Source organism: Schistocerca americana, chromosome 11, assembly GCF_021461395.2.
Source record: "Schistocerca americana isolate TAMUIC-IGC-003095 chromosome 11, iqSchAmer2.1, whole genome shotgun sequence".
Lineage (NCBI taxonomy): Eukaryota > Metazoa > Arthropoda > Insecta > Orthoptera > Acrididae > Schistocerca > Schistocerca americana.
The window spans coordinates 79,972,684-80,116,862 of NC_060129.1; positions in this window are offsets into that span (position 1 = coordinate 79,972,684).

Sequence of the window (144,179 nt, forward strand, 5' to 3'; positions counted from 1 at the left end):
CCAGCACGAGCGCTGGTCCAACTGAGGCGCCAGGTGGAAATGGCATGGCAAGCCGTTCCACAGGACTCCATCCAGCATCTCTACGATCGTCTCCATGGGAGAATAGCAGCCTGCATTGCTGCGAAAGGTGGATATACACTGTACTAGTGCCGACATTGTGCATGCTCTGTTGCCTGTGTCTATGTGCCTGTGGTTCTGTCAGTGTGATCATGTGATGTATCTGACCCCAGGAATGTGTCAATAAAGTTTCCCCTTCCTGGGACAATGAATTCACGGTGTTCTTATTTCAATTTCCAGGAGTGTATTTCAATTAAAAGCAAAAAGTGATGCAAATTTCTGACTTAAGCAAGGGTGATTTTTCTGCATGCCATAAAAGCGCACTGCCGATTTCACATGCAGTTGAATACTGAAGCCGCTGAAGGCATTGCAGTGAGACGTCTGGTAACCTCTGAACTCTTTCCTTTCTCCATTTCAGTCCTGCTACGTTGATAACGAGGCGATCAGGCAACGGAATCCCAAGCCACCAAAAAATTGGCGTTTCCTCCTCCTCCTCTTTTATGACGTGCTGTTCTGCATTTCGCCATCGTTCGGCAGTGACGTGTCACGAAGTTTCGTGTGTTAGTTACAGTACGTTTGGCTGATTAAGTGTGTTATTTCTCACGACAAATCCCCTAATGTGGCTGCAGATCAATTCTGATTGGTTCAGATGGCAGTGCTACGGTGACAACTGTAAAAATCATTTGTACAGTGCTAACACTGTGGTTTGTGTGAGGCCACACCTGTTCTACAAAACAGTGGGCATATTAAAACGAAGATTATCTGATTTTTCTTTTTCATCCAAAAAAATTTATGTAATGTTTTCTTAACTTCATAAATCTTCTACAATTTTTCATAAAATTTGGATAATTAAGAGTGTGTATTTGCAATGCGTAATTTTGTCTGCGCTATGTAATTAGAAACTAGAAGACATGCATTTCTCTTGGCAAAAATGACGGTTAAGCATCGCTTTATTGCCATATATTTGGCGAGTTTCATACTTCACTGATTTAGGTATTTAAATCGAATAAAAAAAATTGTGTATCACAATTGGATTCCAACCACCGGCCGCCATCTTACAATTAATGTCGTTACCGATTACGCCACGCATTTAATTTGAATACCGTTTTTTATGTTTAGTACATACTTTTTCTCGAAAGACGTCGTAGCTGATTTTTCTCTGCAGTCTTCTGAAAAAACATTAAGAACAACTTGTTGCTCGCCATTAACGGTGTTCCGCGCGCGTGTTTCACTACGAAGCAGAACGCAGCGTTATCCATTTTCAGGGTACGTATGAACTGCGAGACAATCAGAGCACAACTGTCGTTTACAGAGACTGTGACTGTACACAATTTTTGAAACAAAAAAAATACGCGGCTAAAGGAAAAAATACGCAGCTAAAGCATGATTAAGAAAAACTTTGATGGCTGTTAATACCGGGTGATCAAAAAGTCAGTATAAATTTGAAAACTTAATAAACCACGAAATAATGTAGATAGAGAGGTAAAAATTGACACACATGCTTGGAATGACATGGGGTTTTATTGGAACAAAAAGTTCACAAACTATCCGACAGATGGCACTGGACAGCAAAACGTCAGTGACTGCCCATGACAATCGTGTATAAAAGGCGCTGTAATGAGAGAGAGAGAGAATCAGATGCGCCAGCAGTCGCAGCATCTTGACGTCACCTGAAAAGGCGCTTTTAGTGAAGCTGTATTATTGCGCGCGTCGTTTGATTATGATCGTGTGCTCAGCCGCCACTTCCGTCATGCTTGGCCTCCCAGGTCCCCAGACCTCAGTCCGTGCGATTATTGGCTTTGGGGTTACCTGAAGTCGCAAGTGTATCGTGACCGACCGACATCTCTAGGGATACTGAAAAACAACATCCGACGCCAATGCCTCACCATAACTCCGGACATGCTTTACAGTGCTGTTCACAACATTACTCCTCGACTACAGCTATTTTGAGGGATGATAGTGGACATATTGAGCATTTCCTATAAAGAACATCTTTATTTTGTCTTCCTTTGTTATGGTAATTATTGCTATTCTGATCAGATGAAGCGCCATCTGTCGGACATTTTTTGAACTTTTGTACTTTTTTGGTTCAAATGAAACTCCATGTCATTCCAAGCATGTGTATCAAATTGTACCCCTCTATCTACATTATTCTGTGATTTATTCAGTTTTCAAATTTATACTGACTTTTTGATCACCCGGTACATCGGAATGTCTTAAAGTTTCATTTACAGTGATACTAATAAGATATACGTAAGTTCGACCTACTTCCAAGAGCGGAACACCACCAATGTACGAGAATTAGGTCTGCTTGACCAATCATCGCGCTGGTATTTGTTTAATGGTTCAAATGGCTCTGAGCACTGAGACTAAACATCTGACGTCATCAGTCCCCTAGAACGGGGTGGCCCAGCGGTTCTAGGCGGTACGGTCGCTGGTTCGAATCCTGCCTCGGGCATGGATGTGTGTGATGTCCTTAGGTTAGTTAAGTTTAATTAGTTTTAAGTTCGGGGGGACTGATGACCTTAGAAGTTAAGTCCCATAGTGCTCAGAGCCATTTGAACCTTAGAACCACTTAAACCTAAATAACGTAAGGACATCACAGTCATCCATGCCCGAGGCAGGATTCGAACCTGCGACCGTAGCGCTCGCGCGGTTCCAGACTGAAGCGCCTAGAACCGTTCGGTCACCGCGGCCGGCTGTGTTTGTTTACATCAGGTTTATTCTTATGATGAAGTACATGAGCATAATCTCTTTATGTCACTAGCAGGGGAACGCCAAGCCTCCGTTACTTTGCCCATACTCTCTCATTATATGCTACAACATGGGTTCCGGGGAGAAATGCGCATCCGCAGATGATATTGCGAGCGCAGAAAAGCGCCATCAGAAGTAAGAGCGGCTTGGCTCAGACTCTTGGTCGAAGCGTTCCGTGATTTTAACGCCGTATCCAGGTGGCGGTAGGCCTATATAATGTTCTTCATGGCATTTGTGGATAGTAATCTGTATTCTTTCAAGGGGAACAGCAGTATTGATTCAGAGAATACTACGGGATTAAAATTCGGAGGGAAAGAACGCCAATGAGAATATTGCTTAATGACGTTGCTATTCCATTGAAATTTGCGCAGCATCGTTTCATTTTCAGTTGGCTTCCAGTAGTGGTGAAAAATATGAGAACGCAGATTTTCAACTCGTGGTTTGAAAGCTGACTTCAGCGACATTTCTTTTATTCTGTAGTGGAACGTGTCATTATCGTAGCGGGTTGCTCTGTTGTGTGTTTATTACACCAATAGTGAAATTGTGTATTGAGTAACTATTGCTGATGCATTATAACATCTCCCACGTCGTTTCCAACGGTTTGCAGAGTTCGTCAGTCGGTCAGAATTTTCCTGGGGGGCGGATTGCTTCCTCCAAACCAAGAAGTCAGTATAAGTCATAAACTTGATTTATTTTTGAGTTATTAATGGAAGTTTACGTACGGTGTGATTCAAAACAAAATCCTGCAACTGAAGATAGGATCAAATAGTTGAGGTTCATCTGATAAGGTAATTGACAGAGATTATCGATACAAGTTAATCTTGGCGTTTCTGTCTGCTTAAGTTACGATTGATGTTTGTTTACGTTCGACATTACTTGGTGTATGAATGTTGCATGTGTGTAGTAGCAAAAAGTTACCTAAGAAATGTTCCACTTGCAGTGGCAGGTTATTCATTTCTTGAGCAGGGAGAGGAAAGTTACACGTACAGCGAAGAATGGTGTGTAATACGTGTTAGGCCAGACGTCTCTTAAAGTGGCAATTCGTGATGTTCAACCAGAGTAATGTAAATTCTTATAATCATTCGTGTAAGATTATACAAATTTTCAACTAAAGTTTGCTATTATCTTTGTTTCAGGTAAGGCACTACTCCAAGTCCAGTCAGAAAACAGGAAGTCTGCAGGTAATGACAACCGCAAATGCTGTCCTCATAAACTAACGCAACTGATGATTCAGCCTGTACAGTCCTAACCAATATGCTGTGGTAGCACTTTTCGAGCAGTTTAACGAAGCATGAGACACATAAGTTTAGGCTGTAACCCAAGTTTGGCTGTTTGCTTAGTTTCAGTGCAACAACTTGAAAATGAGTAGGCATGCACAAGTGGTCTGAAGTTTTTTTCTGTCTACTGACTGGTTTGATGCGGCCCGCCACGAATTCCTTTCCTGTGCTAGCCTCTTCATCTCAGAGTAGCACTTGCAGCCTACGTCCTCAATTATTTGCTTGACGTATTCCAATCTCTGTCTTCCTCTACAGTTTTTGCCCTCTACAGCTCCCTCTAGTATCATGGAAGTCATTCCCTCATGTCTTAGCAGATGTCCTATCATCCTGTCCCTTCTCCTTATCAGTGTTTTCCACATATTCCTTTCCTCTCCGATTCTGCGTAGAACCTCCTCATTCCTTACCTTATCAGTCCACCTAATTTTCAACATTCGTCTATAGCACCACATCTCAAATGCTTCGATTCTCTTCTGTTCCGGTTTTCCCACAGTCCATGTTTCACTACCATACAATGCTGTACTCCAGACGTACATCCTCAGAAATTTCTTCCTCAAATTAAGGCCGGTATTTGGTATTAGTAGACTTCTCTTGGCCAGAAATGCCTTTTTTGCCATAGCGAGTCTGCTTTTGATGTCCTCCTTGCTCCGTCCGTCATTGGTTATTTTACTGCCTAGGTAGCAGAATTCCTTAACTTCATTGACTTCGTGGCCATCAATCCTGATGTTCTCATTTCTACTACTTCTCATTACCTTCGTCTTTCTCCGATTTACTCTCAAACCATACTGTGTCCTCATTAGACTCTTCATTCCGTTCAGCAGATCATTTAATTCTTCTTCACTTTCACTCAGGTTAGCAATGTTATCAGCGAATCGTATCATTGATATCCTATCACCTTGTATTTTAATTCCACTCCTGAACCTTTCTTTTATTTCCATCATTGCTTCCTCGATGTACAGATTGAAGAGTAGAGGCGAAAGGCTACAGCCTTGTCTTACTCCCTTCTTAATACGAGCACTTCGTTCTTGATCGTCCACTCTTGTTATTCCCTCTTGGTTGTTGTAGATATTGTATATGACCCGTCTCTCCCTATAGCTTACCCCCTACTTTTTTCAGAATCTCGAACAGCTTGCACGATTTTATATTGTCGAACGCTTTTTCCAGGTCGACAAATCCTATGAAAGTGTCTTGATTTTTCTTTAGCCTTGCTTCCATTATTAGCCGTAACGTCAGAATTGCCTCTCTCGTGCCTTTACTTTTCCTAAAGCCAAACTGATCGTCACCTAGCGCATTCTCAATTTTCTTTTCCATTCCTCTGTATATTATTCTTGTAAGCAGCTTTGATGCATGAGCTGTTAAGCTGATTGTGCGATAATTCTCGCACTTGTCAGCTCTTGCCGTCTTCGGAATTCTGTGGATGATGCTTTTCCGAAAGTCAGATGGTATGTCTCCAGACTCATATATTCTACACACCAACGTGAATAGTCGTTTTGTTGCCACTTCCCCCAATGATTTTAGAAATTCTGATGAAATGTTATCTATCCCTTCTGCCTTATTTGACCGTAAGTCCTCCAAAGCTCTTTTAAATTCCGATTCTAATACTGGATCCCCTATCTCTTCTAAATCGACTCCTTTTTCTTCTTCTATCACATCAGACAAATCTTCACCCTCATAGAGGCTTTCAATGTATTCTTTCCACCTATCTGTCTCTCCTCTGCATTTAACAGTGGAATTCCCGTTGCACTCTTAATGTTACCACCGTTGCTTTTAATGTCACCAAAGGTTGTTTTGACTTTCCTGTATGCTGAGTCTGTCCTTCCGACAATCATATCTTTTTCGATGTCTTCACATTTTTCCTGCAGCCATTTCGTCTTAGCTTCCCTGCACCTTCTATTTATTTCATTCCTCAGCGACTTGTATTCCTGTATTCCTGATTTTCCCGGGACATGATTGTACTTCCTCCTTTCATCAATCAACTGAAGTATTTCTTCTGTTACCCATGGTTTCTTCGCAGCTACCTTCTTTGTACCCATGTTTTCCTTCCCAACGTCTGTGATTGCCCTTTTTAGAGATGTCCATTCCTCTTCAACTGTACTGCCTACTGAGCTATTCCTTATTGCTGTATCTATAGCGTTAGAGAACTTCAAACGTATCTCGTCATTCCTTAGTACTTCCGTATCCCACTTCTTTGCGTGTTGATTCTTCCTGACTAATGTCTTGAACTTCAGCCTACTCTTCATCACTACTATATTGTGATCTGAGTCTATATCTGCTCCTGGGTACGCCTTACAATCCAGTATCTGATTTCGGAATCTCTGTCTGACCATGATGTAACCTAATTGAAATCTACCCGTATCTCCCGGCCTTTTCCAAGTATACTTTCTCCTCTTGTGATTCTTGAACAGGGTATTTGCTATTACTAGCTGAAACTTGTTACAGAACTCAATTAGTCTTTCTCCTCTTTCATTCCTCGTCCGAAGCCCATATTCTCCTGTAACCTTTTCTTCTACTCCTTCCCCTACAACTGCATTCCAGTCGCCCATGACTATTAGATTTTCGTCCCCCTTTACATACTGCATTACCCTTTCAATATCCTCATACACTTTCTCTATCTGTTCATCTTCAGCTTGCGACGTCGGCATGTATACCTGAACTATCGTTGTCGGTGCTTGTCTGCTGTCGATTCTGATTAGAATCGTATGACGACACGACCGCAGCGACAGACGGACGGCCGTGTAACCACGACCGCAGGGGGACGTGTTTGCCGGGCACAGGTTTCTAGACTGCCTTTTTCTGCCTTCGCCCTGTTCGCATCTGAGTACCCACATTTCACTCCACTACACCACACTCCACCACACACCACACTGCGACAGCGTTCCAAGCTCTGCGCCAGTTAATTGTACGAAACATGTACCTGCGGAAGAATCATTTGTCGATAGTGCCGCGGTGTACGGTAGGGTGTCAGAATTCGATGACCGTAGGAAGATACGACGTAGACAAAATTTCAAGTTGCTGTGATAAGTGGCACCCAGCTCTAGAACTGCAAAAATTTAAATTGACGAGGATTAGTTTTTCTTTTTTTTAAATTTTTGGCCATGATGTACTAAAATCACCTAGCACCTCTGTTTCACACATCTTGGCGATAGTTTCACTTACTGTAGAGTGCCTTACATACACTATCTGATCAAAAGTATCCGGACACCCCCTAAAACATAAGTTTTTCATATTAGGTGCATTGTGCTGCCGCCTACTGCCAGGTACTCCATATCAGCGACCTCAGTAGTCATCAGACATGGTGAGAAAGGAGAATCGGGCGCTCCGCTGAACTCACAGACTTAGAGCGTGGTCAGGTGATTGGGTGTCACTTGTGCCATACGTCTGTACGCCAGATTTCCCCACTCCTAAACGTCCCTAGGTCCACTGTTTCCGATGTGATAGTGAAGTGGAAACGTGAAGGGACACGTACAGCACAAAAGCGTACAGGCCGACCTCATCTGTTGACTGACAGAGACCACCGACAGTTGAAGAGGGTCGTAGTGTATAATAGGCAGACATCTATCCAGACCATCACACAGGAATTTTAAACTGCATCAGAATGCACTGCAGGTACTATCACAGTTACCCAGGAGATGAGAAAACTTGGATTTCACGGTCGAGCGGCTGTTCATAAGCCGCACATCACGCCGGTAAATGCCAAACGACGCCTCGCTTGGCGCAAGGAGCGTATACATTGGACGATTGAACAGTGGGAAAACGTAGTTTGGAGTGACGAATCACGGTACACCATGTGGTGATCCGATGGCAGGGTGTGGGTGTGACGAATGCCCGGTGAACGTCATCTGCCAGCGTGTGTAGTGCCGACAGTAAAATTCGGAGGCGTTTGTGTTATGGTGTGGTCGTGTTTTTCATGGACGGGGCTTGGACCCCTTTGTTGTTTTGCGTGGCATTGTCACAGCACAGGCCTACATTAATGATTTAAGCACCTTCTTGCTTCCCACTGTTGAGGAGGAATTCGGGGATGGCGATTGCATCTTTCAACACTATCGACCACGTGCTCATAATGCTCGGCCTGTGTCGGCGGTTATACGACAGCTACATCCCTGTAATGGACTGGCCTGCACAGAGTCCTGACCTGAATCCTACAGAACACCTTTGGGGTGTTTTTTAACGTCGACTTCGTACCAGGCCCCACCGACCGACGTCGATACCTCTCCTCAGTGCAGCACTCCGTGAAGAATGGGCTGCCATTCCCCAAGAAACCTTCCAGCACCTGATAGAACGTAAGCCTGCGAGAGTGGAAGCTGTTATCAAGGCTAAAGGTGGGCCAACACCGATTTAATTCCAGCATTACCGATGGAGGGCGCCACGAACTTTTAAGTCATTTTCAGCCAGCTATAGTGTATATAGAGTGTAATAGCTGTAAGGGCAGATATTTCTTTTAGCGACTGAGGGCAGTGTACTGGAAAACATTACGTCAGGATTTACGCCATTTGGAGAATAATAATTACAGCTATCAGATGTATTATGCTTTTAGGTTGGTTACTACCTCTTAGTACATGCGGCAAGAGCAAGCCATTCTTATTTTCCGCTGTGCGAAAGGTTAGTTGTTGAATTGTGGATGCGTCGACGCACGACGGTTCTTCTGTAATGACAGGAGCAGTGCACTTACGGCCAAGCGGTAAACATCGGATAGTTAAATAGGTGACGCGTTTGTGGAAAGATTGCCTGACAAAGAGAAATAACATGGTTAAGGTCTGTGTAGATACTAATGCATCACATATAAAAGTATCTCCACCTGGACTTGACAGACACACACACACACACACACACACACACACACACACACACACACATATTACGTATACAGGGACCTTCCATTTTCTCCTCTTTCGATTATCGAGTTCATAAAGTACTATGTACCTAGTTTAAGTAGGCTGTTGAGGTTTTTATGTTGGTAACGCCACGTAGCGCTCTGTATGAAAATCGCTGACAGCGCTGTGTGCAGTCTTTAGCTGGTTGGACTCATTGTTGGACTATTCGCTATTGTAGCGTTGCGCAGTTGGAGGTGAGCCGCCAGTGGATGTGGGGAGAGAGATGGCGGAGTTTTGAGAGCGCACGATCTGGACGTGTGTCCGTCAGAAAAAGAAATTTGTAAAGATGGATGTCATGAATTGATAGATATTATATATGTCATGACTTTTGAAGGTAAATACATTGTTTGTTCTCTATCAAAATCTTTCATTTGCTAACTATGACTATCAGTAGTTAGCGCCTTCAGTATTAGAATCTTTTATTTAGCTGGCAGTATTGGCGCTCGCTGTATTGCAGTAGTTTGAGTAACGAAGATTTTGTGAGATGAGTGATTCTTGAAAGTAATAGGTTATTGTTAGTCACGGCCATTCTTTCCTAGGGATTATTGAAAGTCAGATTGCATTGCGCTAAAATTATTGTGTGTCGGTTTAGTGATGATCAGAATAAGTAGAGAGAGAATTCTCTGAGTACGTTCACTTTTGCTCAGCTGTTTCAAAATAAAATAACGCAGAAGTTTACCAGCACCGTCATTCATAATTTTTTCAAAGGGGACGTTTCACTAGGTATAAAACTGTAAATTTGTAAAAAACTGACGGGCTAGTCAATAATTAACACGTGGAAAGTACAGGCCAAATGTAGCTAAGAATCTCCAACAAACATGGGTCCATAAATCAACCGCTGAAGAGGTATCGCATTAACTCAAGTTGGGAACCATCAGCAAACGCCCCATATGCCGCGGTATTTACGCTGGTACCTCAAGGTCTGTGATCGACACTCTGTTTACGCATGCGCAACTAGTCACCTTCCCCTCCTCCGTGCACAGTACCGTACTGACCTCTGAGTGAGTTACAGACGTGATGGCACCGTGGACAGAGTTTACACCAATGAAGAGTAGGCTGACGTGCGGTTCACGTATGGCGGCGCCCTCGAGGCTGCGCGACTGCATGAAGAAGCTATTCCTGTTCGCAGGCGGCCCGACAGCTGTACATTTAGCCGGTTACATCAGCGCCGTAGAGAAACCGGCAGTTTCGCACATCACGTACGAGAAGGTCGACCCAGATCCACTACAACCGATGGCCAGAAAAGGGTGGTACGCATTGTACACGAACGTCCGAGTACTTAAACAACGAGGACTGCATACCCAAGAGCGTGTCCCTAGCCGTGGCAGTGTGTGGCGGATTTTGCATCGAAAAGTAGTCTATGCGTATCACGTCCAGCGAGTGCAGATTCCCCTCCAAGATATTATTTCTGCCAACGGGCGCAAGAACAGTGTACCCTGAATCCCCTGTTTGTAAGCAGTATTTTGTTCACGGATGAGTCTAGACTTCCCCGTGACGGAATTTATAACTACAATAACTGTTACTAGGATAATCCCAAAAGTATGGTCTCCCATTTTTTATACAAGTACATAGACCTGTTTATTTCTACAATGGTTTACATCAGTTTGCAGCTTGAACATATACAATCGCACCAAAAAGTATTGGCACAGTTACATTTTAGTGGTTGTAGGTTAAACGAAACATATATTTCAGAACAGAACCCATACATGTGACACCTTACATTACATAGTTTACAAATATGTCAAAATCACCTGTCCTTAAAGTAACATACAGTGTCATGAAAAAAAACATCGCTCTTCTGCACCCAAAAAAGTATTGGCACACGCATATGAATCGGACAGTGTGTTCGTTTTCTTCATTGATGTTCACCATCTAATAGCTAGTGTGCATCCCTTTAGCATCTATAACAGCACGTAAACGCCTAGGAATGCTTTGTATTAAATTCCGGGTGATATCAGGGGTAATTTTCGACCATTCCTCCAGGAGCACTTTCTCCAAGTCGTTTTTACCGGACGGACGCCTTTTTCTGACTTGTGTGTCAAGATGAGCCCACAGGTTCTCAATGGGGTTCAAATCAGGGCTCTGAGGTGGTGTTAGAACCCTTCTGGGGGCATTGTACAGTAACCACTCCCGGGTTTTCATGGCGGTATGTTTTGGGTCGTTGTCTTGCTGGAACTGAAACACCCCAGTAAGGCCCAATTTCTGTGCACTAGCGTGTAAATTACCTCGCAACACGTCAATGTATCTCATATGATCCATTGTGCCGTGAATTACAGCTAGATTTCCAACGCCGGAAGCCGCCATACAGCCCCAGACCATGATACCGCCCCCACCGTGTTTGACTGTGGGATGCATGTGTTTGATGTCGAGGTGCGTATTCGGCTTGCGCCAAATTTTCTTTCTTGCATCAAATCCGAACACATTGAACTTCGATTCGTCGCTAAATATCACAGTGTTCCAAAACTCCATCGGCTTGCTGATGTAGTCCTTGGCAAACTGCAGGCGTTTCTGCCGGTTAATTTCCGAAATGTATGGCTTCTTCCTGGGAGAACGTCCATGCATGTCAGCCTCATTCAACACATTTCGTATAGTCTGAACACTAACCGTCTTGTCGGACGTTGTCTGAACAATCTCAGCAATAGTTGCTGCACTTGTAGCAGGTTCCTTCCGAGCAAGTGCGATGATATGGCGACGCTCTCGGGTTGTAAGCACTTTTGGACGTCCAGGACGACACTTATTCACTGTTGTTCCAGTCTCTTTATATTTCTGAATGATGGCTCTTACCGTGGTGTAGCTCACAGACACCTCTGCTCCGATTTGTCGATAGCTTCTCCCTTGTGAATGGAGCAATACCACTCTCTCACGCAACGCCACTGAATGTTCCTTCTTCTTCGGCCCCATGCTGACCACTATCGCGCACTACAGCAACATACTGGCGACCGGGCCGTCAACAACACGCAGTGTCTAATGTGTCAGCAGATGGCGTTCCGGTACCTGAAAACCCAGCAATATACCGAGATGCCATGCTCTGTGCCAATACTTTTTGTGTGCAGAGGAGATACGTGTTTGCCCATAACACTGCATTTCTTTGTTAATGGTAGGCACTATGGGCAGAATTGTAATGTCTGGTATGTGAGGTAGCACGTACATGTACTGTGTACCGGAAAGTGCGGCGTTTGTAACCAGCAACGATAAATACGCACGTGTGCCAATACTTTTTGGTGCGATTGTAGCTATTTTTCGAAATAATCACCATTCCTGTTGATGCATTTTTGTAGACGCTGTGGCAGTTTTTGTATGCCCATGCCAGCTCGCCGCCATGCTGTTCAGAAAGTTATTAACCTCTTCTTTCACCTCGTCGTCGGAGCTGAATCGCTGGGACCACAATTAACGCTGACAGGTACTGTGAGACTCTGAAAAAACTCAAACGGGCAATTCAGAACCGGAGAAGAGGAATGTTGAGCAAGGGCGTACACATTCTCCATGACAACTCTCGCCCACACATCGCTCGGCAAACCGTTGCTCTCCTGCAACAATTTCAGTGTAACGTAGTCACCCACCCACCATAGAGTCCCGACTTGACGCCCAGTGACCTATCACCTGTTCCCTAGCTTTGGCCGGAAAGCGACTCAGATCCGACGACGAGGTGAAAGAAGAGGTTCATAACTTTCTGAACAGCATGGCGGCGAGCTGGAATGACTTCGACATAACAAAAACTGCCACAGTGTCTACAAAAATGCATCGACAGAAATGGTGATTATGTCGAAAAATAACTTCTTCTTCTTCTTCTTCCGTGTCCGGATGCACCAATTATATCTTCCCTTCCCAGTAATTAGCAACGTAAATTGCTTTGTCATTGACTTTCAAAATATCATCTTTAGTGCATGTTATAGACATGTCTGGGCAGATCAGTAGGTGGTCCAAGTCCTGTATTGCTCCGCATTCACACCTGTCGCCATCACTGTAACCCCATTTAAATAGGTTTGATTTGCACCCTGTTACTCCAGTGCGCAGCCGGATTAATGACCTCCAAGTTGTAAAAGGTAGTTTAAATCCTGCAGGTCCCTCCTCAAATAGTTCCATTGTGGAGTGTGGCACTATTTCTTCCCAGAGAGATAGCCGCCTTGCGACGGGCTCGGTGGCGAGTTCTTCAGTAGTTTCCATGAAACTCCTGCGGGATTTCAGCCGGACACGTTGTTTTCGGTGCATATACATCGGGTGTCGAGGATCATTCTTTTGTTTTGTTCTTTCGATCTCGGCGGCTACTTGTCTGCGGATAGTGGGTGGTGCTATGCCTATGATGGGGTAAATGATGTCTGTGGGAGTTGGTTTGAGGCATCCTGTGGCAATACATACAGTTTCGTTTACTGCGACGTCACCTTGCTTAGCGTGGGCAGAGTTCCTCCAAACTGGCGCCGCATATTCCGCAGCTGAGATACTCAGCACCAGACCCGTGGTTCGCAAAACATGTGGTTGAGCTCCCCACCATGAACCTGTTAGCTTCCGCAGTATGTTGTTCCTGGCACAGACCTTTTTTTTAGTGTTGTGACAGTGCTGCTTAAAAGTGAGTGCTCTGTCCAATGTTACTCCCAGGTATTTTGGGCTGTTTGTATGTTTCAGCTCTTCGCCTTGCCACATGACTCGGAGTTTCCGTTTGGCTTGTTTGTTCCTAAGATGGAAGGCGGATACTTGTGATTTACTGGGGTTTGGTTTGAGATTATTGCTGTCGTAATAGGTAGCAAGTTCTGTTAAGGCTCCTGTGAGATTCTCCTCCACTTGTTCGAAGGTTTTATCCTGTGTGGCCACTGCTGCATCATCAGCATATATGAACTTTCGTGTCTGGTGGCTGATGGGAAGATCATTGGTATAGATGTTAAATAATATTGGAGCCAAGACACTGCCCTGTGCAAGTCCATTTTTCTGTGTCCTCCATCGGCTGTTTTTAGATTGTAAGCTTACATAGTAGCGTCTGTTCTGTAGCATACATTGCACGAACATAGAAAGGGTGTAGTCCTTAGTAACTAAATGTTCAAGCTGTAAACTGATGTAAACCATTGCAGAAATAAACAGGTCTATGTACTTATAAAAAAAATAGGAGACCTTACTTTTGAGAATACCATCGTACGTACACACACACACACACACACACACACACACACACACACACACACACACACACACACACACACACACAGAGAGAGAGAGAGAGAGAGAGAGAGAGAGAGAGAGAGAGAGAGAGAGAGAGAGAGAGAGAGTGTGTGTCTGTGTCTGTAAGCTAGAGACAGTGGTCATGTATGTGTGACCTTCGTCTGCATGAACGTGTGTTTATTTTTGGAAGAAAACGTTCTCACCGAAATCTTACATGTTCAGTACTCTCTCTCTCTCTCTCTCTCTCTCGTGGTGGTTTTTTTTTTTTTCGGTCTGCGATGCAACGTCTCCGCTGTATGGTGAGTGGCTATCTATCCTTTTCATACATTGTCATTAATCCATCCTCGATTTTTCCGTTGCCCAATTTTACTGAGAATTTCGAACATCTTGCACCATTTTATGCTGTCAAACGCTTTTTTTCTTGTCGACAAACACTATGAGCAGGTCTTGATCTCCCTGAAGAATGGTGGTCAAGGCGCCAAGAATGGCTGTGTCGTGCTTTCATCTTTCCGCAAATAAAACTGATCGTCGTCTAACAGATCCTCAGTTAAATTGTCAGCCCCAATAGATAAGTGTGGTATATTGGCTAGGTGAGAATCCCTTACGCTTGCGACACCCAACTGGACCTCATGTGTGTACGATTGTGAAATGTATTGGGGCTGAGCGTTAAGGCAACGAGGCATGTTGAAAGAAAGCACTTTGGAATTTATAGATGATTACAGGGAAAGAGAAGTGATACGGAATGCGGCTTCTAAAGATTATTTGAATAAAAAATTGAAATGTGATGGCCTGAGCGTCAAGTACTAGATAAAGTCTTCGATCGTATCTCTCTAAAAAATAAGATAAGTCTCGAAGCAGGAAAACCGAGAACAAGAACCCTACAAATGTATGAAACGTGCATATGAAGAATGTAGACGTGTATTCATGTTACGACGACTTAATAGCACAGCAGTTATGGCCATCTGAACAAAATAAAAGATGCGGTAGATGGAGCTCCTCAACAAACTACTACAAATAAAGATTGAAGGACATGGATGATGCAAAAAATCAAAATGGGAAAACACAACCCCCGTTCTGTTGGATTCTGGCGTCTATGACCTGCCCAAATTTGTCTGGTCTGAAGATGTTTATCTACACTCCTCGAAATTGAAATAAGAACACCGTGAATTCATTGTCCCAGGAAGGGGAAACTTTATTGACACATTCCTGGGGTCAGATACATCACATGATCACACTGACAGAACCACAGTCACATAGACAGAGGCAACACAGCATGCACAATGTCGGCACTAGTACAGTGTATATTCACCTTTCGCAGCAATGCAGGCTGCTATTCTCCCATGGAGACGATCGTAGAGATGCTGGATGTAGTCCTGTGGAACGGCTTGCCATGCCATTTCCACCTGGCGCCTCAGTTGGACCAGCGTTCGTGCTGGACGTGCAAACCGCGTGAGACGACGCTTCATCCAGTCCCAAACATGCTCAATGGGGGACAGATCCGGAGATCTTGCTGGCCAGGGTAGTTGACTTACACCTTCTAGAGCACGTTGGGTGGCACGGGATACATGCGGACGTGCATTGTCCTGTTGGAACAGCAAGTTCCCTTGCCGGTCTAGGAATGGTAGAACGATGGGTTCGATGACGATTTGGATGTACCGTGCACTATTCAGTGTCCCCTCGACGATCACCAGTGGTGTACGGCCAGTGTAGGAGATCGCTCCCCACACCATGATGCCGGGTGTTGGCCCTGTGTGCCTCGGTCGTATGCAGTCCTGATTGTGGCGCTCACCTGCACGGCGCCAAACACGCATACGACCATCATTGGCACCAAGGCAGAAGCGACTCTCATCGCTGAAGACGACACGTCTCCATTCGTCCCTCCATTCACGCCTGTCGCGACACCACTGGAGGCGGGCTGCACGATGTTGGGGCGTGAGCGGAAGACGGCCTAACGGTGTGCGGGACCGTAGCCCAGCTTCATGGAGACGGTTGCGAATGGTCCTCGCCGATACCCCAGGAGCAACAGTGTCCCTAATTTGCTGGGAAGTGGCGGTGCGGTCCCCTATGGCACTGCGTAGGATCCTACGGTCTTGGCGTGCATCCGTGCGTCGCTGCGGTCCGGTCCCAGGTCGACGGGCACGTGCACCTTCCGCCGACCACTGGCGACAACATCGATGTACTGTGGAGACCTCACGCCCCACGTGTTGAGCAATTCGGCGGTACGTCCACCCGGCCTCCCGCATGCCCACTATACGCCCTCGCCCAAAGTCCGTCAACTGCACATACGGTTCACGTCCACGCTGTCGCGGCATGCTACCAGTGTTAAAGACTGCGATGGAGCTCCGTATGCCACGGCAAACTGGCTGACACTGACGGCGGCGGTGCACAAATGCTGCGCAGCTAGCGCCATTCGACGGCCAACACCGCGGTTCCTGGTGTGTCCGCTGTGCCGTGCGTGCGATCATTGCTTGTACAGCCCTCTCGCAGTGTCAGGAGCAAGTATGGTGGGTCTGACACACCGGTGTCAATGTGTTCTTTTTTCCATTTCCAGGAGTGTATTTGATTGAAACATTTATAAAATAAACAGGAATGACGTATTCAAAGTCACCGCAGTCATGGACTGTGCGGCTGGTCCCGGCGGAGGTTCGAGTCCTCCTTCGGGCATAGGTGTGTGTGTTTTTTAGGTTAAGTAGTGTGTAAGCTAAGGGACTGATGACCTTAGCAGTTAAGTCCCATAAGATTTCACACACATTTGAACATATTCAGAGTCAGTTAATATTCAGATAAGGACTAAGAATCCCCCATGAAATAATTACTGAAACGATCTGCTTTGAAATGAGAAGTAAATAGCTGAGTGTGGTATGTAAGTTGCAGGCTGGCACTTACCGGAATGTTTTGTCAGCTTTATCGCTGCAACTTGCCGATCACAAAATCTAGAACCTCACTTGTGACCTCCTGAAATCTGCAAACAAGGCGTCGCCGTAACTTTGTATTTCACGTACTTCTATTATTTAGATACTTCTCTACCCATAGTCGCTTTGATCTGTTTTTCTGTCGACTTTCATCACAACAAACGCAGCGCAAATTGTTGAGGAAAGAAATGGATGCGCAGCTGACTACTTGAACAGTGAGGCAACCTGTGGACACAAGAAGGCTCATGTATGGACGGCCGGAGTGGCCGAGCGGTTCAAGGCGCTTCAGTCCGGAACCGCGCGACAGCTACGGTAGCAGGTTCGAATCCTGCCTCAGGCATGGATGTGTGTGATGTTCTTAGGTTAGTTAGGTTTAAAGTAGTACTAAGTTCTAGGGGACTGATGACCTGAGATGTCAAGTCCCATAGTGCTCAGAGCCATTTGAACCAATGTAGGTACGTGTGCGTGCTTTCTTTCCACTAGTGTTTGTGCATCTTTTTGTTACCGTGCGTCTGGGAGTGGCACGAGGAAACAGGCATCGTGTGGGCATACTTCCAAGGTTTAATCCTTTCAGTCCCAAGTAGATAAATTTCAAAATTTTTCGTGAAATTGACCTTTACCACCATAGCTAGCAACGGATACAAGAAGAAATTGCCAAAAAATAAAAAGAAATGTTTTGAGGTGGCGGTTTGTCTTTGGAGTCACTGGGGCATAGTTGCCAAAATGGTTCAAATGGCTCTGAGCACTATGGCACTTACCTTTTGAGGTCATCAGTACCCTAGAACTTACAAGGGAACCTCCCCATTGCACTCCCCTCAGATTTAGTTATAAGTTGGCATAGTGGATGGGCCTTGAAAAACTGAACGAAGATCAATCGAGAAAACAGGAAGAAGTTGTGTGGAACTATGAAAAAATAAGCAAAATATACAAACTCAGTAGTCCATGCGCAAGATAGGCAACATCAAGGACAAGGTCTGCTCCGGAGCGCCGTGGTCCCGTGGTTAGCGTGAGCAGCTGCGGCACAAGGGGTCCTTGGTTCAAGTCTCCCATCGCGTGAAAATTTTAATTTTTTTATTTTCAGTTTGTGACAAACTCTTATGTTTTCATCACTTTTTTGGGAGTGATTATCACATCCACAAGAAAACCTAAATCGGGCAAAGTAGAAGAATCTTTTTACCCATTCGCCAAGTGTACAAGTTAGGTGGGTCGACAACATATTCCTGTCATGTGACGCACAAGCCGTCACCAGTGTCGTATACAATATATCAGACGAGTTTTCCTGTGGAGGAATCGGTTGACCTATGACCTTGCTATCAAATGTTTTCGGTTTCCATTGGAGAGGCACGTCCTTTCGTTTACTAATGGCACGGTTTTGCGGTGCGGTCGCAAAATACAGACACTGAACTTATTACAGTGAACAGAGACGTCACTGCTCGAACTGACAGATCATAACTTTGCGAAAATAAAGAATGTAATCTTTTCAGTCGAGGTGGGATTTGAACCAAGGACTTCTCGTTCCGCAGCTGCTCACGCTAACCACGGGACCACGGCGCTTCTGTGCTAACATTAGCCTTCGTGTTGTGTATCTTCCGCATGGACTACTCAGTTTGTATATTTTGCTAATTTTTTTCATAGTTCAACTTCTTCCTGTTTTCTCGATTGATCTGTGTTCAGTTTTTCAAGGCGTATCCACTCCGCCAACTTATAACTAAATCTGAGGGGGGTGCGATGGGGAGGTCCCCTTGTTAGAAGTACTTAAACCTAAGGACATAAAACACATCCATGCCCGAGGCAGGATTCGAACCTGCGACCGTAGAAGCAGCGCGGTTCCGGACTGAAGTGCCTAGGACCGCTCGGTCACAGCGGCCGGCTCGATTGTCGGAAAGTAGGGTTTTATAGCTAGAGGTGTTGGGAATAATTCGCTGTATTGTAATCCTGCATAAAACGAACCTCCTCGTAGAAAAAAAACATTAGTTAGTAATAGATAACAAAATCCCCGTTAACTGCACTCGTCTTAATGTTACAGAAAAAAACAAACATGATTTCTGAAACCTATGAAATGGTACAGGTAATATCGCTACATGTGTAACTATACACACTGATATAGGCGTGGGTATCCAAATACAGACTCATCTAAACAGGCAGAATACAGCGCTGCGGTCGGCAACGCCTATATAGGACAACAAGTGTCTGGCGCAGTTGGTAGATCGGTTGCTACTGCTACAATGTGTGGCGAAATAAATTAAAAAACCAGACAATCTGTCCTGTCAGCGGTCGCCAGTGTGGCGAAATAAATAAAAAAAATTAAATTTATTGGTTTTTTGAAAAGAGGAAAAATTGCGGACATGGAACTGTAACTTTAGAATTTTTGAAGGGCTTTTTTACGGACTGTATTGACCGGCTTGAATGCGGACAAATTCAGTGCTGCGTGAAATATGGCTGTAATATAATTTACCATTTCGATTAATTACATTTTGAATTCTACGTCATTGTTGATTTAATCAGAGTTCTCACCTTAGACGTAGAATTAGTCTTTCTGCCACAATATTAATTTATTAGTCGCCATCGGTGTTCTTCTCTTTGTTGACCGTGTGTATCTTCCTAAGTCGCCATCGGTTCACTTCACGAAGACGGTGGAAACCAAGGAATACAATGCTACGTTGCTTTAAATAATTTTCGTAACACTTCGATACTTCTCACTATTTTTTATTCACAACGCAATAAGACTTGCTGTGCTCGTCGCACAAACCATAATTACTAACTATATGGCTGCCTTTCCGCACAGTCCAAAAATCACGTCCATCCTCCACAAGGCAACAATCGAAAGTGTATCTTAGCTGCTTCTTGGAGTATGAAACAAAAGAGAATCCAGCTTTTAAGGTATTGTATGTCTCTGCGTCGGAATGTGTCATTACAAATGGCAGGTTATCAATATTTAAGTGAGTTTGAACGTGGTGTTATAGTCGGCGCACGAGCGATGGGACACAGAATCTGAGGCAGCAATGAAGTGGGGATTTTCCCGTACGACCATTTCATGAGTGTACCGTGAATATTAGGAGTCCGGTAAAACATCAAATATCAGACACCGCTGCGGGCGGAAAAAGATCCGGCTAGAACGGGAGAAACGGCGACTGAAGAGAATCGTTCAACATGACAGAAGAACAACCCTTCCGCAAATTGCTGCAGATTTCAATGCTGGGCCATCAACAAGTGTCAGCGTGCGTACCATTCGATATGGGCTTTAGGAGCCGAAGGGTCAATAGTGTTCCCTCGATGACTGCACGACACGAAGCTTTACTCCTCGTCTGGGCCTGTCAACACCTACATCGGATTGTTGATGACTGGAAACATGTTCCGTAGTCGGACGAGTCTCGGTTCAAGTTGTATCGAGCGGATGGACGTGTATCGGTATCAAGACAACCTCATGAATCTATGCAGCCTGCATGTCACCAGGGGACTGTTGAAGCTGGTGGAGCCTCTGTAATGGTGTGGGGCGTGTGCTGTTGGAGAGATATGGGACCTCTGATACGTCTAGATAATACTGTGACAGGTGACACGTAGGTAAGCATCCTGTCTGATCACCTGCGTCCATTGATGTCCATTGTGTTTTCCGACGGACTTCGGCATTTCCAACAGGACAATGCGACACCCCACACGTCCAGAATTGCTACAGTGGCTCCAGGAACACTGTTATGAGTTTAGACACTTCTACTGGCCACCAAACTCCCCAAACATGAACATGATTGAGAATGTCTGGGATGCCTTGCAGCGTGCTGTTCATAAGAGATCTCCACCCTCTTGTACTCTCACGGATTTATGGACAGCCCGGTAGGATTCATGGTGTCAAGTTCCTCAAGCACTGCTTCAGACATTAGTCGAGTCCATGGGACGTCGCGTTGAGGCACTTCCGCGAACTCTCGGCGGCCCTACACGATATTAGGCAGGTGTACCAGTTTCTTTGGCTCTTCAGTGTAGTAGAAGCCCATTTGTGGATGAGAGGAGTCAATGCACTTTCGAATCTCTTTGATAATGGACTTACTGGAATGACGGGTTTTTCACAGACACACACAGTCAGGAGGTTCTTTCGTACGATCGCATGTACAAGAGGGTGGGAGGGAGAGGAAGGTGTGTGTGTGTGTGTGAGTGTGAGTGTGAGTGTGAGTGTGAGAGAGAGAGAGAGAGAGAGAGAGAGAGAGAGAGACGGTGGTGGGTTGGGGGAGGAGGGGGTAGCAGTCTGCTGACGGCGACGTGTGAAGCGGAGCAGGTGTGTGTGACAGGCTGCACTCACTCCCACACAAACGGTCGAGGCTTTGACTTAAGCACGGTGCTTACGTACTCTCTGCAGCTGCCGCACGCGCGCTGTCCTGAAGACGTGTGTTCAGCGAACAGCGGCCGAATCTCGGACAACGTGACGGGGTAATAACACTGTGCGCTCGCGTAATCTGTGTGCAACGTGGGAGGTAAGCAAGCAGCGCGTGCGGTGTGGTCGTGATGGGTGTCCTATCGCGGGAGAGCGCTACCACTGCAGTACAGGCACAACAACTACTAGGGCAGTACAGCGTGCAGTGACTTCTCAGTAGACACTTTTTGTTTCTTGCATTACTCACATTAGTCACTAAGTTCTGTACGAACGACGTGTTTAGCGAAAAACACACACCCCGAGCCTGTATGCTAACAGCTGTGCAGTTGGTTTATTAAAGCGTCCCGGACGTTTTCCATTGGGTTTAGATCACGCGAATATGATGGCCAAAACCTCATGGCTTCACTGTCACGCTTCTGAAGTCTCTTTAAAACGATTGTCGCCTCCCTGCTGGTAGATGATGTCTCGCTGTGTAAGAACAAATTCAGCGTGACGGGATGCGGGGCGTTCCTTAGTAATGTTTACGTTGTCCACAGCTGTCGTGGCGCCTTGGGTTAATATCACAGGTCCCATGGTAGCTCTGCAGGTGTTCCTTGGTAATGTTTACGTTGTCCACAGCTGTCGTGGCGCCTTGGGTTAATATCACAGGTCCCATGGTAGCCCTGCAGGTGTTCCTTGGTATTGTTTACGTTGTCCACAGCTGTCGTGGCGCCTTGGGTTAATATCACAGGTCCCATGGTAGCCCTGCAGGTGTTCCTTGGTAATGTTTACGTTGTCCATAGCTGTCGTGGCGCCTTGGGTTAATATCACAGGTCCCATGGTAGCTCTGCAGGTGTTCCTTGGTACTGTTTACGTTGTCCACAGGTGTCGTGGCGCCTTGGGTTAATATCACAGGTCCCATGGTAGCTCTGCAGGTGTTCCTTGGTAATGTTTACGTTGCCCACAGCTGTCGTGGCGCCTTGGGTTAATATCACATGTCCCATGGTAGCTCTGCAGGTGTTCATTGGTAATGTTTACGTTGCCCACAGCTGTCGTGGCGCCTTGGGTTAATATCACAGGTCCCATGGTAGCTCTGCAGGTGTTCCTTGGTAATGTTTACGTTGCCCACAGCTGTCGTGGCGCCTTGGGTTAATATCACAGGTCCCATGGTAGCTCTGCAGGTGTTCCTTGGTAATGTTTACGTTGCCCACAGCTGTCGTGGCGTGTTGGATTAATATCACAGGTCCCATGGTAGCCCTGCAGGTGTTCCTTCGTAACGTTTACGTCGTACACAGTTGTGGCACCTTCGGCTACTAAGGCAGGTACGCTAAAAGCCCAGACGAACGTCCCCCATGGCAAGTCTGCCGCCACCATGCTGGATGTTTCCAGCAGCCGTTTGTCTTGGATGACGGTGTATGCCCCTGTATCATGGGGCTCGATTCCTTGCCGGTTTGGGGATTTTCTTTGCCCGGGGACAGGGTGTTTATGTTGCCGTCATTATTTAATCATCATCATTCTTGACAGTGGCTACATTGGACTGTAAAAAAAAAACTCGACTGTTTAAGAATTGGAACTTAGTACGGGCGTTGATGACCGCGCATTTTAGCGGCCCACAAACCAATCATCACCACCATCGTCGTCATCACGGTGTAGACGGACACTACTTGCGACCTGGCACAAGAGACGTGTTTCATCTGGCCAGGCCTCAAGTTTACCGTGATGCGCTGTCCAGTCTCCATCATCTCGTGTTCACAGCAGTCTTGACCGATATTGTTATCGAATCGACGTCGGGAAACGTAGGGAGCCCGTGTTCCACACTGTGCACTCAACGGTGAGCTGCTAAACACATGCGCCTGCACAGTCGTTACAGAGGGATAAAACTGATGACTCACACAGTGAAGGTCTGGAAAAGGATAATCGAGAAGAGGCTGCGTCTAGAAACTGAAGTATGAAGATCAGTTCGGATTTATGCCGGGAAGAGGAACAACCGACGCAGTATTTCCAATGAGGCAACTGATGGAGAGGCGCAGAGAAGTACAACTCGAACTGCATATGGCGTTTATCGATCTTGAGAAGGCAGACGATAGAGTGCCGAGGCAAGAGTTATGGAGATATATGAGAAGTAAATGCGTGGTATGAGGTTGGTAGAAGACATGAAAGAAGGTGCAATGACACAAGTGAGGAGCAGTGCAGGTGCTACAAGGGCATTTCCAGTGAGAGTTGGACTACACCAGGGATCTGCTCTCAGCCCATACCTCATTAACCCTGTCATCGATGTACTAGTGAATGATGGCAGAAAGAGGCAGCTTGGAGCATGACTGCCGACGATGATGTAATCTGTGAACCCACCCAAGAGACACTTCAAGACTAGCTTCTACAGTGGAGAAAAGCTCTAGACGAAACGGGAATGAGAATTAGCACGGTGAAAACAGAGTGTATGTGTACAAAGGATGCCAAAAATCTATATATTAGGCTGCAAGGAGAAGAAAAGACGCTGGTCAAGAAATTTAAATACCTAAGCTCTTACATGCAAAGAGATGGAGCACAGGATAAACAGTGGACGGATGAACTGGAGGAAACTGAGCAGAGTACCGTGTGATAAGAGGGTTAGCTGCAAATGAAAGGAAAGCTTTAAAAGTCCGTGGTGAGGCCTGCGATGCTGTATATCGCAGAAACTCGGCTTATTACAAAAGCCCAGGAGAGAAAGATGGAACCGGCAGAAATGAGAATGTTAAGTGGATGAGTGGGGTGACGCGAAAGGATAGACTAAGGAACGAGTACATCAGGGGAACAGTGAAAGTGGAGCCCATAGGGAAGAAGATCCAAGAAAGTAGGCTGACATGGTATTTACATGTGCAGAGAAGAGGGGAGTACTACATGAGGAGAAGACCTAGAAATCAAAGGATCAAGGAGGAGAGGAAGACGGAAACTGTGCTGGAAAGACAAGGTAGCAGGAGACCTACGGGACAAAGGACAAAAGATGGCCCAGAGAAGAGGCACTGGATAGGCATTTATGGAGGAGAAGGACCCAGCAGTGCAATTCAGACCCCATATGACGTGGGAAAAGACTTAGTTTCTATTAATGAACAAAACTAATAAAATAAAATTAGTGCTTGACAAGGCTACTTCAGGAGGTATAAGACACGGAGAGTCGTATACAAACGAATTAAAAGAAGAAACGGTCATCAGTGTAAATACAGAACACATAAGGAACAAGCAATATCAGTGAGACAAACAGAAATAAGTAAATGCACAAAAATGGAGTTTGAGGGAATATACAGTAAATGCAGTCTTTGAGAGTGTGGTGGTACTGCTTTTTAAAAGGTAAAAAGGCTGAATAGTACACAAGTAGAAGAGGAGTAAACAGGAAAAACATCAACATTATATTGAAAACAGTGGCTACGTAACAGTCTGCATCAAAATATAAACAATATTTGATGAGACAACTACAAGAGATTTTAAACATGGGCAGTAATACACGTACCAGTTAAGTCAGTATAAGATTAATAGGAGAGATAGAGAAGACCCAAGGAACACGAGCCAGATATTGTTACACGTTTGTTTAGTAAAAGCGAAAACGTCACGGCAATGCGTGGCAGATGTCACAAGAGAGGCGTTTACTGTTGACCATCCACTTTCGTTCATCACGCCCGCATCTCGTGGTCGTGCGGTAGCGTTCTCGCTTCCCACGCCCGGGTTCGATTCCCGGCGGGGTCAGGGATTTTCTCTGCCTCGTGATGGCTGGGTGTTGTGTGCTGTCCTTAGGTTAGTTAGGTTTAAGTAGTTCTAAGTTCTAGGGGACTGATGACCATAGATGTTAAGTCCCATAGTGCTCAGAGCCCCCCTCGTTCATCACACAAACGTCTCGGGAAATGGCCACGCTGGGGAAAAGCAAAGAGAAAGCAGAGCCCGTTCGGACCTTTACGGTGTGTAGCGCTTCCACTGCGCGACATTTGCTAATGCACCAGGAGTGGGCAGTGGGACACGAAAATCCCTCACACATCGTGAAGGTGGTTCGTGGAATAAGTGTTGTGACTTCTCGAATCTCGGCGGTGGAATTTTCGCGTGCCTTCAGCTCCGGGGTGGGTCCCGTACTAGAAACTTTTTCGCCGATAAAATCCGGGAGCGCGATGTACTCGGCTTTGTTCTTGATGATCTCGAAGTCGAGACTGTGCAGTTCGTATCTCAAAGTTCGTAGACGCACATGTGCAGAAATTTACTAGATAATGGATTTCGTGATCATAATTGCAGAAAACTAAAAAAAAATTAAACCTTTCTTTACCAAACCTGACTCAAATCAGCAGACTCGACACGTATTTTACATATAAACTTCTTTATGCGGCTCACTGACAATTTTTTACGTCACCGCCCGTTAATTGTGATTTAATAATTTTACTTCCGATTAATATGAAACGCAATTTCGGACTGTGAACTGCATTCATATTAAAATGAAAAGCAATGGCGGCAACGTTAAAATAAACTGGGGCCCCCTTCATTAAATGACTGACTTAATTCGGAACTTTTACGAAAATTAATGCAGTTTCTTCTGAAAGTAGCAACGGTCCACAGTTTTGGCTTGGGAGAGCAAATCTCTTGGTAGAATTTGTCACTGACCGCGAATTTAAATTTATTCACTTTCGGAAATTAGTATTAAACTGATTACCGGACTTCGTAATATTGAAATGATTGCAGGTTGAATCGTATTTCAGAATCAAAAGATTGCGGCGCATGAAATAGCGCACGCAAACTATAATAACCAAAAGAAATTTCTCCGTATTTAAGGAAACACAGAAAATCATGAATCTGTAAAGGAAGGACGGCATCATAAATGAAGTAAGATACAATTTTAGCAGTATATTTTAAAGAGAAATAAGTCAATTTCAACTATTCCACAGAGCCTACATGAAACGCGCGATTATCAAAACACACGCACTTGACATTCTGATATCTAATACTAACAACAATTCCAGTTGGAAATAATTAAGTAACAATCGAAGACAGAAGCCCAATGACAATTTCATCGAATCCGCAGAATTAACTGCGTAACATGAATCAAGCTAACAGAGAGACCAACAGAATGGCGAAAAGAAAACACCAAAAGAGCAGAGCAAAACAAAAAGAAAAATGAGCGGTGTCCTTGTTTCACTATTATTTATAGTAATTACACATTATGATCTTTGTATAATTATCGATATATTATCGAGAGGTGTCCGTCATAGTTAAATTGCTTTAGGTAAATTGCATGTAAAAGTCTGGGACCTTATGAAGTGTTCAAACGCAGGCTAAATAACTGCTGGTAACTTTCTCCGTAACTTGTTCGGAATCACCACTTCTAAACGTACACGACTGGCCGTTAAAAGTGCTACACCAGGAAGATGACGTGCTACAGAAGCGAAATTTAACCGACAGGAAGAAGATGCTGTGATATGCAAATGATTAGCTTTTCAGACCATTCACACAAGGTTGGCGCCGGTGGCGACGCCTACAACGTGCTGACATGAGGAAAGTTTCCAACCGATTTCTCATACACAAACAGCAGTTGACCGGCGTAGCCTGGTGAAACGTTGTTGTGATGCCTCGTGTAAGGAGCAGAAATGCGTACCATCACGTTTCCGACTTTGATAAAGGTCCGATTGTAGCCTATCGCTATTGCGGTTTATCGTACCGCGACATTGCTGCTCGTGTTAATCGAGATCCAATGACTGTTAGCAGAATATGGAATCGGTGGGTTCAGGAGGGTAATACGGAACGCCGTGTTGGATCCCAACGGCCTCGTATCACTAGCAGTCGAGATGACAGGCATCTTATCCGCATGGCTGTAACGGACCGGCCAGCCACTTTCCGATCCCTGAGTCAACAGATGGGGACGTTTGCAAGACAACAACCATCTGCACGAACAGTTCGACGACGTTTGCAGCAGCACGGACTATCAGCTCGGAGACCGTAGCTGCGGTTACCCTTCACGCTGCATCACAGACAGGAGCGCCTGCGATGGTGTACTCGACGACGAACCTGGGTGCACGAATGGCAAAACGTCATTTTTTCGGGTGAATCCAGGTTGTGTTTACATCATCACGATGGTCGCATCCGTGTTTGGAGACGCACATTGGAAGCGTGTATTCGTCATCGCCATACTGGTGTTCACCCGGCGTGATGGTATGGGGTCGCATTGGTTACACGTCTCGGTCACCTCTTCTTCGCATTGACGGCACTTTGAACAGTGGACGTTACATTTCAAATGTGTTTCAACCCGTGGCTCTACCTTTCATTCGATTCTTGCGAAACCTTACATTTCAGCAGGATAATGCACGACCGCATGTTGCTGGTCCTATACGGGCCCTTCTGGATACAGAAAATGTTCGACTGCTGCCCTGGCCAGCACATTCTCCAGATCTCTCACCAATTGAAAACGTCTGGTCAATGGTGGCCGAGCAACTGGCTCGTCACAATACGCCAGTCACTACTCTCGATGAACTGTGGTATCGTGTTGAAGCTGCATGGGCAGCTGTACCTGTACTCGCCATCGGAGCTCTGTTTGACTCAATGCCGAGGCGTATCGAGGCCGTTATTACGGCCAGAGGTGGTTGTTCTGGGTACTGATTTCTCAGGATCTATGAACCCAAATTGCGTGAAAATGTAATCACATGTCAGTTCTAGTATAATATATTTGTCCAATGAATACCCGTTTATCAACTGCATTTCTTCTTGGTGTAAGAGGGCAGTTCAATAAATAATGCAACACATTTTTTCTCGGCCAATTTTGGTTGGAAAAACCGGAAATTTCTTGTGGAATATTTTCAAACATTCCCGCTTCGTCTCGTATAGTTTCATTGACTTCCGACAGGTGGCAGCGCTTTACGGAGCTGTTAAAATGGCGTCTGTAACGGATGTGCGTTGCAAACAACGGGCAGTGATCGAGTTTCTTTTGGCGGAAAACCAGGGCATCTCAGATATTCATAGGCGCTTGCAGAATGTCTACGGTGATCTGGCAGTGGACAAAAGCACGGTGAGTCGTTGGGCAAAGCGTGTGTCATCATCGCCGCAAGGTCAAGCAAGACTGTCTGATCTCCCGCGTGCGGGCCGGCCGTGCACAGCTGTGACTCCTGCAATGGCGGAGCGTGCGAACACACTCGTTCGAGATGATCGGCGGATCACCATCAAACAACTCAGTGCTCAACTTGACATCTCTATTGGTAGCGCTGTCACAATTGTTCACCAGTCAGGATATTCAAAGGTTTGTTCCCGCTGGGTCCCTCGTTGTCTAACCGAACACCATAAAGAGCAAAGGAGAACCATCTGTGCGGAATTGCTTGCTCGTCATGTGGCTGAGGGTGACAATTTCTTGTCAAAGATTGTTACAGGCGATGAAACATGGGTTCATCACTTCGAACCTGAAACAAAACGGCAATCAATGGAGTGGCGCCACACCCACCCCCCTACCAAGAAAAAGTTTAAAGCCATACCCTCAGCCGGTAAAGTCATGGTTACAGTCTTCTGGGACGCTGAAGGGGTTATTCTGTTCGATGTCCTTCCCCATGGTCAAACGATCAACTCTGAAGTGTATTGTGCTACTCTTCAGAAATTGAAGAAACTACTTCAGCGTGTTCGTAGGCACAAAAATCTGAACGAACTTCTCCTTCTTCATGACAACGCAAGACCTCACACAAGTCTTCGCACCCGAGAGGAGCTCACAAAACTTCACTGGACTGTTCTTCCTCATGCACCCTACAGCCCCGACCTCGCACCGTCGGATTTCCATATGTTTGGCCCAATGAAGGACGCAATCCGTGGGAGGCACTACGCGGATGATGAAGAAGTTATTGATGCAGTACGACGTTGGCTCCGACATCGACCAGTGGAATGGTACCGTGCAGGCATACAGGCCCTCATTTCAAGGTGGCGTAAGGCCGTAGCATTGAATGGAGATTACGTTGAAAAATAGTGTTGTGTAGCTAAAAGATTGGGGAATAACCTGGTGTATTTCAATGCTGAATAAAACAACTTCTGTTTCAGAAAAAAAGTGTTGCATTACTTATTGAACTGCCCTCGTAGGAATGTTAATGGGCAGTAGTGTAGTTCAGCGTTCCTACCGTCAACAGCGCAAGGAGCAATGTCACGATGATTGTAGTGAATACGCGTGTGATCAGTATTACAATTTGAAGTCGTGTCTTTGCTGAATATGACTTTCCGAGTTTTATATATTGTTTCACTGTTACGTGAATTTTGTCCCAGCTCGACAAATATGGAATGCTATCTGTTTACTGTGTCCTCTTAAACTTTTCACTATTTTCGAAAGGAAATTGTTTCTCCGTATTATGTATCAATTTGTATTCCCTAATGCTTTCGCTGACTTCTGAGTTTTTTTTACACGAGATGTAGCCTTTGTCGATGGTATCAGATTTAGTGGCAATTAAATTGTTCTCAAGATGCTACCGTTAGACATCTAGATGGTCACACACACACACACACACACACACACACACACACACAGTTGTAATTACTATACATCAGAAACCTTTGTTTCCTCTCTCAGTACGTCAGAGTGTAAGACGAAAATTATAGACTTCTTTAATCATGAATATCAAACATAGTAGTCTGATGTGTGTCTCTTAATCACCGGATTTTATCTGCAGACGTTTGAACGTCCAAAACAATGTAGTATCAGGTATGCTGCATAAAACAGGTGTTGTATTATCCGACAACGTCACAGTATGTAGTAGTACATGGTCACAGATCCTTTCTACCTGGAACAGTTATCGTCTACGATAGAAATTCTTCGCGTAGGCCTTGTGGAATGCTGATGAAGCAGCAAATCATTTGATAATCTTCAGAAAGTGGCTTTATCTTGTGGTGAGCGATAAGATCTGTGCAGATATCAGTGTTATAGACGCTGCGGGGAAAACAGACACCGGCATTGTCGAAAGCATTTCAGGGAAACTATGAAACGTGCGGTGATTGACAATGTAGACTGACAAACACAATGGTGTCCAAAATGAAAGCAGCAAACGGAAATTTTGCAGGGTTGCGTTTATTTTGCCACAAAACCGGTGATAGAAAAAGGAGAAACGATGTGAAGAATACAGAACGTAAACAACTGCAACATGCATAACGGTAGAAACAATGTTCTTCGTTTTTTTTCCAATTTAACATATTTCCACACGCATTCCGACAAGTGCTTAATGTGCTCAGTGTGGAGTGTGACCATCTCTGACACCAGTACAGACGAGGAAACGACTTGCCCAAAGTCGGCTCGTGCTGAATCAAGTTCCCGACATCTTTCCTTTTACACACTCGAGAGACTATTAAGCGGTATCGCTGTGTGTGTGTGTGTGTGTGTGTGTGTGTGTGTGTGTGTACATAGCCCAGATGGCTATTAAACACCAGGTGCAAAGTGCTGTTTGTATCCGCGGCGATGTGATTGCCACCAAACACCGCAAATCCGGTTCGAAGATTGTTATTACCTCAGCCTTGGCAGGCGATAATGCGGACGCAACGCATTTCTCCCGACTTTTTTAATCGCCGTTTCCTCTCCGCCTGTAGTGGGCTGTAACCTGTAATTGCCAAGCCGACTGCACCACGGAACAGTAGATCGATTGCCTGGATAACACCGGACGGTTTTGGCACCTTCGAGGTAAAGGGACTGCCCCGTTACCTCTGAACTGCAAGCGTGTTTCGTATAAGACCCGCTTCCTCAGACGGGAATTACGGCGCGTACCTGCTTTTGAGACTGTAGATCTACACCTCTTCTTAAAAAGTGCTGGTCTCTTGAACTAAAACTTTTTTGTTGGAGCCTACAAATTGCTCGTGCTCATAGGTACCTATTTTCTAAAGAAGCCAAATTTGGTGAAACCCAGATACCAGGCTAAGATACGTTAAGAAGCCTTTCTTTTTTTCGGTTTTTCCTTTTTCTTTTCTTCCTTTTTCTTTTCTTTTCTTCTCTGGTTTGATGCTGCCCGCCACGAATTCCTGTCTTGTGCCAACCTCTTCATTTCAGAGTAGCATTTGGCGGATATATTCCTATCTCTGTCTTCCTCTACAGTTTTTGCCCTCTGCAGCTCCCTCTAGTACTATGGAAGTCACTCTCGGATGTCTTAAGAGATGTCCTATCATCCTCTCCCTTCTCAGTGTTTTCCACATTTTCCTTTCCTCTCCGAATTCTGCGCAGAACCATCTCATTCATTACCTAGTCAGTCCACCTAATTTTCAACATTGGTCTCAAGCACCATATCTAAAATGCTCCGATTCTCTTTTATTCAGGTTTTCCCACAGTCCATGTTTCACTACCATACAATGCTGTGCTCCAAACGTACATTCTCACAAATTTCTTGCTCAAGTTACGGCATATGTTTGATACTATAGTGCGCGTCATTTACGACGGCGGCCGAGTTTAGGTTCGTTCTGCGCATCTGACGTCACAAAACAGTCAGCCAATGAACAGAGAACGACGCTGCCAGAGCTCGACTGCAGTGCAGACCACGGACAAGTGTCTTCAGTTTTAGAAACGTTCAGCCATAAATAAAGTAATAGAACAGAAGCAAGGTCTTGATAGCAGACTTTCTATTAAAGAAAGTTTAGAAAAAGCGTTCTTCACACCAATTGCTTCATATTCTATTAATTAATTAAACCAAACAAGCAATAAGCCTCCTAATTCAGGCAATAGCAAGGAAAGGTGTTTGTGTCATTCTCACGAACCGCTTTTTCACAATAAAGAACAGCAGTAATTGTTTATTTCCTATTGTACTTCGACGAAACGTGAGTAATTCATAGTCATACCAACAGTGTTTGTCGGTATTTTGCGTGATTATTTAGAGTCCTCCAGGAGTACTATTGAATGACGAGGTGCGTTAGTGTAATGGTTAAGGTGTTTGGCTGGTATGCGAAAGGTTCCGAGGTCAAACCTAGTTCGGTATTTAATATTTTCTTTATTTAAAAACAATGTCGAGGTGCCTTACTTCATGAATTTTATTCGTTTGAATGTAATTTCTTGAAATTTCTGGTGCTTTGTCTCTCCATTATAATCATAAGTTTTCGGGTTTTCTAATTTTCTCCTCCAATATTTCGTTTCGCAGCAATTAAAAACAAAGAAAAGGCACACATACAGTACTCATGTTATTTGTTTTGTTTGTATGTCTTCTCTTCTAGAGACGCTGTTGTACTATTCATATTGAGATATATTATTTTGCGACAGTATTAAAAGTATTATTTAGAGCAGAATTTCGGCTCGTACGTTGCCGAGCTACTTGATTGTCTGACGCAATTGTTTGCTTCGCTGCTTTGGCAACATCATATTCAATGTTTTCTTCGACTGATCTATGTTTTGGCAAGTATTTGCTGTCCATTGTGACAAACACAATTTGTTTGCGCACTGCGCCTCACTGGCAATATATTTTAATTTCTATGTTTTATTACGTCCACAATTCAGTTTTGTGTACTTCGCCAACTTTGTTTTAATCAGAAATTTTTAGAAAAAAGCGAAATGACTCTGGTATAAATAAAACTTCTATTACAGTCGCGAAAGACGGAATATTTCTCAATATTACATACGACACCTATCTGGTACTTAAATTAAATGAGATATTGTTATACAGTAAATTTTATACGAAATTTAGGTATCTTGCCCACATTTCATTCTCAACATTGTGGCAACTAAAATCGACCATACGGAAAGTATGGACTTTTAACTCTGCAAACTCTTCAAAATTTCGTGCAATGGTTTACTACATTTTGATGCTGCACAATAACTGCGTTGAACATTGAAACAAAATTAAGTCATTTATGGAGGGCAGGAATCAGTCAAAAAGATGTGTAAAAATCAAATTTTTTGGCCAAATAGTTTTTGCGAAATCGAATGATAAGAGTGTCAAAGCAGTGGGAACACCATGTGTCTGCACAGGCGAGCAGTGCAGTGATGACAAAATCGCGCACAGCACGAAATGCGGGGAGCACGTCTCTGTAGCAGCGAAAGGCTTAATGCGGCCGTGGCGGCTTTACTTCATAAACTGCGCGCTCCCCCCCTAAACGTAAGTTTGCGAACTATACTATACTATACTATACTATGGCGCTGCTTCTCTTGGCGCGTGCAACAGGCAACGCAGCAATCTCCCGCGTCTCGGCGGGCATGCGCGAGCCGCCAAGATAAAAGAATTGAACTATAGTAGTCTTCTCTTGGCCAGAAATGCCCTCTGTGCCACTGCTAGTCTGCTTTGGGTGTTGGTTATTCAGCTGCCTAGGTAAAAGAAATCCTTAACTTCGTGACCATCAATCATGATACTTAAGTTTCTCGCTGTTCTCATTCCTGATGCTTCTCACTACTTTCACCTTTTTTCGACTGATTCTTACAAGGGAAGCTCCCCATCGCACCCCCCTCAGATTTAGTTGTAAGTTGCCACAGTGGATAGGCCTTAAAAACTGAACACGGATCAATCGAGAAAACAGGGAGAAGTTGCGTGGAACTATGAAAAAAATTAGCAAAATATACAAACTGAGTAGTCTATGCGCAAGATAGGCAACATCAAGGATAATGTGAGCTCAGGAGCGCCGTGGTCCCGTGGTTAGCGTGAGCAGCTGTGGAACGAGAGGTCCTTAATTCAAGTCTTCCCTTAAGTGAAAGGTCTAATTTTCTATTTTCAGTGAATTATCAAAGTTCAGGCACTCGCACATACTCAACTTCGCTCTCCAACATTCCGGGACATGTTCAGATTTGCTTGGACATATGCAGGATTTGACGGTCTACACGCGGAAAAATTTGAAAACGTTAAAAACATATGTTTTGACAGAGCACAGGGAAAACTGTGCGACTGTGAAACGCATTCATTTGTTGCAGTTTATGTGACAAACTCTTATGTTTCCATCACTTTTTTGGGAGTAATTATCACATCCACAAGAAAACCTAAATTGGGCAAGGTGGAAGAATCTTTTTACCCATTCACTAAGTGTACAAGTTAGGTGGGTCGACAACATATTCCTGTCGTGTGACGCACATGCCGTCACCAGTGTCGTATACAATATATCAGACGTGTTTTCCTGTGGAGGAATCGGTTGACCTATGACCTTGCGACCGAATGCTTTCGGTTCCCATTGGAGAGGCACGTCCTTTCGTCTACTAATCGCACGGTTTTGCGGTGCGGTCGCAAAATACACACACTAAACTTATTACAGTGAATAGAGACGTCAATGAATGAACGGGAAGATCGTAACTTTGCGAAAATAAAGAAAGTAAAATTTTCACTCGAGGGAGGACTCGAACCAAGGACCTCTCGTTCCGCAGCTGCTCACGCTAACCACGGGACCACAGCACTCCTTAGCTCATAATATCCTTGATGTTGCCTATCTTGCGCATGGCCTTCTCAGTTTGTATATTTTGCTTATTTTTTTCATAGTTCCACGCAACGTCTTCCTGTTTTCTCGATTGATCTGTGTTCAGTTTTTCAAGGCCTATCCACTGTGCCCACTTATAACTAAATCTGAGGGGGGGGTGCGATGGGGAAGTTCCCTCGTTAGTTCGTATTCTGTAGTCATTACAAGGTACAAAGTGGAAATATTTGCCAAGTGTAGTTGAGTTTGACAGATTGTTTGGTCGTTTACGGGTGCCTTTCGTAGGTTGGCGACCGTGTCAGGAGCTGAGTCCACGTGAGGTCAGCGAACAGCCGGGAGGCTGGGGCGGTGACAGTGGTCAAACGGGGCAACACGGCGGCCAGGACAGACTTTCGCGCCCGGCCCCAGTTGACCACACACACACACACACACACACACACACACACACACACATCAAGAGTTTCACCAGTGTCCCAACGCCTGGTCCTCCTGCCTGTCGAATGAGGTTTGGCAACCGGCAGGTATAGCTTCTTCCAGGCTGGCAGTCCAGGCCAGTAGCTCAGCTCTCCAGCACTGTGGCCGACGTGCCAGCAACGTCTGCCAGGCCGTCTTTTCACCACACGCGGCGGTACTCTCTAGAATCTCATTACAGCTCCATAGTTGTTGCGGCACACTTTACCCCGAGGCCACGAAATCCGCGACTGTCGTTTCGATCTGCGTATGCAGTTGCAGGCAGTTGGATTAAAACACACACACACACACACACACACACCTACTTGGCATAGCTCGCAGGCGCCACTACCGTTGAGACGGTGACGCCTCTTGGCGTGGCAGCCTCATCGACGGAGCTCGCCTGCTGCTTAACCGCTCAGTCGCCGTCTATTAACGCTGGCACGCACGTTATTGCCAGCTTCACAAGTACGTACAAGGATGCATTTGTTCAAATGGCTCTGAGCACTATGGCACTTAATTTCTGACGTCTTGAGCACTATGGCACGTAACTTCTAAGGTCATGAGTCCCCTAGAACTTAGAACTACTGAAACCTAACTAACCTAAGGATATCACACACATCCATGCCCGAGGCAGGATTCGAGCCTGCGACCGTAGCCGTCGCGCGGTTCCAGACTGTAGCGCCGAGAACCGCACGGCCACTCCGGCCGGCGATGCATTTGTCTAAGCGTGCCCGTACCCCCGCCGCCTGCACATAGTTGGAGCGTCCTTGTGCGAGGGTGGTTTGAAAAGTTCTCGGAACAGAATACACAAAAACTTCTTATTTTTCAATGTAGTCTCCTTGTAGATTAATGCGCTTTGTCCAACGATGTTCCAGTGCCTTGATCCCACCTCGAAAATTAGTTTCCTCCAGGCCTGTAAAATACATGTCAACTCAGGCGCCGGCCGCTGTGGCCGAGTGGTTCTAGGCGCTTCCCGCGCGCGTTTAGCCGAGCGGTCTTAGGCGCTGCAGTCATGGACTGTGCGGCTGGTCCTGGCGGAGGTTCGAGTCCTCCCTCGGGCATGGGTGTGTCTGTTTGTCCTTAGGATAATTTAGGTCAAGTAGTGTGTAAGCTTAGGGACTGATGATCTTAGCAGTTAAGTCCCATAAGATTTCACACACATTTGAACATTTTTTCTAGGCGCTTCAGTCCTCAACCGCGCTGCTGCTACGGTCGCAGGTTCGAATCCTGCCTCGGGCATGGACGTGTGTGATCTCGTTAGGTTGGTTAGGTTTAAGTAGTTCTAAGTTCTAGGGGACTGATGACCTTAGAAGTTAAGTCCCATAGTGCTCAGAGCCATCTGAACCATTTGCCAGCGTCTATAGTGGCAACTGTAAAATTCGGAGGCGGTGGTGTTATGGTGTGGTCGTGTTTTTCATGGATGGGGCTTGCACCCCTTGTTGTTTTGCGTGGCACTATCACAGCACAGGTCTACATTTATGTTTTAAGCACCTTCTGTTATGCCACTGTTCAAGAACAAGTCGGGGATAGCGACTGAATCTTTCTACGTGATCAAGCACCTCTTCATAATGCACGGCCTGTGGCGGAGTGGTTACACAATAACGTCCCCTCCACAGAGTTCTGATCTGAATCCTACAGAACACCTTTGGGATTTTTTGGAACGCCATCGTCGTGCCAGGCCTCGCCGACCGACATCGATACCTCTCCTCAGTTCAGCACTCCGTGAAGAATGGGCTGCCATTCCCCAAAAAACCTTGCAGCACCTGTCTGAACGTATGCCTGCGAGAGTGGAAGCTGTCAACAAGGCTAAATGTGGGCCAACAAGATATTGAATTCCAGCATTACCAATGGAGGGCGCCACGAACTTGTAAGTCATTTTCAGCCACGTGTCCAGATACTTTTGATCGCATAATGTAGTAAGCATTTGTTTGAGAAAGTGTGCATAGTCGGTATTGTGTTGATTCTTAGGGGCTAGTGCCAGATGAATATTACAACATGAATGCTTCGGAGAATAAACACAGCGGTACAGAAGGAAAAAGTAGCCTTTCTCATTTCATAGCCATCCGTAATTGACAGCTGAACTGTAAAGACCTTTAAGGACCTGATGATGGAGGCATGGTGCCGGATCGAGGCGGGACAATAAGTGTTGGAATAAAGTAAACGTGACGTAACCCGAAAACTGGTTATTTTGTAGACAACTGCAATGTCACAGCTGATTGTAATTAAAAGAAGTATAGGTAAAAAAAAGGAAGGCGCGAAAGTGTCGGCAAGACAGTGATCCAAATGGGGCGTTTTCTGGCCAAAGTAACACAAGAGCGCCACGAGCTGAGGGATTCGTTAACTGTAGTTGACTCCGTATGGTATGGTAAACAGGTTGAGAGTTTGAGAGGTGTGGGGGGGGGGGGGCGGTGACACTGATTGGAGGCGGCCTCGCGCAGACACGCAGAGAGGCTGGAAGCGGAGGCAGGTGTCCTTGGCCCCGTGGATCTGGAGCACCGGACTCCAGGCTACTGGCTCCAGACAGCGCCCCGCCGCCTACCAACACCAGACGGACACTGTACGTCCAGCGAGCACCAGCCCACACTTATTTACCTGTCACAAATTTCCTACAGCGTGTGCGAATAAGTCACTGCACGATCACATGCTACAGTTCCAGGTATTACTCGTCAAAATTGAAGTTTGAGGACGTCACGTCTGACTTGAAAATCAAATGGGCGAAATGCTCAAATTCGCTGCACAGAACATAGTTGCATAGTAAAAACGGCATTGTTACGAAAATGAGGGTAGAATAAAAAAAGATCGTTACAATGTCGGCTGCAATTCGCTGTGAAATCATGAAGATCACAGAGCGAAACATTATCTACAACTTGGGCAGAAAGTAGTTTGCATGTCTGGAGACACGAAAGCGAAGCAGTGGCAGAAAAGGGAGTTAGTCCAGGTTGTAGCCTATCCCCTATGTTATTCAGTCTGTATATCGGGCAGCCAGTAAAGGAAACTATTAAAGACTTTATAGAAGGAATTGAAGTTCAAGGAGAACAAATGAAAACTTCGAGGTTTGCCGATGACAATGTAATTCTGTCAGAGAAAGCAAAAAGGCTTGGAAGAGCGGTTGAAGGGAATGGCCAGCCCTTTCAAGGGCTTAGGAATGAGTTGACAGAGGAAAGCACAGTTGGTAGTGAGACAAGACTGCTGTCTCACGCCAGTACTGTTTAACATATATTTCGAGCAGATCATTCAGAAATCCTTGAAATAAAACGCAGTAGTGCAGGTTAGTGGTGGGCTGATAGTGTATTTGATTTGCGGATGATACGGTGTTAATGGCACAGAGCAATAGAAATATGACTGGAATGTTAAAAGACGTATATAAGATCTGTGAGGAATTCCGAATGAGAATTAATAAGAAAAAGAGATGATGTACGGTGAGAAGTGCAGGAAATGTAAGAAAAACTATTAAGTTACTCAGGAAAATATAGGTCAAGTTAGTGCTTTGAGATATCTGGAAAGCATAATTATAGACGACGTGATATAATGAGGTGGTGAAAACAGGTATAGCAATTGGCAAGGATACATTTAATAATACGAGGAGGCTTCTATATGGGTGCACCTGAAAAAGATACTGGCGAAGTGCTTTTTATGGTGTGTGCATTATACAGAGCTGAGACATGAATACTGGCTAAAGAGGAAGAAAGAAGAATAGACGCATTTGAGACGTGGATTCGGAGAAGGGTGGAAGTGATAAAAGGGATAGATAAAGTGAGAAATGAGGTGTTGAGGAGAAAACAGAAATTTTAGAGGAGGTCAGGAAGACTAAAGACAATTGACTTGAACACTGGATGAGAAGAGATTGTTTACTTATAGATGCTATGGAATGAATGGTGAATGGAAGAAGAAGAAGAAGAAGACATAAGGATAGGAAACAGTATTGAGAAAACAAAGGTGGTAGGAAATGACAGGATTGCTTGGAGAGCTATTGCAAAGACCTGCCCTAGGACAGAACACTGGATGGTGATGGTGGTGATTGAAAGGAGGATAAAGATGAACACGAACAAAAGCATTGAATCAGGCAATACTTACGTAATGAAATTAGGTGGTGGTGGTTTTTGGGGGGAGCAGACCAGACAGCGAGGTCATCGGTCTCATCGGATTGGGGAAGAAAGCGGAAGGAAGTCGGCCGTGCCCTTTCAAAGGAACCATCCCGGCATTTGCCGGGAGTAATTTAGGGAAATCACGGAAAACCTAAATCAGGATGGTGGGACGCGGGACTGAACCGTCGTCCTCCCGAATGCGAGTCCAGTGTGCTAGCCACTGCGCTACCTCGCTCGGTATGAAATTAGGAAATCACACTAAAAGAAGGTGAGTTTCCTTATTAACGCACAAAATAAGATAATGGCCGAGGTAGAGGAGATATAAAATTGAGACTGGAAATAGCAAGAAACGTCGAATATAAATCTGAGTTTTCGGAAGTTCCTTCTGAAGATACCTTTATGAAGTGAAGTGTAAGAATGTATGGAATGAACCGTGGAATAGAGGCAGTTCAGGCAAAAAGAGAACAGCCGATGTTAAAGTGAAGTGCTGCAGAGGAATGCTGGAGGTTGGGTGCGTAGCTCCAGCGGCTAATGAAGAGTTACCGAATCAAACTGGGAGAGAAGAAATTTATGGCACTGCTTGACTAAAATAGGGGATCGGTTGATAGGACACGTAGCGAGCCATCAAGGATTTGTGAATGTGCTAGTGGAGGGAAGGGGGGGGGGGGGGGTGAAAATGGTAGAGGGAGACCAAGAGATGAATACAGCGAACAGGCTCAAATGGGATGTAGGTTGCAGTAGAGATGAAGAGGCTTGCACAGAGTACAGTAGCGTAGACAACTGTGTCCGACCGGCCTTTAGTCTGGAAGGAACGTTCCATCGATGGTTGTCAGGTTCTAGAGGTGGCAGGTGTTACATGAACCTTGGAACTAAAGGGGATGATTTTTTCCACCCTGTACAAACTCTAGGGACTGATCGATGAGAGGATACGGAACAAAAAAGGTCTAATGAATTTATATCTGGAAATGAATGGTTTTCATGCTAGAGACTAACTATTAAGTCATACTTTGTTACAGAGGCTGTGGTCTAACACACGCTGTACCACGCAGACAGTAAGCATGACGTCCTCCTAGAGGGTGATACTGTTCCTCATACCTCATGTCAGCGCCTTATCCTGCCATAACAACTGGTAATGTTGTGTCAGATGCACTTCTCTTGTTGACTCACCTCGTAGTGGATGTGATACAGCGTTGTGATACAGTGTTGCAGGGCGTACAGGTGACGGACTTTCCACGTCCAGAGCAGTCCTGTCACTGGTTTCTTCATCAGGCAACCACGATTCCGGGATTTGTCTCATCCATCCTATTTACAGATGAGGCCACATTCACGCGGAATGGTATCATCATCTTTCATGAGGCATGTATGGGATATTATGCAGAACCCTGATAGTATGGTGACAGCGAATGATCAGCATCGGTGCAACCAGGATGTGTGGGCCGGGAAAATTGGCGACCGTATTTTGGGACCAGTCTTCCTTCCACGTCGCCTAACAGGGCGGAACTATTGGCGTTTCTTGCTGGTGACGTTGCCTTCCCTGCTGGAAGAAGCGCCACTGATGATTCGAAGGCTTATGGAGCTTCAGACCACTTCGCGGGACGCAGCTAAGTCGTGTCTTCCCTGGGCGATGGATCGGTCGAGGGGGTCCAGTTGCGTGGCCTGCCCGTTCACCATATCTCAACCCGTGCGATTCCTGGTTATGGGGCCGTTTCAGAAGTATCGTGTGTGCAGAGCCCGTTCCAGATATGGAGACACTGGAAAGCGTATTCGTGGTGCGTTTGATGCTGTTCGTATGCAGCCTGGCCGATTCCAACATGTGAGACAGAACATAATACAGCGCGTACACGCATGCGTTGAGCCAAGTTTAAACCATTTTCAGCAGATACTGTAGCTGTCGTTGGATCTACATCTACATTTACGTACATACTCCGGAATCCACCATACGGTGCGTGGCGGAGTGTACCTCGTACCACAACTAACATCTCTCCCCGTTCCAAACAGAACGAGGGAAAAATGACTGCCTATATGCCTCTGTACGAGCCCTAATCTCTCTTTATCTTTGTAGTCTTTCCGCGAAATGTAAGTTGGCGGCAGTAAAATTGTACTGCACTCAGCCTCAAATGCTGGTTCTCTAAATTTCCTCAGTAGCGATTCACGAAACCCGAGTTCCTGAAGCACTTCCGTAACACTCGCGTGATGATCAAACCTACCAGGAACAAATGTAGCAGCCCGCCTCTGAATTGCTTCCATGTCCTCCCTCAATCCGACGTGACAGGGATCCCAAACGCTCGAGCAGTACTCAAGAGTAGGTCGTATAAGTGTTTTATAAGCGGTCTCCTTTACAAATGAACCACATCTTCCCAAAACCCTACCAATGAACCGAAGACGGCTATACGCCTTCCCCACAACTGCCATTACGTGCTTGTCGCACTTCATGTCGCTCTTCAATGTTATGCCCAAATATTTAATCGCCGTGACTGTGTCAAGCGCTACATTGCTAATGGAGTATTCAAACATTTATTAATTTACATTTATCTATATTTAGAGTTAGCTGCCATTCTTTACACCAATCACAAATCCTGTCCAAGTCATCTTGTATCCTCCTACAGTCACTCAACGACGACACCTTCCCGTAGACCACAGCATCATCAGCAAACAGCCGCACATTGCTATCCACCCTATCCAGAACATCATTTATGTAGGTATTACAGCGCGAATTACACCGCAGTGTCGCTAGCAAAGTATGACGGAATAAATGGTCTCCAGCGTGGAAATGATGCACTTCCGGAATTAAGTCCATTAGACCTTCTTGTTCCGTATTCCTCACCGATCAATCCTCTTAGATTTCGTACATGTTGGAAAAAAAAAATCGTCCTGTGTCGCGAGCGATATGGTGTCCCCTTCAGTTGCCGACATGATTTCGGGAGGTTGCAGGTGGCCCACGCGCCATGTAGCTGACTTTGCACTTGGTAGGGATTCAATTGGCCTATGTCTTCGGCCCTGGAGCGGTGTCGGCTGCTTACGAAACGTGTGGCCCGCATTACTGGCGGCTGGCCGAGTTTTTCTCCAGCTCCAGCGTCCAGTGTGGAGCGGCCAGCCGGGCCCGGTTGGCCAACAGCGCCGTTTTTTGCACCTGCGCTGCAGTCGTGGGGTTCGCGCCAGTGCAAGGCCGCGTCGCCCTGTCTGGCGCGAGCGCGCGCTGCAGTCGGCTCTCCAGAGTTAGAGGAGGCGGACAGCGCGCCGGGAGACGGCTCCTAGTCATCGCTGCAGCTCCACTTTGCTGCCGGATCTTTCGCCGCCAAAGGGAGCTACAGGGCTGCATAACGAGGCGGTGCCGACCTCGTAGTCGGGAGGATGGAGTTCGCTCTCTCTGGCTACACGCTGATTTCGGTTTTCTGGGTTTTGCCGAGTCATTTTAGGCAAATGCTGGCGTGTTTCCTCCATCGAGGTCACGGCCGACGAACTGTTCTGTCCTCACGTAGCAGGGTGTTCAGAATGACGTTTTGAGAATTTGGGGACAGGCTCCTTATGCTAAAGTCCGCGACTCGTGGTGTAGTGGCTAGCGTTGCTGCCTCTGGATCACGGGGTGCCGGGTTCGATTCTCGTCCGCGTTGGGGATTTTCTCTGTTCGGGGACTCTGTGTGTTTATGTTGTCCTCAGCATTTCATCATCATCATTCGTGACAGTGGCTGGCTTGGACTTGTAACACTCCGGTTTGATCTTACTGACTTATCCCGCTCGATCGGGATCTGATAGCAGCCCAAATAGATAATAACTAATGTGACCGTGTACCTAATGGGGCTGGCAATCGGATTGGACTGCTACGGAGTTGTTACATTCCATTTTGTCCTTCTCGAATGCTGTAATAATAAAATGTCTGGTGGCAAGAACAACAACAACACAGCTTCATTAATCAACGACCTATATTCATCACAAAAACACCAAAATAAGGAGACAGCCACTGCCTTCGTCGTACAGAATTAATAACGACTAATCTCAGCATAGGCCCTTTCGTTAATCATTATCGTCACACGCAATTTCAATCATTGTAATCCAACACTACAATCCAACACTTCAATCCAACACTGCAATCCAAATAATGCCGGCGCGGTAGACGCGTAATTACAAATATCGGCACAAAAATATCACTGAATCACACTAGTAACTGTACTTTTCCACTTTCCCGTATATTTCTAACACAAAGGGGTTAAACCACGGCGATGGCCACCCCCTTTGTCGGTACGGTCTTGCATTCCAGCAACAGACCTCCAGCCGGCTCGGCCCGCAGCGCGTACCACACACTGTCTCAACACTCGCTCTCGCAACCCGACACACACTATCGATTGTCTGTCCTGTCGACCTGTGCTGTCGCAAAACTTATAGTAAGGGCCTACGGACCCCTTACAGACTGTGTAAGAAATTGAACTGCGAGAAAGTTGGGACTTCGTACGGGCGCTGATGACCGCGGAGTTGAGTGCCCACTCAAACCAAACATCATGCTTACATCAAAACAAGACAGCTGTAAAATACAAGCATATCTTAGGCCGGTATTACAGTATGAGATTTCTTTATTAAAGTTGATATATCAAATATTTAAGTTAAGGAAGTTTGCCGGCTGTTGTGGCCGAGCGGTTCTAGGCGCTTCAGTCCGGAACCGCGCTGCTGCTACGGTCGCAGGTTCCGCATCCTGCCTCGGGCACGGATGTGTGTGATGTCCTTAGGTTAGTTAGGTTTAAGTAGTTCTAAGTTCTAGGTCACTGATGACCTCAGAAGTTAAGTCCCATAGTGCTTAGAGCCATTTAAAGTTCGATGGTGTAATAGGCCACTTTGTCAAATTTGGTCTGTCGTCAAATAAATTTGATCAAATCTAGGGCCTCGCTGTAGATTTGATCATAAAGTGATAATTTTTCGATGAAAACTACGCAGCTTAAGTGTACTTAAGAAAGCCGTTGATGGCTGTTACTGCATTTAAATATCTAGAAGTTTTATTTAGCGTAATTTCGTAATAAGATATACATAAGTAGGACCTCGTTCCAAGAGCGTAACAGCAGAGTACGTGTGCTAAGGCTTCTGACCAATCATCGCGTTTGTGTTTGTTTACATCAGGTTTTTTCTTACGATGAGCGGATTACAGTATCGATGTATCGTCTTCAGACAAGCCGTATTCAGCGATTCTGCTGCTGACCTTCGACTCCCTGTACAGGCAAAACAATGTGGCCGTGGGTAGTAATAGGATGGTTGTGTCTGACGGTCAACAGTGCAGGTAAGGCAGGTGTCGCAATGCACTGTGCGTCTTCAGTACAGACTGGGCATCGCTGCACGTTGTTTACCACTAGTGCAGACTCCGTATTTGCGTTCAGAGGCCGAGGTCGACGTGCAATCAAATACCTAACAAGAGTTGCAAAGAGGAAGAAAATGGTCCAAATGGCTCTGAGCACTGTGGCATTTAACTTCTGAGGTCATCAGTCCCCTAGACATAAAACTACTTAAACCTAGCTAACGTAAAGACATCACAGATATCCATGCCCGAGGCAGGATTCGAACCTGCGACCTTAGCGGTCGCGCAGTTCAGACTGTAGCGGCTATAACCGCTCGGTCACCCCGGCCGGCTGCAAAGAGGACATATTGTAGGGGCCCAATTAGCTGGAGCATCGGTAACAAAGACAGCCAGCAGCTGTTCCAACAGACAACAGCCTACACAAAACATGGGAAGACATCATCGTGTAAGAGTAATGGTGGACGGAAATCAGAAATAAATGACAGATATCGTCTTAAGCTAACACGAATTGTGTCGAAACAACACAAAACTACGGCGGCTAAAGTGACCGGAGTGCTGAATAGCCATCTTCGAGACTCCGTATCTATAGACACTGTCCGCCGAGAACTCCACAAGGCGAATATTCATGGACGAGCTGCTATACCGAAACCATTAGAGATGACAACGAACGCAAAGGAGCGTGAAACGTGGTGTCAGGAGGATACATCTACAGCTATACTCCGCAAGCCACCCAACGGTGTGTGGCGGAGGGCACTTTACGTGCCACTGTTATTACCTCCCTTTGCTGTTCCAGTCGCGTACGGTTCGCCGGAAGAACGACTGCCGGAAAGCCTCCGTGAGCGCTCGAATCTCTCTGATTTTACATTCTTGGCTCCTCGGGAGGTATAAGTAGGGGGAAGCAATATATTCGATACCTCATCCAGAAACTCACCCTCTCGAAACCTGGACAGAAACTACACCGCGATGCAGAGCGCCTCTCTTGCAGAGTCTGCCACTCGAGTTCGCTAAACATCCCCGCAACGCTATCACGCTTACCAGATAACCCTGTGACGAAACGCGCCGCTCTTCTTTGGATCTTCTGTATCTCCTCCGTCAACCCGACCTGGTATGGATCCCACAATGATGTGCAATACTCAAGTATAGGTCGTACGAATGTTTTGTAGTCCACCTCCTTTGTTGATGGATTACATTTTCTAACAAGGGAACCTCCCCATCGCACCCCCCTCAGATTTAGTTATAACTTGGCACAGTGGATAGGCCTTGATAAACCGAACACAGATCAATTGAGAAAACAGGAAGAAGTTGTGTGGAACTGTGAAAAAATAAGCAAAATATACAAACTGAGTAGTCCATGGGTCACATATGCAACGTTACGGAGTTCGTGGGTTCAGGAGCGCCGTGGTCTCGTGGTAGCGTGAGCAGCTGCAGATGAAGAGGTCAGAGGTCCTTGGTTCAAGTCTTCCCACAAGTGAAAATTTTACTTTCTTTATTTTTGCATAGTTATTATCTGTCCGTTCGTTCATTGACGTCTCTCTTCACTGTAATAAGTTTAGTGTCTGTGTTTTGCGACCGCATCGCAAAACCGTGCGATTAGTAGACGAAAGGACGTGCCTCTCCAATGGGAACGGAAAACATTTGATCGCAAGGTCATAGGTCAACCGATTCCTCCACAGGAAAACACGTCTGATATATTCTATACGACACTGGTGACGGCAAGTGCGTCATATGACAGGAATATGTTGTCGACCCAACTACCTTGTACACTTGGCGAATGGGTAAAAAGACTCTTCTACCTTGCCCGATTTAGGTTTTCTTGTGGATGTGATAATTACTCCCAAAAAAGTGATGAAAACATAAGTTTGTCACATAAACTGGAAATAAAAAATTAAAATTTTCACTCGATTGAAGACTTGAACCAAGGACCTTTCGTTCCGCAGCTGCTCACGTTACCACGAGACCACGGAGCTCCTGCTGTCCCAGCGTCCTTGATGTTACCTATCTTCCCATGAACTACTCAGTTTGTATATTTTGCTTATTTTTTCTCACTTCCACACAACTTCTTCCTGTTTTCTCAATTGATCTGTGTTCAGTTTTTCAAGGGCTATCCACTGTGCCAACTTATAACTAAATCTGAGGGGGGTGCGATGGGGAGGTTCCCTTGTAAGGACTCTCCCAATGAATCTCAACCTGGCACACGCCTTACCAACAATTAATTTTATATCATCATTCCACTTCAAATGGTTCCGTACGCATACAACCAGATATTTTACAGAAGTAACTGCTACCAGTGTTTGTTCCGTTACCATATAACCATACAATAAAGGATCCTTCTTTCCATGTTTTCGCAATACATTACATTTGTGTATGTTCAGGGTCAGTTGCCACCCCCTGCAGCAAGTGCCTATCCCCTGCAGATCTTCCTGCATTTCGCTGCAATTTTCTAATGCTGCAACGTCTCTGTATACTACAGCATTTGATCTTGTGTCTTTTCAACAGGCACAATGGCAAGTTTCTTTTCTTGCTCTTCGTCGGTGGTCTTTTTCTGGTATTTCCCAGAAATCACTTCTTTCATCTGATGGGCCTTGCGTAGGCGGCTCAGTTCGTGGGGCAGGTTATTGTCGTCTGATATTACTCTTGCACGACGCACCAATGTTTGTAATACTGTGCGCTTCTGTGCTGGATGATGATGGCTGGTGGCGTGCAGGTACAGGTTTGTCTGTGTGGGTGGGTTTTCTGTAGATGCTGTGGCCACGGCACTCATTTTGTTTACGGTGGACAAGGACGTCGAAGAAGTGCAATGCATTATCTTTTTCCACCTCCATGGTGAACTGGATATTAATGTTGAGGCCGGCCGGTGTGGCCGAGCGGTTCTAGGCGCTACACTCTGGAACCGCGCTGCTGCTACGGTCGCGGGTTCGAATCCGGCCTCAGGCATGGATGTGTGTGATGTCCTCAGCTTAGTTAGGTTTAAGAAGTTCTAAGTGATGACCACAGATATTAAGTCCCATAGTGCTCAGAGCCATTTGAACCATTACTGTTGATGGCATTGAGGTGTTCCAAAAACTCGTCTAGTTTCTCGCGTCCGTGTGGCCAAATGACGAACGTGTCGTCAACGTATCGAAAGAAACACTTCGGCTTGAATGGCGCAATATTTATGGCAATATCCTCAAAATTCTCCATGAAGAGGTTTGCAACAGCTGGAGCGAACGGGCTTTCCCATTACGGCAAGCAACCTGAATAGGGGCGGTGGCTTGCAGCTCAGCGCTGCGTGGGATCCAGCGATCGCGCGGTTGAAGAGGGCACATCGAACGCAGACTCAAAACACGCCCGTATATGGCAATGTCACGGGCACCAGTGACGTCACAGCCGGCAGCTAGCGTATACAAGGGCGCACCAACAGCCCACTGGCAGTCATAACACTTGACTATGGCCAAGGAGTGCTTGGCCGAAAGCTTGCGTAGTTTCAAGCAACTGATGCGGTTGGAAACCCGGGAACACTTTATTCAATGTTACCACCGCGACATTATTTTGCCTCTCCCCTTCACTTGCTCCCTTGCACGTCGCTGAGCTCTTGTAACTGCAGCGTTGTGTAAATCTATAGCTATGTTCGGTACTCTGTCGAGGTGATAGAGAATTTACACGCTTGGGCATCTGCAGCTCCCCATTCCCGCCAGTTTCGTTTCTGGCCGAGCCCTGCGTATACCGTATGTGTGGAGAAAATCTGCGATGAGGGGCAGGCGCGGTCCTCTTCGTGGCTGAGCGAACCACCAGTGACTAGCGGCCACCTACCTCGCCACAGCAGGCCCCTGCTGTATATGGAGTGACCAGCGAGCGGGCAGCGAGGCAAGGACCCTCGTCGGCGGACCCAGTTTCTCAGATTTCTGGGCGTGGCCGCCCCCCCCCCCCTCTCTCTCTCACTCTCTCTCTCTCTCTCACTCTCTCTCTCTCTCTCTCTCTCTCTCTCTCTCTCTCTCTCTCTCTCTCTCTGCCGCCACTGCCAACTTACTGCCCCTCAGCCCGCCTCTATACATATCCTGCTGCAGACTCCGCCGTGTCTACCGCTAGCCCAGCCATTCCTATCTGTAGCCGTCAATTTTTCTTTTTAATCGTTTTTTAATCAGTTTAATAAGCCACTGCTGCAAAATACTAACACGAATTCTTTACAGACGAATGGAAAACCGGGGCGCAGCCGACCTCGAGGAAGATCAGTTTGCATTCCGTAGAAAAGTTGGAACACGTGAGACAATACTGACCTTACGACTTATCTTAGAAGTTAGATTAACGAAAGGCAAACCTACGTGTCTAGCATTTGTAGACTTGGAGAAAGCTTTTGACAATGTTGCCTGGAATACTCTCTTTCAAATTCTGAAGGTGGCAGGGGTAAAATACAGGGAGCGAAAGGTTATTTTGCAATTTGTACAGAAAACAGATGGCAGTTATAAGAGTCGAGGGGCATGAAAGGGAAGCAGTGGTTGGGAAGGGAGTGAGACAGGGTTGTAGCCTAACCCCGATGTTGATCAATCTGTATATTGACCAAGGGGTAAAGGAAACAAAAATTCGGAGTAGGTATTAAAATACATGGAGAAGAAATACAAACTTTGAGGTTTGCCGATGACATTGTAATTCTGTCAGAGACAGCAAAGGACCTGGAAGAGCAGTTGAATGGAATGGACAGTGTCTTGAAAGGAGGGTGTAAGATGAACATCAACAAAAGCAAAACGAGGAAAATGGAATGTAGTCGAATTAAGTCGGGTGATGCTGCGGGAATTAGATTAGGAAATGAGACACTTAAAGTAGTAAACGAGTTTTGCTATTTGGGGAGCAAAATAACTGATGACGGTCGAAGTAGAGAGGATATAAAATGTAGACCGGCAATGGCAAGGAGAGCGTTTCTGAAGAAGAGAAATTTGTTATCATCGAGTATAGATTTAAGTGTCAGGAACTCGTCTCTGAAAGTATTTGTATGGAACTGAAACGTAAACGATAAATAGTTTGGACAAGAAGAGAATAGAAGCTTTCGAAATGTGGTGCTACAGAAGAATGCTGAAGATCAGAAGGATAAATCATATAACTAATGAGGAGGTATAGGATAGGATTGGGGAGACGTTTGTGGCACAACTTGACCAGAAGGAGGGATCGGTTGGTTGGACATGTTCTGAGGCATCAAGGGATCACAAATCTGGTATTGGGACGTCAGCGTGGAGGGTAAAAATCGTAGAGGGAGACCAAGAGATGAATACACCAAACAGATTCAGAAGGATGTAGGTTGCGGTAGATACTGGGAGATGAAGAAGCTTGCACAGGATAGAGTAGCATGGAGAGCTGCATCAAACCAGTCTCAGGACTGAAGACCCAACAACAACGATCGTTGTGCCACAAACTTCTCTTCTCCCCAATCCTATTCAATACCTCCTCATTAGTTGCGTGGTCTACCCATCTAATCTCTAGCACTCTTCTGTAACACCACATTTCGAAAGCTTCTATTCTCTTCTTGTCCAAACTATTTATCGTTTACGTTTCAGTTCCATACAAATACTTTCAGAGACGACTTCCTGACACTTAAATCTATACTCGATGATAACAAATTTCTCTTCTTCAGAAACGCTCTCCTTGCCATTGCCGGTCTACATTTTATATCCTCTCTACTTCGACCGTCATCAGTTATTTTGCTCCCCAAATAGCAAAACTCCTTTACTACTTGAAGTGTCTCATTTCCTAATCTAATTCCCGCAGCATCACCCGACTTAATTCGACTACATTCCATTTTCCTCGTTTTGCTTTTGTTGATGTTCATCTTACACCCTCCTTTCAAGACACTGTCCATTCCATTCAACTGCTCTTCCAGGTCCTTTGCTGTCTCTGACAGAATTACAATGTCATCGGCAAACTTCAAAGTTTGTATTTCTTCTCCATGTATTTTAATACCTACTCCAAATTTTTGTTTCCTTTACCCCTTGCTCAATATACAGATTGATCAACATCGGGGTTAGGCTGCAACCCTGTCTCACTCCCTTCCCAACCACTGCTTCCCTTTCATGTCCCTCGACTCTTATATCTGCCATCTGTTTTCTGTACAAATTGCAAAATAACCTTTCGTTTCCTGTATTTTACCCATGCCACCTTTAGAATTTGAAAGAGAGTATTCCAGTCAACATTGTCAAAAGCTTTCTCTAAGTCTACAAATGATAGACACGTAGGTTTGCCTTTCCTTCATGTAGCTTCTAAGATAAGTTGTAGCGTCAGTATTGCCTCACGTGTTCCAATATTTCTATGGAATCCAAACTGATCTTCCCCTAGGTCGGCTTCTACTAGTTTTTCCATTCGTCTGTAAAGAATTCGCGTTAGTATTTTGCAGCCGTGACTTATTAAACTGACAGTTCGGTAATTTTCAATCTGTCAACACCTGCTGTCTTTGGGATTGGAATTATTATATTCTTCTTGATGTCTGAGGGTATTTCGCCTGTCTCATATATCTTGCTCACCAGATGGTAGAGTTTTTTCAGGACTGGCTCTCTCAAGGCTATCACTAGTTCTAATCGAATGTTGTCTACTGCCGGGGCTTGTATCGACTTAGGTCTTTCAGTGCTCTGTCAAATTCTTCACGCAATACCATATCTCCCATTTCATCTTGTTCTACCTCCTGTTCCATTTCCATAATAATGCAGTATTTCAAACCAGTAAAAATCTTACGAATAGAAATTACTCCGGTTTTTAAAAAAATGTTTATTTAAAAACGAAAAAAGTTTTGTGCCATTGCTATGGCTAATTGGTATATGTTCTTTCACTCCTTCACCAGTAAAAATTGTTATAACAGAGCACACAAATACCATGGCGACACAGTAGGCAGTGGAATGAAATGCGTGTGGGTTGTGTATTGCGCAAGGCGCTCGGCATTATGTCCGAGTTCCAGAATGCCCGGATTTTATTCCTTACGCTCGTCCCGAGAGCGAAACTGGTAATTTGCACAAGTCGTGGAACTGGCAGTGCTGTGTAATTGTGTGGTTGCGGCGACCACAGCGCGGCGCTACAAGTTTTTGTCGGCAGTCCGGGGTGAGTGGAAATTGCGACTGGTCCTCGCAGACCCCTGTGGCTGGCTGGTCACGTCTGGTGTCAGAGGCAGCGCCAGGGAAGGTAAGGCGCCTGCAGTCCGCGCCAGGATTATGCGGGTAGCGCACTTTGACCCGCAACGTTTCGGCGCTCAAGGCAGACGTCATCTTCAGAGGCAATGAGACAGTGTATCCAGGCGAATGTGTTTGGTACAGTTCGCACCCGGTGTGTCACGACATTCGGTTTCATAATACCACGACTTGCTCGCTGTGTAGTGCGGTCAGCCTCGATTGTAGCTACCGGCAACTTCGCAGGAACGCTGCTGAGGATGCTTGCACAATCCACGGCGAAACTACACGACTAGTAAAAAGTTTTACCGATATGGTTCATTACACCACGCAATCATACTGGGTGTATCAAAAACAACCACCCGACTTGACACGAGTATACAGAGGGGTCAAAAAAAAATGTATCCACTGTTGAAAAGTCCGCAACTCGCAAATTAATTGACGGAGTTGTCTTATCGTCGGCAGTGTAACAGTTTGTACTTCCTGCAATCGCCACACAATCGTTGTATTGGGTTGTTTTGTTTTGTCAGATGATAGTCGCCTCTCGCTTCCCACGCCCGGGTTCCCGGGTTCGATTCCCGGCGGGGTCAGGGATTTTCTCTGCCTCGTGATGGCTGGGTGTTGTGTGCTGTCCTTAGGTTAGTTAGGTTTAAGTAGTTCTAAGTTCTAGGGGACTTATGACCACAGCAGTTGAGTCCCATAGTGCTCAGAGCCATTTTTTTGATAGTCGCCAGATGGTCAGTGTCTTGTTCTCAGTTGCTCCTAGTTACTCCAGTAAACATGGCTGGCGCAAGGCTTACATTCGATGAGAGGAAGTCAGTTTTGAAGTGGAATTTTAAGTACGAAAACATTAATGAGGTTCAACGGCAATGGCGAAATGAGTATCAAACAGAGCCACTGACACGTTTAAGGATTCGTCGCATTCGAGGCAGCAGCAAAGTGCAAGTGCCACATCCCACGAATGCTACACGCAATGAACGAGGGCGACCCAGATCGTAGAATGGAGTACTGCGAGGGATTTACTAACATGGCGCGCAGCGATGAAGAGTTTGCACAGATGATTGTGTCGTCTGGTGAGGCACAGTTCAAACTCAGTGGTTCAGTAAATCGCAACAATTGCATCTACTGGGCCGCCGAAAATCCGAACGCCCGTGTAGACAGAGCCGTGAATTTGCTAGGAGTAAATGTGTGGTGTGGTTTGTCTTACTGGTAATTGATTGGGCACAGTTACCGGCGAGGTGTACCTTCAGAAACTTCAGGCATCCATTTTACCTGCCTGCCTACGGAAGTGTTTACTTTCATCAAGATGGTGCCCCAGCCCACTACCAGAATCATGTTAAGGCGTATCTCGACGAAAATCTACCAGGAGGATGGATAGGCCGTAGAGGTGCTGTGGAGTATCCACCACGTTCCCCAGACCTAACTCCTCTGGACTTTTACCTGTGGGGAACACTAAAGGAAGCCGTTTATCGACAATAGCCACGCACATTGGATGAACTTCGAGAATCCATCGTACATTCGTGTGCAAATATCCCACAGAACACGTTGCAGTCAGTAGTTCGAGCTGCAGTTCGGCGGCATCGTCTGTGTGTGCATGTTAATGGCGACCATTTCGAACACCTACAGTGATATCTTTAAGTTGGACTTTAAGCTACACTTTAACCGAAAATGAGACAAATCCGTGAATTAGTTTGCAAGTTATGGACTTTTAAATAGTGAATGCATTTTTTGGACCCCTCTGTATTTCTGAAACTAACAAACATAAATGAATGTTGATTTTTTTATGAACGAAAAAGTTTTTTTCATATCTTTCCATCGGTGTTCAATATGCCTTCCTTGAGATGCACAGCGTATGTCAGTGCGGTATTCAGATGGTTCCCACACTGCAGCGGGAATGTCTCGAGTTACAGCTTCCACAGCTGCTGTTATGCGGTGTCTCAGTTCATTGCTTGTTGTCGGTAAAGGAGGCACAGAGACTATTTTATAAACCCCCACAAGAAATAATCACGTACAGTCAGGTCCGGTGACAACTGGAGACCAATAATGCAAGGCTGAATCATTTGGTCCAGTGCGACCGGTCCATCGTTCAGTAATCCTCTGATTTAAAAATTCCCACATTTCCAGATGTGAGTGTGGCGGTGTCCCACCCTGTTGGTAAGCGAAGTCTTTCGAATCAGTTTCCAACTGTGGGAAAAGAAAGTTCTCGAGCATATCAAGATATGTGCTTCCTGTAACAGTGTTCTCGAGAAAGAAAAATGGACCATCCACCTTTTCCCGTGAAACTGCGCGAAACACTACATTATGGAGAGTCCCTCTCATGTTGTACAACTTCATGTGGTTCTTCCCTACCCCGTATTCTCACATTATGACGGTTCACCTTCCCATTTAAACGGGATGTTGGCTCGTCACTAAATACTAAGCGTGGAAGAATCATCCTCCATCTTTCCAAGATTTAAATTACGGAACCTCACACGTTGTTGTCTGTCACCTCCACGAAGAGCTTGCAGAGGATGAACTTTGTATGGCCTCGCACCACACGCCAGACTGACATCGGGGACATGTCGAGATGTCGAGCTGCTGCATGGCGAAAGGATTTCTGCGGACCCCTTGTGACGTCTGTGTCAGACACTCGGGGACGGCCCGGCGATTCGCCTTTACACAAATTACCTGTTTCTCGGAATTCTTCGTGGCAGGATCCACACCGTACCTAGTACGAAGCTCACGCTCAACAGTTAATTACGGACCTGTACTGCGCAAAACGTAGAACACAAAACGCTGTCTGTTCTCCCGACACCTTTTTTAATAGAACTGAAGTGGGTGCACACTTCTGCTATCTAGCGGGGACGATGTAAGGCTCGAGAGTTTGCTCTTCTCGAACAGTACGTTGTTCACGCATATATATATCAGTCCTGAGACTGGTTTGATGCAGCTCTCCATGCTACTCTATCCTGTGCAAGCTTCTTCATCTCCCAGTACCTACTGCAACCTACATCCTTCTGAATCTGTTTAGTGTAGTGTATTCATCTCTTGGTCTCCGTCTACGATTTTTACCCTCCACCCTCCCCTCCAGTACTAAATTGGTGATCCCTTGATGCCTCAGAACAGGACCTGCCAACCGATCCCTTCTTCTAGTCAAGATGTGCCACAAACTCCTCTCCAATTCTATTGAATACCTCCTCATTAGTTATGCGATCTACCCATCTAATCTTCAGCATTCTTCTGTAGCACCACATTTCGAAAGCTTCTATTCTCTTCTTGTCCAAACTATTTATCGTCCACGTTTCACTTCCATACATGGCTACACTCCATGCCAATACTTTCAGAGACTACTTCCTGACAAATCTATACTCGATGTTAACAAATTTCTCTTCTTCAGAAACGCTTTCCTTGCCATTGCCAGTCTACATTTTATATCCTCTCTACTTCGACCATCATCAGTTATTTTGCTCCCCAAATAGCAAAACTCCTTTACTACTTTAAGTGTCTCATTTCCTAATCTAATTCCCTCAGCATCACCCGATTTAATTCGACTACATTCCACTATCCTCGTTTTGCTTTAGTTAATGTTCATCTTATATTCTCCTTTCAAGAGACTGTCCGTTCCGTTCAACTGCTCTTCCAAGGCCTTTGCTCTCTCTGACAGAATTAATATATAATAGTTACGATTTTCTTTAAACCGGAATATCCTTTTTGATAATGCCTGTATACAAAGTGATTCTTATATTAACGTTCAAAATCCCCTGAAGCGACGTATGTTACGCAGAAACAAGTAATTTAATATAATCTCCATGGGTCTCTCAATGACGGGAAATACGCCAAAATTGGAGGACAAGTGTTGAATGTGTGACGCTACATTTGCCGCCACACGTGTCTAATATGGAATCACTCGTGTCAGCGTCATGCACTGCGCATCCGGTGCTTTTAGGCATAAGTAAGAATCACCCCGTATATTACTTGTCTGGCAGCATCAATGGTGGCGTCATGGTTCAAGTTTTCACAGGTTTTACACGGTGGTACAATGTTACATATAGGTTACACTTCTCAGGCTTTAACCTCGGTGGTATGTACAGGGTGACAAATATTGAACTACATGAAAAAGATGTAAATTAGTTACATACTACGGCGTGCAGACGCTTTGTTTGACATGTAAACGTCAGTACAGGTATTCGGATTTAGCTTATGACATGTTCCATATGCCTGCCACCACTGGCGATGGTGTGGCGCGGGCAAATACCGAAATTCTGCATGACCCTCTGGAGTGTCGGAACACCGGTACTGTGTATGACCTCCTGGATGGCTGTTTTCAGCTCGGCAATGGTTTTGGGGCTATTGCTGTAAACCTCGTCTTTAATGTAGCCTCGCAAAAAGGAGTCACACGTTTCGAGATCGGGAGAATATGGCGGCCAGTCGAGGCCCATGCCAGTGGCCTCTGGGTACCCCAGAGCCAGAATGTGATCCCCAAACTGGTCCTCCAGGACATCGACCACTCTCCTGCTTCGATGGGGTCGAGCTCCGTCTTGCGTGAACCACATCGTGTCGAAATCAGGGTCACTTCGGATAACGAGGATGAAATCACTTTCCGAAACCTTCGCGTACCGTTCGTAGTCACCGTGCCATCGAGGAATATCGCAGAGATTATTCCGTGACTGGACACTGCACACCACACAATAACTCACTGAGGGTGAAGACACTTCTCGATCGCGAAATGTGTATTCTCAGTCCCCCAAATGCGCCAATTTTGTTTGTTGACGAAGCTATCGAAATGAAAGTGGGCTTCGTTGGTAAACCAAACAACTATCAGCGTAGTATTTCCCATCATGCTCCTCAGCCAAACGCGCACTTTGAACGTCCTAACGCAGACCGTTCAAAAGTTATGACGATTTTATTTAATATATTGCAATAATTGTCACCTTGTATATAAAGATTACTATACACTGAAGGGAAAAGGTATCACCTTCAAGGAGCTGAGTAGTAGATCACAACTGGACAAAACTTCGCAAGCCGAGAACGCTTAAAATGTACCGGTTTCGACAGCGCCGTGCTGTCATCGGATCTGCGAGGGCGAGAACAGAAGCTAGTAGGAAAATATTTTGTAACATTACGTTTCTAGTATTTCTAGACTTGGAGAAAGCTTCTGACAATGTTGACAGGAATACCCTCCTTCAAATTGTGAAGGTGGCAGGGGTAAAATATAGGCAGCGAAAGGCTATTTACAATTTGTATAGAAACCAAATGGCAGTTACAAGAGTTGAGGGGCATGAAAGGGAAGCAGTGGTCGGGAAGGGAGTGAGACAGGGTTGTAGCCTCTCCCCGATGTTATCCAATCTGTATGTTGAGCAAGCAGTAAAGGAAACAAAAGAAAAATTCGGAGTAGGTATTAAAATCCGTGGAGAAGAAATAAAAACTTTGAGGTTCGCCGATGACAATGTAATTCTGTCAGAGACAGCAAAGGACTTGGGAGAGCAGTTGAACGGAAGGGACAGTGTCTTGAAGGGAGGATATAAGATGAACATTAACAAAAGCAAAACGAGTATAATGGAATGTAGTCGAATTAAGTCGGGTGATGCTGAGGGAATTAGATTAGGAAATGAGACACTTAAAGTAGTAAAGGAGTTTTGCTATTTGGGGAGCAAAATTACTGATGATGGTCGAAGTAGAGAGGATATAAAATGTAGACTGGCAATGGCAAGGAAAGCGTTTCTGAAGAAGAGGAATTTGTTAACATCGAGTATAGATTTAAGTGTCAGGAAGTCGTTTCTGAAAGTATTTGTATGGAGTGTAGCCATGTATGGAAGTGAAACATGGACGATAACTAGTTTGGACAAGAAGAGAATAGAAGCTTTCGAAATGCTACAGAAGAATGCCGAAGATAAGGTGGGTAGATCACGTAACTAATGAGGAGGTATTGAGTAGGATTGGGGAGAAGAGAAGTTTGTGGCACAACTTGACTAGAAGAAGGGATCGGTTGGTAGGACATGTTCTGAGGCATCAAGGGATCACCAATTTAGTATTGGAGGGCAGCGTGGAGGGTAAAAATTGTAGACGGAGACCAAGAGATGAATACAGTAAGCAGATTCGGAAGGATGTAGGGTGCATTATGTACTTGGAGATGAAGCAGCTTGCACAGGATGGAGTAGCATGGAGAGCTGCATCAAACGAGGCTCAGGACTGAAGACAACAAAAACAAGAACAACAACAACATCTTACGCTTCAAACTTTTTTGATACATATTCTCCCATCAGTGTTGCAAGTAACTTCGCATAGCATATGCAGTTCCCACTACCTTGAAGATCTCCAGACATCTGCATGTGAAATATCAAAATATTGTTTACAAACATAGGCGTGACTGTGTTGCGCCGATTACCAATGTTGTGCACCAGCAGGCGGCAACTGGCGGAGAAGTGGCGCAAAGCAGACGTCCAACAGGTGGCGCTGTGGCGGCTCAACGAGCTACCGTCTTCTGTAGAGCATAACACGTACATAGTCGTCTGTATATACGTCTTACGCTATACACAAGATGATACAGCAAAATAGTTGATGCTTGTATTAATTAATCCTGTGTAATAGTGATAAGCGCAATAATTTTAATATCGTGTAATTTCTTCTGCTGACCTTGTTGGTCGTGGTGATGGCAGTACTGTGTGTTTTGTCTCGTGACGTGGTTCCTCTCTTTGTTCCAGGTAAGCAGTGTTACGCAGTCGCGTGTCTACCTGCGGTAAGTCTGTATAATGAAGATTTACGATTTTCCTTGCCTTCCTTTCTGTGAGAGATACGTGATTCGGAGAAGGGAGGTGCAGGTTCAATCGTCTAAAGCTATGGCAATGCGTCATAGGACCTCCCTATAGTAACAAAACCTTTGTCATGTGTGGCACCTGTTGCATACAAAAACGTTACTAAAAACGAGGAAACGTGTGGGTGGAATGGAACAGAGCGAAGTGTCGCAGTATACAGAAGCATTCAGCGTAACAGCACTTCTACGTTTTACAGCGAAAACTTCTACTTTTAATTTGACTCGCAAGAACTTATGTTTGCCACTGTGAAAACTATTTTGCACTGCGAATTAGACGCAGTACTACTTACTCTCCATTGTCAAAAGATTCCGGAATAGTCCCCCATTCGCATCTCCGGAAGGGGACTGCCAAGGGGGAACTTACCATGAGAAAAAGATTGAATAATCAACGAAAGGATAACGTTCTACGAGTCGGAGCGTGGAATGTCAGAAGCTTGAACGTGGTAGGGAAACTAGAAAATCTGAAAAGGGAAATGCAAAGGCTCAATCTAGATATAGTAGGGGTCAGTGAAGTGAAGTGCAAGGAAGACAAGGATTTCTGGTCAGATGAGTATCAGGCAATATCAACAGCAGCAGAAAATCGTATAACAGGTGTAGGATTCGTTATGAATAGGGAGGTAGGGCAGAGGGTGTATGACCGTGAACAGTTCAGTGACCGGGTTGTTCTAATCAGAATCGACAGCAGACCAACACCGACAACGATAGTTCAGGTATACATGCCGACGTCGCAAGCTGAAGATGAACAGATAGAGAAAGTGTATGAGGATATTGAAAGGGTAATGCAGTATATAAAGGGGGACGAAAATCTAATAGTCATGGGCGACTGGAATGCAGTTGTAGGGGAAGGAGTAGAAGAAAAGGTTACAGGAGAACATGGGCTTGGCACGAGGAATGAAAGAGGAGAAAGACTAATTGAGTTCTGTAACAAGTTTCAGCTAGTAATAGCGAATACCCTGTTCAAGAATCACAAGAGGAGGAGGTATACTTGGAAAAGGCCGGGAGATACGGGAAGATTTCAATTAGATTACATCATGGTCAGACAGAGATTCCGAAATCAGATACTGGATTGTAAGGCGTACCCAGGAGCAGATATAGACTCAGATCACAATATAGTAGTGATGAAGAGTAGGCTGAAGTTCAAGACATTAGTCAGAAAGAATCAATATGCAAAGAAGTGGGATACGGAAGTACTAAGGAATGACTACATACGTTTGAAGTTCTCTAACGCTATAGATACAGCAATAAGGAATAGCGCAGTAGGCAGTACAGTTGAAGAGGAATGGACATCTCTAAAAAGGGCAATCACAGACGTTGGGAAGGAAAACATAGGTACAAAGAAGGTAGCTGCGAAGAAACCATGGGTAACAGAAGAAATACTTCAGTTGATTGATGAAAGGAGGAAGTACAAACATGTTCCGGGAAAATCAGGAATACAGGAATACAAGTCGCTGAGGAATGAAATAAATAGGAAGTGCAGGGAAGCTAAGACGAAATGGCTGCAGGAAAAATGCGAAGACATCGAAAAAGATATGATTGTCCGAAGGACAGACTCAGCATACAGGAAAGTCAAAACAACCTTTGGTGACATTAAAAGCAACGGTGGTAACATTAAGAGTGCAACGGGAATTCCACTGTTAAATGCAGAGGAGAGAGCAGATAGGTGGAAAAAATACATTGAAAACCTCTATGAGGGTGAAGATTTGTCTGATGTGATAGAAGAAGAAGCAGGAGTCGATTTAGAAGAGATAGGGGATCCAGTATTAGAATCGGAATTTAAAAGAGCTTTGGAGGACTTACGGTCAAATAAGGCAGAAGGGATAGATAACATTCCATCAGAATTTCTAAAATCATTGGGGGAAGTGGCAACAAAAAGACTTTTCACGTTGGTGTGTAGAATATATGAGTCTGGCGACATACCATCTGACTTTCGGAAAAGCATCATCCACACAATTCCGAAGACGGCAAGAGCTGACAAGTGCGAGAATTATCGCACAATCAGCTTAACAGCTCATGCATCGAAGCTGCTTACAAGAATAATATACAGAAGAATGGAGAAGAAAATTGAGAATGCGCTAGGTGACGATCAGTTTGGCTTTAGGAAAAGTAAAGGGACGAGAGAGGCAATTCTGACGTTACGGCTAATAATGGAAGCAAGGCTAAAGAAAAATCAAGACTCTTTCATAGGATTTGTCGACCTGGAAAAAGCGTTCGTCAATATAAAATGGTGCAAGCTGTTCGAGATTCTGAAAAAAGTAGGGGTAAGCTATAGGGAGAGACGGGTCATATACAATACGTACAACAACCAGTACAGTAGCCTGGCTGCTACTGAGCATTCCCGAACCCAAAAATATGCGTAGTACTTGGGCTTAAACACGTGAAGGGAATGACATATGCATTACAAAGTAATATATTGTCCTGACTCCTCCTGAAGAGTGCTGTCCCGAAATTTCAACAGTAAATCTGTCCGTGATGCACAACGGGTCTCTTGTAACGTCTGCCAGTGGAGTTTGCTTACAATATCCATAACGCTCCCGTGACGAAACGCGGCGCTCTTCGTTGGATCTTCTCTCTCTCCTCTGTCAGTCCTACGTGGCTGGTTTCCCAGATAGAACAATACTCAAGAATCGAACGAAGAAGCGCGTTATAAGCCACTTCTTCCGTGGGCGAGTTACGTTTCCTTAACATGCTTCCAATGAATCTGACTGTGGTATCTACTTTTGAAACACTATCTGTTTCATGTGGTCATTCCTGTTAAGGTCGCTCTGGATACTTACGCCTAGATATTTTATGGCAGGCGCTGTCTCCAGTTGTTTGTCATCAGTAGTGTAGCTGTACAGTAGTGCATTTCCTTCGCTGTGTATGCGCAGTATGTTACACTTACTTACATTCAGAGTCCACTGCCAGTATCTGCACCACTCACAAATTCTCTGCGGGGCGTCCTGCAAATTCTTCCTATCTTCTGGCGTTGCTACTTCGGTATAGACAACTGCATCATCAGGGAATGGCCTTAAAGACCATCCTTCGCTTTCTACTACATTATATTGTAAACAACAACGGTCCTATCACACTTTACTGTGATACTCACAAGCGACTTCTAATCAAGCTGCGGGCCTACGGGGTATCGTCTCAGTTGTGCGACTGGAGTCGTGATTTCCTGTCAGGAAGGTCGCAGTTCGTAGTAAGACGGCAAATCATCAAGTAAGACTCAAGTGATATCAGGTGTTCCCCAGGGAAGCGTCCTGGGACCTCTGCTGTTCCTGATCTATACAAATGACCTGGGTGACAATCTGAGCAGTTCTCTTAGGTTGTTCGCAGATGATGCTGTAATTTACCGTCTAGTAAGGTCATCCGAAGACCAGTATCAGTTCCAAAGCGATGTAGAAAAGATTGCTGTATGGTGTGGCAGGTGGCAGTTGACGCTAAATAACGAAAAGTGAGAGGTGATCCACACGAGTTCTAAAAGAAATCCGTTGGAATTCGATTACTCGATAAATAGTACAATTCTCGAGGCTGTCGATTCAACTAAGTACCTGGGTGTAAAAATTACGAACACCTTCAGTTGGAAAGACCACATAGATAATATTGTGGGGAAGGCGAGCCAAAGGTTGCGTTTCATTGGCAGGACACTTAGAAGATGCAACAAGTCCACTAAAGAGACAGCTTACACTACACTCGTTCGTCCTATGTTAGAACATTGCTGCGCGGTGTGGGATCCTTACCAGGTGGGATTGACGGAGGACACCGAAAGGGTGCAAAAAAGGGCAGCTCGTTTTGTATTATCATGTAATAGCGGGGAGAGTGTGGCAGATATGATACGCGAGTTGGGATGGAATTCATTGAAGCAAAGACGTTTTTCGTCGCGGCGAGATCTATTTACGAAATTTGAGTCACCAGCTTTCTCTTCCGAATGCGAAAATATTTTGTTGAGCCCAACCTACATAGGTAGGAATGATCATCAAAATAAAATAAGAGAAATCAGAGCTGGAACAGAAAGGTTTAGGTGTTCGTTTTTCCCGCGCGCTGTTCGGGAGTGGAATGGTAGGGAGATAGTATGATTGTGGTTCGATGAACCCTCTGCCAAGCACTTAAATGTGAATTGCAGAGGAATCATGTAGATGTGCTCCTGATATAACCTTCATATCTGTCGATGTAGTTCCGTTAAGAGCGACGTGCTGAGTCCACACTCGCCGGCCGCGAGGTCTCAGACGTCTTGTCACGGTCTCCGCGGAGCCGCCCCCACCCCGCCCTTCACGCCCCCTCCCCCTCCATTGGAGGTTCGAGTCCTCAGTCGGGCATAGCTTTGTGTGTGTTGCCCATAGTGCTAGTTTCAGTTAGATTAGGTACGGTGTAAACCTAGGTACCGATGATCTAAGCAGTATGGTCCCATAAGATCTTACCACCAAGCAACTTACTTAACTCCACTCGCAGCAGACTTAGCTATACGTAGATCACAGTTTACTTCTCTGTAGTAGTTTCAGTGTGCTGTGTGTGTGTGTGTGTGTGTGTGTGTGTGTGTGTGTGTGGCAGGGTTGCTAAAGCCCGCAGTCCTCACGCGTGGACTCGCGGCGTGAATGCCGAAACATCGGCCTTCCGGCGGCTGAGGAAACAGCATGTGAGTCACTCCGCTCCTGAAGAAGTCACCTCGGGTGACGCAACGCGTCTGCCATTGTAACTAAACGCCGCCATTGTTTGGCCGTGCGTCGTTCCTACAGGGTTCAGTCACTGCTTGCAATAATCCTTTTAATTTCCTAGCTTTTCTACTTGTATTTTTCTTTAAATTTTCGAACTAGCGACTCGCTTCTGCTTGACGTTGATAACAACTTGTACGGACACGTCTGGCCTAGCGGTAATAAACAGCGCGTACAAAGCTGTGTCGTGAATCTGTGTACTAGTGAAAGCCGTACGGATACCCCTATGGTAGTTACGGGTGGGAGTCTTCACGTAGAGGAGAGAAAAACAAAAAAGACGCGACATGGGGAAATTTAATCTGTGCTACCGTATGACTAGCCCGGTTCATGGTTCGTGGTGCACAACCGCAGACACACCTACCAGGGTGAAGAAAAATCTGATTTGCAGCATTTCTTATAATTTCTGACGGAATTTAAAAATTTAAAATGTTGACGCAATCTATTCCTTAAGGGGTATAATCTTACGCTGTAGCTTGAACTTACAAGCGCAGGCCACGAAGTTTGGAGCGCGGATTTAGTGCAAACCTCGTGCACTCGTAGTACTCCACGAGGAGAACAAAATGTGTGAGCAGCGGCGCGTACTTCTCAAGCGTTACTGAGAAAATCGCAAGGTAATTTCGGTCGTCAAAGATGTAAGTGCGCGTGGCCATTTTTATCACGAAGCGGCGGCAACCGTGTGGTTGCAAGCCGGCACCGTAGCTCAGCGTGTTCGGTCAGAGCGTTAGCTACCCTATGTAATAAAAAAACTGAGTGAACGGATCAACGAACAACCTAAACGAGTGTCATCGGACGCCCGCCACGGACAAATTCAACGAACTATATAGAAGAAAATCAGTTGGAAAAAAAGGAAAAAAAGCGTGTTCGGACAGAGGGTTAGCTGCCCTCATAATTGAAAAAAAATCTGAGCTAATCCATTAACAACGAACTTAACCTGATGTCTTACCACGTCAGCCCCGAGCAGATGCAACGAACAAATGCGAACAAAATGAGAGATAACGAAAAAAAAGTGGTTAGCGTTCAAGCCCTGTAATCGCTGGATCCATGGATAGAGTCCCGTTCGCCAGTTTCTTTTTTACTTTCAACACAGTCATTTTCTACACTACGTATATTGCAATTGATAGAATGGGAAAATACGTGTAATCGGATGAACTTTTATTAAATTTACAATGTTATTTGCCTTTCCACAAAGTTTTAGTATCACAAATAATATAATGTTCATTACTATCGACTAGTAAACGACCAAACGCGTAAAGTGATACTGAAAATGTATGCTTGTCCGTGATTTGAGAAATCCCTTACACCTGGGAGGAGCCCGAAACTACTTGTTACCTGCAAGTTTTGAACGGCACAGACGGCTTTCGAAAGATGTACAATTAATCTTCGCTTTCGACGTTACGAGTACAAGTTGCGGGATGGTATTTTCCGTAAAAACATGGAAAACATAAAGTTATGAATATTATATAAACATTCGAACACATGAGGCAATACTGACGCTACGGCTATCTTAGAAAAAAGATTAAGGAAAGACAAACCTACGTCTCTAGCATTTGTAGACTTAGAGAAAGCTTTCGACAATGTTGACTGGAATACTGTCTTTCAAATTCTAAAGGTCGCAGGGGTAAAATAGACGTAGCGAAAGGCTATTTGCAATTTCTACAGAAACCAGATGGCAGTTATAAAGAGTCGAGGGATATGAAAGGGAAGCAGTGGTTGGGAAGGGAGTGAGACACGGTTGTAGCCTCTCCCCGATGTTATTCAATCTGTATATGAACGAAGCAGTAAAAGAAACAAAAGAAAAATTCGGAGTAGGAGTTAAAATGCACGGAGAAGAAATAAAAACTTTGAGGTTCGCCGATGACATTCTAATTCTGTCAGAGACAGCAAAGGACCTGGAAGAGCAGTTGAACGGAATGGACAGTGCCTTGAAAGGAGGATATAAGATGAACATCAACAAAAGCAAAACGAGGATAATGGAACGTAGTCGAATTAAGTCGGCTGATGCTAAGGGAATTAGATTAGGAAATGAGACACTTAAACTAGTAAAGGAGTTTTGCTATCTGGGGAGCAAAATAACTGATGATGGTCGAAGTAGAGAAGATACAAAATATAGACTGGCAATGGCTTTCGAAATGTGGTGCTACAGAAGAATGCTGACGATTAGATGGGTAGAGCACATAACTAATAATGAAGTGTTGAATAGAATTGGGGGAGAAGAGAAGTTTGTGGCACAACTTGACTAGAAGAAGGGATCGGTTGGTAGGACATGTCCTGAGGCATCAAGGGATCACCAATTTAGCATTGGAGGCCAGCGTGGAGGGTAAAAATCGTAGAGGGAGACCAAGAGATGAATACACTAAGGAGATTCAGAAGGATGTAGGTTGCAGTAAGTACTGGGAGATGAAGAAGCTTGCACAGGATAGAGTAGCATGGAGAGCTGCATCAAACCAGTCTCAGGACTGAAGACAACAACAACAACAACAACAACAACATAAATTATGCGATCCGTGCCGGCAAGGCGCCCCAAACAGCGCGTCTACACTGCCCAGCCACAGAAATGTAGCAAACACTTGAACCATCATCTGCCGACGGTTAGATGGCAGATGATGCTTGAAGTGATCGCTAGAGCAAGTAGAAATCTACTAATACCAGTATTGCGGCCCCTGTTTTGATCCGGTGGAATCTTGCTGCACGGCGGTTAGGGGCCTGAAGATGGCATAGTAAAAGTCTGAAACAGGTAGCCAAATACAGTAAATATGAAAAGTAGACGGCGGAAAGGTGTTCAATTTGACATCCTGTCTCGAATAGCCGAGTCCGCAGCTCGTGGTCTCACGGTCGCGTTCTCGCTTCCCGAGCACGGAGATCACCGGTTCTATTCCCGGCGGGGTCAGGAATTTTTCACCTGTCTCGAGATGACTGGGTGTTTGTGTTGTCCTCATCATTTCATGAAAGTGGCGAGATTTGACTGAGCAAAGTTTGGGAATTCGTACGGCCGCTGATAACCGCGGAGTTGAGCGCTCCCCTCAAACCAATCATCATTATCGAAAAGCCCACAATCATCTCTGAAAAGGCGCTCAAACACGGTCGCAGGTGCACCCAGCCTACTGAAATGAATATCGGGGATTTCTGAAGAGAGAAGGTTGCCGCGGCCAGCCTGGCCACAGATTTTTGCCTCCTTCCTCAAGCATCAGTGCTGGGACCCGTGTTGTATTACACGTTACATAACGGATGTCGCGCACCTTGGTCTCGTTGTATTGCACTGACACCTGGAACCGCGTGACGACTTGGCTGTCTGAGAGGTGTGTATTGTGTGTGTGGCGCCCGGCTGCCGAGGCTGGGATGTTGTTCGCGGCCGCACAGCACACCTGCGATACGTCACGCGCCAAGGTCGCGCAAGGACGCGGCCAGAGCGCAGGCGCGCGCGCACGCGCACTGCCGGAGTGCCCGGCGAACAGGAGAGCGGCGCGCAGCTGCACACACAGCCAACGGCCGCCGCAGCCACGCCGCCCGCCCTTCCAAGGTACAGTAAAGTACACTGTGTAGCCAGGACGCCAGAGACAGCTTTTTGCTACGTACGGGGCCGCCATTCGCGTCCAGAGGGGGTCGGTGACGTCAATGACCAGTTGTCTGGGCCGAGTATAGAGTCGTAAGATATTGTGTAACTTTCAGACCGCGCATGCGCAGAAACGGGGGACTGGCATCAAATGGCTCTAACAAGGGAACCTCCCAATCGCACCCCCCTCAGATTTAGTTATAAGTTGGCACAGGGATAGGCCTTGAAAAACTGAACACAAATCAATCGAGAAAACAGGAAGAAGTTGTATGGAACTATGAAAAAATAAGCAAAATATACAAACTGAGTAGTCCATGCACAAGGTAAGCAACATCAAGGAAACTGTTAGCTTACGAGCGCCGTGGTCCCGTGGTTAGCGTGAGCAGCTGTTGAACGACAGGTCCTTGGTTCAAATCTTCTCCCGGGTGATAATTTTAATTTTTTGTTTCAGATAATTATCAAAGTTCAGGCACTCACACATAATCAACTTGGCTCTCCAAAATCCGGGACATGTTCAGATTTGCTTGGACGTATACAGAATTTGACGGTCTACGCACGGAAACATTTGAAAACGTGAAAAACACATGTTTTCACAGAGCACAGTGAAAACTGTGCGACTCTGATACTGTTGCATTCATTTGATGCAGTTTATGTGACAAACTCTTATGTTTTCATCACTTTTTTTGGAGTGATTATCACATCCACAAGAAAACCTAAATCGGGCAAGGTAGAAGAATCTTTTTACCCATTCGCCAAGTGTACAAGTTAGGTGGGTCGACAACATATTTCTGTCATGTGACGCACATGCCGTCACCAGTGTCGTAAAGAATGTATCAGACGTGTTTTCCTGTGGAGGAATCGGTTGACTATGACCTTGCGATCAAATGTTTTCGGTTCCTATTGGAGAGGCACGTCCTTTCGTCTACTAATCGCACGGTTTTGCGATGCGGTCGCAAAACACAGACACTAAACTTATTACAGTGAACGGAGACGTCAATCAATGAATGAATGAACGGACTGATGGTAACTTTGCGAAAATAAAGTAAAATTTTCACTCGAGGGAGGACTCGAACCAAGGACCTTTCGTTCCGCAGTTGCTCACTCTAACCACGAGACCACGGCGCTCATAAGCTATCATTGTCCATTTATGTTGCATATCTTGCCTGTGGACTACTCAGTTTGTATATTTTGCTTATTATTTCATTGTTCCACGCAACTTCTTCCTGTTTTCTCGATTGATCTGTGTTCAGTTTTTCAAGGCCTATCCACTGTGCCAACTTATAAGTAAATCTGAGGGGGGGGTGCGATGGAGAGGTTCCCTTGTGAGGTCATCAGTCCCCTAGAACTTAGAACGACTTAAACCTAACTTTCATTTAATTTACGTCTATGGTCACTATCTTTGCTGTTTAACAGATTACCAGTTTCGGTCTATAATGACCTTCATCAGATCTGTCTCATAAAACAAAGTCCTAATGCACTAATGTTTTATGAGACAGATCTGATGATGGTCATTATAGACCGAAACCGGTAATCTGTTAAACAGCAAACATTGTGACCATAGACGTAAATTAAAGGAAACTTATTACCTATACGGGCCACTGTGTTTTTTCGCGACGATGTCTCAGCTTGTTAAACCTAACTAACCTAAGGACATCACACACATCCATGCCCGATGCAGGATTCGAACCTGCGACCGTAGCGGTCGCGCGGTTTCAGGCTGAAGCGCCTAGAACCGCTCGGCCACACCGGCCGGCTCTCTAATTCATAGAGTGAAGGCTTCCACGACGGGATTACATAGCTGCATCCTTTCGGGATGTGAGGTCGTGGTCTAAGAAACTCTTCTCTTCCTGATGTTTCGGCTTTTATCCTGTAGACCATCAAAGAAAATAAGTATTACGATCTGTGAAGGATAAACACCCTCCTCTGTCGACATGTCTAGTATACAAAATTCCGTGTACGTGCGGTAAATTTTTACTGGAACTACCAAGAGGACGCGTAAATACACGGCTAAAAGAGCACAAAAATCTTTGCCGACTAGGATAAGGAGAGAAATCAGCTGTAGCTGCCAGGAAACCAGAGATTTTATTTGCAACGTCAAATTATTATGCACGACAATGTAGAGAAACCATTGAAATTTATAAGCGTCAGGATAATTTTAATAGGAAAGCGGAGGCAATGGAACTTGGCGAGATATGGATGGTAGCTCTGCAGAATCGCTAGGCAGTTTCATCTTTGACAAGACGATAACCCATAATTAATTTCTATCTCTGATAAGGATTGTCTGTGCTCATCACATGTTACTTTGAGCATGCCCCCCCCCCCCCTTTCGTACAGTATTTATGTCGCTCTCGGACGTCCGACCGGTCAGTCGGCAAGACTGAGCGGACGACCACCTCTGAGGATGTCCACCGCAATCCTGGACGAAACGTCAGGAAGATAAGAGTTTCTTGGCCCCCGACCTCACATCTTGATAAGTTCACCAACAGCTATTCCCTCTAATTGTCCAAAATGTTCTTCAAGCCAGTCGCGAGTAATTGTCTAACGCTTAAAAGATAGGTCGCAGTACTGATCCCTGGGGAAGGTAAAAAGAGATACAGTCGGTGAGACGACTCCGTGGGGGGGGGGGGGGGGGGGGGACTAGTTGCCTAACTAGGCAGAGTACCGCCTTTCCTAGGCGCGGCACTAGCAGCTGGGTTCGCTTACCCGTCGCCCCAGCTGCCTTCCACCCCGTGGGAAAAATTGCCGGCACTCATTTCCGTAGCAATATCACACGATGATGAGTGTTACCGACAAAAATTCCATCGTTGTTCGGGAAGAACAACTGCATCAGTCGCTGTAAATGGTCCCCAAGCAGTCGAGTATAACTTTCCGGTTAATGCTCGGTTGAGGTGGACCGGAGGACGCAGTCCACTCGATGTAAAGAGAGCCCACACCATTGTCGAACCAGCACCCAACTTGGACACTGCCTGGTTGACAACTTGGGTTAAAGGCTTCGTGCGCTTATTTATTTACACGTGAAGTTCCGTAGGACCAAATTGAGGAGCAAATCTCCAAGGTCATGGAACGTGCCAGTACATGAACTTACAACGTAAAAGTAATAACAGATAAAAATAAAATGTTTATGAACCCCGAAAAAAGTCAGTCCATAAGTTTAAGTAAACGCAATCAACAGTACAACAAGAACCAGCTTAATTTTTCAAGGAACCCCTCGACAGAAGTGACCCATGACGAAAGTCTTCAGTTTACATTTGAAAGCGCGTGCATTACTGCTAAGATTTTTTGTATTAGAGTGGTAGCATGCCTTTCTGCACAAGAGTTAAGGAAGGTTGGATTTCTGCCGAGTATTAACGGAGCGGAAGCTGCTTATTCTTGGGAATAAACTAATATTGTTAACGAGAAATGACGGTAAGGAATATATATTGAGAGGCCAATGTCAAAATACCCAAACTCATGAACAGCCGTCGACAAGAAGTTCGTGAACTTAGACCACTTATCGGTTTAGAATGGGAAGAGTTATCCCATAATATAATACCATACGACATAAGCGAATGAAAATAAGCAAAGTAGACTAGTTTTCGTGTCGAAAGATCACTCATTTCAGATAACGTTGGAATAGTAAAAATGGCAGCATTAAGTCTTTGAACAAGGTCCTGAACGTGGGCTTTCCACGACAGTTTTCAATCTGAACACCTAAAAATTTGAACTGTTCAGTTTGACTAATCATAAGCCCATAAAAACGTCAGATTTGTTGAGGTGTGTGTTAGAAACTGTAAAAATTGAGCCTTACTGTGATTTAGCGTTAGTTTATTTTCTATGAGCCACGTACTTAGGTCATGAACTGCACTATTTGAAACCGAGCCAATGTTGGACACAACAACCTTTACTACCCAAGCTAGTGCCATCAGCAAACATAAATATTTTGGAGTTACCCGTAATACTAGAGGGCGTACCATTTATACAGGGTGCTACAAAAAGGCGGCCAAACTTTCAGGAAACATTCCTTACACACAAAGAAAGAAAATATGTTATGTGGACATGTGTCCGGAAACGCTTACTTTCCGTGTTAGAGCTCATTTTATTACTTCTCTTCAAAGCACATTAATCGTGGAACGGAAAGACACAGCGACAGAACGTACCATCGTGACTGCAAACACTGTGTTGCAGGAAATGTTCAAAATGTCCTCCGTTAGCGAGGATACGTGCATCCACCCTCCGTCGCACGGAATCCCTGATGCGCTGATGCAGCCCTGGAGAATGGCGTATTGTATCACAGCCTTCCACAATACGAGCACGAAGAGTGTCTACATTTGGTACCGGGGTTGTGTAGACGAGAGCTTTCAAATGCCCCCATAAATGAAAGTCGAGAGGGTTGAGGTCAGGAGAGCGTGGAGGCCACGGAATTGGTCCGCCTCTACCAATCCGTTGGTCACCGAATCTGTTGTTGAGAAGCGTACGAACACTTCGACTGAAATGTGCAGGAGCTCCATCGTGCATTAACCACATGTTGTGTCGTACTTGTAAAGGCACATGTTCTAGCAGCACAGGTACAGTATCCCGTATGAAACCATGATAACGTGCTCCATTGAGCGTAGGTGGACGAAACTAAAATGAGCTCTAACATGGAAATTAAGCGTTTCCGGACACATGTCCACATAACATATTTTCTTTCTTTGTGTGTGAGGAATGTTTCCTGAAAGTTTGGCCGTACCTTTTTGTAACACCCCGTATATAAATAAGGAAGAGGAGTGGCCTCAACTCTGATCACTGGGAAACCCACCCACTTTATCGTACCTCACTCAGACCCCACATCACAGCCATTCTCAACTTCGTGAATGCTGACCTTTTGCTGTCTGTTGCTAAAGAAAGAGGTGAACCAATTGTGAGCTGCTCCCCGCATTCCGTAATGGTGCAACTTCTGGAGCAATATTTTGTGATCAACACAGTCAAATGTCTTAGTTCAATCAAAAAAATATGCCTAGCGTTCGAAACGTTTTGTTTAACCCATCCAGTACCTCACAGAGAAAAGAGAATACAGCATTTTCAGTTGTTGAACGACTTCTAAAGCAAAGTGTGTGATGTAAAATGATCATTTATCCTTACAAAAAATGTTCAAATGGCTCTGAGCCCTATGGGACTTAACATCGGAGGTTATCAGTCCCCTAGAACTTAGAACTAGTTAAACCTAACTAACCTAAGGACATCACACACATCCATGCCCGAGGCAGGATTCGAACCTGCGACCGTAGTGGTCGCGCGGTTCCAGACTGAAGCGCCTTTAACCGCGTGGACACTGGACTCGCATTCGGGAGGACGACGGTTCAATCCCGTCTCCAGCCATCCTGATTTAGGTTTTCCGTGATTTCCCTAAATCGTTTCAGGCAAATGCCGGGATGGTTCCTTTACAAGGGCACGGCCGATTTCCTTCCCCATCCTCCCCTAACCCGAGCTTGCGCTCCGTCTCTAATGACCTCGTTGTCGACGGGACGTTAAACACCACTAACCTAACCTAACCTAACCGCGTGGTCACACTGGCCGGCTATCCTTACATACACAGCCTTTTCCATAACTTTAGCAAAAACTGATGGCATAGAAAACTGCGCCAAACTCTAATCCCACCATTGCTCTTACCATTTATTTATTTCTCAAGCAACCTGCTGTGTGTTGTTATATAGCAGGTCATGCATTAGGTGCTCAGCATTTGAAATCGGTACCGATCTGACCGGGCCGCGGTTTTCCACTCATCCAGGATTCTACCAATATCGTTACGAGCTCAGGAGATGAGCTGCAGTCGATGTCGTCCTGTTACCAGAGGTACTTGTCCGCCCCCTGTTAGCTGAGTGCTCAGCGCGACGGAATGTCATGCCTAGCGGCCCGGGTTCGATTCCCGGCTGGGTCGGAGATAGTCTCCGCTCACGGACTGGGTGTTGTGTTGTCCTTATCATTTCATTCCCATCGACGCTCAAGTCGCCGACGTGGCGTCAATTCGAAAGACCTGCACCAGGCGAACGACCCTACCCGACGGGATGCCCTAGCCACACTGCATTTCCATTCACCAGAGGTACTCGAGTCGGTCGTCTGCTGCCACGCCCCATTAACGCCCAAATATCGGATACGCTCGTCGCACGTCCCAGGTTGATTTTTTGGGTTATTTGGTGCAGTGTTGCTTGTCTGTCAGCACTGACAACGCTACTCAAACGCCGCTGCTCTCGATCGTTAAGTGGAGGCTGTCTGCCACTGCGTTGTCCGTGGCGAGAGACAGCGCCTTGAATTTTGTATCCTCAGCGCACTTCGCATTCGGGAGGACGAGGGTTCAAACCCGCGTCCGGCTATCCTGATCAGGTTTTCCATGATTTTCCAAAATCCCGTGAGGTAAATGCGGGGATGGTTCCTTCCAAAGGGTACGGCCGCTTTCCTCCTCCACCCTTCCCTAATCCGAGCTTCTGCTGCGCCTCTAACGACCTCGGTGTCGACGGGACGTTAAACAAATGGTTCGAATAGCTCTGAGCAGTATGGGACTTAACATCTGAGCTCATCAGTCCCCCGTTGTTGTTGTTGTTGTTGTTGTTGTAGTCTTCAGTCCTGAGACTGGTTTGATGCATGCTACTCCATCCTGTGCAAGCTTCTTCATCTCCCAGCACCTACTGCAGCCTACATCCTTCTGAATCTGCTTAGTGTATTCATCTCTTGGTCTCCCTCTACGATTCTTACCCTCCACGCTGCCCTCCAATACTAAATTGGTGATCCCTTGATGCCTCAGAACATGTCCTACCAACCGATCCCTTCTTCTAGTCAAGTTGTGCCACAAACTTCTCTTCTCCCCAATCCTATTCAATACCTCCTCATTAGTTATGTGATCTACCCATCTAATCTACAGCATTCTTCTGTAGCACCACATTTCGAAAGCTTATATTCTCTTCTTGTCCAAACTAGTTATCGTCCATGTTTCACTTCCATACGTGGCTATGCTCCATACAAATACTTTCAGAAACGACTTCCAGACACTTAAATCTATACTCGATGTTAACAAATTTCTCTTCTTGAGAAACGCTTTCCTTGCCATTGCCAGTCTACATTTTATATCCTCTCTACTTCGACCATCATCAGTTATTTTGCTCCCAAAATAGCAAAACTCCTTTACTAGTTTAAGTGTCTCATTTCCTAATCTAATTCCCTCAGCATCACCCGACTTAATTCGACTACATTCCATTATCCTTGTTTTGCTTTCGTTGATGTTCATCTTATATCCTCCCTTCAAGACACTGTCCATTCCGTTCAACTGCTCTTCCAAGTCCTTTGCTGTCTCTGACAGAATTACAATGTCGTCGGCGAACCTCAAAGTTTTTACTTCTTGTCCATGAATTTTAATACCTACTCCGCATTTTTCTTTCGTTTCCTTTACTGCGTGCTCAATATACAGATTGAATAACATCGGGGAGAGGCTACAACCCTGTCTCACTCCTTTCCCAACCACTGCTTCCCTTTCATGCCCCTCGACTCTTATAACTGCCATCTGGTTTCTGTACAAATTGTAAATAGCCTTTCGCTCCCTGTATTTTACCCCTACCACCTTCAGAATTTGAAAGAGAGTATTCCAGTTAACATTGTCAAAAGCTTTCTCCAAGTCTACAAATGCTAGAAACGTAGGTTTGCCTTTTCTGAATCTTTCTTTTAAGATAAGTCGTAAGGTCAGTATTGCCTCACGTGTTCCAACATTTCTACGGAATCCAAAATGATCTTCCCCGAGGTCGGCTTCTACCAGTCTAGAACGTAGAACTAGTTAAACCTAAGGAAATCACGCACATCCATGCCCGAGGCAGGATTCGAACCTCCGACGGTAGCAGAAGCGCGGTTCCTGACTGAAGCGCCTAGAACCGCTCGGCCACAGCGGCCGGCAACAAACAGTCCTCGTCTTCGTCAGCACACCCTTGACACTTCGATTCTAGGAATATTGAATTCCCTAACGATTTGTCAAATGGTATGCTCCATGCATCTACCTTCAACTACAATTCCACGGTCGAAGTCAGTTAATTCGCGTCGTCATCAAAAAATTTTAAGCTAGTTAATTCCATATACCCGTGGTCATTTCAGAGTGTACTTCTGACAAAAGAACGATTCTGGCAGCTAGAGTCGGGCGTCTTCGTTAATCCGGCTTTTGGAGTTCTTACGATATTTCCATAAAAACTTTCATCCGCTAACACATTTGTCTTTATTGTTCAAATACCAGTTTTCATTTGTTTAAGTGTGTTCCGATACAAGAAAAATTTTACATGAAAATTTTCAACCCCCTTTTCGCCCCTTTAGGAGTTCAATTTTCAAAGATACACTTCTTTATTTTTTAATCGGTAAGTCAAATACCGATGTTCATAGATGTGCTTCAAAATAAACTTCAACCTCCGTAAGAATTATATTTCCAAAACTAGTGAATCTCGTATTTATTTCTGTCTAAGGAACCAGTTACCAATTTCCTTATCTACCTTCAAAATTACCTTAATATCGACGTGCTCCTAAAAAAGTTTTCTCCCCTGTTTTTTCCCATAGGGCAGGAATTTCGAAAAATCGCTTCTTAAACGACGTTCCTCAAATATATCGAAGCCGTGCAGCAATGATTATAGAAGATCTATAACCAGTTCTCATTGCACTTACTTAAAGTACAGTGACGTCTTTTGCGCTTCGGTGTATTTTTAATCTTCATTTTATTATATAGACCGGGGATACTGCCACTGGGCAACACCGAGACTTGAAACTTCCTGGCAGATTAATACTGTGTGCCGGACCGAGAGTCGAACTCGGGGCCTTTGCAGGAGAGCTTCTGTAAAGTTTGGAAGGTAGGAGACGAGGCACTGGCGGAATTAAAGCTGTTAGGACGGGGCGTGAGTCGTGCTTGCGTAACTCAGTTGGTAGAGCACTTGCCCGCGGTAGGCAAAGGTCCCGAGTTCGAGTCTCGGTCCGGCACACAGTTTTAATCTGCCAGGAAGTTTCATATCAGCGCACACTCCGCTGTAGAGTGAAAATTTCATTCTAAATAACACCGAGACTTGTAATTTTAAGTGCTACCATTCCAGTTTTTCGACTTATTACCAAGCTGAAGCTGTCGGCACATGATTTGTTTGAAGAGGAAAAGACGAATAAGGCGTGGGTCATTTAAAAAGTCCAGCTCACAGCGCATGCTCGTCCGTTACGGAGTTGTGATGGAAGTTAAAAATCTTGAAACCGTAGGCGAGAGGTCGTGTTCGTGTTTTTTGGGTCGTGTGATCGTGTCGTCAGTAATTATGTTTTAATTAGGAGGTTGAAACAGAGGCGGGTCGGATTACACGTGGTGACCAGCGTTCCTGCATCAGAATGGAATTTCCACGTGGAAAGAACCCAATTGAAATTTGCAACGCTGAGAGAGAAAGGTCCTTGGGAATACTGTAGTGTGTCCTAGCACGGTATCACCGTGATCCGCTACTTCCCGTAAAGGTCGGATAAGTGTGGAAGACAACCCAAGAACTGGAAGGCCATCAGCTGCAGCAGACCAAAGCTCTTACATTATTGTTTATGACACTTTGATAGTGGCTCGACGAAAGAAGTACGAGGCATTGTATATGAGGCCACATTGTCTTTCACTTCAGTTTACACTTTACAGAATCATAACTGAAAAGTCGCGGAATGCAATTCCGGTGGGACCAAGAATTGTTCATCCTGCCTTGTAAGACTCAACGTCTGCATGGTAAGTCGCCGTGAACGACACGTGTCCCGGATTCCACGCTGAACTGTTACGTCCTCTTTTCCCTGATGGTGTTTGATGGGGTAGGTTACAGACTCGCAAGTCGCCGAAGTGCAGTCCACTCCAAAGACTTGCACCTAACAACTGATCCAACGCGATTATTGTAATTCATGGTGTTGTAATTTTAATGCCAACCGGCGTACATGCAGCAGTGCCGTACTGGCAGTAGAAAGCACCACTGTTATTCGCTTCTCGTTTACGCTCTGGGTGCACACAGGTGTGTGTGTGTGTGTGGGGGGGGGGGCAGTCAGCTTCCCGCCGGCTGTTTGCGTGGGTGTTAAGGATTCTCCTCGCGCTTTCGCGGAGTCCTTGGCGACACACCTCGGCAAATACCCGTAGTTTTTTTTTTTTTTGTGTGTGTGTGTGTGTGTGTGTGTGTGTGTGTGTGTGTGTGTGTGTGTGTGTGTGTTTTGACGCAATTCCACCTGCCTGCGACGCAATACACGCCCGTTTCAGCCTCCTTCAGTGGTGTTCTGCTCACTGACACATTGTGTGATCAAAAGTATTCGGACACCTGGCTGAAAATGATTTACAAGTTAGTTGCATCCTCCATCGGTAATGCTGGAATACAATATAGTGTTGGCCCACCCTTTGCCTTGATGACAGCTTCCACTCTGGCAGGAATATGTTGAATCAGGTGCTGGAATGTTTCTCGGGGAATGGCAGCCCATTCTTCAGGGAGTGCTGCACTGAGGAGAGGTATCGATGTCGGTCGGCGAGATCTGGAACGAAGTCTGTAATGCGAAACATCCTAAAGGTGTTACAGGATTCAGGTCAGGACTCTGTGCAGGCCAGTCCATTATAGGGACGTTATTGTCGTGTAACCACTCCGCCACAGGCCGTGCATTATGAACAGGTGCTCGATCGTGTTGAAAGATGCAATCGCCATCCCCAAGTTGCTCTTCAACAGTGGGAAACAACAAGGTGCTTAATACATCATTGTAGGTCTGTGCTGTGACAGTGACAAGCAAAACAACAAGGGGTGCAAGCCCCCTCCATTAAAAACACGACCACACCATAACACCACCGCCTCCGAATTTTACTGTTGACTCTACACACGCTGGTAGATGACGTTCACCAGGCATTCGCCATACCCACACCCTGCCATCGGATCGCCACATTGTGTACCGTGATTCGTCACTCCACAAAACTTTTTTCCACTATTTAATCGTCCAATGTTTACCCTCCTTACACCGAGCAAGGCGTCGTTTGGCGTTTACCGGCGTGATTTGTGGCTTATGAGCGGCCGCTGGACCATGAAATCAAAGTTTTCTCACCTCCGCTTCCGCCAAACTGTCATAGTACTTGCAGTCGATCCTGATGCAGTTTGGAATTCCTGTGTTTTGGTCTGTATAGATGTGTGGCTACAACACACTACGACCCTCTTCAACTTTCGGCGGTCTCTGTCAGTCAACAGACGAGGTCGGCCTGTACGCTTTTGTGCTGTACGTGTCCCTTCACGTTTCCACTTCACTATCACGTCGGAAACAGTGGACCTAGGGGTGTTTAGGGGTGTGGAAATCTCGCGTACAGACGTATGACACAAGTGACACCCAATCACCAAACCACGTTCGAAGTCCGTGAGTTCGGCGGAGCGCCCCATTCTGCTCTCTCACGATGTATAATGACCACTGAGGTCGCTGATATGGAGTGCCTGACAGTAGGTGGCAGCACAAGGCATTTAATGTGAAAAAGGTCTGTTTTTTGGGGTGTCCGGATACTTTTGATCACATAGTGTGTGTGTGTGTGTGTGTGTGTGTGTGTGTGTGTGTGTGTGTAATATATATATATTTCCTGTATGTGGATCATCGGGATCCCGAGACTTGCTCGTGAGTGACCCTGTACTTCCCATGAATAAATGGTTACCTTACTTCGATCAAGCAGCAAAGACAGCAGCGTCGTAGAAAATTCTCTCATTTGAAAGAAAAAAAATGGTTCAAATGGCTCTGAGCACTATGGGACTTAAGATCTGTGGTCATCAGTCCCCTAGAACTTAGAACTACTTAAACCTAACTAACCTAAGGACATCACACACATCCATGCCCGAGGCAGGATTCGAACCTGCGACCGTAGCAGTCCCGCAGTTCCGGACTGAGCGCCTGAACCGCTAGACCACCGCGGCCGGTTGTCTCATTTCAAGGTCGTAATCTGTCCATGTGAAAGAAATGCATAAATACGAGGACCGTTCAGTGGTGAACGGGTTGGGTTTCTTCGCGAGTCCAATACAGGATATTACTCCCCTCTCTTTTGGCTACAAAAACCGTGTTTTCCAGCGTGATCTCCGTTCATTGGGACGGCGTTACGCCACTTTACTGTGAGGGCCTGTATGCCCGCGTCGTTACAGTCTACTGGTCGACGTCAGAGCCAACACCTTGCCAAATCCACAGCCTCCCCCAACGTCCACCAGCTGAGTGCATCATTCGTTGGATCAAACAGATGGAAGTCGGAAAGCCGGTCAGTGTGGCCGAGCGGTTCTAGTCGCTACAAACCGCGCGGCCGCCACAGTCGCAGGTTCGAATCCTGCCTCGGGCATGGGTGTGTGTGATGTCTTCAAGTCACTTACGTCCAAGTACTTCTAACTTCTAGGGAACTGATGACCTCAGAAATTAAATCCCATAGTGCTCAGAGCCATTTTTTGAAATATATAAAAAAACAAGCTACAATAACTAGGCTAAATATGTTGTATTGCAACAGCAAATGCCATTGAACAGAAAAAAACGTTCGAAATTGTGTTTCTGATCCTGAGTTATACATGTGGGCACAGGAATTTCTAGTATTTAGAACAGCTACTACAGTAGTCTGCTTATGTTTTGGGCTATTTAAGATGGCGGTAGGCCCCGCCCACCCTGGCTTCAAAACAACGTACTATAGCACTGTCCCCCTTCTTTTTCTACCTCCATGTGGGTAGTTATCAACAGTTTGAGGTAAATTAACTTTACTGAAAGTAATTCAACGGGATATAATTATAAGTTGAAGATGATAGAGATGCACCACTGTCTCAATGTGTGTCTGCTGCTCTACGCTGAGAAAGTTTCTTGCTAATGCTTGAGACTCTCAATTACTAGACGACGAATTACTGTCCTTATCATACCTCCACAGCAGTACAGAGCATGAGCGTATGTCATTCTGACTTCGTCAAAAAATTTCCGACGACAATATTTCACCTAGAAAGAATATTACAAATCTCGTTGATCTCGTAGAGCAGAAGCAACTGCCGATATCCTCAGGTCCCCTGACAAAATTTTACCGTTCAGAGAGAGGAACTTGGGTAGGATCATTGGACACTTACTCTGTGCGACTAGTCCCACATTTGGTTGTGTGATGCGTAGCGGTTTGCCGGGTTGTATTATTATTATTATTATTATTATTATTAATAGTAGTAGTAATAGTAGTAGTATTGTAAGGGACTCGAAGCCCCCGGGCCGATCTCCCATGATTCCTCCAGATGCTCCTGTCTTGTTCTGCCTCTTGCCAGTTATTAATTCCCACTCTTTCGCATGTGCAGTCAATTTCATTGCGTCAAGTACTCATGGATCTCCCCGTTTGTCTTTTGCCATACGGCTTATCCCTGAATATTCTTAACAAAATCTGGTCGTCTTTCATTCTCGTCAGATGTCCAGCCCATTGCAATCTTCTAGCTGTCAATAATAGGAAACACTTCTTAATTCGCTTCATGGTAGTTGCAGATCGATCAGCAATCATCATAATCAACCAAACGTCTGACGTTCCTGTAGAAGCTTAGCTCGGTTTACTTCCTCAAAATTCAGCAAATGAGATCGATTGAATTAGTTTCTTTAGAATTCCCATAAATTGTCGCATAGGTTTACAATGATAAAATCTCAACTCGGTACCTTTTTTTTTTTTTTTTTTTTTTTTGCTGTATGGTGCACAACAGTAAACAGTTACACGCATCAGTCCGACAGTTTTTCCGATCGCAAAATAGTTACTGTAGCCGTCCGCGCGCCACGGAGCAACCCTGTCTGTCGGAGTAATCGCAGGCCAAATGCGTCGACTGGACGGCTTTCCGGGTGGGGAAGGAGCACCTGGTCCCCGGCACGAATCCGCCCGGCGGACTTGTGTCGAGGTCCGGTGAGCCGGCCAGTCTGTGGATGGTTTTTAGGCGGTTTTCCATCTGCCTCGGCGAATTCGGGCTGGTTCCCCTTATTGTAACTCAGCTGCACTATGTCGGCAGTTGCTGCGCAAACAAGTTCTCCACGTACGCGTACACCACCATTACTGTACCACGCAAACATAGGGGTTACACTCGTCTGGTGTGGGACGTTCCCTGGGGGGTCCACCGGGGGCCGAACCGCGCAATAACCCTGGGTTCGGTGTGGGGCGGCGGAGGGGTGAAGTGGACTGCGGTAGTCGTCGTGGGGTTGTGGACCACTGTGGCTGCGGCGGGGACGGAGCCTCTGTCGTTTCTAGGTCCCTGGTTAACATACAATACCTTTGATATTAATATGTTCATTGATCCGTCACTTGATCGGTACAGCTTTAAAAAAGATAAATCAATGAAAATATGGGACCAGTGCAGATTTGGTCGGGAAATTAAAATTTATGTCTTCGTGAATCGTGAAAGAAATACTTAATTCGCATTTGTATTACGCTTTTTTGTTAGTTTGCTGGAAGATACGAAAAAGTCCTGCGGTTTTTTGAATCTATCGCCAAATACTTAATGCATTGACTCGGTTGCAAAGTAATGAGAAGTTCGAGGCGTAAGATATCGGGAATGGTGGGCTTTTTGATTGTTAGTGAAGACTGTTGTGACAGAGGTGGAAATCTCTGGCCGCCATCCCGTGTGTGTGTGTGTGTGTGTGTGTGTGTGTGTGTGTGTGTGTGTGTGTGTGTGTGTCCTCTCTTTCGGAGCACCCTGTGCATTTGTGTCCTCTCTTTCGGAGCACCCTGTGCATTTGTGTCCTCGCTTTCGGAGCACCCTGGCGTTGATAGTGCACACACTTTTGGATGTGTCGACTCCACGGACGACCGCTCTGTGCTGGGCTAGGCGGGGCAGTCGCACTGGGGGAGGTGGCTGGCTCTCTCGCTCTCTACTTGTCAGCCCCGGTGATTGAGTGCGCACGTCTGCCAATATTCGGCGCAGGTCGCTCCGTACGCCGCGTAACCGCATTCCCGTGTGACCCGTCCCCGACGCCACCCCCTGTTACGAAACACTTGCGTAACGCCCTGTATTAGTTCCCCCCCCCCCCCCCCTCCAATATCTCTCTCTCTCTCTCTCTCTCTCTCTCTCTCTCTCACACACACACACACACACACACACACACACACACACACACACACACACACACACACACACCAAATGCGCCGCCACGTCCTGTGACACCCACAAGACGTCGACGACAGCAACAAGACGCTTACGTCACGTCCCGCCTCCTGCATTTGCGCCTTCCACAATTCTTTCGGAATTCCGCGCCGTCACTCTCCGGACTAAGTGCTGACGGCAGCTGTTACGAAGCATCTGGCATTGCTCTCTTGGCCGCAGATTTTTTTTTCTTTTTACGGTGACTTGCCACACATTTTTATAGGCTAGTGTAGTGTCAGTAAACGGGAGCATACACCAGAAATGAGGATTACGGCAGAATCGAATCTCTCCAGGCACTCATCTCTACATCTACATAGATACTCTCCGAATCACGTTTAAGTGCCTCGTAGAGGATTCATCGAACCACCTTCACAATTTATTAAAAAACTAGAAACCCGCCTCGATTGCGAAGAAAGCACCTAGTGTTAACCTAGGTTTCCGCGTAGATAACTACACCTTCTTCAGAACAATAAAACCCACAAGTGCCTAAGACGACCTTTGTCAATGATTAAAAGAACACCATAGCTATACATTTATAAACGAAAAAAAAAATGACCCGAGTTTATGGCGGGTCATGACCCATCGAACATAGGCCGTTGTGAGGTGGAGGTTACAAGTTAAGTAACGGTTTAGACTTTTTACATGTGTACTGTTTGCGTTTTCCTTTTTTTCGTTTATAAATGTATAGCTATGGTGTTCTTTTGATCATTGACAAAGGTCTTCTTAGGCACTAGTGGGTTTTATTGTTCTGAAGAGGGTGTAGTTATCTACGCCGAAACCTAGGTTAACACTAGGTGCTTTCCTCGCAGTCGAGGCGGGTTTCTAGTTTTTCAACATATTAACCAACGATTGCCGACGCGCTGCGATGTTGAAGGTTCTTGCCTTCACAATTCTCTATTACTGCAATCTGATAAAGCGCGCGGAAAGAATGAACACCTATACCAGCACACTGCGCTCGCATTCGGGAAGACGGCTGTTCAGTCCAGCGTCCGCCCACCCTGGTGTAGGTTTTCCATGATTTCCCTAAATCGCTCCAGGCAAAATGCCGGGATGGTTCCTTCGAAAGGCTACGGGTGAATTCCTTCCCCGTCCTTCCCTAATCCGATGAGACCGATGACCTCGCTGTTTGGTCTCTTCCCGCAAACAACCCAACGAACACCTATATCTTTCCGTACGAGCTCTGATTTCCCTTATTTTATCGTCGTGATCGTTCCGCCCTATGTACGTCAGTCTCAACAAAATATTTTCGCATTCGCAGGAGAAAGTTCGTGATTTGAATGTGAGAAGATTCCGTCGCAATGAATGAATGATTTCCAGCCCAGATCCTGTATCATTTCTGTGACACCCTCTCCCATATTTCACGACAACACAAAACTTGCTGCCTTTCTTTGAACTTTTTCGATGTACTCCGTCAGTCCTACCTGGTAAGGATCCTACACCGCACCGCAGTATTCTAAAAGAGGACACACAAGCGTAGTGTACGCAGTCTCCTTAGTAGGTCTGTCACATTTTCTAAGTGTCCTGCCAATAAAACGCTGCTTAAAGAATCGGAGTCACTCTCACATCGATATAAAAATCGTGCATGATCTCATTCCCTACTAGCAGATTCCATCTTTTACCAGTTTCACGAGAGTGTACAGATAGCTTTCCATTTTAATATTGCTCTTCTATGGTTAACCTGCGGAAGGTTGAAAGCTACACTGAGGTCGGCACCCCTAAAGGACCCTCATCATTAGGCAGGTATGGTCTCTATCAGTGCTGTGTGCATTGCGTGCAATGCTAGGATCCACACTTCTGAAGCACCCTCTGCAGAACTAGGGTCCTGTCCATTTATAGGGTCCGCACTTTATGACCATACTTCGCAACATTAGGGGCCACACTTTTCGAGCACCCTGTGCATTGGTTGCATCCTCGCTTTTCGAGCACCCTGTGCGTTGGTTGCGTCCTCGCTTTTCGAGCCCCCTGTGCATTGGTTGCGTCCTCGCTTTTCCAGCACCCTGTGCGTTGGTTGCGTCCTCGCTTTTCGAGCACCCTGTGCATTGGTTGCGTCCTCGCTTTTCCAGCACCCTGTGCGTTGGTTGCGTCCTCGCTTTTCCAGCACCCTGTGCATTGGTTGCGTCCTCGCTTTTCGAGCACCCTGTGCGTTGGTTGCGTCCTCGCTTTTCGAGCACCCTGTACGTTGGTTGCGTTCTCGCTTTTCGAGCACCCTGTGCGTTGGTTGCGTCCTCGCTTTTCGAGCACCCTGTGGGTTGGTTGCGTCCTCGCTTTTCGAGCACCCTGTGGGTTGGTTGCGTCCTCGCTTTTCGAGCATCCTGTGCGTTGGTTGCGTCCTCGCTTTTCGAGCACCCTGTGCGTTGGTTGCGTCCTCGCTTTTCCAGCACCCTGTGCGTTGGTTGCGTCCTCGCTTTTCCAGCACCCTGTGCGTTGGTTGCGTCCTCGCTTTTCCAGCACCCTGTGCGTTGGTTGCGTCCTCGCTTTTCGAGCACCCTGTGCGTTGGTTGCGTCCTCGCTTTTCGAGCACCCTGTGCGTTGGTTGCGTCCTCGCTTTTCGAGCACCCTGTGCGTTGGTTGCGTCCTCGCTTTTCGAGCACCCTGTGCGTTGGTTGCGTCCTCGCTTTTCCAGCACCCTGTGCGTTGGTTGCGTCCTCGCTTTTCCAGCACCCTGTGCGTTGGTTGCGTCCTCGCTTTTCCAGCACCCTGTGCGTTGGTTGCGACCTCGCTTTTCGAGCACCCTGTGCGTTGGTTGCGTCCTCGCTTTTCGAGCACCCTGTGCGTTGGTTGCGTCCTCGCTTTTCGAGCACCCTGTGCGTTGGTTGCGTCCTCGCTTTTCCAGCACCCTGTGCATTGGTTGCGTCCTCGCTTTTCCAGCACCCTGTGCATTGGTTGCGTCCTCACTTTCGGAGCACCCTGTGCATTGGTTCTGTCCAAGCTTTTCGAACACCCTGTACATCGGTAGTATCCACGCTTTTCGAGCACCCTGGCATTGATAGTACCCACACTTTTGGTTCACACTGCGTTACTAGGTTGTGCAGTCGTAGAGCACCATTTGCGGTGGTATCGTTACCACTTGCGGAGCATATTGCGTGTTGGCGGGTTGCCAGTTATGTGAAAACCCTGTGCTCTGGTTGGGTTACCAATTTTTGGAGCACCGTCATTGGTGCTGGGGACTGAAGGTTTGGAAGAACCCTGTGAAGAAGTGGGGTTAGCACTTCGGGAGGCGCTGTTCCTAGTGAAGCTGTCTGTAACGGTGGTGACTGATTTCGACGTAGCGTCATCTAGCGGCGCAGAAGCCGAAGGATGAAAGGAAGGAACGAAAACTAACATCACGTCGATATCGGGGTCATTAGAGACGGAGCACAAACTCGGACTGTGTCAAGGGCAGGGAAGCAACGATCCCGGCATTCGCCTGGGGCGATTAAGAGGAACCACGCGCAGAAGGCATCTAGAAGCTTCCTGTTACGGCATTCGGGCGCCAGGTAGTTCTCGTGATGCGAGCCAGGACTTGCGCAACGCCCTGTTGTCCCGCGGAGCGCGTCTCCACTACTTGCATAAGGATAAGGCACGCTGACGTCGCAAGGCTGTGCGCACCTGCTGCGTGTAGCGCGTACAAGGGTACCCACCGTAGCAGGCACCACTTCCAACCTGTATTATTTAGTCTATTGTTTTTTTATTTGTGATCCGTTGATACGACGAAAGAGGAACACCATGTCATCAAAAGTGTCCGGACACCCCCAGAAACATAAGTTTATGTTATTAGATGCTTTGTGCCGCCACCTACTGCCAGGTGCTGCATACCAGTGACCTCAGTAGTCCTTAGACATACTATGATTTTTAAAATCAACTCTATAAAATGTACTAAGACAAAATCCAACGAAAGTCACGGACTTCGAAAGTGATCGGCTGATCGGATATGACTTGGGTCCAGCGTCTGTACGCGAGATTTCCACACACCAAAACATACCTAGGTCCACTGTTTCCGATGTGATAGTGAAGTGGAAACGTGAAGGGACACGTACAGCACAAAAGCGTACAGGCCGACCTCGTCTGTTGACTGAGAGAGTGCGCCGACTGTTGAAGAGCGTTGTAATCTATAACAGGCAGGAACTATCACACAGGAACTCCAAACTGCATCAGGATCCACTGCAAGTACTGTGACAGTTACGCGGGACGACACAAAATTTGGATTTCACGATCGAGCGGCTGCTCATAATCCACACATCACGCCGGTAAATGTCAAACGACGCCTCACTTGGCGTAAGGAGCGTAAACATTGGACGACTGAACAGTGGAAAAATGCTGTGTGGAGTGACGAATCACGGTACACAACGTGGCGATCCGATGGCAGGGTGTGGGTATGGCGAATGCCCGGTGAACGCCATCTGCCAGCGTGTGTAGTGCCAACAGTAAAATTCGCAGGAGGTGGTATTATGGTGTGGTGGTGGTCTTCATGGAAATTCTTGCACCCCTTGTTGTTTTGCGTGGCACTATCACAGGACAGGCCTACGTTTATGTTTTAAGTACCTTCTTGCTTCCTACTGTTGAAGAGAAATTCGGGGATGGCCTTTGGATCTTTAAACAGGATGCAGCACTTGTTCTAATGCACGGCATGTGGCGGAGTGGTCACACGACAACATCCCTGTAATGGACTGACTAGCGCAGAGTCCTGACCTAAATCCTTTAGAAAACCTTTGGGGTGTTTTGGAACGCCGTGACACGCCTCAGAGACCGACATCGATACCTCTCCTCAGTGCAGCACTCCGTGAGTAATGGGCTGCCATTCCCCAAGAAACCTTCCAGCACCTGATTGAACGTATGCCTGCTAGAGTGGAAGCTGTCATCAAGGCTAAGGGTGGGCAAACACCATATCGAATTCCAGGATTACCGATGGAGGGCGCCACATCTACATACATACTCCACAATCCACCATACGGTGCGTGGCGGAGGGTACCTTGTAGCACAACTAGCATCTTCTCTCCCTGTTCCACTCCCAAACTGAACGAGGGAAATCTGACTGCGTATATGCCTCTGCACGAGCCCTAATCTCTCTTATCTTTGTGATCTTTCCGCGAAACATGTTGGCGGCAGTAAAGTTGTACAGCAGTCAGCCTCAAAAGCTGGCCCTTAAATTTCCTCAGTAGCGATTCACGAAAAGAACGCCTCCTTTCCTCCAGAGACTCCCACCCGAGTTCCTGGAGCATTTCCGTAACACTCGCGTGATGATCAAACCTACCAGTAACAAATCTAGCAGCCCGCCTCTGAATTGCTTCTGTGTCCTCCCTCAATCCGACCTGAAAGGGATCCCAAACGCTGGAGCAGTATTCGAGAATAGGTCGTATTAGTGTTTTATAAGCGGTCTCCTTTACTTGTCATTTTGAGTCAGGTGTCCGAATACTTTCGGTCACACAGTGTATCTGCTGCCTGTGGCTACGTAACATACGTTTGTCTGCTTGTAGGCGCTGAAAACGGACTAATTAACACGAACAGTTCTCCAACCTTAGTTTTGACCCGTCAGCACTGACTAGACGCGAGGTGAAACCGTGTCTCACTTTAGAAACTTACAATTTTCCCGCTTCGGCTTCGCGTGTCGTGTATTTGGCACACGCAAAGGATAGGACGGTCGTAAGGAGTGTGCGTGACGCACGCATTTCCTCCGCAACAGCCGCGGGCAAGCGCATACTCAGCGATTGAAAACTCGTCCGTGACGGGAAATGGCTGTTAGCGCTCTGGGCGGGTCTAACACATCGCGCAGGAAGTGCAAAAGCTGTGGCCACCTACGTCACTAACGACACACGTCCTTCGTCACGTACACTGCCGGCCGTTGAAATCCCGACACCACAGAGGCGGCACGGATGACACGCCGACCTGGCAGGGAGAGCACCACATACGCGGTCGAGTCACAGTGACGTGACGTCACCGTATATTAGACGTCACCGTGTAACGTTAGGTGGCAGCACTAAGCACTAGCTATGGGGAGGGCTCGAGGGGCTACCCCCTCCCTCCACCCCCCCAAAAAGAAAAACCGGAATATTTTTTGAGACGTATACATTTTCAAATTCTTTACAAAACAACTTTATTCCCTTCATATTACTCACCATTAAAGCTAAAACATTTTTCCCACCGATGCTTCCACTGTTCAAAAACATTTTTTGTGGTCGTGCTTAGAAATGGCTGACAACTTTTTTTTTTCTTTCCAAATCGGTGCACCTTGTGCCCCGTTATTGTGCGTGGAAATAAGAAAAATTGTTTTTAACAAAAAAAGGCAGTCTTCCTGCCTTAAACCAGTTTTCACCAACAATGATTCAGGAAGTTCCCCCTGAACTTAGTCTTCGAATTTGTACTTCTAAGGTAAGCTCTATCGGTTTTGCTAATTTTGGGTGGAGTGCAAAAGCCTCAATTTTTAAAAGTATTGGTCTAAGAACAGAATCATAAGCTTTCTTAAAATCTATGTGTGTAATTTGAGAGAGGCTTCTTTCGTTTGCGGTAACAAGTCGAAGGGCATGAAAGGGAAGCAGTGGTTGAGAAGGGAGTGTTATTCAATCTGTATATTGAGCAAGCAGTAAAGGAAACGAAAGACAAATTTGGAGTAGGAATTAAGATCCATGGGGAAGAAATAAAATCTTTGAGGTTTGTCGATGACATTGTAATTCTGTCTTAGACAGCAAAGGACCTGGAAGAGCAGTTGAATGGACAGTGTCTTGAAAGGAGGAAATAAGTAGAACATCAACAAAAGCAAAACGAGGATAATGGAATGTCCTGGAGTTAACTCGGGTGATGCTGAGGGAATTAGATTAGAAAATGAGACACTTAAAGTAGTAAAGGAGATTTGCTATTTGGGGGGCAAAATAACGTGATGGTGGAAGTAGAGAGGATATAAAATGCAGACTGGTAATGACAAGGAAAGCGTTTCTGGAGAAAAGAAATTTGTTAACATCGAATATAGATTTAACTGTCAGGAAGTCGTCTCTGAAAGTATTTGTATGGAGTGTAGCCATGTATGGAAATGAAACATGGACGATAAATAGTTTTGACAAGAAGAGAATAGAAGCTTTCGAAATGTGGTGCTACAGAAGAATGCTGAAGATTAGATGGGTAGATCACATAACTAATGAGGAAGTATTGAATAGAACTGGGGAGAAGAGAAATTTGTGGCACAACTTGACTAGCAGAAGGGATCGGTTGGTAGGACATGTTCTGAGGCATCAGGGGATCACCAGTTTAGTATTAGAGGGTAGCATGGAGGGTAAAAATCGTAGAGGGACACCAAGAGATGAATACACTAAGCAGATTCAGTAGGTACTGAGAGATGAAAAAGCTTGCACAGGATAGAGCAGCATGGAGATCTGAATCAAACAAGTCTCTGTACTGAGGACCACAACCAGAAGTCATTAATTTCAGAGCAATTACTTGTTCGACACAGCTTCTCCGAGGTCTGAAGGCTCCTCGGTATTCCTCCAGTTCCCTTTCCAGTAGTTCTTTCATGCTGTTGTGTAAAATCTGGGAAAAATCTTGTAGGTACCGTCAAAGTGCGAGATTCCTCAATACTTGTCTGGATTGCTTTTGTCTCCTTATTTACAAAGTCGGTTAATTATAGCTATGGCGGATCCTTCTGAGAATTTTTTCTGTTGCCAGAATTGTTTGTAAAATAACACCTAAATATGTCAGAGTTGTTTTATCAGCAGCATTCTTCCACATTTCCGGAAACACTTGATTTTCCCCACATACTTCGTAGATTGTCATTTCTTTAAGTGCAATTTCTATTTGTTGTACCATAGGTCGGTTTATATATTCTGGTTTGATTTATGCAGAGGTGCTTGTGTCAATTGAAACTTCCTGGCAGATTAAAACTGTGTGCCGGACCGAGACTCGAACTCCGGGCCTTTGACTTGGCGGACAAGTTCTCTACCAGATGGCGAAGGCAAAGGTCCCGAGTTCTAGTCTCGGTCCGGCACACAGTTTTAAGTTTCATATCAGCGCACACTCCGCTGCAGAGTGAATATCTCATTCTTGTGTCTATTGTTAAAAGCTTTTCAGGTTCATGGTAGTTCAAGAGGTTGTTCAGTGCTTCGGCCATGATTTCTGCGTTTTGCTGGTTATTATGGGCTGTTCTTACATCTTTATTTTTCAGAAATAGTGTGGGATTGCTGTACCCGCCACGTTAGCCGAGAGCGCTAACGCGCTGCTTTCCTGGACTCGGGTAGGCGCGCCGGCCCCGGATCGAATCCGTCCGGTGGATTAACGACGAGGGCCAGTGTGCCGGGCAGCCCGGATGTGGTTTTTAGGCGGTTTTCCACATCCCACTAGGTGAATACCGGGGTGGTCCCCACGTCCCGCCTCAGTTCCACGGCTCGCAGACGTCTGAACACTTTCTCACTATTCCATTGATTACAGTAGTCGCAGACAGCTGGGGTACACTAATTCCTTCCCGGGTGGTACGGGGTGGTGCCAGGAAGGGCATCCGGCAACCCCTTCAACTAACATTGCCACATCCGATTAACCATGCCGACCCTGTGTATCCGCGGGAAAACGGCACAAGCAAAAGAAAAAAGAGAAAGTGTAGGGGGGCTGTAATTACGTAGTTCTTTGTCTATGGCTTCGAAGTACTCTCTGGAAATGGTTTCGTAGAAATGTTCTTCAGTGGAACTCTGTAAATCCTTTTGATATGGCCGCTTTGTTTTTCTAATTTGAGAGAATTTTGTTCTGTTTTTGAGGTTGGTTGCATTTTCTTCCGGTTTGTGAGTTTCAATTTTGTTCATGCTTCATGTCTTTCGTCATGAACATAGTCACGCTCTGTAGTCCATCATGCATGTTTAATTAAGATTAATGGATTAATTGCAATGAATTCGCCATCCCAACTACAAAGCCTAGACAAATAAAATTGTGAAAAATAATTACATTACTAGCCATTAAAATTCCTACACCAAGGAGCAATGCAGATGATAAACGGGTAATCATTGGACAAATATATTGTACTAGAACTGACATGTGATTACATTTTCACGCAATTTGGGTGCATAGATCCTGACAAAACAGCACCCAGAACAACCACCTCTGGCCGTAATAACGGCCATAATACGCCTGTGCATTGAGTCAAACAAGAGCATGGATGGCGTGTACAGGTACAGCTGCCCATGCAGCTTCAACACTATACCAAGTTGATCGAGAGTAGTGACTGGCGTATTGTGACGAGTCAGTTGCTCGGCCACCATTGACCAGACGTTTTCAATTGGCGAGAGATCTGGAGAATGTGCTGGCCAGGGCAGCAGTCGAACATTTTCTGTATCCAGAAAGGCCCGTACAGGACCCGCAACATGTGGTCGTGCATTATCCTACTGAAATGTAGGGTTTCGCATGGATCGAATGAAGGGTAGAGCCACGGGTCGTAACACATCTGAAATGTAACGTCCACTGTTCAAAGTGCCGTCAGTGCGAACAAGAGGTGACAGAGACGTGTAACGAATGGCACACAACACCATCACTCCGGTTGATACGCCAGTATGGTGATGACGAATACAGGTTGCCAATGTGCGTTCACCGCGATGACGCCATACACGGATGCGACCATCATAATGCTGTAAACAGAACCTGGATTCATCGGAAAGAATGACGTTTTGCCATTCGTGCACCCAGGTTCGTCGTCGACTACACCATCGGAGGAGCTGCTGTCTGTGATGCAGCGTCAAGGGTAACCGCAGTGACTGTCTCCGAGCTGATAGTCCATGCTGCTGCAAACGTTTTAGAACTGTTTGTGCAGATGGTTGTTATCTTCCAAACGTCCCCATCTGTTGACTCGGGGATCGAGACGTGGCTGCACGATCCGTTACAGCCGTGCGGATAAGATGCCTGTCATCTCGAGTGCTAGTAATACGAGGTCGTTGGGATCCAGCACGGCGTTCCGTATTACCCTCCTGAACCCACCGATTCCATATTCTGCTAACAGTCACTGGATCTCGACAAAGGCGAGGAGCAGTGTCGCGATACGATAAACCGCAATCGCGATAGGCTACAATCCGACCTTTATCAAAGTGGGAAACGTGATGGTACGCATTTCTGCTCCTCACACGAGGCATCACAACGACGTTTCACCAGGCAACGCCGGTCATCTGCTGTTTGTGTATGAGAAATTGGTTGGAAACTTTCCTCATGTCAGCACGTTGTAGATGTCGCCACCGGCGCCAACCTTGTGTGAATGCTCTGAAAAGCTAATCATTTGCATGTCGCAGCATCTTCTCCCTGTCGGTTAAATTCCACGTCTGTAGCACGTAATCTTCGTGGTGTAGCAATTTTAATGGCCAGTAGTGTAATTTCCTCGTTTTGTAGAACTACGGACGCACCACAATTGCAGTTGTGACAAATAATTAATTTTCTCGTTTTGTACAATGAGGAAGGAGTGCTAGGCGATTCTGTTTGGTGCGTGTCTCCAGAGAGGCGAGGTGAGTAGAGACGGATGTGGGTTCGGCGTGGCCGGCAGGCGAGTGGAGTGTTTGAGAACGTCTGCGGCCTCGGGTCGGACTCCTCCTGGGACGAGCGTGTGTGTCCTCGGTCAGCTTTCGGCGGAGTCAGCTGCCTTGGCGGCAGGTCGCAGCGTCCAAACACCGAGCACTCCGTCCGAGGTCGTCGCACGACCAGCAGACCCGCCAAGGACCGCTGGCCTCTCGTCTCGAGGCGTAGCGCCGTACAACGATCCTGCCTTGGAGGCGGCGAAGTGGGAGATGTGTCTCAGAGCTGGAGAGTGACAGATGGTGACGCGAACCTGGACGCGCACGTAGTTTATGTATCAGCCGGTAGAGGACAGTATTGGATAGGGGGACTGTGATGTTAGTTTCGATTGTGCCCACTAGACTGCACGCAAGTAATTCAATGTTTTTCATAAACTGTTCTAGTATTTTCATAAAGTGTTACATGTCTTTTTATGTATGTAAAATGTTGCAAATGTGTTTTTGCAGTATGAATGATGCGTGAGTGTGGTTTAAGGTTAATATGGAGATAAGTGTTTAACGAGTTATGTAGTAGGATATAGTGTGGGATGGACAAAGGGGATTTTTGTAGAATAGATTTGTGAAGTAAGTTTATGGTAAAGGGAAAATTAAGTCAGGTATAAATAACAATAGTAAATAACTTTATGCATAAGCAAAACTTCAGCATATTAATTATCTAATATGCTGAAGTTTTGCTTATGCATAAAGTTATTTACTATTGTTATTTATACCTGAATTAAGTCGTTAGCTTTACTATTTTGCGATTGGTTATTGATGAAAAGCGCGGATTGACGAGGGAGAATGTTGTTTTGCTATTGGCTGTTGGGTAAACTGACGAGTCGTAAAGCAATAATCTTCGCGCGCCTTACTCTGCTGGTAGAGAAGACTTGGAGTATTCTAGAGGAGTCGAGGCCTAGCCGTGAAACAGATCGGACGTGTGTAGTAGTAGTAGTAGTAGTAGTAGTAGTAGTCGCGATGTAAACGATAAGTTGCCGGATCTAGCAGTGTTTCATACATCAAAAGTGTGGTAAAGTGACGGCATAATTATTCCGATGGGCGCGTAGAAATTTCGGAATTCTTAAGTGGATTTTGTGCCGAGAAAAGACATATGTTCCGCGTGGCGTATTGAGCAGGTCGGTGGCTAAAAACTGTGACTGCATTTGGTACCGACAGACTTAATGTTTGGCGAGTATTATCAATCAAAAACAATCAGTATTTTTTTAGCTATTACGTTTTCGGGAAATGCAACACCATAAACTTGCTAACGTGAGTGAAAGGGATTGTGAGTGAGTGTGTTGAGACTAGCACGGGCTTGGCAGTGATACTTGCTCACCTAAGTTTCAGAATACAGGGTGATTCAAAAAGAATACCACAACTTTAAAAATGTGTATTTAATGAAAGAAACATAATATAACCTTCTGTTATACATCATTACAAAGAGTATTTAAAAAGGTTTTTTTTTCACTCAAAAACAAGTTCAGAGATGTTCAATATGGCCCCCTCCAGACACTCGAACAATATCAACCCGACACTCCAACTCGTTCCACACTCTCTGTAGCCAATGAGGACTGAAGAGAATCTTCCGACGTGACAGAATTCCAACCGTTCCGCAAATTGCTGCAAATTCCAAAGCCTGGCCGTCAAAAATTGCGAACGCTTCAAAGAACCATCACAGATATGGGCTTTTGGAGCCGAAGGCACACTCGCGTGCCTTCGATGACTGCACGACACAAAGCTTTACGCCCCCCACTGGGGCCGTCAACACCGATGCTGGACCGTTTACGACTGGAAACGTGTTGCCTGGTCGGACGAGTCTGGGTTCAAATTGTATCGAGCGGATGACACAACCTTATGAATCCATGCACCATCCACGTCAGCAGGGAGACTGTTGACAAGGCTCCGTAATGCTGTGGGTCGTGTGCGCTGGTTCTTTGCTTTTACTCACCATGCCAGTGTCATCAGCGAACCTTCCATCTTCATTGTTCCCTCCCTGTCCACATTCAGTACTAATTTTTTTATTTTAACTGTCGATTTTCTCGACAACGGCTGAGAAGTGCATCTTGGTGCTTTGCCACATTACACCTCTGGCCATGAGCTTTTATTATGCGCAGTATGAATCGAATCTGAATTTCACAATTGGCGGTCTCCCCTTCTAAGTCAACACTAAGATTTGACTTAAGCTCTGGCGTGCGCCTCGTCTTTATGGACGCCGTGCGGTGAGCCTCGGTAGATCACGTGAGCTTAAGTCAAATTTTGGTGTTGACTTAGTACTTACATACCGAATTTTTAATATGTGACTACGCCTATTCAGGCTGTTTTAGTTTTATTTCTAGACCACGCCCTCTTGGACAAATTATAGATTCAGGTATTTCTTCTGAAGAAGGCTCAATTATTTGCGCTGAAACCTAGGTAAGGGCTAGTTTCATTACCGCAATCGAGGCTAATAGTTTCTTATATACGAGAGTATCACGATTGCTGACTGGCCTGTAATGTTGAAAGTACTACAATCTTAGGCCGGTATTACACTATCAAATTTCTTTGTCCAATATCTTTGTCCAAAATCTTTGTCAAAGATATTTGATAGTGTAATAGGGACTTTGTCAAATGTCGTCCAATATTTGATCAAATCTAGGGCCTCGCTGTATATTTGATCAAAGAAATCGCTTGTCTTCTGTTCACTGCGATGTGACATGTTGCCACATGGAGCGCTAGCATCGCTGCAGCGTTCTGTCGTCTGTAGTGTTTCTATAACCATTGCCGGTAAATACAATTGGTGTGTGCCGACAACTAAAAAATTAATAGAGATGTGTGAATCTGATGAGGCGCTTTACAACGTCAGGCACCCTGAATACAAAAATAGATTAAGAAGATTGGAAACCTGACCTGACCTAACCTAACCCTCTCCTGTAGCAAGGAATCGGAGTGTTATAGTGAGCCTTTCTTCTGAAGATGTAGCAGTTCTTAAGTGAATATTGTGCTTTGTGATATGAGGATACACTTCATTGAGCACATACAGAAATGGATGCTCATCCATTCTTAAGTAATTGATGTACCACTTGACGTCGTCCACTGTAAGCTCACGTAACAAGTTTTGTTGAATGCTTTTATCGTGTCGTCGTAAAACCCACGGCTTCACCCCCAGATTAGATTAGTTTTTCGTTCCATAGATCCGTGCTGAGGAGATCCTCGTGGATGTGGAACATGTCACCTTTTTTTTAAAAAAAAAAGCTAAAATAACAATACTAATAGTATGAATATACACATTACATCATTTGTTTCTATTAAAAATTTCGCCAATGGAGTAGGGGGAGTTGGCCAGTAGTAAGTCTCTCAGGCTCCTTTTAAACTGATCTTTATTTGTAACTAAATTTTTTATGTTTACTGGCAAATTATTGAAGATGAGTGTTCCTAAGTAGTGGACCCCTTTTTGAACTAACGTAAGTGCTTTTAAGTCGTTGTCCAGATCATTTTTGTTCCTCGTATTGTATGTATGAACTGAGCTGTTTGTTGGTACGACAAATTTCATTAAGGAGTAAATATACTGAGAGGCAGTAGTTAGTATACCCAGTTCTTTGAAGAGGTTTCTGCAGGAGGTCCGTGAATTTACTCCACAAATAATACGTATTACGCGCTTTTGGACCTTGAAAACTTTTGTTTGACTTTTAAGATTTGCCCCAAAATATTATCCCATATGACATTATGGAATGAAAGTATGCAAGCTTTTTCATTTTTATGTTGCCTATGTCTGCTAACACTCGAATTGCAAATACAGATTTGTTAAGGCCTTTCTGCAGTTCTGTGGTGTGCTCCTCCCAACTGAATTTATTATCAAGTTGTAATCCCAGGAATTTAAGACTGTCAACCTCGTATGTATGGTTCCATTTTTCCCCCCACTTCTTTTCCGCATGTGCACACAATGCAATTGGAGTACGTAGAACTGCTGCGGTTAAATAACAAGTTGTTGTCAGCCATCTTGAACTTTGACGAAAAATTTGATGACAGTGTAATACCCCGTCTAGCGCTACGTCAAAGATCTTTGTCAAATATATTGGACGGAATATTGGATCACATCTTTGATCAAATCTTTGACAAAGAAATTTAATAGTGTAATACCGGCCTTACCATTGAAATCATAGCGATGAGTACCGTTACGTAAATACGCCGTATAACTCGCGACTTTTCAGTACCTCCTCCACCCTCTCTCTCCCCTTTCAGCTGAGATAAACGACTATGAAAGCTACACTTCCAGTTTTCAGAGTCTCGTGCTCCATTTCTACAGGCGCGCGCAGATTGGGACCATGCCTGTGCGAACACTCTGCTCTATTTTGCGGTGTTCTGCGTCGCGGCTTTGAGGAAGATATTTCAGAACAGCGGAATTCCCACGTTTTGGACGCCACGCGTGGAATTAGCCGTGGCCGCGTATCTCCCTCGGCTCGCACGCCTCGTAAAGAGATTAACTGTTATCCCGTATCGCGCATGCGCGGACCGCAAGCGCGCCTGTGACGTCAGCGGCCGCTTTACGCTGTGGGGTCTTCGCCATGCCAGCGCTACGACGCTTCTCTGCTACTCAACTTGTGCCTCTCCTCCTCCGACTGCCTTTGCCTATAGATATTTTAAAATTATTATTGCTTGTGGACCGAGATTTCTGTCTGGTTTATTGCAGCCCCTACGGCGCCACTGTTTCATCTCAACCTGGTTTATGGCCCAAGCGACGTAAGAGGCGCCGTTCTCGTCTTCGTAACTAATACTGTAGGCTAACAGCTGAAAGTGACACCTATTCCACTGACCGTTCATACACTCCCATTTTGAGGTGTATTTGAACTTGCCGCATTTAAGGCCATTACTTAACTTTTTTTGTAGTTGGTAGATCAAATAAAATACGTCTAAATTCTGGAATGCAGTGGTTTCCAAACTGCAGCCCCAATCAAGGGTTCGCGCGGTACGCGGTTCCCAGCCGTATTTTATAGTACAAGGGTCGTCCACAAAGTAAGTTCCGTTGCTACACTCCTGGAAATTGACATAAGAACACCGTGAATTCATTGTCCCAGGAAGGGGAAACTTTATTGACACATTCCTGGGGTCAGATACATCACATGATCACACTGACAGAACCACAGGCACATAGACACAGGCAACAGAGCATGCACAATGTCGGCACTAGTACAGTGTATATATACACCTTTCGCAGCAATGCAGGCTGCTATTCTCCCATGGAGACGATCGTAGAGATGCTGGATGTAGTCCTGTGGAACGGCTTGCCATGCCATTTCCACCTGGCGTCTCAGTTGGACCAGCGTTCGTGCTGGACGTGCAGACCGCGTGAGACGACGCTTCATCCAGTCCCAAACATGCTCAATGGGGGACAGATCCGGAGATCTTGCTGGCCAGGGTAGTTGACTTACAACTTCTAGAGCACGTTGGGTGGCACGGGATACATGCGGACGTGCATTGTCCTGTTGGAACAGCAAGTTCCCTTGCCGGTCTAGGAATGGTAGAACGATGGGTTCGATGACGGTTTGGATGTACCGTGCACTATTCAGTGTCCCCTCGACGATCACCAGTGGTGTACGGCCAGTGTAGGAGATCGCTCCCCACACCATGATGCCGGGTGTTGGCCCTGTGTGCCTCGGTCGTATGCAGTCCTGATTGTGGCGCTCACCTGCACGGCGCCAAACACGCATACGACCATCATTGGCACCAAGGCAGAAGCGACTCTCATCGCTGAAGACGACACGTCTCCATTCGTCCCTCCATCCACGCCTGTCGCGACACCACTGGAGGCGGGCTGCACGATGTTGGGGCGTGAGCGGAAGACGGCCTAACGGTGTGCGGGACCGTAGCCCAGCTTCATGGAGACGGTTGCGAATGGTCCTCGCCGATACCCCAGGAGCAACAGTGTCCCTAATTTGCTGGGAAGTGGCGGCGCGGTCCCCTACGGCACTGCGTAGGATCCTACGGTCTTGGCGTGCATCCGTGCGTCGCTGCGGTCCGGTCCCAGGTCGACGGGCACGTGCACCTTCCGCCGACCACTGGCGACAACATCGATGTACTGTGGAGACCTCACGCCCCACGTGTTGAGCAATTCGGCGGTACGTCCACCCGGCCTCCCGCATGCCCACTATACGCCCTCGCTCAAAGTCCGTCAACTGCACATACGGTTCACGTCCACGCTGTCGCGGCATGCTACCAGTGTTAAAGACTGCGATGGAGCTCCGTATGCCACGGCAAACTGGCTGACACTGACGGCGGCGGTGCACAAATGCTGCGCAGCTAGCGCCATTTGACGGCCAACTCCGCGTTTCCTGGTGTGTCCGCTGTGCCGTGCGTGTGATCATTGCTTGTACAGCCCTCTCGCAGTGTCCGGAGCAAGTATGGTGGGTCTGACACACCGGTGTCAATGTGTTCTTTTTTCCATTTCCAGGAGTGTATTTGTAACTGACTCAAGGAGAAGACATGTACGCCATTTTGTTGTTGTTGGGTTGTTTTTTGGGGAAGGAGACCAGACAGCGAGGTCATCGGTCTCATCGGATTAGGGAAGGTTGGGGAAGGAAGTCGGCCGTGCCCTTTGAAAGGAACCATCCCGGCATTTACCTGGAGCGATTTAGGAAAATCACGGCGAACCTAAATCGGGATGGCCAGACGCGGCGTTGAACCGTCGTCCTACCGAATGTGTACGCCATTTTCAGATCCTTGCTGCCGACGTGTGCTTTGTAGTGCTTCTATGTCAGCCGTAATTGAAAATGCCGCCTCGTGTGAAATCAGATCTGTGATTGCTTTTCTAAATGCAAAGAAAGTTAAACGAGAAGAAATTCATCGGCAAATCTGCGAGGTTTACAGACAAAATGGTATGAGTGATTCAATGGTTAGAAGATGGTTCAGACTGTTCAGTGAAGGACTTGATCAAGTGGACGCCCGCCTGTGGTTAGTGATGAACTGGTTCACACAATTGAAGATTAAGCAGAAACATAAGTTTGCACTTACAAGGGAACCTCCCCATCGCACCCCCTTCAGATTTAGTTATAAGTTGGCACAGTGGATAGGCCTTGAAAAACTGAACACAGATCAATCGAGGAAACAGAAGTTGTGTGGAACTATGAAAAAAGTAAGCAAAATATACAAGCTGAGTAGTCCACAGGCAAGATAGGCAACACCAAGGGTAATGTGAGCTCAGCAGCGCCGTGGTCCCGTGGTTAGCGTGAGCAGCTGCGGAATGAGAGGTCCTTGGTTCAAGTATTCCCTCGAGTGAAAAGTTTACTTTTTTTATTTTCGCAAAGTTATGATCTGTGCATTCGTTCATTGGCGTCTCTGTTCACTGCAATAAGTTTAGTGTCTGTGTTTTGCGACCGCACCGCAAAACCGTGCGATTAGTAGACGAAAGGACGTTCCTCTCCAATGGGAACCGAAAACATTAGACCGCAAGGTCATAGGTCAACCGATTCCTCCACAGGAAAACACGTCTGATATATTGTATACGACACTGGTGACGGCATGTGCGTCACATGACAGGAATATGTTGTCGACCCACCGAACTTGTACACTTGGCGAATGGGTAAAAAGATTCTTCTACCTTGTCCGATTTAGGTTTTTTTGTGGATGTGATAATCATCCCAAAAAAGTGATGAAAACATAAGAGTTTGTCACATAAACTGCAACAAATGAATGCAACAGTTTCGCAGTCGCGCAGTTTTCCCTGCGCTCTGTCAAAACGTATGTTTTCAACGTTTTCAAATTTTTCCGTTTAGGTGTAGCGTCCCCATACTACGGCGCAGTTACCTCGCATAGGACGGACGGACGGACGGACGGACGGACAGGTAATAATTGTTTGAAAATAAAAAATTAGACTTTTCACTCGAGGAAAGACTTGAACCTAGGATCTCTCGTTCCGCAGCTGCTCACGCTAACCACGGGACCACGGCGCTGCTGAGCTCACATTATCCTTGATGTTGCCTATCTTGCCTGTGGACTACTCAGCTTGTATATTTTGCTTACTTTTTTCATAGTTCCACACAACTTCTTCCTGTTTTCTCGATTGATCTATGTTCAGTTTTTGAAGGCCCATCCACTGTACCAACTTATAACTAAATCTGAGGAGGGTGCGATGGGGAGGTTCCCTTGTTAGTGCCCTTGCTATGGAAGTTCCGCATATCTCGCGATCACTAATTCATGAAATTGTTACTGAAAAACTGAAGCGTCTAAAAGTTTGCTCATCTTCGGTACCCAAAAATCTTACTGAACAACACAAAAAACAACGCATGGGCAGTGCACTTCAGTTTTTTACACGCTGCAATGAAGAAGGCGATGGTTTTCTTTCTCGGATAGTCACAAGGGGTGAAACTTGGGTATCGTACGACAATCAATGGAATGGAGGCACACTTCATCCCCAACGAAGGTTAAGGCTAAGCAAATATTGACACCTCGAAAACATACGTGCACCCTTTTTTAAGGACAGAAAAGGCATTTTGCTGATCGATTTCGTACCACCAGGGCAAACAATCAATGCACATAGTTTCTGCGAGACCATTAAGAAATTGCTCCGAGGATTACTGTCAGAAGCTGTTGTTTTCTTCCGCGATAGTGCTCGATCTCTCACGGCAAATGTGACCAAACAACTCTTACGGTAACTTCACTGGGACGCGTTTGATCATCCTCCGCACAACCCGGACCTCGCTGGTAGCGACTTTCATCTCTTCTTGCACCTACAAATCTGTCCTTGGCGGTAAACACTTCAGCGATGATGACGAGCTGAAAGAGTATGTTACCGCACGGTTGAATACACAGTATCTTCTACGAAGAAGGCGTACAAAAACGTGTGCCACGCTATGACAAGTGCCTACAAAATTTCGGTAGCTATGTAGAAAAGTAGTTTAACAGTTGTAGGTTTTTGTACAATAAATATTTTTTCTGTATCTGTACACGTATGTTTCTTATATAACCAAACGGAACTTAATTTGTGAACATACATCGTAATATTCATTTTAGGAACTAACATTTTAGGAACTAACAGCAGAATCCAAAAACGTCAGTTAACGTTGAGTCGTAATGAAAAGGGTCTGCTGCAGGGACTTTGTGCTCTGTCAAATCCTGGCGCGTCAAGACACCTAGAAAAAGTGTGCAGAAAGCAGAGAATGCAAGCACGGGATGCTGTTGTAATAGCACTGGCTACAGTACCCGCTTAGGTTCGGAAAATTGAGTCACTACGCAACCCTTCAGAGGATGCATGTAGCTTCACTATGCCCGCTTTCACCCCGTACGATCGTGCGGGTTCGGTTTTAAGTTTTTCGTGGTTCAACTACGTCACGTTTGCTGCGTCACTCCACACCTCAACTACGGTGCGAGCCCCCGGCTTTTGATTGACAGCTTTTCTGTTTCGTATTGCGACCACTGTTATTATGGAGCCGTGGTCTAGGGGTAGCGTCTTTGATTCATAATCAAAACGTCCTGGGTCCCGGGTTCGATCCCCGCCACTGCCTAAATTTTGATAAATAATCAGCATTGGCGGCCGAAGACTTCCGGCATAAGAAGTCAGCCTCATTCTGCCAACGGCCTTGCCAAAGAGGTTCAGGGCACTCTCTTGTCCTAGGGGTGGGAAATTGCCCCTAAAGGCAATGATCAACGACATGAGGATGCAGAAGGCAATGGAAACCACTGCATTAAAGACACGTAACGTGTATCCACAGGACATGTGGCCTGTAATTGAAGAAGTGTCATGATGATGTCTCCATTGGCAAAAGATTCCGGAATAGTCCCCCATTTGGATCTCCGGGAGGGGACTGCCAAGGGGGAGGTTACCATGAGGAAAAGATTGAATAATCAACGAAAGGATAACGTTCTACGAGTCGGGGCGTGGAATGTCAGAAGCTTGAACGTGGTAGGGAAACTAGAAAATCTGAAAAGGGAAATGCAAAGGCTCAATCTAGATATAGTAGGGGTCAGTGAAGTGAAGTGGAAGGAAGACAAGGATTTCTGGTCAGATGAGTATCGGGTAATATCAACAGCAGCAGAAAATGGTGTAACAGGTGTAGGATTCGTTATGAATAGGAAGGTAGGGCAGAGGGTGTGTTACTGTGAACAGTTCACTGACCGGGTTGTTCTAATCAAAATCGATATCAGACCAACACCGACAACGATAGTTCAGGTATACATGCCGACGTCGCAAGCTGAAGATGAACAGATAGAGAAAATGTATGAGGATATTGAAAGGGTAATGCAGTATGTAAAGGGGGACGAAAATCTAATAGTCATGCGCGACTGGAATGCAGTTGTAGGGGAAGGAGTAGAGGAAAAGGTTACAGGAGAATATGGGCTTGGGACGAGGGATGAAAGAGGAGAAAGACGAGTTCTGTAACAAGTTTCAGCTAGTAATAGCGAATACCCTGTTCAAGAATCACAAGAGGAGGAGGTATACTTGGAAAAGGCCGGGAGATACGGGAAGATTTCAATTAGATTACATCATGGTCAGACAGAGATTCCGAAATCAGATACTGGATTGTAAGGCGTACCCAGGAGCAGATATAGACTCAGATCACAATATAGTAGTGATGAAGAGTAGGCTGAAGTTCAAGACATTAGTCAGGAAGAATCAATACGCAAAGAAGTGGGATACGGAAGTACTAAGGAACGACGAGATAACGTTTGAAGTTCTCTAACGCTATAGATACAGCAATAAGGAATAGCACAGTAGGCAGTACAGTTGAAGAGGAATGGACAGCTCTAAAAAGGGCCATCTCAGACGTTGGGAAGGAAAACATAGGTACAAAGAAGGTAGCTGCGAAGAAACCATGGGTAACAGAAGAAATACTTCAGTTGATTGATGAGAGGAGGAAGTACAAACATGTTCCGGGAAAATCAGGAATACGGAAGTACAAGTCGCTGAGGAATGAAATAAATAGGAAGTGCAGGGAAGCTAAGACGAAATGGCTGCAGGAAAAATGTGAAGACATCGAAAAAGATATGATTGTCGGAAGGACAGACTCAGCGTACAGGAAAGTCAAAACAACCTTTGGTGACATTAAAAGCAACGGTGGTAACATTAAGAGTGCAACGGGAATTCCACTGTTAAATGCAGAGGAGAGAGCAGATAGGTGGAAAGAATACATTGAAAGCCTCTATGAGGGTGAAGATTTGTCTGATGTGATAGAAGAAGAAGCAGGAGTCGATTTAGAAGAGATAGGGGATCCAATATTAGAATCGGATTTTAAAAGAGCTTTGGAGGACTTACGGTCAAATAAGGCAGAAGGGGTAGATAAAATTCCATCAGATTTATAAAATCATTGGGGGAAGTGGCAACAAAACGACTATTCACGTTGGTGTGTAGAATATATGAGTCTGGCGATGTACCATCCGACTTACGGAAAAGCATCATCTACGGCTTTGACATAAGACCAAAATTTCTTAGGATTTTCTGCCCAGTCAGTACGTAGAACTTTACTTTCGAATTCATTGAACGCCTCTCGCATAGCCCTCCTCACACTACATTTCGCTTCGCGTAATTTTTGTTTGTCTGTAAGGCTTTGGCTATGTTCATGTTTGCTGTGAAGTTCCCTTTGCTTTCGCAGCAGTTTTCTAACTCGGTTGTTGAACCACGGTGGCTCTTTTCCATCTCTTACTCTTGCTTGGCACATACTCATCCAACGCATATTGTGCGATGGTTTTGAACTTTCTCCACTGATCCTCAACAATATCTGTACTTGAGACAAAACTTTTGTGTTCAGCCGTCAGTTACTCTGTAATCTGCTTTTTGTCACTTTTGCTAAACAGAAAAATCTTCCTACCTCTTTTAATATTTCTATGTACGGCTGAAATCATCGATGCAGTAACCGCTTTATGATCGCTGATTCCCTGTTCTGCGTTAACTGTTTCAAATAGTTCGGGTCTGCTTGTCACCAGAAGGTCTAATATGTTATCGCCACGAGTCGGTTCTCTGTTTAACTGCTCAAGATAGTTTTCAGATAAAACACTTTAAAAAATTTCACTGGATTCTTTGTCCCTGCCACCCGTTATGATCTTTTGAGTTTCCCAGTCTATATCCAGCAAATTAATATCTCCACCGAGAACTATAACATGGTGGGGAAATCTACTCGAAATATTTTCCACATTATCCTTCAGGTGCTCAGCCACAACAGCTGCTGAGCCAGGGGGCCTATAGAGACATCCAATTACCATGTCTGAGCCTCCTTTAACCGTGACCTTCATTCAAATCATTTCACATTTCGGATCTCCGTCAATTTCCTTCCATACTATTGCACTTCTTATCGCTATAAACACGCCTCCCCCATCACTGTCCAGCCTGTTTCTGCGGTATACATTCCAATCTGAGTTTAGGATTTCATTACTGTTTACATCTGGTTTCAGCCAACTTTCTGTCCCTAGTACTATATGGGCATTGTGACCGTTTATTAATGAGAGCAGTTCTGGGACCTTTCTATAGACGCTCCTGCAGTTTACTATTAGCACATTGATATTGTTATTCCCTGTTGCATTTTGCCTACTCCTACCTTGCCGCGTCTCAGAAGGCGTCTTGTCGGGCCTAGGGAGGGAATTATCTAAACTAAAAAACCCACATGTGCACTCCACACGTACTCCGCTACCCATGTAGCCGCTTCCGGCGTGTAGTGCACGCCTGACCTATTCAGGGGGACCCTACATTACTCCACCCGATAGCGGAGGTCTAGACATTTGCACCCCAGATCCCACACTGATGAGCAATACTATAGGTCGAACGAGTGTTTTGTAAGCCACCTCCTTTGTTGATGGACTACATTTTCTAAGGACTCTCCGAATGAATCTCAACCTGACACTCGCCTTACCAACAATTAATTTTATATGATCATTCCAGTTCAAATCGTTCCGTACGCATAGTCCCAGATATTTCACACAAATAACTGCTACCAGTGTTTGTTCCGCTATCATATAATCATACAATAAGGGATCCTTCTTTCTATGTATTCGCAACACATTACATTTGTCTGTGTTAAGGGTCAGTTGCCACTCCCTGCACCAAGTGCCTATCCACTGCCGATCTCCCTGCATTTCGCTGCAGTTTTCTAATGCTGCAACTTCTCTGTATACTACAGCATTATCCGCGAAAGGCCGGCCAGCGTGGCCGAGCGGTTCTAGGCACTACAGTCTGGATCCGCGCGACCGCTACGGTCGCAGGTTCGAATCCTGTCTCGGGCTTGGATGTGTGTGATGTCCTTAGGTTAGTTAGGTTTAAGTAGTTCTAAGTTCTAGGGGACTGATGACCTCAGAAGTTAAGTCCCATAGTGCTCAGAGCCATTTGAACCATCCGCGAAAAGCCACATGGAACTTCCGACACTATCTGCTAGGTTGTTTTAATGGCCTACCATAGGTGTACAAAGTCTGAAGTAAATCTGTAATCCCGCTCTCCGTGTGAATCAGTTGCTTTGTGGGCTCACGGCGTGCTGTGGGAGAGTGGTGAAGACTCTGCGCCGCCATTATGGCAGGGCGCCCGACTTTTTATTTTCGTTATTCTCCGGCAGCGGACCACTTGCTCCGGTTAGGCTAGGGGCGGCTCCTTATACGGCAGCCGGACAGATTGCAGGGCATCTTACGAAATGAGGGGGGGGGGGGGAGGGGGACCCCGTAAGAGGTGGAGCGGGGGGGGGGGGGGGGACGCAAAAAAAAAGGGCGAAAGAAACGGCCTGGCTCTTATAACGGGGCAGGCTGTGTGTGTGTGTGTGTGTGTGTGTGTGTGTGTGTGTGTAAGGCGACACGGCGGCCAGATCCCAGCTCCACACGGCCGGGAATTGCCGACGGCCTGCGGTGTCTCCTTACACGAGGCGCCGGGACAGCTCGGACTCTGCAGGAGTTGCGAAAACTCGCCGAGCGAGCAGCAGCAGCAGCAGCAGCAGCAGCAGCTAGAGCGACGAGGTCCGTGCATCCGAGCGTTGAGCGTGGCCAGCTTGTGACGTCATAGCGGCGGTCACGACGCCCACGAGAAAGACAGGCCGCGGCGCGTACGTCACGAAGGTAGTCCTGAACTCGCTCGCTCAGCTCAGCTCAGCAGACATAATGCGTTTCTAAACCTGTTAACTCGCAGCGGGGCGTGTAAGTACTAACGAGAACGGCATCTTCCAGTGGTATCTGGTATTATGAAGTCTTGCTGATTAACAATACCACAGGAAAATTTAATTTTAGACCAATACTCGATATAAATGGTGTAATGGCTTGTTTATAGCATTTAATCTCTTCTGCTTAACAATACTCATTACATGCTGGAAGTGGTGCCTTATGCAACTGATAATCATTTCAACACGATTTTATTTTATTATACGCCAGTACAGCCGTAACAAATTATAAGTAGGCCCATGGACTTCCCATCATTATAGGACTAATAACAGTAAGATTCCATAATAGCGGATTCCAGTAGACGATTCTGTTTTCGATTGTACGGACACGCCTAGTTGCGAGTTAACAGGTGTAGAAACGTAGTTTATCTGCTGATTTGAGCGAGCGAGCGTAGGACTACCCTCGTGACGTACGCGCCACGGCCTGTCTTTTTCGTAGGCCTTGGGCGGTGAGCACGCTTGGAACTCTTCCCGAACTAGCAGAGCATTATCTAACACGTGAGATACTCTGAGCGTTCACCAATGAGATGGCAGAACGCCGCCTACGTCACACGCTCGCCGTCTCCCTTCAGCACAGAGTTGTGAGGCGACATAGTGCCATTCAGTTCAAGCCTATACGTCTATATGGCGTTGCAGAGTACTGGGAAACTGGAAAGGTCTCGAAAAGCCTCCGACAATTGTGTGACGATTCTTTGCAACAAATAATGAGAAACATCATATTTGTGGCGGCAAAACAATTATTCTAACTTGAGTATTATGAAAGTATACGATTTGAAATCAACAGCATTTTAGGGATCCATTAGCAACGCATAGCTGTTGCTATAATTTGTTACAATTAAATTTCAGTTATATGTTGTTGTGGTCTTCGGTCCTGAGACTGGTTTGATGCAGCTCTCCATGCCACTCTATCCTGTGCAAGCTTCTTCATCTCCCAGTACCTACTGCAGTCTACATCCTTCTGAATCTGCTTAGTGTATTCATCTCTTGGTCTCCCTCTATGATTTTTACCCTCCACGCTGCCCTCCAATACTAAATTTGTGATCCCTTGATGCCTCAGAACAATTCCTGCCAACCGATCCCTTCTTCTAGTGAAGTTGTGCCACAAACTTCTCTTCTCCCTAATCCTATTCAACACCTCCTCATTAGTTATATGATCTACCCATCTAATCTTGAGCATTCTTCTGTAGCACCACATTTCGAAAGCTTCTATTCTCTTCTTGTCCAAACTATTTATCGTCTACGTTTCACTTCCATACATGGCTACACTCCATACAAATACTTTCAGAAACGTCTTTCTGTGTCACCTTGAGACCTTCACTCGAAATTCGTTGCCATGAACTGCTGGACATTCCAGTCAGAAACCTCTTCTGGCTGGGTCAGTGCTTCCTCCCCATGAGCCGTCCGGACCATGCGGCAGTTTCTGCTGCTCATTGCTGCAACAGTAAACAGAGTCTGACATTAGCACGCTGATATCTAATATCTGCGCTTACAAAAACATGCGCACCGACCACAACAGCGTTTCCACATCCTCCTCACTCGCCAAACCCCTATGACGCATGACTTCTTGCTCCCGCAGAAGCACCCTCCAACTTCAGAGGCGCCTGTGGCGTACATACGTGATCAAAAGTATCTGGACACCCCGAAAACCACACGTCCTTCATATTAGGTGCATTGTGCTGCCACCTACTGCCCTGACTAGTAATACTGTCTTGACCTCTGCTTAAGTCAGTATTACCACTGAGGGCACATATTGGTTCAAAGCACCGATGATGGCTGTTAATCAGCTGAAATCGATGTGCAAAACTCAATGAATGAAACATGATTTTGCGACTGGTTGCTGTATATTTCGTAATTTTATGGTTTACAGTTGCTGCACGTCTTGGGAACAACATGGAGCCCACCATTCATAAGCCAAGATAGGTTACAGAACAAAATTTGAGCCCCCTACGAATTTCTTTTATGGCAGGGTTGAAACTTCACCGCGCCCTACTGTAAACATCCCACGACACCAGTGAAAAAAAAAAAAAAAAAAAAATACTGGCCATTAAAATTGCTACACCAAGAAGAAATGCAGATGATAAACGGATGTTCATTGGACAAATATATCATACTGGAACTGACATGTGATTACATATTCACGCAATTTAGGTGCATAGATGCCGAGAAAACAGTACCGAGAACAACCGCCTCTTGCCGTAATAACGGCCTTGATACGCCTGGGCATTGAGTCAAACAGAGCTTGGATGGCATGTACAGGTACAGCTGCCCGTGCAGCTTCAACACGATACCACAGTTCATCAAGAGTAGTGACTGACGTATTGTGACGAGACAGTTGCTCGGCCACCATTGACCAGACGTTTTTGATTGGTTAGAGATCTGGAGAATGTGCTGGCCAGGGCAGCAGTCGAACATTTTCTGTATCCAGAAAGGCCCGTACAGGACGTGCAACATGCGGTCGTGCATTATCCTGCTGAAATGTAGGGTTTCGCAGGGATTGAATGGAGGGTAGAGCCACGGGTCGTAACACATCTGAAATGTAACGCCCATTGTTGAAAGTGCCGTCAATGCGAACAAGAGGTGACAGAGACGTGTAACCGATGGCGATGACGAATACACGCTTCCAATGTGCGTTCACCGCGATGTCGCCAAACAGGGATGCGACCATCACGATGCTGTAAACAGAACCTGGATTCATCCGAAAAAATGACGTTTTGCCATTCGTGCACCCAGGTTCGTCGTCGAGTACACGATCGCAGGCGTTCCTGTCTGTGATGCAGCGTCGAGTGTAACCGCAGCCACGGTCTCCGAGCTGATAGTCCATACTGCTGCAAACGTCGTCGAACTGTTAGTGCAGATGGTTGTTGTCTTTCAAACGTCCCCGTCTCTTGAGTCGGGGATCGAGACGTGGCTGCACGATCCGTTACAGCCGTGCGGATAAGATGCCTGTCATCTCGACTGCTAGTGATACGAGGTCGTTGGGATCCAGCACGGTGTGTTACCCTCCTGGACCCACCGATCCCATATTCTGCTAACAGTCATTCGATCTCGGCGAATGCGAGCAGCAATGTCGCGATACGAGAAACTGCAATCGCTAAAGGCTATAATCCGACCTTTATCAAAGTCGGAAAGGTGATGGTACGCATTTCTCCTCCTTACACGAGGCATCACAACAACGTTTCACCAGGCAACGCCGGTCAACTGGTGTTTGTGTATGAGAAATCGGTTGGAAACTTTTCTCGTGTCAGCAGGTTGTAGGTGTCGCCACTGGCGCCAACTTTGTGTGAATGCTCTGAAAAGCTAATCATTTGCGTATCACAGCATCTTCTTGCTGTCGGTTAAATTTCGCGCCTGTAGCACGTCATCTCCGTGGTGTAGCGATTTTAACGGCCAGTAGTGTGCTACTCTGTTCTTGCAAGGACGAGAAAACTCTTATTTTTAGCAGTGTATGTTGCTGATGATGGGCTGACTGTCGGAAACGTCCCCGAAGGCGTTAAGGTGTAGCATGTAGGTAGCGACGGGGATTTGTTGTGGTGTCTGTCTGGGTCGCCGGCGGCTGCCATCCCACACGCGGCCCGGCCCGCGGGTCAGCGCCGCATTCCTAACTGTTCCACAGCCTCCCCCCATTACACCTGCCTCGCCCGCGCCCGCGTGACGTCACCCACCTCACGCATCCGCCATCTCCGTAACCCATCCGCCTCATCTGTGTCACGTCTCCGGTACTGCCGCTAACACCCCAGCCGTGTGCAGACACCGGACGAGGCAAATGTCTGCACGGTGCCAAGTTTCGCCTACGCTTGCTACGACTCCCAGCAAACACGTGGCGTGGGGATGGCTAGAGCTCTGCGAGTATCCGTAGCGATCTTGACCTGGCGGATAAAGGCCCGGGGCGGTGCGGATCTCCGCCGCAATTATTGAAGTACTCTGTATTGCATTAAATGCGTTCGCAGTTGCGGATACGGAGAACCATCAGCTGTATAAAGGAATGACGACAATGTAAATTTTTGCCGGACCGGAACTCGAACCCTGATCTTCTGCTTTGACTATCCACGCATTCCTCACGGCCGCAAAGAAACTTCCATATACCGTCAACCACATGTGTACAACGCGCGCCCGTACCGCCGTTACGTAATTCCTGTACAGTGAAGCACATTTTTAATTGAAAGTCAGTCCCTGTGGCCCTATTCTGTATCGTTCATTCCGTTCGGTGTAGTAGGTTAGTCTCGGTAGTGACGTCATTTTCGGTTATCGAAATATCCTATTCAGTAAGCTTCGGAGACCTGTTACCGAACGGACGCTCCTGCTACCGATTTTTCGACAACTTTACCGAGACTATTTGGATTTCGGTGCGGCTCTGTTGATCGGTGAGCTGTGGTTTATGTACACGTATAATTTGTTATTTTAAACATATTTAACGGTTTTAGCTTTGGATTTAGTGACTGAGTTACTTTCTGTACGGATGCGTCCTCTGGTGATTCTGTAGTGAGTTCGTAATAGACTATTTACCTTTGTTAGAAATATGGTTAGATTAGGTTATTACTGTGAATGATTACATCCAAAAAAAAGTTTTCGGTCAATATTCCCTCAAAATACGTGTTATCTTTATGCAAATAAGAGTTTTAAGATTATTAAATATCAAGACATTGGCTCTGCTTACGTATATTACATGAGTGTGAACTGACGGTACTAGTGACTTTGTGTACTTTTCCCCACAAATGGTTTAGTTAGTAACTATCGAAACGTGTTTACTACTTTCAGGTGACAATTGAAAGCAATTATGTGAAGCCTGATATTGGAAACCTTCCAAACTATCACGCATTTATGACTTAACGAGCACCGTTCGGCAACGAAGTCGGCCTACATTCCTATACACAATACGACAAGTATTGAACACTTTATGTCCATTGTTTGGCGTCGCCAAGTGGTTAGCGCGCGGCAATGAGAAACGGAAAGACATGGGTTCGCGCATGGGTGGATGCAACGTTTTTTTTTTTTCCTCTTGATATATGCAACATGTGCTGAGACACTGTTATTCCTGCAAGTTAAGAGTTTTCTGCAATATTCGTTATTACTTACATGTAAGAGCGGACTTCCTGAGTAATGATTTCGTGATTTCTGTGTGTTTAAAATACGAAATTGTTGGAGATGAAATTGCTGTGAGTGAAACAACCGATAGTGACCTTTATATTTTTTCTCGTCTGAAATAATTCACCGTTTTTTCTCAATATGTAGCAATTCCCTAGTATGCGGCTAGACAGGAATCTAAGAGCACAACATTAATTACTGGGAATGTATCTAGCAGCAGTCACCTTCATAATCTTGCTTGTCACAAGTATTTAATCTGCAATCGAATCCTCAACAGCAGTAGACAGAGATGAAAGGTCTCTGCCGTAATACTTTTAGACTGTAGCTCCATATACGAAACATTTTCATTCACGAGATGCATGTTACTGACTTCGATGAACTGCAAGAGGTCTCGAAAATGCGTTTTTTTTCAGTTTTGTTTTTAAGACCCAAATCGTTGACCCATGATTTAGGGAAGTGGGTTACTTAATCATTTGGATCTCTAGGAGCGTGTTACAACCACATTCTGTTTATCTTGTTATTGTTTGAAACTGTCAGAATCAATTTTTCGGGTGCTTTTATAGATGTATTAGTACAATGTGGTACTACACACTATTCCTAACTCATTTTCGGAAACGTAAAATCTAAAAGACGATGTCAGTGTGAATGAGAATAAGATGACATAATGCGGCATTTATGACAGTCTGCAGAATGCAGTCAAATACGCTATCGTTATTATGCATGCATGGAAACAAGCGGTCAGAGAAAGCCTAAAATTTTTTATGCTTTGTAGCTGAGAATCACGGAAATGGATATAGTGCGCCTGATACTGTTAAGGAGGAGGCAAGGGCGATGAAGGCGGCTCGTCAGCTCGATGGAATGCGGCGACATGCGTTGTGGCAACGTAGACGCGATTTTCGGTACTTGGAAGAATAGCGCGCCTGTCTCGTCTGCTAGGCGCTTTGTCTTCGTGCTGCAGTGCGCATGCGCGGATCTGCGGCCGCTTGCTTTTGATTGGCTTGTGCGACGCGAACCGACAACAGCGATTCGGTTGTCTAGACCCGAACGGTATCGCTTCCGAAAGCGATAATGCAAGGAGTCGAATTCGAGTACTAGACCGTTCGGCGCTCTTGAGTACCGAAACGATCGACACAATGGCGGAAAGATACAGAATAGGCACCCTGGTATCGGCGGATGAATACGCTATTGCATTGCCTGTCTTGTTAAGACGACGATGCAATGTTCCTTCAAACATGCATGAAATACAGGCACTGCAGTACCGTATTTATGCACAGATACCAGAGAGCGATTTAGAGTTAAAATGTCCTCCCCTGTACGGGAATTTCATAATGTCTGTACGAGTACACAGGCAGGACGACATGTGGAAGTTTGCGTCTGGCACGGATAGACAAAGCGATTAAGGCGGCCGCTCGTGTAAAGCGGAAAATCCGGGTTCGAGTCCAGATGGGCACCATCTTTGACGGTCATCATTCCTTTACACGTCACATGGTTGTCCGTATTCGCAGCTGCGAGTAAGTTTCATGCATTTCGTGACGGATTTAGTCTGCTCAGCCCTTAAGGAATATTGCCTCGTTCTTCTTACAAGGGAACCTCCCCATCGCACCCCCCTCAGATGAAAGTTGGCACAGTGGATACGCCTTGAAAAACTGAACACAGATCAATTGAGAAAACAAGAAGTAGTTGTATGGAACTATGAAAAAAAATTAGCAAAATATACAAACTGAGAAGGCCATGCACAAGGTAGGCAACATCAAGGATAGTATGAACTCAGGAGCGCCGTGGTCCCGTGGTTAGCGTGAGAAGCTGCGGAACGAGAGGTCCTTGGTTCAAGTCTTCCCACGAGTGAAAAGTTTACTTTCTTTATTTTTCAAAGTTATGATCTGTCCGTTGGTTCATTGACGTCCCTGTTCACTGTAATAAGTTTAGTGTGTGTGTTTTGCGACCGCACCGCAAAACCGTGCGATTAGTAGACGAAAGGACGTGCCTCTCCAATGGGAACCGAAAACATTTGACCGCAAGGTCACGGGTCAACCGATTCCTCCACATGAAAACACGTCTGATATATTCTATACGACACTGGTGACGGCTTCTGCGTCACATGACAGAAATATGTTGTCGACCCACCTAACTTGTACACTTGGCGAATGGGTAAAAAGTTTCTTCTACCTTGCCCGATGTAGGTTTTCTTGTGGATGTGATAATCACTCCGAAAAAAGTGATGAAACCTTAAGAGTTTGTCACATAAACTGCAACAAATGAATGCGTTTCACAGTCGCACAGTTTTCCCTGTGCTCTGTCAAAACGTATGTTTTTAACGTTTTCAAATTTTTCCGTGTGTAGACCGTCAAATCTTGCATATGTCCAAGTGTATCTGAACTTGTCCTGGAATTTTGGAGAGCGAAGTTGATTATGTGTGAGTGCCTGAACTTTGATAATTGTCTGAAAATAAAAAAAAATTAAACTTTTCACTCGAGGGAAGACTTGAACCAAGGACCTCTCGTTCCGCAGCTGCTCACGGGACCACGGCGCTCCTGAGCTCACGCTATCCTTGATGTTGCCCATCTTGCGCGTGGACTACTCAGTTTGTACATTTTGCTAATTTTTTTTTCATAGTTCCACACAACTACTTCTTGTTTTCTCGATTGATCTGTGTTCAGTTTTTCAAGGCGTATCTACTGTGCCAACTTACATCTGAGGGGGGTGAGATGGGGAGGTTCCCTTGTTAGCAACACAGACAGTGCAATATCGGATTACTTCGTAGCTAAAAGTTGATGGATCGCGTCAGTCCTACAATTTGTCCTCTGTTCTTCCAATGTAATCGACGATAGTAAAGATTATTATTATTATTGGCGAATTCTCCCCAGAAATGGAAGACGTTAAGCAAATAACTCGATCAATGTTTCTTTAAGTAGTTCTTCTAGTAGGCTTTCATTCTTCCCGGAAAGGCTTGTTTACGCTCGTCCGACCAGTTTGGTATGTACTGTTTTCCTTTTGGTTGCTCCGATATAACATCCCATTTGTCTGCTTTGTGTCTGAAGCTCTCTCTTCCTAGAATGTCGGCTGGTCTTATATTTGCATTATTTAGGTCCGTCCGAATTTCATCTAGCCAGCGTGAGGAATTCTTAAGTGTAGTTACATAATCTATTATTCTGTTCGTCAATCGATTTTCTGGTAGTCGGCTGAGATGACCAAAAAATTTCATTCCTGTTCTCCTGATATCAGTTTCGATGTTTCTAAACGTTTCTGTTGTTTTGATTGTAGCCTATAGCCGTTGTGGGTACGTCTTCCTCCTAGAATTTTACTGATCTTTTTCTCGTCTTTTTTTGATGTCATCAAGTTGTTTTCTGTTCGGGTTAGTGTTTCACTTGCGTAGAGGATTGCTGGTTTTATGACAGTATTGTAGTGCCGAATTTTTGCCCATCTCGACATCGGTTTTTTGTCGTAAAGGTTTTGCGTTAAACCTAAACCTTTAAGTGGTGGTGGTGGTGGTGGTGGTGGTGGTTGTTGGATGTTTAAAGGGGACTAAACAGCTAAGGTCATCAGTCCCCCATTCCAAAAACATGCGAGACAAAGTCGCAGAGCAGATAAAACCCCAAGGGGAAGGAGACCCCCCCCCCCCCAGGCACTAAAGAACACAAATTAGGCAGCGAACACTACAAATCCTTTAAGTTCATCATTATTATTGTTATTATTAGTATTATTGTTACCATCACGTACTGGAGTATTTGATATACGCTATAAATTCACGACACGACCCTATAGATATAAAATTGCAGTTGTGCATTCTCCGTAGTTTCAACGATGTTAATCAGATAGTTTGTGCACTTCTATCCAAAATGTGTTCGATCGTGAATCTTCGACTTTTAATTCTTCGAAGAAGTTGATTTTATTTATTTATAAGTTTAATTGTTCAATATTAACTCCATTTGAACTTTCGAGGTTACAATGATAAACATTCAAATCAGTTTCAAAGAAAAGATAATCAACAAATTAGTCATTTGGTATGTGAAAGAAATCACTCTCATATGTATATGTTCTTGTTGCCTAGTTGTGTCAGATGGGTGTTGTACGCGGTTGGCCGGAAAGCTGATTTTGTAACGACCACTTGGCGAGTTGAATCTGTTACTACTTCATCGCAAGGATTGTCGCTTAAAGGTGTGAGATAAATTTAGTAATTGGGAACATAAACACCTGCGACTTTATCTTCGCTAGTAAGAATTTCTGCAGATAAACAAGTCAGTGTTTTCCTGCAGCCGTCAGGAACCTGAAGTGCCTCTCTAGGCCACTGTGTCTGCAATGAGAGGAAAATTTATACACCTTAGAAAAAACAAGTAAAATTGTTTTCAGTGCGTGTCGCCTTTAGTCTTCAGTTGTTCAAGACGCTGAGGAGCAACTTCACCTCAACCACAACGTGTAAAGTGAGGTTTGGAAAGACATTTTTAATTTTCAGTGATTTTTGTTATTCTGAGAGGTGGCGCACTTCAGAAGGATCGTGTGAAAGAGCCGCTTCATGACGCCGTAGTCTTCTCTCTTTTTCCTTCCCAGTACTCATTCATTTATGTTCTCAGTGGTTTCTTCCTTGTTCTGTCCATGTCCCTCCTGTCTTCTTTAATGTTTCCTTCTGATACTCTTGGACTCTCGTACTCCTTCCCCGAATTCATATCTGTTTTCAGTGTCCTGGTGTATTATTGGGTGTGAAATCTTATGGGACTTAACTGCTAAGGTCATCAGTCCCTAAGCTTACACACTAATTAACCTAAATTATCCTAAGGACAAACACACACACACCCATGCCCGAGGGAGGACTCGAACCTCCGCCGGGACCAGCCGCACAGTCCCATGACTGCAGCGCCCCAGACCGCTCGGCTAATCCCGCGCGGCGGTGTATTATTCCCAACCCTGCAGATCTTTCTTAAATCCTGTAAAGCATGAACTTTAGATTTTTGGATCTTCGTCAAATAAATTGAGTATCTCTTTTGCCATATCGTACAATTTTGACTGCCCATTACATGTAATCTTCCGCTTTCCGGTTGTATCTATTATGTTCTCAGTTTTTTTTTTTTTTTTTTTTTTTTTTTTTTTTTTTTTTTTTTTTTTTTTTTTTTGCGCGATGTTACATCTAAGTTAAATTCCTTTTTCGTGTTATGGACCAAAAATTATTGGAATTAGTCTTCTTTCTTTCTTTCGTCTCCTAAATATTCAGCTGTTCGACTGTTTTTGGCGAGGCATTGTAAGGCGTAAAGTTTGCGGCTTTAATGACTATATTCTAACGGTTCGGTTTTATATTAGAAGATCAGGAGCCTTTGTTGTATATATTCTTTAAGTGGAGTGTCCTTTCCGTGTTTCTGGCTCTGTTAGCTTCTTTGTACAGAATATTTGGCTGGATTACTCCTGCCAAGCATTTAAATTTTGAAATTTTATTTTGCCTTTTTTTCGTAGATTTCGCTGCATCTTCAACGTTGGTTGTGTACACGGTTCTTTCAAATTAAATACGTGATTCAGTTTTTTTCTGATACCCCTCGGAGGACGTTTATCTGTTTCGTTACAGTTTCTAGGTGCTCTGCTAAGATTGCCAAATCTCCAGCACCAGCTAAGCTTGCCGTTTCAAAGTTCTCTCTCTTTCATGCAAGATTCACTTCATTTATTCCCTCTTCCTCTGTTCTTTTTCTCCATTCTCTTACAACTTCCTCCAAAACGGAATTGAATAGTAATCGAGGCAGTATATACCCTGCGTCACGACTATTTTAATTTCGAAAGTTTATGATATTTCACCTAAAAGTTTTTACTATGGAAGTTGTATTAGTCGGCTCAGCGTGAATGGCAGCTCGGACTGAGGAGAGAAACGTGGTAGGGCGGTCCGTGGAGTAGGGCAAAGCCATTGCGCCTGGCTGGTGTAGTGGTGGTTGTCGCACCTGCGTAGTGAGCGGGGGACCCGGGTTCGAATCCAGGCCTTAGTACACATTTTCATTCATCGCTTCAGTATGCATATATACATTTTCGTTTTAATTTGTATAGATTAGGCGGGTTACTGGTCGTATGAAAATGAAATTCTGTAACGGTAAAATAAAATTCTGTAACGGTAAAATAAAATTCTGTAACGGCACACGTTATTACGTAATTAGAAAAAAAAGGAACAGTCAGCCAGTGAAAATGAACGGCTCGCAGATATGTGCCTGAGCGGTGGACAAGTCTGCAGAGGCGAAAGAGTTTGCGCGGCTGCAGGCAAAGCGCTTGTTACACTGAAAAGCCAAGAAAACTGATACACCTGCCCAATATCGTGTAGGGCCCCCACGAGCAGGCAGAAGTCCCTCAACACGACGTGATACGGACTCGACTAATGTCTGGAGTAGTGCTGGAGGGAATTGGCACCGTGAATCCTGCAGGGCTGTCCATAAATCCGAAGAGTACGACAGGGTGCAGATCTCTCGTGAACAGCACGGTGCAAGGCATACCAGATACGCTGAATAATATTCATGTGTGTGGAGTTTGGTGGCCGGCGGGAGAGCTTAAACTTAGAAGAGTGTTCGTGCAACGAGTCCGTCTGGGGTGTCGCAAGTCGGTCGGAATGCGCAATGGACTCGAATGGATGCAGGTGATCAGACACGGTGCTTACGCACGTGCCACTTGTCAGAGTCCTATATAGACGTATCAGGGGTCCCGTATGCCTCCAACTGCACACGCCCCACACCATTACAGACCCTGCACCAGCTTGAACAATTCCCTGCTGACGTCCAGAGTCGATGCATTCATGACATTGTCCCCATACCCGTACACTTCCAGCAGCTCGATACAGTTTGAAACGACACTCGTCCGACCAGGCAACACGTTTCCAGTCCAACTTCGGTGTTGAGGGGCCCAGGCGAGGCGTAAAGCTTTGTGTCGTGCAGTCATGAAGGGTACACGAATGGGCCTTTAGCTCTTCGAAAGCGCATATCGATCATTTTTGGTTGAATGGTTCGCACGCCGACAGTTGTTGATGATGGCCCAGCATTCAAATCTTCAGCAATTTGCGCAAGCGCTGCACTTCCGTCACGTTGAGCGATTCTGTTCAGTCGTCGTTGGCCCCGTTCTTGCATGATCTTTTTCCGGCCGCAGCGATGTCGGAAATTTGATGTTTCACCGGATTCCTGATATTCACGAGCCACTCGTGAAATGGTCGTACGGGAAAATCCCCACTTCATCGCTACCTCGGAGATGGTGTGTCCTTTCACTAATGCGCCGACTATACACTGACTTAAATCTTGATAACCTGCCATTGCAGCAGCAGTAAGCGATCTGACAACCGCGCCAGACACTTGTTGTCTCATACAGGCGCTGCCAACAGCAGCGCCGTGTTCTGCCTATTTACATGTCTTCGTATTTGAATACGCCTGGCTATACCAGTGCTAAGGTAGAGAAAATTTCATGTTTTCCGTCAGGTCACTTAAGAAGCGATCGCCTGAGTTTTGGCATATACTTCTGTTTTGGCATATACTTCTGTTTTGGCATAAACTTCTGTTTTGGCATAAACTTCTGTTTTGGCATGCACTTCTGTTTTGGCATGCACTTCTGTTTTGGCATGCACTTCTGTTTTGGCATGTACTTCTGTTTTGGCATGTACTTCTGTTTTGGCATGTACTTCTGTTTTGGCATGTACTTCTGTTTTGGCATGTACTTCTGTTTTGGCATGTACTTCTGTTTTGGCACGCACTTCTGTTTTGGCACGCACTTCTGTTTTGGCACGCACTTCTGTTTTGGCACGCACTTCTGTTTTGGCACGCACTTCTGTTTGGGCACGCACTTCTGTTTGGGCACGCACTTCTGTTTGTTTGGGCACGCACTTCTGTTTGTTTGGGCACGCACTTCTGTTTGTTTGGGCACGCACTTCTGTTTGTTTGGGCACGCACTTCTGTTTGTTTGGGCACGCACTTCTGTTTGTTTGGGCACGCACTTCTGTTTGTTTGGGCACGCACTTCTGTTTGTTTGGGCACGCACTTCTGTTTGTTTGGGCACGCACTTCTGTTTGTTTGGGCACGCACTTCTGTTTGTTTGGGCACGCACTTCTGTTTGTTTGGGCACGCACTTCTGTTTGTTTGGGCACGCACTTCTGTTTGTTTGGGCACGCACTTCTGTTTGTTTGGGCACGCACTTCTGTTTGTTTGGGCACGCACTTCTGTTTGTTTGGGCACGCACTTCTGTTTGTTTGGGCACGCACTTCTGTTTGTTTGGGCACGCACTTCTGTTTGTTTGGGCACGCACTTCTGTTTGTTTGGGCACGCACTTCTGTTTGTTTGGGCACGCACTTCTGTTTGTTTGGGCACGCACTTCTGTTTGTTTGGGCACGCACTTCTGTTTAAAAATTAAGAGACATTGAAAGTTATATTGTTTACGTCTGAACTGCAACTGTTCACACTACTGCAGGTTAGTTAGACCACCTGGCTGGCCAGTGCTCTGCACGTTAAACGCGCCGCTAAAGCTGTTGCCCCGTATCATCGCGCAGTCGATGTGGGCGTAACGCACAATGTAGGAGGTATCCTCATTATCGTACTTAACTGTACTCCAGACAGCTTGGCTTCTGCTCCAGGTGAAAGTAAGTGCAATGAAGTACCAGCAAACGTGGAGGAGTAGATAGTGTTCAGTTGGGGTGTATTCTCGTGACGAACGGAGTACAGTAAGTGTGTGGCACGTTTTGGTGGCGCCAGTTGTGCGAGGCGGACGGGCGGCCAGTCCCGCGGACAGGTGCTGGAGCCGGGGCCGGTCCAGGGTCTCCAGCTAACGGTGCGCCGACCTCATCTGCGTGCGCCGGCCGCCGCTCCCAGCCTCCAGCCTCCTCCAGCCTACCTGCGCCGTGCACTTGCGACCTCCTTGTGGGCTCCACGCCCGCCCGATGCGGCCCCTGTCTAAACCGCACGGCCGTCACACCATGAGTCCGGGCAAGCCCCTATCTCCGGCTGCGTCAGTCCTCGTCGGCGGTTCTACTGCAGTGTCTTGTCACCGGTGTCCGGCGCTCCAGCCCCTATTCAGAGCGTGGTTTGAAATGCTCTCGTAACCACCACTAGAGGTCAGTCATTGGCCTGTTTGTTGCCTATTAAACACGTGCCACGTCAGCCCTCTTGGGAGACACCTGTGGCGGTGACGTGGCTCTGTTGTTGTTCCCGCGTAGTGATTTACGAAGACGGAAGAAGTAGAGATTCGAGCAGTAATTAAATAAAGACAGGTATGAAAGCATGCAGATTTCCAGAATACATTCGGGGACTCGGCTCCTTCATATTCAACTGTTGCCAGGTGGAGAAATAAATTTAAATTTAGTCAGGCGAGCTTAGATGGTAGGCCTATATCTCTGAAATCGATGTGTTGTAGAATTTTAGAACATGTTTTTTTGCTCACGTATCATGTAATTTCTGGAAACCCAGAATCTACTCTGTAGGAATCAACATGGATTCCGCAAACAGCGACCGTGCGAGACCCAACTCGCTTTATTTGTTCACGAGACCCAGAAAATATTAGATCCAGGCTCCCAGGTAGATGCTATTTTTCTTGACTTCCGGAAGGCGTTCGATACAGTTCCGCACTGTCGCCTGATAAACAAAGTAAGAGCCTACGGGATATCAGACCAGCTGTGTGGCTGGATTGAAGAGTTTTTAGCAAACAGAACACAGCATGTTGTTCTCAATGGAGAGGCGTCTACAGACGTTAAAGTAACCTCTGGCGTGCCACAGGGGAGTGTTACGGGACCATTGCTTTTCACAATATATTTAAATGACCTAGTAGATAGTGTCAGAAGTTCGATGCGGCTTTTCGCGGATCATACTGTAGTATACAGAGAACTTGCAGCATTAGAAAATTGCAGGGAAATGCAGGAAGATCTGCAGCAGATAGGCAGTTGGTGCAGGGAGTGGCAACTGACCCTAACGTAGACAAATGTAATGTATTACGAATACATAGAAAGAAGGATCCTTTATTATATGATTACATGATAGCGGAACAAACACTGGTAGCAGTTACTTCTGTAAAATATCTGGGAGTATGCGTGCGGAACGATTTGAAGTGGAATGATCATATAAAATTAATTGTTGGTAAGGCGGGTGCAAGGTTGAGATCTATTGGGAGAGTCCTTAGAAAATGTAGTCCATCAACAAAAGAGGTGGCTTTCAAAACACTCGTTCCACCTATGCTTGAGTATTGCTCATCAGTGTGGGATCCGTACCAGGTCGGGTTGAGAGAGAAGATCCAAAGAAAAGCGGCGCGTTTCGTCACAGGGTTATTTGCTAAGCGTGATAGCGTTACGGAGATGTTAGAATTATAAATGAAAAAATTATCTGCAAGGTGGGTGCCGCGACTCTTGACGCCGGATCAAAAACGCACGAGAAAGGACATACTGGAACAGTGTTTAGCCCGTTTTTGGAGAAACGAACCAGATTTTTTTGCGCCGGTTTGTGACCACAGATGAAACTTGGGTGCACTACTATACCCCAGAGACAAAACAAGTCAAAGCAGCGATTCTCCCGCACCAAAGAAAGCCAAGGCAATTCCATCGTCAGGAAAGGTCATGGCATCAGTGTTCTGGGATGCGAAGGGGATTCTGTTTGTAGATTATCCCCGCACTGGGCAAACAGTTAATGGAGGATACTATGCTAACCTCATGTACAAATTCCAACTGACGAAAAAAAGGCCAGGTTTAGCAAGGACGAAAGTCATCTTTCATCGAGACAATGCGCACTCACACACATGTGCCGTCGCCGTGGCAAAACTACGCCAACTAAGATATGAATTGTTGGCACACCCGCCTTATTCACCTTCCGTCAGACTTCCGTCTCTTCCCAAAACTGAAAATTTTTCTCGGTGGACGAAGATTCACTTCGAACGAAAAATTGATAGCCAGAGTTAACTATTTTGCAGGCCTGGAGGAAACTTATTTTCCAGATGAGATCAACCAGAAACAAACGATAAGAGAGGGAGAGAACAATAATCTGGAAGCGTTCTTCTCTCTTACTAATTGCGTAGAAGTTATTACATTTAAGGAGTTTGCTCGTTGATTTCTTTCTTTCTTTCTTTCTCGGGCCTCAGTCCCGCTCCAACGCGCAGCCGGGTTTGCTATGACGGATTTGGGTTCAAATGGCTCTGAGTACTATGGGACTTAACTTCCGAGGTCATCAGTCCCCTAGACTTAGAACTACTTAAACCTAACTAACCTAAGGACAGCACACACATCCATGCCCGAGGCAGCATTCGAACCTGCGACTGTAGCGGTCGCGCGGTTCCCGACTGTAGCGCCTAGGACACCTCGGTCACAGCGGTCGGCTATGACAGATTTGGCAGTGTTAATGGCAGAGTGTGGCCGGATGCCCTTCCTGCCGCCGCCACCCCCCCCCCCCCCCCCCCCCCCCTGGGACGGAAGTAATGTACCCCAGCTTTCTGCGTCTAGTGTTAAGTCGTGAAATAGTGCGAACGTTTTCAAATGTGTCTGAGTCGTGTAATTGAGGCGGAACGTAGGGACCAGCCCGGTATTCCCCTAGCGGGATGTGGAAAACCGCCTAAAAACCACATCCAGCCTGGCCGGCATACCGGCCGTCGTCGTTAATTCGCCGGGCGGATTCGATCCGGGGCCGGCGCGCCTACCCGAGCCCAGGAAGCAGCGCGTTAGCGCTCTCGGCTAACCTGGCGGGTAGTTTACTCCTTGATACTAAGATTAAATTTAGTTTTTTCTATAAAGTGGGAAAATTTGGACGCGATTAAATTTAGTTTTTTCTATAAAGTGGGAAAATTTGGACGCCGCGTATGCGGTCGGTGAAACATATGAAGTTCATGTACATTTATTTCGTCGCGATACACTTCTAGTTCCAAGTTTTTTGTTTCAAATGTCTTTACGACACAGTCGGGACGGCAGAGTACCTTATTATTGGGTTGGGTTGTTTCGGGAAGCAGACCAAACAGCGAGGTCATCGGTCTCATCGGATTAGGGAAGGACGGGGAAGGAAGTCGGCCGTGCCATTTCAGAGGAACCATCCCGGCATTTGCCTGGAGCGATTTAGGGAAATCACGGAAAACCTAAATCAGGATGGCCGGACGCGGGATTGAACCGTCGTCCTCCCGAATGCGAGTCCAGTGAGCTAACCACTGCGCCACCTCGCTCGGTATTATTATTATTATTATTATTATTATCATACAGAGTGAATTGTGCGGGACACACACACACACACACACACACACACACACACACACACACACACCTACCTTTCCTCGCAGTTTGCCGAATTAAGATGCTTAACGCCTCTTCGCTCCATTCCATTCCCCTTAAAGCAAGAATTGAAAGGAAAACGATGCACGCTCAGGCTTGGCGATAACCACTTTCGTAACAATAGTTACTGCATGCAAATGGCACAATTATAGGTGTCGCACCGGCCTGTCGTTAGGTTTCGTCAAGTATCGGATTTGCCCAGAATACTTCATCTCAACTTTCCTGTTTTTTCATTTCTGCCAACACCAGCGACCTAACAATGTAGTGTCAAAATTGCCGACCTAACAACGTAGTGTCAAAATTGCCGACCTAACAATGTAGTGTCAAAATTGCGTAGTGAAGCTCAACGTTGCCGTTTTGTGTTGGCAGCGCCGAGTGCCGATTACGTCAGCATTCCCCTCACACCTCTGCGCCCACCGCAAAGACCCGTGTTGTCATTTAGGTTTTGGTCATCATTCTCAGCAATTGTTTTTGAAGAATGCCGATGTGAAGAAATATCACACTAGTTGCGTTAAAAACTGTTGAAAAACTGTTATTTAACGCAACTGGTATGCTATTACGTCACATGGGAAATCTTGTTATTCGATTCCCCCCCCCCCCCACCTCCCTCCTCGCCAATGCAATCCGAATTTTTCTTTCGGTTTTGTGCCACACATGTCACACAGTGAAAGTAAAATTATGTTCTACTGCAACCTCAAATATTTACCAAAAATTGTAAGAAAACTACAAAATAAAACTCCGGTATTGTCAACAGCACTAGTTTACCCCTTGTATACGAGGGCCGTTCAGCAAGTAATGCAACACCTTTTCTCGGCCAGTGTAATTGAAAAAGTGCGGAGTTAGCTGTGGAACGTTCGCGTTTTAGCGTCTAGGGTTTCATGAAGTTCAGATAGGTAGCGGCGTTCTACGTAGCCTTCAAAGTGGAAGTACGTAGCCAAGGTTCGTTCCATGCTGAGATCTGTCATTGAGTTTCTTGTGGAGGGAAACCAGACCATAGCAATTTTTCCCAGGCGCTTGCGCAATGTCGACGGAGACCTGACAGGGAGCAAAAGCACGTTGAGTCGTTGGGCAGGACATCATCGCAACAAAGTCGCGCAAACCTATCCAGAGTAGAGATGGGGAAATACGATCGGTTGCAGCGGATACCGGTATTTCACTCCAGAATAACTGGTATTTTTTGGTATTTCTTTGGTCCAGGTTATAACAAGTGTTCTTATTTTGCCTGTAACCCAGTAAAAAAAAAACGAAATATGACTTAGCTATTGTAGTAGAACAAAAATTGTTCGGATATAAATAAAACTTTTTTACAGAAAGGGTAATTTTTAGTCGTAAAATTTTGATTTGTTTGAAATTTACCATTAGAACAGAAAACGGGGAAAGCGATCAGTTCTATTTTAATAACAATGACGAAAGAAACGAGCAACTAACACACGGCATAAGAACTGTTATAGTATTTTTTACTGAGGTTCAAAAAATGGTTCTAATGGCTCTGATCACTATGGGACTTAACATCTGAGGTCATCAATCCCCTACAACTTAGAACTACTTAAACCTAACTAACCTAAGGACATCACGCACATCCATGCCCGAGGCAGGATTCGAACCTGCGACCGTAGCGGTCGCGCGGTTCCAGATTGTAGCGCCTAGAACCGATCGTCCACTTCGGCCGGCCGTTTGCTGAGGCAGTAAGGTACGTATTGCCATGGGTCGTGCCCTATGAGGCGGTACGTGTGTACATGCAGCGTGCGAAACTTACCCTTGTGGCGTACTTCTCACTGTCCTCGCCGGACATACGTGTATCAGAATGGTGTCAACCTTAGTCTAGAAACATTTTTACGATGTGACGTAGCAGTGAAGTACAGCGCTGCATTTGTTTCACAATACTAAACATGTGTCTGTCATATCTATGAAATAATAAGAGGAAGGAAATTACGAAAATACTTACCAGAACAGTTCGTTCACAGTATACAATATAAATTGAAAGTAGCCTGTGTCTACGTAATGTCCCTTTGTCTGCTTTTAGCCCTTGAAAACGGACAAATTAACACTAAAAACAGCGTTCTTCAACCTCAGTTTCTTCCCTTTACCACTGACTACTTGCAATGCGCAACTAGTGGTACGATCTCAGATTATAACACGATGTTTGAGCAGAATTGGAAAAAAAATATTAGAATCAGTGGTAGAATACTGGTGATTTCCTGCGGAATTCAACCGCTTATCACTTGTCGGTGGACGGAATAAGTTCCTTTTATTTTCCTATTTAATTTAATGTTTCGATTCTACGTGTTGTGAAACTGAGTCAAAATTTGTCAACCTTTCTTGATTTCTACATTTATTACACGCAATAATGGGAATAAGGAAACGGAAAATCGGTTATTCCCCAAACAGTTTACTTTGAGCGGTTGTAAACAGTCAGGTTGAAGTTGTGTGGTCATAAACCGATATAACCGGAAACCTGTTACGTCAGCGGTAACCGCCATCCATATGTAGGACTAAGGGCCATTGCATGCGTCGAGGAGAGAGAGAGAGAGAGAGAGAGAGAGAGGGGGGGGGGGGGGTGGTTACGAATATCAACAATGTACAAATCGCATCAGGAGACATGACAATAAAACATGGCGGCTAGGCGTGGTGATGAATCATACATTGTGTTTAACAGCTGGTGTTACACACTTGTGGAGATTCTTTCTAGAGGGGATTTTGTAGACAAAGTTCCTAGGATGACGGAGAACGACAAATGTAAGAATTTGTAAGGATCCTTGTATCGAAAATGAACGAATCAAAAATTATTAGCGAAAACAGTTCTGATACTTCTCCGACAACGGAATCCGTCAGCCGGCACTGCCATTGCTAAGATTGCGGGGTAGGCATGGAAAAACGTACAGTAAACGTGGGCTCTACATTGCATACCTGTGGAGATACGTCTCACAGTAGCGAAGATGAAAAAGTGCCTACAACCAAGGAAAAGAAAGGTGGTATGTTGCTCAAACTGCGAGCTATTGTGGTTAAGGAAGTGATTCAGGTACAACATATAGTAAGTCCCAGGAAACAAGGAATGAAATTTGCTTGGCCCTCAAGGACCAGATATTGATGCGGTAAATAAAGAATTTGTAACTGTAGTTCCATCTGCGCTGGATGTTTTGAAACGAGGATATAGATTTAAGGTTGGTGAAATTGAAGATACATTGCTCAACTACATTTGGAGCTATGTGTGTGATGCTCCGTCCTAGTACGCTAGGTTACATTTATAATTCTGATGATGGATCAGACTCTCCGATTTATGTACGATAGTAGGTTTTTTCCTTTTATGAGGCTTAGTAAAGCACTTTAGGTAACTTTAGTTCAATGTACAGGGTGAGTATAATTAAACTTTGAAACCGCTTTAGAAATTACACCACTGGTCATAATGACGTCAAATTGCAACGGAATATTATCAGAGAAGGGGGAAAACAAATGACAGAAGAAAAATAAATAGTTACAAAATGTAGCAATAGATCGCTCTGTAAGCATCATAATGTAATAGTGGTCGTCTACAGTGGACAAATGAATGACACAGCAATGCCTAAGGTGTACGTTTGACGTTAAACAAACTGTACTACTCAGTGTGCAGGGGTGTACAGGTGTGATACTGTTAGTTGCCGGCCGATGTGGCCGAGCGGTTCTAGGCGCTCCAGTCTGTAACCGCGCGACCGCTACGGTCGCAGGTTCGAATCCTGCTTCCGGGATGGGTGTGTGTGATGTCCTTAGGTTAGTTACGTTTAAGGGGCTCCGGAACGCCCTATACTTGCAATGTTAAAATAACGATTATAAATTACATCTTTCCTCACAAAGTATTTGAGGTAGGAAGTTGAACTTTTTACAGATTATTTATTGGAATATGGGCTACAACTTAACACAGGGATTTTACAAAATTTTAGTTCAGTTATTAAAGATGATTTTTTTCAATTGTAATGAAAATTCACAACATTTTTTTGCAATTTTTTATTTATATATTCAAAAATATACAGTTTTTTGCAAAAAGGCTATGTTAAATTATGCAGAAGGTACTGTGTAACATTTACTGAAAGTTTGGAACAAATATGTTTGGAAGATCCTTAGAAAACATGTAATTAGTATGAGAAAATAAAAGTTTTGGGAGTCGAGCGACAAAGATTGGATTAACTTTTTAGTGCATTCCAGGTCCATAGGATGGATTATCTTCAGCCTCTGCAAACTCCTCCTCCAGCTTCCTCTTGTTCCTCCTCCTGTTTACTCTTGCTTGTATTTCTAGACTCTTTACAGCCCTGTCTGCAGCCCGAAGGCGTTCCTTGTCTAAAGCAAGCATCGCTCGTTGTTGTGTTCGTAGATTTTGCTACCATTTTCTTCAGTTGCAGTTACTGCAACACTGTTCCAAAAGGTGGTCATGTATGAACACTTATCACATTTCAGTTGTATTTCACTAGCAAGTCCTACGTGCTTTATTATGGAGAGTTCCAGACCAACTTCACTACAATGAATATATCTTACACAGTTTGCAAAAATTCCTTTGAGAACCGACATATCAAATATTTCATTCACATCCAATTCGCCCATAAAACATTCATAGTTTTCACTCATTGAACCAAGCTTCTTCTGTGAAGTATTTTCTTTCCCACTTTGACTGCTATGGGCAGGTGTACTTGAGAGGTTAGGTTCACTCACTTGGTTATCGTCTTTATTGTTTACAGTAATAACACATACATTTGGCTTTCCAACATTTCTCCTTTTCTTAAAAGCCTTCAGAGGATTTATAATAACTTTACTTTTACTCATTATTATACTTCAACAAAACAGACTCAAGAAACAGAATTAATTACGAATATTTTCGAGATAACGACAGAGTAAATAAACATGAAACAATCGACAATCGCACCAGCTATATATATATTGAACCATCACAGGTTAGCCACAACACATACTTTATCTCACATCACTAAAATGTACCTGATGAACACGGACGTTAATAATAACACCATTTGACAGCAGTTTAACAGCGCCACAGTGGGTCACGCCCATGTAGAACACACTTCAAAAAAGAAAAATTAAAAATAGTTGTAGTCTTCGGAATTGAATAAATTATATATCTATTAAAAGGTAATAGTCTGCAGATTGAGAAAACGCAAAAAAGTAAAAATTGAACTTTTCATGATTTTGAGCCTTTCCGGAGCCCCTTATGTAGTTCTAAGTCTAGAGGACTGATGACCTCAGATGTAAAGTTCCATAGTGCTCAGAGCCATTTGAATCATTTGATACTGTCAGTTCGTAAGCCTAATCACCACGGCAAGGTAATATCACATCTCATGGGAAAAATCGGTTTTTAGTTTTCCTGAGGCCAAAAACCTCATAAAAAGCAGAAATCAAAATCAAATCGGATTATTGCGCATTTATTCCGTGTCGCAAAACATGCTAATCAACCTGTTCACCGTTTTGTGCAGCAAGTTGAAATCGAGAAACAGCATGTTCCACAACTGATCGAAGTGTTTCCTGGTTCACCTACAGAATGTGTTGCGCAATGCGTGCCTTCAGTGCAGCTAAGTTTGCAGTCGGAACACAGAACACAACATCTTTCAGATAGCCCCACAACCAGAAAACACACGGATTAAGATCATGTGATCGGGACGGCCAGGCTGTAAGGAAACGGCGGCCGGCTGATGATTCGAGCATTTACGGAATGGCGCTTCAGCAGCTGCCTAACTGGATTTGCAATGTGCGGAGGTGCGCCATCTTGCATGAAAGTGATCCCATCCACACTGTCGGAGGGCTGGAATGACGTGGGTGCACAAAAGACAGTCATAGCGCTTAACCAGTAACGGTACAGATAACACGACCGAAAGCACCTCTCTCCTTGAAAACATATTGTCCTATGATAAATGCTGCCGGAAACCCGCACCACACGCACCATACAGGATGAAGTGGTACTGGTTGATTTGCGTGTGGATTTTCCGTTGCCCATATTCGACAATTCTGTGCACTGACACATCCCGTCAGATGGAAGTGGGCTTCGTCTGTCCACAAAATCTTGCACGACCAATCAGTGTCCACCTTCATGTGAACAAGAAATTCTAAAGCATAAGTCTCTCTTGCTGGCAGGTCAACAGGAAGCAACTGGTGCACATAGCAAAGAAGGATGTTTCGTAGGATTTTACGCACAGTGCTCACGGGTATGTCCAATGTCCGGGCAGTTCTCCGTGCTGTACACGTTTGCACTCCACCACTCGTCTCCTCCTGCCCTGCTGTGGCCGCTGCTTCCACTGACTTCGAATGAACTCGTTTCCTCCATCTAGCAGGTTGCAAATCAAAAGAATCAGTCTTCTCAAATTTCTGAATCATTTTCTCCAGACCCACGGCAGCCATCGGACCAACGCCTTCTTCAAACCCTTCAGTGTCCGGAACTTCTGCAGAGGGACTTGTGCACAGCCATCATTTTTGTAATACGACTTTACGAGCAGAGCGCGATCCCGCATTAAGACAGTCGTGGCGAACGTCGCAGACGCGAAAGAGGAGGAAAAGCCGTGTAGTCGACGTCTTTACACCAACTTCAGTGGGTCGTGTGCGTGACTGCTGTTTTAAATTACGTAATCTGACACATACAGCGCTATCTACTGATCAATTTTCCTGATGTTTCTTTCTTCTGCCATGCGTTTCCCCCCTCTCCGTTAATATTCCGTTGCCATTTTGACATCTTTCTGCCCAGTGGTGTTATTTCTACTGCGTTTTGAAAGTTTAACTTTAATCGCCATGTACGAGGGCGAGTCAAATGAAAACCTTAAATGTTTTTTTAAATATTATTTACTACGCAGAAGTGGTACAAAGCTGTATCACTTTTCGACATAATCTCCCCCACGCTCAATGCAAGTCCTCCAGCGCTTACAAAGTGCATAAATTCCTTTAGAAAAAAATTCTTTCGGTAGTCTGCGCAACCACTCGTGTACCTCTTCATCAGAACGGAACTTCTTTCCTCCCATTGTGTCTTTGAGCGGTCCAAACATATGGAAATCGCATGGCGCAAAGTCTGGTGAGTATGGTGGATGAGGAAGGCACTCAAAATGCAGGTCTGTGATTGTGGAAATTCTTGTACGGGCAGTGTGGGGCCTTGCATTGTCATGTTGGAAAAGGACACCTGCTGACAGCAATGCACGTCGCTTTGATTTGATTGGAGGCCGCAGATGATATTTCTAGGAGATCTGTGTAAGATGCACTGGTGAAAGTGGTCCCTCTAGGCACGTAATGCTCCAAAACGTCGTCTTTTCGTCCCAAAAGAGTCTCAGCATAACCTTCCCTGCTGATGGTTCCGTTCGAAACTTCTTCGTTTTGGTGGAAGTGAACCCAGGTTTCGTCCCCAGTGACGATTCTTGCAACGAAGCCATCACCTTCTCGTTCAAAGCGTCAACTGCCGTGGCACCCATCTTGCAAACAGTTTGTGAAACTGGAGCACATCACGCACAGTGTGGTCCGCTGACCCATGACTAATCTGTAAACATGCTGAAATGTCATTCAGTGTCACTCGGCGGTTTTCCTTCACTATGGCTTCGACTGCGGCAGTGTTCTGTGGGGTCACAACTCGTTGTGCCTGACCTGGACGAGGAGCATCTTCCACTGAAGTCACACCATTTGCCAACTTCCTACTCCATTGGTGGACTTGCTGCTGTGACAAACGTGCATCACCGTACTGAACCTTCATTCGCCAATGAATTTCAATAAGTTTCACACCTTCACTACGCAAAAACCGAATAACAGAACGCTGTTCTTCCCTTGTGCAAGTCGCAAGTGGGGCGGCCATCTTTATACTGATACTGCGACGGTATGTGTGCATCTGCACCATGCTGCCACCTGCACGCCGTTTGTAGCACGCTCACCAACTTACAGGATAACGGCGCGAAATTTCGATTTGTTATTACAAATTTAAGGTTTTTATTCGACCCACCCTCGTATTTATTCCTCCGTGGTCAGAGCTTCATTGTTTTTTTTGGAATACTGACTGCAAATAGATTGATAGTTTACAGTTGCCGTGGAAGTGTGGACCGGTCAATCAATCCTCAAGTCCGTGCTAACTTTGAGCACCTACAATTTTTTTCATTTCCCCTGCGTTTTGTAAAACGCATGTAATCGTTTCGTACAAGCCCCCATCTTTAGTAACATAAATATCACAGTACTTAAAATCCGGTCATGAGGGTGACATTTGACTCTGATAATCGGCGAGAGATTACCCGGTTTACGATGAACGACGCAAATTTCAACTTTTGATATATCTACCCACCCGTTTGCTAAGAATAGGGGATTTAACAGTTGAGCGGACACACATACAACAAAGAAGCGATCCCATAAGGTTTCTGATTTCACCGATCGACGTATGGAATCCTAGCCGCACGGGATGAGCCGAGCGGTCTCAGACGCTACAGTCATGAACTGAACTATGCGGCTGGTCCCGGCGGAGGCTGGAGTCCTCCCTCGGGCGTGTGTGTGTGTGTGTGTGTGTGTGTGTGTGTGTGTGTGTGTGTGTGTGTGTGTTTGTCCTTAGGGTAATTTAGGTTAAGTAGCGTGTAAGCTTAGGGACTGATGAGCTTAGCAGTCAAGTCCCATAGGATTTCACACACATTTCAATATGTTGAATCCTAAAAACAAAAATGAACTTGACATAAAATTATAAATAATAAATTCCAGACCTAATCTCAGACCATCTTAGAGTTAACAAAATTCTCTGGCTGGTTTATTACGTTCAGTACACGTGTCTCAAATTTGGTTTATAGATGTAGAACCCTTATGATCCTCGTACCAGCAGAGAGGCAACTTTCGACACACCCTGTGTCGCCGACAGCAGCGCATTTGCCGTCCGTCGTCTTTTTTCTGGGCGACTGGCTCGCCCGCGAGAAGCGCTGGCGATTAGGAACGGTGATGTGTCGTCGCTGCAGGCCGACATGTTTTTGTGACGCGCTTCGCCCACTGCCTCTGTGTGTGCCGCTAATGAGCCGCTACAGGGGGACTCGCGAGTCACGCCACCTCTGCTGTGCTGGCACATCTGTACACAGCCTGCGCAACAAGTTCTGACCCGCTGCTTTTTTCTCTGTTGCAGGTGAGTCGTCGTGTGTTGTCATCTGGCCTTGACTTCGCAAGTGGTCGCTGCGCAAGGTAGGGAAAAGAAAGAGAGAGAGAGAGAGAGAGAGAGAGAGAGAGAGAGAGAGAGAGCGCGGAGATGTGTACTTCATCAAAGCTACAACACAACACTTGACATTTGTATGGATAACGTAAGTTACGATTTTATTTTAAGCATGATCCATCTATGATAATAAATAAAAGGCGCTCAGCAGTCGTTTAATATGTGAGAGGTAATTTTGAAACAATTTCTTTCCTTAAATTCGATTAATTGATTGTGTGTGTGTGTGGGGGGGGGGGGGGGGGGGGGCTAAACCTTAAATTCAACTTAGAGTGTACACTGGTTATTTATGTGTCAAAGTGTTCGTATCAGAACGGAAAGGAAGGAAATCTGTCTCCAGCGTAAAAACACACTTGGCGTATACACATGTTTTTAAGAGTGGCGCTAAGTATGTCTTAGGCCGGTATTACACTATCAAATTTCTTTGTCCAATATATTTGTCAAAGAAATTTGGTGGTGTAACAGGGAATTGTGTCAAATGTCGTCAAATATTTGATGAAATCTAGAGTCTCGCTGTAGATTTGATCAAAGAAGTCGCTTGTCTTCTGTTCACTGCAATGTGACATGCAGCCTTCTGTCATCTGTAGTGTGTTTACAAACATGGCCGGTTAATACAATTGGCATGTACCAACAACTACAAAATTAATAGAGATGTATGAAGCTGATGAGGCGCTTTACAATGTGAGGCACCCTGAATACAAAAATAGATTAAGAAGATTGGAGACCTGACCTGACCTAACCTAACTTTCTCCTGTAGCAAGGAATCGGAGTGTTACAGTGTTCTGTCGTCTGCAGATGTAGCAGTTCTTAAGTGAATATTGTGCTTTGAGATATGAGTATACACTTCACTGAGAACATACAGGAATGTATGCTCGTCCTTCCTTAACTAATTTGTGTACCATCCCTGTAATGGACTGGCCTGCACAGAGTCCTGACCTGAATGCTTCAGAACACCTTTGGGATGTTTTGGAACGCCGGCTTCGTGCCAATCCTTACCGACCGACATCGGTACCTCTCCTCATTGCAGCACTCCCTGAAGAATGAGATCCCATCCCCCAAGAAACCTTCCAGCACCTGATTGTACGAATCCCTGCGAGAGTGGAAGCTGTCATCTAGGCTAAGGGTGGGCCAACACCATATTGAAATCCATCATTGCCGATGGAGGGCGCCACGAACTTGTAGGTAATTTTCAGTCAGGTGTCCGGATACTTTTGATCGCATGGTGTATAAGTGAAGCGGCAAGGCCGCGTGGTTTTGTTGTTCTGTGTTGTTTTGCTTGTTTATGGACACTAAGTAAGTGCTAGTAAGTGTTACCATTGTTTCCTTTCTTTAGATTTGTAATATCCAGGTGTTACTAAAGCAGAAATTGTCCGTATAAGGGAATTTTGCAGTTCGCGTTCAAGTCCAGGTGAAAGCCTACAGGAATAAAGTAGTGATGCCTGGCGATAAATACATAAACTATAAAACTCACTCCACTCAACAAAGCGGTGCGGCCTGCCGCCTAGGCAAGAAGGAAAGACAGGCTGGCACTCGCCCCGTACATCCCTTCGGTGCACCACGCTTTCTTCACCCAGTTGACACCTGCAAGTCGGGCTGAGAAATGTGCACCAGCAAATTTTGACCCTTTGGCAGAGGGAGACGACGAGGACGGCGAAATCGAGTGGACAGACGCGTGCTCCGTAATAAAGCCTCTTTAAAAATCAGCATGTCAAGAATATAACGTTACTAAATTTCGACATTTAGAAACAACAATTTATTCATAATCTACAGAACTGCTGAGTAGGTAACATTCTAGTAATTAACAATTTGTGAGAGAAAAGTCCATAATGTGAGCAATAAGCGCAGACTAACAATCACTGTATCACATTACGTGTATGTTTTATAAAGAAATTGCAGTTCTGGAGATTAAAAGACGGCTTATTCCTTCTGCGGCATCCAACTTCACCAAAATTTTTGTAAGAAGGCTGGTAACCCTCTTCAATTACACCACTTTCCGTTTCACTATGAGTAAAGCCGGCCGGGTTTGGCCGTGCGGTTCTAGGCGCTTCAGTCTGGAACCGCGCGACCGCTACAGTCACAGGTTCGAATCCTGCCTCGGGCATGGATGTGTGTGATGTCCTTAGATTAGTTAGGTTTAAGTAGTTCTAAGTTCTAGGGGACTGATGACCACAGATGTTAAGTCCTATAGTGCTCAGAGCCATTTTTGAAGTATGAGTAAATTTCTGAGAGGAAAAGTGGTCTTCCAACTTCTGAGAGACGAGAAAAACGAATTTAAGGCACAAGTAATTGAATGACTGTAGTAAACGGAATTATAGTATGTCAATTGCAAATTTCACAAAATGAATCACGAACTATTGTGATACACGAGTTTACATTACACGAAACGCAAGAATTTTTCACTTCTAAGAAGTGAAAATTAGGTATTAAAATTATAGGTAGGTATTAGAATCCATGGAGAAGAAATAAAAACTTTGAGGTTCGCCGATGACATTGTAATTCTGTCAGAGACAGCAAAGGACTTGGAAGAGCAGTCGAACGGAATGGACAGTGTCTTGAAAGGAGGATATAAGATGAACATCAACAAAAGCAAAACGAGGATAATGGAATGTAGTCAAATTAAATCGGGTGATGCTGAGGGGATTAGATTAGGAAATGAGACACTTAAAGTAGTAAAGGAGTTTTGCTATTTAGGGAGTAAAATAACTGATGATGGTCGAAGTAGAGAGGATATAAAGTGTAGACTGGCAATGGAAAGGAAATCGTTTCTGAAAAAGAGAAATTTGTTAACATCGAGTATAGATTTAAGTGTCAGGAAGTCGTTTCTGAAAGTATTCGTATGGAGTGTAGCCATGTATGGAAGTGAAACATGGACGATAAATACTTTGGACAAGAAGAGAATAGAAGCTTTCGAAATGTGGTGCTACATAAGAATGCTGAAGATTAGATGGGTAGATCGCATAACTAATGAGGAGGTATTCAATAGAATTGGAGAGGAGTTTGTGGCACAACTTGACTAGAAGAAGGGATCGGTTGGTAGGACATGTTTTGAGGCATCAAGGGAACACAAATTTAGCATTGGAGGGCAGCGTGGAGGGTAAAAATCGTAGAGGGAGCCCAAGAGATGAATACACTAAGCATATTCAGAAGGATGTGGGTTGCAGTAGGTACTGGGAGATGAAGAAGCGTGCACAGGATAGAGTAGCATGGAGAGCTGCATCAAACCAGTCTCAGGACTGAAGACCACAACAACAACAAGAAGTGACAAAAAGATCAGGTATACCGCTGTACCCTCGGCGGCTCATATCACTGTGATGACAACTGGGGAATTTACTGTCTTCTTGTCCTACTTAGCCGTGTGGAACCACGGCTTTGACGGCAGTTTGTACACCTGGCTAATACCGTGTAGGGCTCCCGCGAGCCCGCAGAAGTGCCGCAACACGACGTGGCAGGGACTCGACTAATGTCTGAAGCAGTGCTGGAGGGAAATGACTCCATGGATCCTGCAGGGCTGTCCATAAATCCGCAACAGTACGAGGGGCCAGAGATGTCATCAGAACAGCTGGTTGCAAGCCATCCCAGATATACTCAATGATGTCCATGTTTGGGGTGTTCGGTGGCCAGCGAGAGAAGAGGGCTCCTGCAGTCACTGTGCAGCAGTTACAGATGTGGAGGCGGGGGTGCCGCATTGTCCTGCTGGAAATGCCTCAAATCCGTCGCATTCCACAATGGACATGAATGGATGCAGGTGATGAGACAGGATGCTTACTTATGTATCATCATTCTCAATATAAGAAAATTCAGTTAAAAACTAAAGTCTCGTAGTGTGTTGGCAACGTCCATGAAGTTGGACAGGTGTCCGACTGTCGCTTGGTAGTGTAAGACTTCCCGTTTTCCTATGAATGTGTCATTGTTGTTGTGATCCTCAGTCCAAACAATGGTTCGATGCATCTTTCCATGGTACTCTATCCTGTACAAGCCTCTTTATCTGCAAGTACCCCTCCAACCTATGTCCTTCTGAATCTGCTTAGTGTATTCATCTCTTGATCTCCCTCTACGATTTTTACCCTCCACGCTGCCCTCCAATACTAAATTGGTGATCCCTTGATGCCTCAGGACATGTCCTACGAACCAACCCCTTCTTCTAGTCAAGTTGTGCCACAAACTTCTCTTCTCCCCAATCCTATTCAGTACCTCCTCATTAGTTACGTGATCTACCCAGCTAATCTTCAGCATTCTTCTGTAGCACCACATTTCGAAAGCTTCTATTCTCTTCTTGTCTATAGTGTCCATCGTCCATGTTTCACTTTCATACACGGCTACACTCCATACAAATACTTTCAGAAACGACTTCCTGACACTTAGCTATATACACGATGTCTTGCCACTGCCAAGTCGACATTTTATGTCCTCCGTACTTCATCATCATCAGTTATTTTGTTTCCCAGATAGCTAAACTCATCTACCATTTCAAGTGTCTCATTTCCTAAACTAAGACTCTCAGGATCACCTTATTTTATGCGACTTCATTCCATTATCCTCATTTTTCTTTTCTTGAAGTTGATCTCTTATCATCCTGTCAAGATACTTTCCATTGCGTTTAACTGTTCTCCCAAGTCCTTTGCTGTCTCTGACAGAGTTAACATCTGTCTCATCGGCAGACCTTAAAGTTTTTATTTCTTCTTCCTGGAGTTTAATTCCTGCTCCAAATTTTTCTTTTGTTTCCTTTACTGCTTGCTCAATATACAGATGAATAACCTCAGGGATAGGCTACAACCGTGTCTAACTCGCTTCCCAACCACTGCTTCCCTTTCTTCCCCCTCGACTCTTGTAAGTGCCGTCTGGTGTCTGTAGAAATTGCTGATAGCCTTTCTCTTCCTGTATTTTACCCGTGCCACCGTCGGAATTTGAAAGAGTGTGTTCCTGTCAACATTGTCAAAAGCCTTCCCTAAGTCTACAAATGCTTAAACGTAGGTTTCCCTTTCGTAACGTATTGTACGCGAGATCGGATTATACCAGTTTTCTGTTCTTCTGTAAAGGATTCGTGTTAGAAATTTGCAGCTGTGACTTAGTATACTGATCGTATGGCAATTTTCACACGTATCAGCACCTGCTTTCTTTGGAATTGGAATAATTATATTCCTCTTGAAATCTGAGGATATTTCGCCTGTTTGACACATCTTGGTTACCAGATGGAAGAGTTTCTTCATGGTTGGCTCTCGCAAGGCTATCAGTAGCTCTGAAGGAATGTTGTCTACTGAGACAATGAAGGCTTTCACGACCGGACATTTCAGCTGCCGAGAATTCATCCGGGTTGTGTGGCCGTGCTCCATGGAACACTCCTGGCGTTTCGTCCAAAGCTACGTTGGATATCTTCAGAGGTGCTCCTAGTTGTGCTGAGTCTTGCCGACTGATGAGTCGAAGAACGGTCTAAATACCGTGGAAAGTGGGCGTGGTCTGGATTTCACGTCATAGCAGAGATGGACCTTGTCAAGGATAAAGTATAACTATCGATGATAGTACGTCAAAGATAAAAACTTCTCATCGATTGTGTAGCGTAACTGCCCATATATCGCATTTCATAGCTTCTTCTTTTCTGTTGAAATTATCACCATGTTTATATATTTCGATGGCTTCTCTATATAGCCGTGCATAACAGTTCGTCATAGTACATAAAAGTTTAGTTTGCGGAATTTTCACTACGTGATCACCCGACTGAAGAGCATGTTCCGGCACGGATGACTTGTCTGTGTTCCCTAGTCGGCAAAGACTTTCATGTTCCTTCAACTGTGTATTAACACTTCACTTTGTAGTTGCAATGTTGTCTACTGCTGGGGCTTTGTTTCGACGTAAGTCTTTCAATGGTTTATCAAATGCTTCGCGCAGTATCGTATCTCCCATTCCATCTTCCTCTACGTCCTCTTCCATTTCCATACGCGTATGTAGCGCAAATACACATTTCGCGTCGTAAGGAGGACATATTTCCCCCATATTTGAGATGCGCACAGCAGGAGAGGCAGGTTCTGTATAAGCCCATATCGGAAGAGCGTTGTTGAAAATTGCTTTTTGTCCGCTGCGGATAGGCGTTGAGTGCAGCTAGTGTACGTTTGGGCGTGGCCAACGGACGTGTGAAATCGACAGTGGACTCTGTGTGTGTGTGTGTGTGTGTGTGTGTGTGTGTGTGTGTGTGTTGGCAGCCGGGAGCTCTCGCGGAGGAATGTCGCCTGCTGGCAGGGTTCGCGACGCCAGCTGAGTCGGAAACCGATTACCACAGCCACACCTCCCACGGTAGAAGCAGCCAGGGGGGAACTACGCGTCCGGCTAGGCCTTTGGAGTTCTACTCCAGCGCGAGGTCCTGTTCAACTCGGCACTGTCCCGTAAGGTAAGGTGCTGCTGCGTGTTGTACGCATGTGCTGCTTCTAACGTCGCGGTTGCCGCAGGGGGCACTCAGGAGAGCGGAGCAGATTGGAATTATACAGGGTGATTCAAAAAGAATACCACAACTTTAAAAATGTGTATTTAATGAAAGAAACATAATATAACCTTCTGTTATACATCATTACAAAGAGTATTTAAAAAGGTTTTTTTTTCACTCAAAAACAAGTTCAGAGTGTTCAATATGGCCCCCTCCAGACACACGAGCAATATCAACCCGATACTCCAACTCGTTCCACACTCTCTGTAGCATATCAGGCGTAACAGTTTGGATAGCTGCTGTTATTTCTCGTTTCAAATCATCAATGGTGGCTGGGAGAGGTGGCCGAAACACCATATCCTTAACATACCCCCATAAGAAAAAATCTCAGGGGGTAAGATCAGGGCTTCTTGGAGGCCAGTGATGAAGTGATCTGTCACAGGCTGCCTGGCGGCCGATCCATCGCCTCGGGTAGTTGACGTTCAGGTAGTTACGGACAGATAAGTGCCAATGTGGTGGCGCTCCATCCTGCTGAAATATGAATTGTTGTGCTTCTTGTTCGAGCTGAGGGAACAGCCAATTCTCTAACATCTCCGGATACTGTAGTCCAGTTACAGTAGCACCTTCGTTCTCGGCCGTCCAGAACTTTTCCCTTTGCACAAACACCCATTCTCTGTAAACTGTTTATACCAACGTTTAATACACCACCTATCAGGAGGTTTAACACCATACTTCGTTCGAAATGCACGCTGAACAACTGTCGTCGATTCACGTCTGCCGTACTCAATAACACAAAAAGCTTTCTGTTGAGCGGTCGCCATCTTAGCATCAACTGACGCTCACGCCTCAAGCGAACAAATGTACAACTAAATGAAACTTTATAGCTCCCTTAATTCGCCGACAGATAGTCCTTAGCTCTGCCTTTTGTCGTTGCAGAGTTTTAAATTCCTAAAGTTGTGGTATTCTTTTTGAATCACCATGTATAATCACACACTGCAAGCGCCAAAGAAACTGGTACAGGCGTCCGTATTCAAATACAGGGATATGTAAATAGGCAGAATACGGCGCTGCGGTCGGGAACGCCTGTAAAACTGCGAAGTGTCGGGCGCAGTTGATCGGAAGCTGCTGCTACAATAACGTGTTATCAAGATTTAGGTAGGTTTGATCGTGGTGTTACAGTCTGCGCTCGACCGATGGGACACAGCATCTCCGAGGTAGCGATGAAGTGGGGATTTTCACGAGTGTACCGTGAATATGAGGAGTTCGGTAAAACGTCAGATCTCCGACATCACTGCGACCGGAAAGGAGTCGCATCTTTCTTAAGCCTGAACACACTTTGCTTCATCTTCAGTGCAAGTACATGGAATACGTCTCGTAAGTTAAGATGTAATATTTTATATGAAAGTTTTAGTTCAGCATTATAAAAACCTGAAGTGGACTTGTACATTTACATACCTATAGGCAACAATTTACGCTGAACCTCACGGCAAGAAGTTAGGTGCATAAAAATCAGCGCATACGTAAGGTTTGTTAACGCTGAAACATTTAAAACAATAAAGCACCTTGCCAAAAGGCCATGCCCATATACGAGGGCGGTTCAGAAAGTAACCTCCGATTGGTCACAGTGCGGGTTGTGGGGGGAGTAGCGACGCCATCTGTGCGTTCACGCACTCAACACGTCAGTCGGCATCAAGCCGTGGTCGAGTGAACGTCGTACCTGAGCTAGTTTAGTTTTTGTGGCAGTTTGAAATGTGTGCTGCAATAGAAAACCCCGCCAAATGTGAAGTGCGTGCTGTCATAAGGTTTTTTACAGCCAAAGGATATTCTGCAGCAGCTATTCATCGTGAGCTTTGTGCCGTGTACAGACCAAGAGTTATGAGTGAAGGAGTTGTCTGTGAATGGGTACGTTTATTTAAAAGTGGACGAGAAAACGTTCATGATGAAGAGAGGAGTGGTAGACCATCATTGGTGACTGGCGAACTCGTTCAGACAGTTGATGCAAAAGTTCGTGAAAATCGACATTTCTCAATGTCGGAGTTGTCTACTGGTTTTCCACAGATTTCTAAGACTCTCTTGTACGGGATAGCGACAGCAAGATTGGGTTACCGTAAGTTCTGTGCACGATGGGTGCCCAAAATTCTTACCGACCACCACAAAACTCAAAGAGTGGCCTCTGCATTAGACTTTCTGTCACGTTATGAGGACGAAGGAGAACCATTGTTAAACAGAATCGTGACCGGTGACGAAACCTGGATTAAGTACGTGAACCCTGAGACAAAAGAACAATCAAAGATGTGGGCACATTCAAATTCGCCTACCAAACCAAGAAAAGCCTCGCAAGATTTTTCTGCCAGAAAACTGATGGCAACGCTGTTTTGGGATGCCAAAGGGGTGTTGTTGGTTGAATTCATGGAACGTGGTATGACCATTAATCAAGACGTGTACTGTGAAACAATAAAAAAGTTACGACGGGCTATACAGAACAAACGCCGTGGTATGCTGACTTCCCGTATCGTTTTTTGCACGATAACGCCCGTCCTCACTCTGCTCGCAGAACAACGGCCCTTGTTGAGTCCTTCAAGTGGGACGTTATCAACCATCCACCTTACAGACCAGACCTGGCGCCAAGTGATTATCACCTCTTCATGCATTTGAAGAAATGGCTCGGGTCACAGCGGTTTGATGACGACGAAGAGCTCAAAGATGCGGTCACAGGCTGGCTCCAGGCACAAGCGGGTGATTTTTATGCAGAAGGAATTTCAAAGCTTGTGAAGAGATACGATAAGTGCCTCAATCGCTATGGAGACTGTGTAGAAAAATAGTGCAAAGATGTAGTTGTAAGATGTATATATTAAAATATTTTTATTTAACTTGGTGTATTTTTTTAAATCAACCGGAGGTTACTTTCTGAACGGCGCTCGTAGATATTGCTCACAGGTCGTTGTGACACCGTACAAACACGGTACACAATAGCACGTCTGTGCACGCATGCTGGACATATTCTAAACAATAATTTGCTCTGCAATAGTCAGTTGTTAGTAAAGTACAGTTCTGTAATCTTCACTACTATTAAAGGTCACTCACTGAAGTAGTTAATTTTAAATATTAAAAGAGAATTATTTACGATTTATTGCATGGTTCCGATGTAAGAGCCATCTAGTGGCTGCCACACACCATTCAAATCTTATCTTTAAGCCGGCCGGTGTGGCCGAGCGGTTCTAGGCGCTTCAGTCTGGAACCGCGCGACCGCCACTGTCGCACGTTCGAATTCTGCCTCGGGCATGGATGTGTGTGATATCCTGTCAGTTGTATCTTATACGCCATTTACAGTGGATTCACTTAAGACGTTAAAGGCACACCACCTAGGACGGGTGCTCATATTGTCTCCTATATCGTTCATGTAGATTAGGAACGGCAGAGGGCTATAACACATCGTTGTAGAACGCCAGAGATCACTTATACCTCACTCAACGACTTTCTATTATTACGAACTGTCACCTCTCTGACACATGAGGAATCCAATCACACAACTGAGACGATACTCCACAGGCACGCAATTTAATTAAAAGTCGCTTGTGAAAAGCGGTGTCAAAAAGCCTCCTGCGAAGCTAGAAGTGTGGTTCTAGGCGCTACAGTCTGGAGCCGAGCGACCGCTACGATCGCAGGTTTGAAACCTGCCTCGGGCATGGATGTGTGTCATGTCCTTAGGTTAGTTAGGTTTAAGTAGTTCTCATCCTGCTGGAATTGCTGAAGTCTGTCGGAAAGCACAATGGACGTGAATGGATACAGATGCGTAGACAGTGTGACATGTCAAAAGCCGTATCTAGACGTATCAGGGGTCGAATTGCACACGCCCCACACCATTACAGAGCCTCCACCAGCTTGAAGAATCCCCTTGTGACATCCAGAGTCGATGGATTCATGAGATTGTCTCCATACCCGTACACGTCCAACCGATCGATACAGTTTGAAACGACACTCGTCCGAACAGGTAACATGTTTAGAGTCATTAACAGTCGAATGTCGGTTTTCACGGGCCGAGGCGAGACGTAAAGCTTTTTCTCGTGCAGGGCTCAAGGGAACACGAGTGGGCTTTCGGCTCCGAAACCCCATATCGCTGATGTTGAATGGTTCGGACGCTGACACTTGTCGACGGCCCAGCATTGAAATCCTCAGCAATTTGCGGAAGAGTTGCACTTCCGTCACCTTCAACCATCCTCTGCAATCGTCGTCGGTCCCGTTCTTACAGAATCTCTTTTTTTTCCGGCCGCAGCAGTGTTTCACCGGATTCCTGGTATTCACGGTACCTCCGTGAAATGTTCGTACGGGAAAATGTCCACTTCACCGCAATCTCGGGGATGGTGTGTCCCATGGCTCGCGAGCCGACTGCAACACTCAGATCTTGACAACCTGCCAGTGTAGCAGCAGTGGCGGATGCGACAGCGCCGCTGCACGGCAATAATTCACGGACTGTCATCGAGTCCGGTGTTGGAGGAGGGTAAGCGGCGTGGCTGGTGTTCCTCCGTTGGCCTCTCGGTCGACTCGGCATCGTGCTGCTTGCTGAGATTTTCCGAAGTAGACTACGGCTGCTTGGTCCTGTGGGGCAGGCTTGCTCCTGCCACTCTTGCTTCACCCACTTCTCCGCGACTTGTTACACGTGCTTCCAGTCGCGGGGGGTGAAGATAGGGCGAGCGTTAAGCAGGCACAGGCAACAGGCAACGGGTGTGGTGAGGGTCGCGGGGGTGGTGGGCAAGGGGTCAGGCACAAGTCTTATACAGGCGTTGCCGACCGCAGCGCCGTATTCTGTGTATTCACATATCTCTGTATTTGAATAAGCATGTCTATACCCGTTTCTTTGGCGCTTCATTTTTTTTCCCCTGTTTGGTAATCAGTCTATGTCTTAGCAGATGTCCTATCATCCTGTCCCTTCTCCTTATCAGTGTTTTCCACATATTCCTTTCCTCTCAGATTCTGCGTAGAACGTCCTCATTCCTTACCTTATCAGTCCACCGAATTTTCAACATTCGTC